The sequence below is a fragment of the Macrobrachium nipponense genome, chromosome 24 (genome assembly GCF_015104395.2).
Source record: "Macrobrachium nipponense isolate FS-2020 chromosome 24, ASM1510439v2, whole genome shotgun sequence".
NCBI lineage: Eukaryota > Metazoa > Arthropoda > Malacostraca > Decapoda > Palaemonidae > Macrobrachium > Macrobrachium nipponense.
The window spans coordinates 61021541-61149040 of record NC_061091.1 but is presented as its reverse complement, the minus strand read 5'-3'; the positions used below and the strand labels follow the sequence as shown (position 1 = coordinate 61149040).

General features: G+C 35.2%; 1 protein-coding gene across 1 annotated transcript; it reads left to right on the top strand.

Annotated features, from left to right (window-relative positions):
* Nucleotides 1–49672: 49672 nt before the first annotated feature.
* On the top strand, nucleotides 49673–110586 carry LOC135203199 (uncharacterized). Its single transcript, XM_064232945.1, has 3 exons — nucleotides 49673–49829; nucleotides 56615–56624; nucleotides 110325–110586. Exons 1-3 carry the CDS (start codon nucleotides 49673–49675, stop codon nucleotides 110584–110586), a joined length of 429 nt encoding a protein of 142 aa, XP_064089015.1.
* The last annotated feature ends 16914 nt before the right edge of the window (nucleotides 110587–127500 follow it).

Below are 127500 nucleotides of genomic sequence, written 5' to 3'. Positions count from 1 at the left end.
CTCCACTAATTATCAGATTGTTTTGAGAGACTTCCTGCGACTTAATGGCCGAATCCTTGATCAATGGAATGCCGTTAATGATGCAAATAAATTAAAGCTTTGGGGCCGTTTTCCCCCGCTTATTTATGTCTGAACATTAAAACCCTTCCAATGTTTATATTCTGGCCATTGGTACCAAAAATCCCATTGAGAAAAAAGCCTTCGCTTTACAAAACAACTCCGATATTTGAGATTACTATTTTTTAGTGTTCCAAAACACGCAGCTGTACATAGCAGATAAGAGGTATTTATGTTCGATTAAAAATACGCAATTGGAGAGAGAGAGAGAGAGAGAGAGAGAGAGAGAGAGAGAGAGAGAGTGTGTGTGTGTGTGTTAGTGTGTTTTGAGGATTGGAGGGTTAAGAGATCAAACAATGAGCATGATCAAACCTCATCCAAATCGATACCTCACCTGTTTTTAGCAGGAGAGAAAGTTCTTCCCAAACAATAAACAAGGTCCAACCTCTCTCCTGCATCTAAACCTCACCTCTTGTGCTCCAAGCGAGGGACCAATTAGCAGCTAACAGACCTCATAGAGATATTAATATGGTTGACAAAAACGGCTATAAAAATCCCGTGTGCGGTCATGCAAAACCGGTAGAAGACAGCCATTTAATCAGCAGGGGACCAACGATTCTCATTATATGAAAATATGTCTAATGGGAGCAAAGATAATAAGAGAAACGATTGGTGGTGCTGTTATGGTTGCAAATTTAAAAACCGACTGATCTCGGGTCCTTAAACAAGAAAGAATTCGAAAGCTAAATATCTTTGATAATTCAAAATATCTGATATAAAATGGAATACACGGACGAACGTTCAAGGATAGACGCAATTAAAGAATTTTACATTTTTATTGTTAGCGGCGCACAGTCATTAAAAAATAATGGAATACCAATAATATTCAATCATACTGCAATAGTAATAAAGATGCTACAGCGCTTCAGGAGACAGTGAGTGGTACTGAATGCATTAATTAAAAATTCTGGTATTGCCATCGATTGGATATATTAACTAGGCACGTTCCACTACTCAGGAATTAACGATAAGGAAAACACCGGTTGAAAAGATTAAATGAACTGGCGATATATGCATGAAGAAAAAACTTTAATTAAAGCTGTAGTATTCAACGAATCTATAAATTTTTTTTTAAATTTACCTCATGTCATAGCAAAAAGGTTTCGTACAAAAATTTACGTATGTATAAGAATTAAACTTCTGAACTCGCCGTTATTCTTAACGAAACACTGCACATTATATCTTACTGGCGTTGACAGATGACATGCCAGTATTGTATTGTAACATCCTGATCATTGTTCATTACTTTTTACTCTTACTTTGATCCTAAAACCCACTGACTCGATAGGTAAACTTCTAAAAAATGGAATTTTCATCATATATATATATAAATATATATATATATATATATATATATATATATATATATATATATATACACATATAAAGATAAATAAAGCATTAGAACATTTAAGTGCGATGCAGATGAAAATAAATATACACAAATAAACAACATCGCAAAATAAGAAAACCAAAATAATAATAAAAATAGTAATAATAATCATAATAGAAAATTAACCGTGGTGCTTCATTCCTTTCCTCACTGTTCTCACTGTCACATTTTCTTTTACTTGTGACTCATTCTTGCTGCCATTGTATTCGTCTCTACCTCGGGGTATACCACATATCGCCCCTTACAAAATTATCTTTCGCCTAGTCTCTTTTTCATGTACTACTTCATGGGAAATCCAGATATAACCCATATCCATCAAATGCGAGGACGTCGAGCGCTTAAGAAGTTAGTGTGGCTATCACAAATACCCCAAAAGCAGTGAACATGTAGACACTATGCTACAATGGTGAGAATGGGTTCTTTTGAGATCGAGCAAAATATAACATGTCCTTGTCTCTGGACTTTCTTCACCAAACTAGTCACTCCCTATTACAAAAGATGGCGCATCTTTTGCTTCCATGACAGAAACCTTTTATAACTCGCAGCAATGCATCCCCTATACATTACAAATAACCTCCTCATTTCTGTCATGGGCTTTCTCTAAAGAACGTGTCATAAACCGTCGAGAACTAATACGGGACAGAATACCATTAAGCGACAAAAGGGAAGCCTCCTAGATAACGGATGACAGCAGAGACCGAAGTCTTAAAAATCAAGGTAAAACGGGGTGAGGGTAGGGAAGGGCACGCTTGTAAGTGGCAATGCAACTCTATTTCTCTCTTCTGCTAAATAAAATCTGTTCCCCGAAAGAGGTTACCGTTTAATGTGCGTCTCACATGGCACATACTAACCCTGCATTGCAGCTTCCATTCTGTCCCAAGCTGCATCGCTTTCTGCGATCACCTTTTCGTGCGATCCCTCGACTGTTAGTCAAACTTCTTTAACTCTGATCCAGTTTTTATATTTCAATTAAGAACTAACCATCCCAGCGAACCCTATGAGAGCTCAGCCACAACGTGACTCAATGGTTTTGTTAAACTAACTAATAACAACAATCTAATGCTTCATCATCTTCAATATATTATTCAATTACCTGGGAAGTTCTGAAAGAGACGGAAATGATGATTAACCAAACCACTGATTCACATTCCTAGAATTGCCAGAAGTTATCCCAGAAGGATGAGTTCTCAAAAGCGAAAGGTACTAACTAGAGCAGGACAAGCTGAGCAAAGCCAGCTAGGTGAGAATAGGTCAAATGCAACGATTTTATGTAAATAAACAAAAGCTGTTCTATAGTGTAAGAGGTCGAAGGGGCTGTGAAAACAGACATTGCCAAAAAATCTACCAGAGGATTACATGTACACGAAAACTGACTGATGCTTACAATTATGTTCCAAGAAAATTCAGTGAAGCAGACTACTCTGTACATTTAGAATACTTAATAGCAAAATACTTGCAAATAGAGGCTTTTTCTAAGAGAGAAATGGCAAAGTCGAGAGCATACCGGTTTGTCCCGTCCTTCCTATCATTCATTTACAGAAAGTGTAAAGCTCCGTATTTCCAGCACAATTTAATCTGTCTGGTTATAAGAGTTCGGTTTGCCAAGATTTTTGAGAGGTCCTTTCACACTCCTCTGCTTTGTAGGTTCGAGTTTCTTAATCATAAAAATACGCGATAAACAGTCCTGAGAGAGAAAAAAAAAATGACATTATAGCAACATCGAAAACACAAACGGAACCAATACCAACAACAGATAAAGGCACATAACCAAAAAGACGGCAAGTAAGCAATCGAAGTCTATTTACAGCCACGACTAATTACTTGCAGTTGCACCGCACCTGACCAATCACAATCGGTGTCAACCGAACCAGTAAACACTATTAGCATTGTGATTGGTCAGGAAACAGACTAGATCTGCTACACCTGTGAAATGTTTCTTCTCCTTCTTAAGAAAATGCGACAGTGGGATTAATTTAGATTTATCTCCGTGTTTACCTGCGGGGCGATCAGCATAGGTGCTGGATTAAAAAGCTCCGAGCTATTTCTCATTGATAAAGATGGGATGGAACTCTCTTTTTTTTTCTCCTAACCCCTCATTCTCTTCCTCTTTCCTCTCCTCATCTACCTCTTCTACCTCTCACTCGACTTCTAAGCCGTTTTCTTGTGGTTCTAGGCAAGTTCAATTTTATTTATAAAGATGGGAAACATCTTATTCTCTCCTTTCTCGTACCCGTCGTCTCTCTCTCTCTCCTACTCCCTCTTCCTTCTTCTTGTGGTTTTGGGAAGGCGTTCAATTGGCAGGTCGATGCAAATGTAACAGCGGCAGCGGCAGCAGTAGCAGACTCCTCGATTCTGCTAAAATAGGGAGGGAAAGATCCTCCGATGAGAGAAAGTAACGATAAAAATAAATGAGTTGCAACAGGTTTTGTAACAGAGAGAGAGAGAGAGAGAGAGGAAGCAGTTAATGCAGACAATTCTGATCTGAAGCAGGCGTGTTCATGTAGGAATAATCCCATTACCTAATAGAAGAATTGCAGTAACGAATTAAAAATGGGTATAAATAATATTCAATAAAGTAGGCAGATATGTGCGATTATGAAGAAAACTAACGAATGTTATTTGTAAATACTGTCGCAAAATACAAGAACATATCACGTCGGTACAAATTATTATACTCTAGTATGGAGAAATTTTTTATACAACAAAAATAATTCTAAAAGTGAAACAGCGGATTGCAGACGACTTTACGGAAACACAGGTGTTACAAGTGAACTCTGTAGATTCAGAGGTAGACGAAAACAATGTTAATCATTTCATGTATTTGAACAGCAAGATAAGTGCGTAGCCAAAGCTAAAATATACCTTTTACCAAATATATGCTTGTGAAAGATGAAGAAGTACAATGAGAGTTTCCAATTCTTAGCTAAATTGAGAATTAAACATACAGCAGATTGCTTAAGACTGCATAATTAATGTGAAAATGGGAAAATGAGATAAGAATTAATTTTATTATAAACTGAAAAGGTTTGTTAAAACATTTTATCATAAATTAGTTCAAACATACCACCGGAAGCTCACTCGAAGATCTCAGCTAGATGGAAGAGGAGGAGGAGGAGGAGGAGAGGAGGAGGAGGAGGAGAGGAGGAGGAGGAGGAGGAGGAGGAGGAGGAGATTATAGCAAGATGATGTTAAACAAATTTCGGGGAAGATACGAGATAAAATGACCTCAAGTTACTTCGAAAAGAGGTAAAATAGAACATCTATCGTTTAGACTTCATAATGACGCATGTTTGAATGTTTGAGCTTTCACAGCACTGAGGTAAGAAGGTAAGCGAATTTTGGGTTCGTGCATTTCTCATAACCCTTTGCAAAAACCCCACCGACAATAAATTCAAAATATAAGCAGAACAGTTTAATGGTCTGTGAAAGGTGGGAGGAGGAGTTGGGGTTTGGAAGAAAAACTTGAGAAAGATCTTAAAATGGTTCTCCAAATCCCCAAAAAGAACAAACGTTATAATTTTATAGATATATTATATATATATATATATATATATATATATATATAGACAGAGAGAGAGAGAGAGAGAGAGAGAGAGAGAGAGGAAGAGAGAGAGAGAGAGGAGAGAGAGAGAGGAGAGAGATTTGGAGATGCAAGAAACAGATAGAAAAACTTGTAATATTTTTAATAAGATGAAATATGAAAGAGAAACAAGAACGCCAATAAAACAGAAAAACAAGTAATAAAGCAATGCAAACGTAATCTACTTAACACTGGCCACCCAACTATGAAAGGGCAACAAGAACACCAAACAACCAGCCACTTTATACAGCTGTAAAGAATGCAGTCCTGGGGACCACCTCCAACAGGACGAGGGGTTTATGGACGAACCAAAAATTGTAAACGCAAATCACTCGCTTGATGGAGAAGCCAATAACCAGATCTTAAGTTTTGTCAATATGGATGGACTAGTGGATCCATGCAGCAGTTGTAGATCTGTTGATCTATACACAATGGGTCACTGATTCCTCCGCATTATGGATCTCTGGAGCCATGCACTGTGAAACAGCAAAGAGTCAATCAATTACCAGGCAATTATTCCAAGCATCCATGCAAGCATGGGTATAAACAGGGGTTCTCGCACAAAAGAGAGAGAAAATTAATCAAGAGAATCGCTGCTGTCTTTATAAATGTTTGGCATACAACCAACCTCAATTTTTTAATGAGGAATGTGTCATTTATAAATACTGACTCATGTCTCAGGTTAGTTCCACTTACAACACAAAAGAAAACTAGTCAAAGATTCCATGACAGAAGTGATAATCTTATATAGAAACGAAATTAAAAGATGGATTTAAGAAATAGTAATTTGGTACCTTCAATATGTTACAGAGACACATTCTTACGATTTTCAAATTACAATTCATTTAAACATTCAACATTCCAGATCTCCACAGTCTAAGTGTTGTCTGAAACGGAAATATATAATAATAAAATATAAGATAACATTTCCTACTACTTTCCAGCCATGCTGTGCTTATCTACAGGGAGCCCACCTATTCAAGAACTGTAAGTAATCGGAGACTGGGCCTTGAGTAACCGTGGGCAAGAAAGTTACAGGTTAATGAACCACAAATAACTCAAAACTGAACGGTGATTAATGAAGTCACCGGTTAATTAGCGTGCATCGATTAATGCTAATGCTGACTGATTATCCAGCCAAAGACAAACGACTAATGCTCAAAGTACTCGTTGATCGATCGCTCACTAAATAAGCACTGATTAATTCTGGGTGCTTCACGGAAATGTCGGTCTAAGCACGCGTAAAAATTAACTTCTTAAGAATTGAGAGAGAGAGAGAACCAACTCTATGACTTTACAGTGAGAAAGATTCGTACTTGAGAGAGAGAGAGAGAGAGAGAGAGAGAGAGAGAGAGAGAGAGAGAGAGACAGAGAATCAAGATCATAAGCTAAGAAGAAGAGGGAATTAACTTTTTAATTACCGCGAGAAAAATTCTACTTCACAATCTAAGGAGAGAGAGAGAGAGAGAGAGAGAGAGAGAGAGAGAGAGGAGAGACCCACTTTCACCTCTCTCTCTCTCCTTTCCGTTACACTATTTGTCTTTGTAGCGGGCCGACCAATACGTCCATTTTTCCACGATCTCCGAAGCGCGACTGGCCCTTACAGCACCGGCGACTGAAGGATCAGATCGTTCGATTGCGTCACATATATCAAAGTTAAAGCCGGGGCCGAGGCTGTTTACCCAAGTACATCGGAGGCGAGGCGGAGCAACGACAAATAACAAATAAGAAACGAAAAATAATAGCAAGCAAAGGGAAAAGGTTTGAGAGAAATAATCTAAGTTCTATGAAAAAATAAAATAAAAACGGAATATATATATAAACTATGTATATCTACACACGCATGTCTTCATAATCTTTTTATGAGCTTATATATATACAATATACTTATATGGAAATATAGTTTATCAAACACACACACACACACACACACACACACCACACACACACACACACACACACACACATATATATATATATATATATATATATAATATATATATATATATATATATCACATACACGCGATACTTACAAAACATCATCTTCTCCCTGTGTGATTTAGAAGTAAGCAACATCAAAAAAGGAATGGTGAAAATTTGTTACCCCTCTGAAAGCAGCTTGTAATAAAAAGACACATTCTTTAATTCAATATATATGTATGTGTAATACATAAATAAATTACCTTAAAAAAAACGAAGCGCGCAAACACTCGTATAACCGCGCGAACCGACGCCGGATATTTGCTTATAACGACAGCGATTCTTGGCAGAGTAAGAAAAAGCGAATCGGGCTCAGCATCTTTAGGAAGCGAGATGTAATAAAAACGTCCCTGATAATACAAGAGTACCCCCTCAGATAGGAAGCTACGAGAGAGAGAGAGAGAGAGAGAGAGAGAGAGAGAGAGAGAGCCGCGGGTATATAGCACCTCCCTACTGCTAATGATACTCCTACTCCCATTCCTGCGATACGACTCCTGCCAATATCTGGGCGGTGTACTCACTTCTTTTATTACTCTATTATTGGCAAGGCAATCATAAGATTCTTAGGATTACTCCCGTTGATCATCATCGCTTTACTTTTTCTCACAAACGCTTTTGGGGAAGGGGGCTGGGAGTTTATCACAGGCCCCTCCCCCCCCTTCCCACCTCTCGCCCAAGCATGGGAAATGAAGAGATCTTCATCGCGGGAGTTAGACAATGTCTACACGCATACTGTCTGATGTTATTGTTATTCAGCCTGTAATTGTAGCTTTCATATGATTAGCTTTTGCTTTTTTCTGATTCTTTTTTGTGCCTATAATTCTTAAGGGAAAATGACTATACTCTGTTTTTTTTTTCATCTGTCCATCCGCCTGTGGTGTTTTTGTATGGTAACACTGCGTCCTGGGCTTTAGATAGTTACGCTTTGTGTAAGTTTTAGGTAAATAAAAGGATATTGGGTGTACATTTGCAACTGAAAAGTGTTTTAATAATTTACTGTATGCGAATTACACCGTTAATATTCGAAATAGGATATTATTATAATCGTTGAATGTAAGCTGAATGTAACTATCTAAAGCCCGGGACGCAGTGTTACCATACAAAAACACCACAGGCGGATGGACAGATGGAAAAAAACAGAGTATGGGGTTTGCATCTTATTTTTCTGAACTACATCACGGAAAGGCATTCATGAGCGCTACAAAAAATAAAGGTGCAAGCATCGCATTTACAGTCCATTCCTCCTCTCGTTTTTAAATTGTATCAGGACAATATCGGGTATGACCCAGTCTCAAGTAAAAACAAGTACTCTATTAATAGATTTTCTTTTCGTTCAGAGCATCTGCAGGTGAAATTTGCTGTACTACCACTTACAAAATAATAAAACTAACAGTTACTAAGAATATGTAAGTGCTAAGAAGTGAAAACGCATCTTCTTGGCACAACATAATACTGTATCGCTTATTCACAATGAAGCATACAATTATCAACTCTAGGTAACTTAATTTTACCAATACCTAACAATATACTGTGGTCAGAGTGTAAAAGAACAGTAAGTTTTATAGAGCCAATTAAAGGCACTTTAAAAATGCATACGAGTATTAATCAAACTATAATCTATTCATCACACCCATATAACGATGAATCATTACAGGGCACCATCGCCACGACGGCCACACCGCAAGAGGAACCCGATAAGGCATTTCCTTCCTTTGTATTCGAGAGGGAGGTTTATTCCCCGTTGCAGTGTAAACACGAAACCCTTCAAGAATTCTCAAACCTGGCATTCTCGTAGCCGGGACGCCCATCTACTAACTCACGACTAGCGCCGGGACTCAACAAAAAGCTAATTGCTCGTTAAAACAGTCAATTAGTTCTTCGTATTGACAGTTTCTCTCTTTGCTTCTTGATGTTTTGAGAAGGCATTAGAATGGGTTGGCTACAGACACCAATTTGGCCATTTGCTGTCGACTATGATGGGAAAGGTCAGCTGCTGCGGCTGATGCTGCTGGTAGCTCCTGCTGCCTCGACTTTGCCGCCGAGAGGGTACGAGAAGATGGGGGCAGAGATTTCTGAAAATTACTGGGCATTTACTCTTGATCTGAGGATCTGTCGCAGCTTGATCAATGCCAGAATTCAGCTCTGCAACAGAACCTGCTGTTGAGTATGGCCTTCACGCCACTTCTGACCAATACAAGAAAAAGGTATTCGCTGGTTTTTATGGTTTGAGTGATGCTACTTTCGATCAGTCATTCTTCTGGGATTATTGAACAAACAATAATCAAGATCAGGAAACGCGTCTCTCCATGCCGTAGAAACAGCTCGGTTAAAACATCTGAACTATCTCAGATGTAGGTGAAGAAGACGAAAATAAAAATGAGAGGTGAATATATTTATCTTGGAATATACTATCCATTCTCCTTGTCCTACGCACTTCACGTTCATCAAAAGAAGGCGTCGTTCTCCCTGAAATAAACACGTTCTCACTGAAATGAAGGTATTTCTCTCAAATAAATGTACATTTCTTCCTGGTTTTTCAAAATATGCTTTCTTTAATAAGTTCAAATTAAAAGACTGGATCTTTATAGGGAAAAGTCAAATTTAACTTATGTATTTTAAAATTTTCCAGAAAAAAACTTATTACAGATATTTGACAACAATCACAGCCATATTTCCATATGATTTATGACTTCGAGAAAAAACTTAAAATATGCGCTTGACAGCACACGTCAAATTATATGAAAAACGCAGAATAAATGTGACAATTAAATGAAATACGCAGAATAAAGGTGACTTTTAGCCAGATATAACGAAGCAGTAGAGATAAATTCAAATTTACGAAATTATGATAAAAATAGAGATATGACAATGAGCAAAGCTAATCTAGTTAGAATTTGTCGAAAAATTATAATGTGAATTGTACAAAAGAAAAGATAGAAATAAGGTTTCCTAGTCTTGAGCTATAGAGACAAAGATTTGATGCCTAGTTCCTATATATTCTATTATATATATATATAATCATATCATAGAGAGATATATAATATATATATATATATATTATAATCTCTTAATATAAATATTATATATATTTAGATATTGTATATATAATAAACACATATATTTATATAATTGCTGTAACAGCGGTACCAACAGAATAAAAGAATGCCGTTTTACAGTTGAGAAGTTCTCTCCACGGAAACAGATACAAACACAGGCAAACAGAAACTTCTATCCAAGCTGAGGAGGAGAAAGATGGCCACTGAAATAAGGCTGGGAATAGTCTGTCACATAAAAACCCCAGCTGATCCCTCCGTCGAACCTTCAGATGCCTGTTAGCCTCGGCATCGATGAAGGCCCACCTCTTTCCCAACAGCTAATGCCCCCGTTTTACTGCTGCTGTTGCCTGTGCCAAGAATCTTCATAAAATGAGAAGAATATCGTCCTTAACGAATACAAAAGCTGGTCGTGTCATATAAAACAAAGGGGGACGAAATGCAGGTTGTTGTAGACTGATAATGGGTCCCTCTGGTGGTTTAAGGAAGTTTTAATTAATTAACACATTGTAACGAAGGTTTTATAATAGTACCTTTTAATTAGCTACGCATAACCTAATGAAGAGAAATGCTAATAAATACATCAAAGCCAGGATGTAGCTTTCTGAAATGTGTGCTTATTCTCGAGTTATTGAGCAAGTTCATCATTTCATGAACAACTAAAAATGAAAGCAATGTGTTTAAGAGTGCCATTTCTTAGCTGTATCCTTGGTAGGGGGAAGGGGATGAAAGCCCGCGATGTGATAGAGTAGAAAAATAATATTTCAAGGAGTCAGGGTCAGGGGGCCTTTAAGCCTATGTATCACAGAAGTATACATACCTTTTAATGGGTTACAAAAATTTTTTTACTCAATTTTTTAGTAATGGAGGCAGGATCCTATGAACAATAAGAATATATATTTCGTGGAGGGTGGGTTAGAAAGGTTGAAGAAATAGATATTCTGTGGGTAATTTCAGTTTATTATAAAAAAGTTTAAGAAACAGTTATGCTCTAGGAAATCTTTCAATTTCCTACAGAATAACTATTTGTTAAAAAAAAAAGAGAATAGTTATAATCATCGTGAGCATTCTTGATGTTTACGTATACCCGAGGAATGATAAAATTAAAAGAATTTTGTCTTTCATAAAAAAAAAAGAAAAAAAAAAAATCTGAGGTCTGATCACAGGAAGAGTCAAAACTAACCCTCCGGAGAATTTGGGGAAGCTTGCCAATACAGTTTCAATACGGGTAACGTCTAGCAGATATGTTACCTTGACTTTAATGAACGAATAAATGAAAAAACATAAAAAGTATCAAATTAAAAGAAAACAGCAACAGCCACTGACATTCTCAATCCAACCAATGAAACATCAGGCGACGCGAATAACTCCAAACATTCTCTCACATCATTTGTGAGGCTTTACGTTAGGCATACGGCGATACACATACACAATACACAAACGAACGCAGACACACTCAACCGAAAAACAAATAAAAAGGGAACAGGAGAAAAAAAAAAAGATTGTGATGAATTATGCTCCTGTCGACGAGGGCTTTAGACTCTGTCGAACCTCATCTGTTCGTTTCTCGGTTATAAACAATGTTCTAAAATACCCAAGAAGCTCTGTTTTACTTGTGTTGCAGAAAAACATTTGAAAGGACGCTGTTAACGTAGTGGGATATCCTTTGTATAGGGACACGCTGAAGGTAATTAAAACACTTCTTTCCATTTATCTATCTCATTCTCTCCCTCTCTTTCTCTCTATGTATGTATGTACGTCAACTCAACTAGAGATAATAAAATTATACATCATACCATCATTACATCATTTTACTAACCATAAAATTATACATCATACAAACATTACATCATTTTTATTAACCATAAAATTATACATCATACCATCATTACATCATTTTATTAGCCATCAGTTCCTCACTAGACGAGTGGGTTCCGTACTCCACTATCAATCTGGTAGCCCGAGTTCGCTTCCGAATCAGAGGAATCTATTTCTGGTGATTACAAATTCATTTCTCGATATAATGTGGTTCGGATCCCACAGTAATTGGTTTCTAGCCACGTAAAAAAAAAAAAAAAATCTAATCGTTCGGGCCAGCCCTAGGAGAGCTGTTAATCAGCTCAGCGATCGGGTAAAATAAGATATACTTAACTTTTACTAGCCATGCAAAAAATAGAATAAAAATAATGCAATGCTCTAACTGCAACATGGCAATTCCCTTTCTCTCTCTCTTTTTCTTTCCCAAACTTTCAGGGCGAAATCTGGAATTTACCTCCCGGCTCTCTATACGAAAATTGGTCATTGGCAGTGAGTCAGTCTGGGTGCATATTTATCTTTTTTCAATGTGACTGTTTTCTCCGAGTGATTTATGCGCTATTAAAGGCCCCGGGACGACGTTCTTCATTAACTTAGCCATGTCAACAATTCTTGCGACAAGGTGACTCTCCGAGGAAGGCGTCACCGATCACATTCTTTGGTGCGAATGAGGGTGAAAGGAGAGAGAGAGAGAGAGAGAGAGAGAGAGAGAGAGAGAGAGAGGGGGAGGAGAGTAAGGCGCATTGTAGGGAAGAGTCAGCTAAGGAGAAGTGAGGGGGAGGGGAAAGGACTTCGAGGGAAAGGAGGAGGGAGTAGGTTGAAAATAGGTAGGAGAAGAAACAAGGGTAAAAGAGGAAGGGGGAAGGGGGGCGGGTGGCGGATACAAAGGAGTTTGTTAAAAAGGAATAAAGGGTCAGAAATTGAAAGAGGTAGAATGTTAAGAAGGGCAGAGGATAAGTACAGGAAGGAGTTTGTTAAAAAGGAGAAAGGGGAGATAAAAGAAAGGAGTAAATCAAGGAGAGAGAGAGAGAGAGAGAGAGAGAGTCATGAAGGATAAGTGAGCAAAGAAGGAAAGGGGTTTCTTGAGAATCATAGGGGAAGATTGTAAAGAAGTAAGGGGAAAGAAAGAGGCAGGAGTAAGAGGTAGTAAGAGGTAAGACATGAAGTTGTATGTTAAGAAAAGTTTGGGCTTAGGAGGAAGGAGGAAAGGCGAAGGGGAATAAGCAAAGAGGAGTAGTTGTTATGAAAGAATTACTTGGAGAGAGAGAGAGAGAGAGAGAGAGAGAGAGAGAGAGAGAGAGAGAGAGAGAGGAGAATCTGAGTCGGGAAGGCGAGGAAAAATATGACTAGTTTATATTCTATTGTGATTTTTTGGCAGCCTAAATACTGTCACATTGAATTTTTGTAACATTGAAAGCAATGTATTATAAATGAAAATATATGTAAATAATTTATTGAAATTATTTATGTATTGAATAAAAACATAAAAAAAACTTAAACGAATGTATATATATATATATATATATATATATATGCGTGTGTGTGTGTGTGTGTGTGTGTCCGTATTTACGTGTTCAAACCGACTGTATAACAAAACAGAGGGTATATCCAGCTTCGTTTTCAAATTGGGCAAAATTTGGGGCACTGTAGTTATCGGGACATCGTGGATTTCATATGGGTAATAATCCTTTTGAAACATATCCTTATTTTTCAAAAATATATCTAGAGATGTTCCGGAAGGAGATAAAACCTACAAGACTTTTTTCGGAAACTGAATCTGGGTAGAATAACTTTCAATATGAATTAACCATTCCGACGACTAGCTTTCTAAAGTAAAAAAAAAAAATGTTCTTCACCTTAAAAGACACAGAAACAAAACTTCTGTCAATATGACAAAAGGTTTTAAAACGTACTTTGATGGTTCAGAAAGACTGCAAGTCATTCCGGTCATAAGAAAATTCGCTTGGTCTGAGCTCAGCGAAATATAAAAAGAAAAAAAAAGAAAAAAAATAAGAAAAAGGCAAAGGAATTCCCGAGGAGGAAATGGAATTTATTATTTGGAATTACGAACAGGGAATAAGTCTATAAAAAAAATCTTTGAAATCAGTTATATGCTCTTCATATATTCTCTCTCCACTAAGCCTTTTTTCCTCAGAGAAGTGACTTAAAAAAGTGCTAATGTTTATGTTTTCAGCAGAACTTTTGGGGGTAAGGACAATAGACCCTATCACTTTACCACAATTGTGATTACCACAGTCAATTAACCACCAGGTACAAAAATCGCGGTTTAGTCACAGTGAGATGTAACATAGCGGGGATAAAACATTCCACATCCTCAAGCAATCTAATGTGGCCGCTCTACTTAACAAATTCCGAACATCTCTCTCTTTTTCTCTGTGCAAACACCAGGAAGTCACATATGGTGGCCCCGATTTCGAACGGGAGATAAAGTTTCCTCCGGTAATACTTTGTGCTTGGAACTCGGAAGAGAAGAGTTCAAACCCGTTCAAGAAATGAAGTTCGATACTCACATTCAATTGCCGAGTATAAGATTCATAAACATCACGCGGAAAGGTGATTTTATATATACATATATATATATACACACTTTAAATCTTCTGTTTCATATATATATATATATATATATATATATATATATATATATATATATATATAAATTGTAATCTAACAGTGTCTTATGAAATAAAAGGCAAAATATTAAAAATTTTAACAAAAAACATATTTCGAATGACATCATTCAGTTGAAATTTATGGGTTACCTGTTAATTTCGTATTTATAGACGCTTTAATTTATACAATATATATATATATATTATATATATATTATATATATATATATAATCTTCATATTTTATATATGTATAATCTTCAAAGTCATATGCAATGGCACTTTCTAAAGTAAATAGACATCCATGAAACAAAGTGTCAATTGCTTAATAGATCATTACCCGGCAAAAGTATCCACTCAACTTCCGTTAACAACGATACTTAAGTAAAAGTATCAAAAGCACGTTGGGCGAACTGAATTAGAGTCTTTTCTTCTTCTTCTTCTTAAGATTTTGGGAACAATTCCAGTTGGAAAAGAAAAAAAAAGGCCGTGCCAAGCGAATAATAAAAATACAGGATGACGGAGCAAACCGAGACACAAACCATTGACAGATAAAAAGAGACGTTAAATCTTGCGGAGGAGGCATTGGTGGTCTACGTGATAAAAGTTCGCAAAAAGCATAGAAAAATGTTCACGTTTTAAGAGTAATGTGCAAAGACATTCGAGTTGTCACCGGAGCGGAAACGACCCGGGCCGGCCAAAAGGGCCTATTCAAAAAGGTGGGTCTGCTGCTGGTGCTGCTGCAGCAGCAGCAGCAGCGTGTCGCCTTCGAACACGCCAATTCAATAAGAACATTCCATGGGGCCCCTCCTACCCCCCCCCCCTCTACCCCTTAAAAAAAAACCCGTGACCCTTCCCTCCCGTGCGAATTAGAACATTTTCCCGTTCCTTCTCGCTGCTGCAGCTTCTGTTGTTGGGCTGAACCGCCGATTGCAGCTGATTAATCAATACTTTCACGGTGATAAAAGACTCAAGGAAATTTCAATTTGCCCTCCATTGGAAGCGGTAAACACCCAAGGATCTCTTGAGCGCAAAAACACCGAAGTCTAGGAAGCGATTGGTTCCGTGCAAAATATGACATTCCGGTGAATTCATTCGAAACGAATTCTCGAGTTGTTCATCGCCTGAAGAGTGATTGGGATTGAAAGTATTGCATTTTTCATATGTACAGGATCGTGAAATCATTTCAAGTTTTTGACGATGTCAATAGAAACTGAGACGTATCTCAAAGACAGCAATGAGAGTTGAAAACCCGTCATAATGATGATCATTACTGTCACTCTGATAGCGCAAATGTTGTGACAAAAGTGCGGCAGTGATCCCACAAAAACATAATAGATTGATCATATTAAGTATACGAATGCTGCAATAATGATTAGAGAATATGCAATCTTCAAACAAATACTCACGTCTTCATGAACTTTCTCTGATATCTTTTAGTGAAAACTAATATCCATGCAATAATCTATTTAAGTTTACTGGAGTATTTTGCACACACACAAACATTATATATATATATATATATATATATATATATATATATATATGTGTGTGTGTGTGTGTGTGTGTGTGATATTTCACCTGTGCGTTTACAAACCTCATGTCTTCCAGACTAGCGTAGTTTAATTATCACATTCTCTCTGGGATGGTGTAGATGACATGCCCAAAGCATCTTCACCTTCGTCATCATGTTATCTATTGTATTTATGTATGTATGTATGTATTTACCTCAGGTATATGACTGCGCACCTTGTACAAGTACACATCACTAGTAACTTACGAGCGCAATAGGTTAAAGAACTTAGGAATACCAGAGAAAGCATTGCTATCATTAAGTGCTCTCTCTGTGTTGTTTTTTCTATCCCTTGCACGTGCACAGAAACATGTTGAGAAGATAATTCATTGGACAATACTTACGTGTCATGGAACGAGCGAAAAAAGATTCCGGGAGTTTTTTCGTGAATGTTTTCGATACAATTTCCATCCGCCCCCCCAACCCTTTTTTTTTTTTTTGTTAAGATTTCTTGATCCTAATTTACGTTCCTTATTCACCCTTGGTAATGACTCGCTTCTATGTATATACTTTTTCCATTTCCTTATTCGGTTATTATAAACTCAAACTTATTTAAGAAGTACCTGAAATGCAAGGCAATAATAATAATAATAATAATAATAATAATAATAATAATAATAATAATAATAATAATACTTCTATTATTTGTAAACTTGCATAGCATGGTCAACACATTAATTTTCAAAAGATCGAGTTATCCTTACGGTAGCAACTCTCTTGAGCTAAGAACCTGTGCATATCCAATTCACTTCCTTTGACTCCTGAATATATTATGCCCCCTTGTGGTTAACTATGCAAACTTATCAGGAAATGTCGGCATTAAGTTCACAAAGGAAGCGATAATAAACTGATGCCGAAAGGTGACTGAACCCTAAAGGTAAAAACCATCGTTTTTACGTATAAAATGAGTCTTTTTTTTTGTAACAACAACATCATCAATAATAATAATAATAATAATACTAATAATAATAATAATAAATCAATGGGACTAAAAAGTCTTTATAGAATCAATAATAATAATAATAATAATAATAATAATAATAATAATAATAATAATAATAATAAATAAACAACCGGACTAAAAAGTCTTTATATAATTAATAATAATAAAATAATAATAATAATAATAATAATAATAATAATAATAATAATAATTCAGTGGGACTAAAAAGTCTTTATATAATTAAAAATAATAATAATAATAATAAATCATGGGACTAAAAAGTCTTTATAGAATCAATAATAATAATAATAATAATAATAATAATAATAATAATAATAATAATAATAATAAATCAGGCGGAATAAAAAGTCTTTATATAAATAATATCGAACCGCTGTGAATCATCGTCTTTTAATTTTCCTTCCCAAAAACCCGCACCTAACAATACCAACCTCCTCCCCATCCCCTCCCCCACCATCGGAAAAAAAGCAATCTTTCGAAAAACAACACTAATGGAATTCAAATGGCATCTGTTGGGGAGATGTATCGCCCTCGCAGACATGCATTGGCTGCATCTAAGTGCAGTCAACAGCATTTAGAGATTAAAAGAAAAACCACGCTATTTCTTACTCACGTTTGGGAGTTGAATCTACCAAGGGTTTCTTTCCCTGTGACGCGTCCGAAATACTCGGACAATATCAATATTGTTCCTCGTTGTAAAACTGGCTATGACTCGTGTGTTTCAGAAGTACTTGCAGTATCTCCAAAAACGCAAGGAAAGAGAGCTAAAAATGTTTTGTATAAATTCTCATTTATATATGACGATTAGCTTAAAGCATTTGTCATAATTTTGCTAAATCTGAAGAATGCCGTAGTAAAATAATTCGTTTAAATGCTACGTATATTCAATTCATCTCAGGCCAAGAAAGTTTTAGTAACGTCAAACTTCTCTTACCTTGGAATACACTTCTGAAAAAATGTTTTAACTTTTTAAATAACAACCTAACTCGTCGTAATAAAAGATATAGAGGGCTAAACTTAATTAATGGAAATTCCCGTCTATATATATGTGTGTGTATGTGTGTATTCGTATGTGTAATTTATCACTGACCTAAAACTCAAAGTTACGATCAATTCGTCATGCCAAAGAACATGATTTTGAAAAATAAGAAGAAAAAAACAGAGAAATGATTACTGATTATTGATGAAACGACGAATAACTAAAAAAAATGATTAACGATTCGTATATGTAACTTATCACTGACCTAAAATTCAAAGTTACGATTAGTTCGTCATACCAAAGGACATGCTTTTAGAAGAAAAAAAACAGAAAATGATTATTGATCACTATTAATGAAACGATAAATAACTAAACGAAAATTATTAACGAGGCAAATCAAAGAAATCCATGACATTTACTGCTCTTTTAAAAGCTTCTTGCTTGTGCCAGTGGCAGAAGACTGACGCCCAGCAAAGCAAGGAGGGAAAACTCCTCGGCTGTTTATTTTTTGAATCGATAAGGCAAAGCAGAAAAACTGAGACAGTGCACAAAAGGTCAGCGTCTGCGCTCTCGAATACTTCCACTTCCTGTCGCTACACAGTGCAGCGGCAGTATAGTCGTCGTACAGGTGTGTGTATACATCGTCACGTGTTGTCCGTGCGATCACATTCGAACACGCAAGCCCTGACCCGTATCTTGGCAAGAACATCCAACCAGTCGAATAATTGGCTTTTTCTCCTTCCAATTTCTTTATAGCTTTCTTTACTCATTATGCCCTTGTTTAAGACTTTTTTTTTGTTTTTTTTTTTGTTTGTTTTCCTTTATTCCTGCCCTCAGTATTTAGATCTTTTTATTTGTATAACTGATTTATTTCTGGCTGATAATATATTTCCACCGTAGGCGACCCTAGTTATAACGGCGCTAGTGTCTACTGTCAAGTATATCAGCCAGCCATTTCAAAGATTGCAAAGAAATAATTCACACTAAATAGCATATTTCGTTTTTTCTATAATGCTTTATTTCCCTTTCATTCATTTTATTTTACTTTAATGTTAATCATTAAAAGCAATTAACGGAATCATACAGTTATTGATATTAATTCAATATTCTAGACCTTTCCGGAAGAGGTTGAGTCAATGGGAGATATAAAAAATTTCTCAAATTGGAAAGAATTTTCATAAAAATGACATTACCTCAAATTTATATATATATATTTTTTCAATTTTCAAAATTGTCGCAATAAGAGAGAAACAGTACAGTCTCTCAAATACAGTACTCATTTTCTATATTTTGGTCTTTTACGGACTCCTTTCATTTTATATATATATATATATATATATATATATATATATATATATTATATATATATATATATATATATATTCATATTTATATTATATATATAATATATATATGTATCTATATCTATATATATATATATATATATATATATATATCTATCTATATCTATCTATATATATATATATATATATATATATATATATATATATATATATATATATATATATATATATATATAAGCGAATTCCACAGGAAAATGATAGTCAGAAATCCAAGCGCTTTCGTCTTTACTCAGACATTAACTCCTTGACAATGTCTGAGTAAAGACAAAAGCGCTTGGATTTCGACTATCATTTTCCTGTGGAATTCGCTTATTTTTTATTGAAAGTCACGTGCATCTACTGTGGTTTTTTAAGCATATATAATTATATAAATTATATATAATTAATTATAATATATTATATAATGTATATATCTATATATATTATATTATATATTATATATATAGGATTAGAATAAAATAAAACGTAAATCTAATACTAAAAGTTCTTCAGCGTAACAACGATATTATAGCTATTCTGAGTACTACAGATTCTGGGTCAGATGCTTATAAAACCAGTAGCAGCCCTCAACTTCGAAACACGAATTAACGTTTTCCTTTTTATTCCGTCCGTTTTTCAAATCATCACTGATATTAAGGTCATTTGAAATTTAACCTTTCATCTAAATCCGTGGTCTTCGTATTATATTTCAAAATTTATTTCGAAGGCAGAAATCAAGATAATATACAACTAAATACAAAATCACATTTTTAAAACAGTAATTTCAAAATAATATTTTGTTATAAACTGAATATTTTAAAAAGTAATCAAAATCTATAATTGAAAAATTTGTTAAATTTGTAAACACGATCTTTCCATGCACAAAAAATTCAAGAAAAGCGAAAAACAGACCCTGAGAAAAATCTATTAAAATTGAAAACATCAATAACTAGAGGAGATAAGCTAGAATAAACTGGTAAATGGAAAATACACGAAAACGTAAAACAAACACAATGAAAATGCCAAAAAAAAAGAAAAAAAAAAATCTTGAACGCACAAAAAAGCTTGAAAACAACGTAGTTCGCTCTAATTTAAGGACCTGCGCTGTATTACATAAAGACAGCAATCAGACAGACCGGTGCCAGAGGTATTTACAAAATAACAAAGGCTGTTACTGGGATAGCCAGACTTGGTCAAAGCCGAAGAGAGAGAGAGAGAGAGAGAGAGAGAGAGAGAGAGAGAGAGAGAGAGAGAGAGGATTTCTTACGAAGCTTCCAACTATATCATTCTAGCTCGTTAAATATTGATTTTTTTTTCCCGAGATCATAACTTGCTTACCTAAATTTGGGAAACACAAAAATGATCATTTGAAATTTCGGAGGAGAACGAGTCGGGAAAAAGAAAAGTATATTTAACTTGCTGACGAAAATGAGCAAATTAACCCACTCGTTTGAAAATAATTCCCTTAAACGAAACCGTGGGTTTGTCTACGTGCGCTTAAATTTGCGTACACGGTTTTGAATAAAACGAAAGTGTTCGTTTTTATAATACATGAGAATTAGAAGTTCTGAAATGGGATGCGATCTTGGGAACATTCGAACAAACACAAGAAAATTCAACAAACAGGGAATATCAGTAAACTTAACATTCCCTACTGGTCAAAGAAAGGAATAAAGATTGTAAGAAATTAATACAAAAATCTCTGGAAAGCGACACTCTTAAACATAAATAGCTAATTAGGTAATACCATCATTGAGACGATCATAAATTGTATACATTTATAAATACGATAATAATAATAAGAGTGATAGTGACATCAGCCAGACTATCGATAACTGCCATCTTAAAATTGACAATACTTAATCCAAATGAAAAAAAGGGCATAAAAATCCTACTTCCTTACACTCCACTGACTCAACATGAAATTAACCTTGGGAGAGCCGACCTTGTTACCTGAACACGGCCCTGAAATCCAGGGATATCATCAACGACAGGAAGAAATAACGAGGAGAGGCGAGACCAAAAAGGTCACTCACGGAAAGGCACTTATATTTAACACCTAACACAGTCAGGTAGCTTTGGCAATTTCTCAAGGAGGGATATCTCAGCGAGTCATCAACTAAGGAGGCATTACTGATCGCACGCGCGCAGACAGAGAGACAGACAGACACACACTCTAAAACATGCTATTTTCCTTAGCAACAAGACATGCAAAGAAATCATGTTCATGCGTTTAAAATTTATAACATCTATTAATTGGAAATTACTGAGCAATGTATGGACGCACTGAGTTTCATATTTTCGTAAAAGGTGAAATAATTTACTCACTTCACTGATAACGAAATTGCATGAAGCACCCGGTTTAACTCGATAAGAATATTACATTTATTCCTCTAAAAAGCGGTAAATCTTAAGACTTAAAAAATACCTGGTTTCAAGACAAAAGCAAATGTTACGTTTTAAATGGTATAAGAGAGGTAACATAAAGCTGATTACGGGAAACAATTACTTTAACGTTCTTAATACAAAACTTCCACAGCTTCGTGTAAACTATTTATTGCATAAAGAAAGATATTGATACACTTTATAATTTCGTTATGAACGATGGATCAGCATACAAAGTAAAAAAAATATAATTGACAGATTAATAACCAGATTTATTATACTACTTGTTAACATATTAAACAAACTCTTCCTCATGAAAGCTGAAACATAAACATTTTTATCAGAAAAAATGTTAAATAAATTTACGTCATCTAAACCGTAGCTTACAGACGATTAGGAGAGGTTAATTGATTCGAAGCTTAAATATTAATAAAATCCTTTTGAAAGTAAAGTGAACGTTCACTCATGCATTGGTGTAAATCGTAGCAAATATTGCAGGTAAGTAGATCTGAACTATTAGAATGAATACAGGCAGATTTTGAAATGAATGTGACCTCATTTCTATTTTACAAAAAGCAAAAATTTGTGAAAACGATTTCGCGTTTTAAAAATCCTCTTCGGGACCATAGTAACATATAAAAAAAAAATTCGAGAAACAAACGGAAGAGTCTTAACTAACATAAACAATTCTACTGAAACAATAGGCGATTAGCTCTTTCGTTTTGCTCTTTTACACCAACCAACCAACCATATTCACATTGTCACAGAGTTTCCTCTGGGAAACTCCACAGAAATATTGGTCGAAAAACTAAAAAATCAAATAGTAATTTAAGAGCTGTAACACTGCTGGACCATTTCACTTACGATAAAAGAAGCTTAATATGGATCTGATCTTTGCCACATCTTTATGTGAGTAATAAACCTCACAGTGAGCGTATTTCCTTATCTCAAATATAATTAGTATGTGATGAACAACCAAAGTTGTCTCTGTCAATTACAATTAAATATATAGTATACTTCCTAGCGGAGTCTGTTCTTAATCCGTCAAGATATAAGAAATTAGTTGACCGAATAATGTAGATCCAACTGCTATTGAGTGAATGAGAAATTCTAAAGGTTAATTTATCAGTTCTATATATAAAAGGAAAAGAATGAACACACCAGATCACACTCTCAAGGTAGTTAGCAGGCTGTTGTAAGAGGCATCAAGCTGATCTGTAGCAGAAGCGGACGGGAATACACATACGTACAGTAAGTACGCCTGGCGGCCCAGAAAGTCATTTGAAACACGCGAGAAGAGGAAGAGGAGGAGGAGGAGGAGGATGAGGAGGAGGAGAGGATCCTCTCCGAAAGAAAATGAAAACATCTGATGAATATCCAGCTGCAACACGGCCTTCTTGCCAAATATTTAACACTATCGGATACTCTAATTTTTGGTTGTTTTATTTACTCTCGGGAAAAGAATATTTTGGCTGTCGAGGAGCTCAGCGGGTCAGATACTTGGCTCTTGTAACGGAGAGTAGGGGAGCGAGATTTGGCGGTGCCCACTCAAACATACATACTAAGTACATACACTACTCATGCGGCCCTCCGTAAATTCTCTTCTTTCCTTAGCTATAACAACCATTTTTTTTCTTGTCCCTCGAGAATCAAGGGAAAGAAAAAATCTAATGAATTTCTCTTGTTTGAAAGAGTTAAGAAGAGGAACACCTGGATTCCCCAGTTCTCTTATGCTACAACACTCATGTTTTCGTTTGTGTCTAAAGTATAAAGTGAGATAGGGTCTCATGCATTTATCTTCGGTGAAAAACTGGAAAATTACAATCAAACCCAAAGTCAAATTCAGCAGGGAGGCTAATGGGAAAAACTCCCATACGACAAAGTTTGATCTTATGAAACTGAAAACTACCGACATAAATACAAATATTATGACATTTATACTCACACGCACACACAAACACACACACATATATGTATATAATGGAAATATTGAACACATGACCACGTGTTTCACAAAAAAAGAATAATAATAATAATAATTTAAAAAAGCAACGAATCCCGGTCTCCTGAATGACAGGTCAAGGGTCAGTCGCTACCACCTTGGTCGGTCACCCGGGAGACTGAGGTCCGTTGCCGGTGTGACTCAGAAATTTATATATATATATATATATAATATATTATATATATATATATATACACACATATATATATATAGACTGTTATACAATGACATATTTTTACATTTACAAATTTTGTGCCACAAACATCGTTCAATATCGAAGCCACTATGCCTTGGGGATAAATACAAACATGAGAATTGATGATGATGATGATGATGATTATTATTATTATTATTATTATTATTATTATTATTATTATTATTATTATTATTAGATAAAACATGAACCCTATGCATATGGAACAAGGCCACAGGAGCCATTCACTTGAAATTCAAGCTTTCAAAGAAAAGGGTTTCCATTCAAAATAATTAAGGGAAGGAAATAGGAGACACAGAAAGATGAGATCACTTATTAAAAAAACTGGCAACTTAAGGAAAACATATAAAAGATAGAAATAAAATATTTACGTACAAGTTAAACTGGATTAGGCTGGAAATGCATTGCATCTTCGCTTGGACTTCTTTAGTTCCAGTTGGAAAGTGCTTCGTCACCAGTGGCATTCGATCCATTGCCTGGTTTAGAAACAACTTGCACAGTGACTATTGACCACTGAGCCATCAAGAGAGATATAAGTAGATATCGATCCTGATGCACTTTTATGCCTGTCGAATTCGCGGTTTGTTTGATAGCCGATTAGTAAGTGTGTTAAAAATAAAATATATATATAAATATAATATAAATAATCTAGAAAAGACATATATTATATATAGAATTATTAATAAATATATAGATATATATTATAAATAGAGCGATTAATATCTATAGATATAGTCGGAATATAATAATATAAGTATATTATATAATTATCTATAATATCTATAAATATATAATATATATTATATATATCCATAATATAATATATTATAATATATCTATATATATATATATATATATTATTATATAAAATATATATATATATATATATATATATATATATATATATATGTATATTATATATATATATAATATTTCCAGTAGGTATTATTTACGCATTTCTATACATACATATCTGTACTTAGTATGACTATGACATATTTGATGATTACGTTTCGTACAGCAATCAGTGTATTTTATGCAGCTATCTTTTGATATACTAAATTTGTTAGTTTTTACACACTTTTCGTGGTTGGATGTAAGACACCTTTAGGAAAATAGAAAAAAGCCGCTAGAATTTTCAGAAAGGTTAATAAATAAACTGAATTTATGTTTGTGTGTTTTTACATGATTTATCATGACGTAATTAATGGTAAACGAGCCGAGCTCAAACGAATTCCACACCGTTGCGAGTGTACTCTTGTTGACAAGCATTCCCCGTCGGGGAAGAGAGTATACCTAAATCTTGGAGGTTTTTAAAGGATTTAGATCTCCCTCAGCGATGCCCGATGTAACAGGGCGGTTCCAACGACCCCCGAATCTCTTTAGATTGACAGGATACTACGCCGATAAGAGCGAACATAAAACACTAATACCTTTGATACGGTAAGTTGCAATTTCTTATCGCCAAACAAGACACTTCGATACAGATCTAGTTTATAATTACGACTCTCTGGACGCTTTTGTCGCCACCCAAGGAATAGAGGGCTGAATGCCACGGAGCGCTCGAGAACAACACACATCGCGTTGGAAATAGCAGAGATACACACAGCGTCTGCACTGTAATACAATATAGTTGAAATACGCAACCAGTGAATAAAAATAATCGTTGTATACACTGAAAACAAATATATATATATATATTATTTATTTTTATATATATATAATATATATATATATATATACATATATACATATATATATATATATATATATATATATATATATATATATATATATATATCACACAGATACACGTAACTGGTACATTGCCTTAGGAATCGCTACATCCAAAGGTGATTATAATAAATTGCATCAAAACTGACCTAAGCTGTCTCAACCAGACTTATTATGGTAGGACCTATGAGACAAGGAGGAACAAGATCGGTGGAGATTTGTGGAGCTAAGAGCTCAGGCAAGAGGCAAGACATGAACTGGAGAATTTTACAATTGCCGATTACGCCGCATGGCATCGGAGGTAGTGCCCTTCATGATCATATGATATATAAATATATATATATCTTTCTATATATATCATTCTATATATATATAATATAATATAGATAGATTAGATAGATAGATAGATAGATAGAGCTATGATTTTGCGCTCAGCACATGCTTTCATTATGAAGCCTGAAGTGGAATCCTTAGTTATACAAATAAACAAAACTATTAATTTTATCCTATCTTGTTAGTTCTCCCTCTTTGTAACTATATATATATATATATATATATATATATATATATTTATATATATATATATATATATATATATATACATAATCATGAGGAATATTTCGTTCAATGGACTTTGCTTCATAAGTTATTAAGAGGTCTTAGCTGACCTCCAAAATCATAACCCGCGGATCGAGCTGCTTTTCCTGTCTGTTACAAGTTAGCTAATGGTTGAATTGCTGCAACATTTGCTTCTGTCAATTTTCTTGTTGGATAACGTTATTTTTCTCGTTTGACTTTTATTAATTCAATTTACCACTGTCCTGTTAAACTATCAAATTAAACATCGCCAATACAAAGTCCTCTGATTAAGAATTCATTAAAATACGAAACGTGCATCTAATAAATTTATGCAAACCTATATATCTTGAAATCGGTATCATAAAATAAAAGGACATGTTTCGGCCCTACTAAGTGTATCTCCATTTGTATTTATTTTCTATCCTTCACCATTTGCTAATATCTGGACTGGCAGTATTTGCTCTCAGTTGAGTTTCCAAAGGTGGGTTGATTGTACCAACCAAGATAGTTAGGTCCCATTCTGGTGGGTCTTACATACCACGAAGACCAAAGACCCTATTATACGTTTCATGTGAAAGGACTGAATGCAATTTTAGCAGGTTCCACGCACAAGGGCCCATGCCTTCTCTTGGTAAGTTCTACAAGAATGGGATTCAAAATTCTCTAGTAGTGGACCCTACAAATCAAGAAGACCAAGTCTAATTCCAGTGAGTCCTATAAGCTTATAAACCCGGGAAACCAATTTTACATCTGGAAGATCTTTAACACTCTGACCAGGTCCACTTTTGTGGGTCCTACAAACACGGAGTATTATAAGTACAACTTTGTTGTGCCCCACTCTTCGTGTGATCCACTGTTTATGGGTCTGACAACCCAAGCAGATGAAGTCTATCTTCAGCGAGTTTTAAAAACCGTAACACCAAATCAACATTTGATGGGAAAGACGAGTCAAAGAGCCAATCATTCTTTTAATTGGCCAGTAACCTATGATGATGTTAATTTTAATGGGTCTTTAAAACTCAGAGGACCCCGTCCACTCTGCAAAAGTATGGGATTCATCTGCGTCAGAAATATGACTTGGAAGCTGACCTAAGATATCCCACAGGCAGAAGTTGACTATCTATCTATCGAGTCGTCTGTGATCCATCACAACAGTGTCATGGAAAGGATGGGTAAAACACAATAAATTAAATTATATTAAATGTACAAATAAACAACTACATCTAGGCCATGAAAAGAGGACGCAAAGGAACGCTAATTTATTCTTCAAAACAAAAGTCCGGTTGGTATTTTGTATTTACCACAAGGAAATGTTCCACCCGTGTTTTTCAAGGGAAGAATTTCCCAAGTCAACGATTTCTGAAGAAAGTAACATTGACCCTTCACAAACGTATCGGCATCAGGTTCAATCGATGCACAAGTGTTCCCAGTTAGTCCGAGCTCTTAGTGAACATGCCGAGGCAGTAAATAACATCAAGCAGCTACCAACTAGTCAAATGCTCGGCATTAATTTGCGGGGCTCTGTTTACGTGCAACCTCCCGAAAACAACCATCTTGGTCAGTCCCAAATTCAGGCCGACATTCAACCCATTATTGACATTTTATCCAGACATGGCATCCGTTACTTTCTAAACGTTGTCCGCTGGCTATATTTACCAGACTTACTTCACTTTCAATTGACTCAAATTATTCTCGGTACGTTTCCTACACGGAACGGAAGGGGAAGGAAGGGAAGGCTGCGCTTAGCAGCGCCGCTCAAGCAACTTTCTTGGGAACTCTTGCCCCAGAAATTTGTACCTACCTCTGAATTCAGACGAGTAATTGGTACATATTGTATTTTAAGTGGGAGAGTAAACTTAAGACGGGAATTTCCAAATTATACATTCAATAGAAAGCAACCATTCAAAACTTGCTTCTTTGTAATGAGTCTTTTTTTTTTTTTATTTCGATATAAAGGCAAAAAATAACAAGCACACAAACAAATAGACTTCTAAAAATAGCATGATTGTTATAAGAAGGTCATCAAAACTCACCTCATTTCAAGAAAGAATTTTTCCAAACGCTTATGAGAGAAAAGCAAGATACTGACTTTAAAATAAAATAAATAAATAAATAGAAAAAAAACGATAAAAAGCCATAATCAGCCTTCAAGGATCATATAACTAATCTGAGAAAATTAGTCTCGATCCCCAATTACTTCAGATTCCAATGTTAGCAGCGAAACAATTGTAGTGGCTCTAAGCTCCTCGTACTGATTAAGCGAAGGACAAATAAATGCAATGGATATTAATTGGATCTAAATTTTACCCACAACTAATTAAGTGAGCAGCTATTAACACTAAAAAAACTAGAAAGGTTACAAAGTAAATGCTTCTATATATATATATATATATATATATATATATATATATATATATATATATATATATATATATATATATATATATATATATATATATATATACAGAGAGAGAGAGAGAGAGAGAGAGAGAGAGAGAGAGAGAGAGAGAGAGAGAGAGAGAGAGTTGGTGCCTGATAATTAAAGCAGCCATGCTCAACAAATTCGTTGTCCATAATGCATTTAAAAGAAGACATCAGAACTGACTATGTCATTATTTATCAAATGTCAACAACTTCTCAAACATTTTTCAAAAGAAAAATGTTACATCCTTGAAAATCGCGTTATTTGAAAATAACTATGCTTAAAAACTCTATTGCACAGACAATAAACATGCATTGAAAAAACTACAGCCAAAAGTTTAATAAACACCAAAAATAGCCAACTTACAATCTGATCAACAACCAATAGCATTTGACAGAGGTCGCTCTTCAGAACAAGCAATTATACGTATACGTTTCTAATTACGGTCGTTAAGACGTTTTTGCATGAGAAGACAGATACTGAACGTTGTTCTCTATTTAGTTTCCCGAGTACGAAACGCCTCTCCCTTAATGTGTTACTAGAAATAGTGAAAATGAGAGACAACGAGACGTCGCAGCACAGTGGCTGACTGACACGGGCGACGGAGGAGTCACATTGTCAACCGGCATCTTCAATTCAATCATAAACAAGGAGCGACCGAGGTATCAGCAGCAGAAAGAAAAAGGGAGACCATATAAAAATCAATAAAACAGGAAAAAGAAAGAGGAAACCAAACAGCATTAAAGAGAAAGGGGGAGGGGGTGTAGGAAGCCTCCCCCTCATCCCCCCCATTATTTTAGCCGAGATAGAGATCGCCTCTAATAAAATAAACGGAGGAATCCATAACTTAGAGACTAAATCGAGAGGAGACAGTTGGCAATGGAGGAGGAAAACACACGCTGCCCGTTTCAAGCTGTCTTAAGAGCATGGCGACGAGTGATAGCCATTTCTTAAACTTAAAAGAAAACAATACCTGGGGGTCCCTTAATCCCCCTTCCTTCCCCCATCCACTACCTTACACACACACACACACACACACACACATCCTCTCTCTCTTTCTACTACACGTTATGCCACAAAATTACTTTTTAAATATGTACACAATAGCATACGTTCTTTCTCTAAGTTTAAATATTATTTCACTTTCCCACTTCATCTTAAAACACATTATTCACACACAAATACATACGTCTCTCTCTCTCTCTCTCTCTCTCTCTCTCTCTCTCTCTCTCTCTCTCTCTCTCCTTCCCTTGTCGCATCCATTTCGACAAAGTCCAGCCCCCCCCTCCCTTGTCATCCAACTGTTTCTGAACTCCCTATACCGAAAACAAGGCGCCCGACGAATGAAGACTATTATAGGTATGTTTTGAAAGCATAAACTCTTTTTGTTTCTTCTGTTTTTCATACTCAGACATAAGTTTTTGGAAGAGCATTTAGGATGTCGAACTTATATGTTCTCATGTGATGTACTCGGTTACTATTCTACCATTAAGTAATCGTAATTCCATTTTCTATGCTCTATCTTAAAAAATACACATTTAATACTTGCAAGTAAAAACGAGAGAGAGAGAGAGAGAGAGAGAGAGAGAGAGATTCTTGGTGACTATTCTACCAATAAGTAATCGTAATTCCATTTTCTATGCTACATCTTACAATAAAACACATTAATACTTGCAAGTAAGAGAGAGAGAGAGAGAGAGAGAGAGAGAGAGAGAGAGAGAGAAGTATTTTCATTTTATGTCAGATTTTGAGAACGCGACCAAAATGTGAGTGAATAAAAAAAGTAGAAAAAAAACTGATCCACATCAACCATGGCAAAGTATCAGTTCTTTGTAAAGTCATAAAAAAAACATATCTTAAGAGATCAGAAAATCTCGCATCTCTGTTAAACAAATATCAATAAACAAAGAAACCAACAAACCGCGTCATTCTTCGCTCCCTCCCTTTTTTTATCCTCCTGAAGGAAAGGGGGAGGGGGAGGGGGTTTTGGGGGGAGGAAGGGGAAAGAGGAAATAGGAGGTGAAGGAGGACTGGGAGAATGGTTAGCAGGAGGAGGAGGAAGGCGTGTAGGGAGACAACAGTGGAAGAGAAGGAGATGGTTATCTCAGCATCTTTTAATAGTTGGCATCGTGTCTCTTCGTGCGATGGCACATTGATCTTAAAAATATATATATAAAAAATATATACAAGAAACAAAGTTATGGCTGACCGTAAGGAAGTGTTAAACAAAAATCCTTGTGTCAATAACGGGAGAGGGGAGAAGCCCCAGTCCTCTTCTTTTTTAAGAGAATAGAGACGGATAAAAAAAGAGAGAGGAGCCAAAGGAGGTGAGAGTAAATACTCGTGAAATGAACCAGTTTGGATTTATTGCCTGTAGGAAATTCCAACATAGCACACTTCGCTCCTCCTTACGTAGACATTGCATCCTTCAAGTGCGGATACCCTTTCCCTACATCTCCTGCCCCCCACCCCCCCCCAAAGGCCCTCTCCCATAGGTTCATATTCTTTTGCCTTCTTTGCACCCAGAGCCTCTCTTAACCCTAATTGCCTATGCACAGAAAAACACGTATATAATACATACGCATAATAAAACACAAATGAAGACTGCCGGTACACGTAAATGCACAACGTGTATATATATATACGTAAACATACGTTTCTGCAGATACAAATATGTGTGTATACAATATACACATTATATAGGTATTTACGTTGGTTATTCTAAGTAATGAAACACGTTCGTACGAAAATAGCCACCGCATGCTAACTGATATACATGACGTGGGGACACGCGAAATGATACAAATATCCGCAACATGGGTAAAAACACCTGCATGTGCGCATATACTACACACATGTACATGTTCGTTTACGACTGAATAGAGAGAGACAGACATACACACATATATATATTTATATATATATTATATATATATATATATATATATATATATATATTTATATATATATTTGCAAAGAGCAAGTGCAAAAACACACACGCACAGACAAGCCCTGCATGTTCATATACTCGTACACAGGCGCACAGTGACAAATGAAAGTTTGCCTAAGCGTTTATTAAAAATAAGAAAGGTACGAACTGCCGAATTCAACATCAAATAAATGCAACTCAGAACAGGTTCCCCAGAACGAGTGAGAATTATCTCTTTTACGAGGACCGGTGAGAGTTGACGATATATAAATTAAGTATTTCTTCCATTTGTTGCAAGTTACACTTCACTCCCAAACAGCTGCCTGACGATAACTGTAGCCCGTCCTATAGTTCACCTATCATGGTCATTGCTGGGAAAGGTGACCAACAAACGAAAGCAAGACATTGCTGACCAACTGTGGATACATGGGCAAAGGGTTAGCAGCTTCACCCCCCAAAAAAAGCAATAGCTAGGAGCTGGCAACAGACCTTACGAGTATGGAGTCAGCGGCAATCAGCCAGAGAAACAAACGAAGTGAGTTAGAGAGTAATAAACATCGAAATGGCCGTAAAAGCTCGAGCGAGATCAATCGTGGGCCAAATCTAGGAGAGCAAGTGTTACAAGTTTTTAAAAATTTCCCGGGGTATAAACTGAACTTTGTCAATCAACGCCCACCGAAGGAAAACCTGAAAGAGCGCTTTCCCTTCCAAAGAAACCAGCAATAACAAAAGGCTTTCAAAGTCTGCTCCGATTTGCCTCTGTATAAATATACGCGATCAAAAGTTCGGGAAATTTTGTAGGTTAAGGCGAGAAGGCGAGTGTGCAAAATGAGAAATTGGCTGAATGGACTAAACAAAACGGTGTCTACATGTTGATCGAGACCTCGCTTCCGATATTGACATACAAGATTCGACTGAATTTCCAAGATTATACACCACTGGACTATATAGGTACTTTTATTTTGTTAGATATTTGCATCTTAACATATTGTTTACTTGGAGGCGAATGACCAGTGTAGCCCGAGCCAAAATATAATTTCTTACGAAAATATTAACCTAGAAAATTAGGTAATGATAATATTACTAGATATTTTGAATGGTAAATAATTACGCCAAGTAAATAAGGCACTGTAAAGGCCACCACATGAGACAGCATTCATCAAATATTTCCCCTTTTGTTCTATCCAAATTGTGGCTCCTTTTGAAATTCTAATGCACAACCACACACCACAAGGTAAAATAAAATCTCCATTCTTAAAGGTAAAACAAGAGGTGACACAAGAGAAGTAAGGAGAGAAGGATATGGGATTAACAGGTCACCAACATAACACGATATCATAATCTTAATACATGCGGAAATATATATATAAAAAAATTTCTCCCAAGTTAAGCAGCAGGAATAAAATGTTTAAGGTTCCATATGTAAAGTCAACCGTAATTTACAGCCATTTTGAAAACAATCCTTCAAGAGAGAGAGAGAGAGAGAGAGAGAGAGAGAGAGAGAGAGAGAGAGAGAGAGAGAGAGAGTTAATGTTAAAAAAAATTTCAATGTGTAGCTATTACATAAACTTTCAGTCTGCAAATTGTCTTCATCCTCTTCAACGCGTCAATGAGAAAATTCTATATCATATTATGGATCATCATTTATATATATAGTTTCTCGGAATGAAGAGAACAGGTCTCGTTCCCAAGCTGACCTTCCCTAAAAACTGACTGAAAGATTCATCAGGTAATTTACAAGACATAGGACTTCACGATGTAGAACAGATATTGAACATAATTTTCTATCAGACAACACTCTTCTTAATTTGTCGTATATGGATCATTATGTAACTAATTTGGGTCATTATGACCATCCTGTACATTCCGATTTATCAGTGATCATTTATGAAAAGCCAATAAAAAAAAGGCCGTGTATATATCTAATTAAACGCACACATACGTATGTACATACTTTCTATATATAATATATATATATATATATATATATATATATATATATATTTATATATATATATATATATTTGTAATAGTAACAATGTCCTTAAATTCTCGAATTATTCGCATTTATTTGGATACGCTTGTCACTTCGAAGCCCTAATATCTAAGTGCAAGAAATATGAAGAAATTATGATGTCCGGTAGCGGGAAACGAACCAGCGATAGCACAATTACGACGAGGTCACGTTACCGACCTGACCGGCAACGTGACCTCGTCGTGATGTTTCCCGTTACCGGACATCATAATTTCTTCATATTTCTTGCACTTGGATCTTAGGCTTCGTAGTAACAAGAGTATCCAAAACAGGGCGAAGAATTCGAGAAGTTAAGAGGGCACTGTGGCTATTACAATTACATATGTACCGGGTAAAAATGATCAGTAGATTCTATATATATATATATATATATATATATATAATATATATATATATATATATATATATATATGTATATATATATATATATATATATATATATATATATATATACACTCGTATGTATATTTGTATATGTATATACCAATCATATGCAAACATATATATTTACATATTATATACATACATACATACATACATACATACACACACACACACGCACATATATATATATATATATATATATATATATCTATATATATATATATATATATATATATATATAATATACTATATATATATATATTATAAAAATTAGTATATGTAAAGTTAAAATATACAAATAAATAATTTTGTTGAAGTGACAAAAGCAAATTCAGCCAAACAAAGTAATCAGGAGAGAATTCTTGTGCAAAAAAAAAAAGAAAAAAAAAAGATCTTTCTCATTTGGTCGCCGTCATATGCTTTCCGTTTCCTCTGTTTTAAAACTAATAAAAGTACCGGGAGCATAAAAGTACAAAATGAATGGTTAACAGCCGCGATGAAATCAGTTCACATTCCACATCTTTCGCTTGTTATTACCCTAATACTTTTGGAGTGAAAATACTTACACTGAGTCATGGTCTCACTAAATTACATCTTTTACGATGTCCACTTGAACACGGCGAACTGTTTCCAACTTTTTTTCTTTTTTTCTTAAATGAGTAATTACTTGGAAAATACTTAACTTACATACCATGTTCATGGCATAATATAAATCTCGGGATATCAAGTGAAAAACAACTGCGTAAAATCGACAATTTAAATTATGCAAATAATTGCCTGCAATTTATGTTATCTATCTATCTATCTATCTATATTATATATATATGGGTGTGTGTGTGTTTTATATATATATACATATATATATATATATATATATATATATATACGTATTTTATTTATACATATACATATATTATTTTTACAGACTATTGGCTTGTCTCTCATCTAATGTATGATGAAGCTCTCTTCAACGTTCGAAAAATAAAGATTAAAGAAAACTAAATAAAAAAAAACTTATCTTCTTCGGTGCGAAAAAAACTAGGGTGATAAACCTTGTTGGCAAATCTTCTGCAATTGCAAAGCTTAAGAATCTAAATACTTAAGTAACGAAATTTAATCCTCAAATTCCATGACTTAATTTTTTCCAAATAATTAATATAAAAAAGAACCTTCGCTGCGTTTCCACACACGAACAAAAACCCGCCCCACATTACTAGGATTAATAATTGTCGATTTTATGGAACATTTAAATGTGCCTAAAACCTTTTAATAAAACGTAATCACCATACCCATCAGAATAACGCAAAAGCAAGGTAATATATACAAAGATTAAATACAGCCATAAAAATGGTATCATGCAAAAGCCCCCTCCCCCATCAAATGGCCCCCTCCCCTCAAATAATAAATCGTCAATAACAAACGTTTATTTCATGTACAAAATCCAATTCCCATTGAACCTGATCAGATTAAAAAATCTCTCTCTCTCTCGCTCTCTCTCATTCTCTCTCTCTCTCTCTCTCTCGCTCTCTCTCCCTCTCCCTCTCTCTCTCTCTCTCTCCATACGGACGACGACGGATGCCATAAGGCCCAGGACTCGCCCTGACATATTTCGACCGGGGCTGAAAAACATTCCGACTTGAAAAGTACTGATTTTAGGGGTCCTCGATCGCAGCAATAGTTGAGAGAATCCGGAAGGCGGACATACAATTGGGTGATCCTTGCCAAAGTCGAATTAATCCGTTGTCAGACCAGGGGCTAAAAGTGCGCAAAAATAGTCAAGTAGAAACCACTAGCAGGCAACTCGACAGAAGATCTATACATGATGCCATTTCGTCTTTTTGCTCGCGGCAATTTATACACAACGAGGTGCCGGCCAACCTGCGCCCCGACTTTAGATGTTATTATTAACGTTATAAAAGTTATGTAGGGCGTCATTTCGCTCACCATCTCTCAGACTAATTAACGCGCATAAATATAACGCGACATTTCTTCTTGCGAAGACAACTTTAATCATTATGTCTCGAGGGTTTTGTAGCTCCGCGTTTTTCATTGGCGCTTTGGAAAATGAACTTCAGTCGCTACGTAGATCTTGTCATTTTTAAAGCAAACACCAAGAAACGCAGCAACTACGAAAAGAATTTCTCAAGTGTTTACATTTTGATATACAGTGAATGATAATGATCAAATCTGGCGTTATAATGACAAAGGTCATTCACTTCACTTTCGACTCTTGCGTTTGATTTAATTCGAAAAAAGGACGAAAGATTCGTCAATGTGAAGTCATGATTTATTTAGTTATAAGGTACTGTCTGTATGGATGGCTACAACCTCATCTGGGATCCCAGAAATCAAAGATTGTCTGGGAGGGAATAAAGCTACCTTGAGATGTCATTCATATTTCGTAGACGAATCCTTAAGGATTATAACATTAATTCTTGTAGTAATCTGAGGAAGAGGAACTAGTTTAACTGCCATTTCAGAGGTGACACTTTCGTCCTTACTTGTAACATTACTTATGGCACATATACATACAATATATATATATATATATATATATATATATATATATATATATATATATACATACATGTGTGTGTGTGTATAAAATCATCTGTGGAAGAAAACATAATGAACAAAAGAAGAATGTGCGATGAAATGTAGAAATAAAAAAGGGACGCTCGGCTCCCGTCGCATCGAGGCATCTCTCTCTCTCTCTCTCTCTCTCTCTCTCTCTCTCTCTCTCTCTCTCTTTTTGCCGTGTCCTGCCAAATACAAAATATCAGCTGACAAATACCAGGCCAGCAGCCACTCTCCTATAATAAACAGCGTCAACATAAAAACCTGGGAGATAACATCGCCATTCTCTTGTCTATTATGCCTTTTTTTCCTCGGAGCTTATTCTTACACTATTACACACGAGGAGAAAATGTCGTCACCTAATCTAGCACAGGTAAATGCGCTACCTGTGGGAAGTGACGAGGCGACTGCTCGCTTCTTGGGCATCAAGAGAAACTGGGAAAAAATAGAAAATGACATCGGCAACTGTAGTACTTCTGGTCTGCAGGAAATAGAAAATAACATGGACGACACCAATGTAAAATATAATTCTCTGAATTAAAAAAGCCACATGCATAAAAAAAAATACAGCCACTGTATTATAAGGCTTCCTAAATTTCTGAATCACACACGCATACATACATACATACATGTACACATATATATGAATTTTCCTTTCATATACTATAATGGGACAGAAAACTTATTTATATACATACTACATATATATATATATAAATATCTATATATATATATATATATATATATATATATATATATATATAAAGACCATAATAGTATATACATAGAGGAAAAAGGCAAAGTAGTAGCCACATTAATCCATTGACTATCAAAGCGTCAAACCGACTAAATCGTCTGTGCAGTAAACTTCCACAACAGTCACGTAGGTAGACAAATCCAGAGGTCCACAACAGGCCTCTTATTTCCAGTGGCATTTTACGCCACTTATGGGACAGCTAAGGAGGTAAGGGCTTCGTCTTCAAACATTAGTTTCTTTTTCACATCCACAATTGTTGAATATTGTTATTGTGTTTCTTTGTTAGCTTTAATGCTTCTGAAGCTGAGGCCGTATATTTTCCTATATAAAGTTGACATGAAAATCTTATATCCAAAATAAAATGATAAATCATTGATGTTTGTAGGAATCTCATAAATCGTATCGATTGATTGATTTATGTCTTTAAACTGATGTCGTCACTACATCTAGGTTATTGATGCCAACACCTAAAGTAATGTCTAAACAGCTGTGTAGTTTCATCTGCTCTCCTGAATTTTATGACATTTCCTGTGGATTATCTCCAGGAGTAGAAAGATGATAAGAACATACGAAAAGAGAGGACAGCTAACGCAGAACAATTCACGCAAAGTCAACAGTAATATTCAACGACAAACTGAGTAATATACATGCATACACACACACACACACACACACACACACACATATATATATATATATATATATATATATATATATATATATATATATATATATATAATATACTGAAGTTGACTACACGCCAGCGACCCTGCTCAATATTGTGTAAGAAGTCCTCAACAGGCATCCTTAGACGATCCAGCTTTTGTCGAAATACTGAAAAATGAATGCATATATGTCCAACATTTAATGCCACCCTTCGTTTTTATAACACACTGCTGCTTTTAGTTGCCTGTTTATTGATATCATTATCTATCTATTTTCTTCCCACATTTCCCATATATTTCTTTTTATTCTCCAATATACAATTGCAAGTTAAACACTGGCTTACTATATACGAATGTGTATGCCATACGCATGCATAAGTATTTGATGAAAAGGGATCAGCGTTAGTAATAATTGACTTATACTGTGGTATATGACGTATATCAATGAATAAATGGTATTTATGCCTGGACTAATATCCAAATAAACTCGTTTAACCCAAAGTCTCTGGTTGACACTGATGTATATATATAAATTATATATATATATATATATATATATATCTATATATATATATATATATATAAATATATATGTGTGTGTGTGTGTGTGTGTGTGTGTGTGTTCGCGCGAGCGCGCATGCGCTTACTCCTGGGGATATTCTCCTAAATTTTGCAGTTAATTGATGAATCTGGCTGTAACCGTAGCTTTGTTTCCCTTTGGTCTCATTTTATATATATATATATATATATATATATATATATATATATATATATATATATATATATATATATATATAATGACTTGTTTACATACAAATAACTCGTGCATAAACCCTCCCCAGGACGGCTTCAAAAACACCCCTTCTTCGAAAAAAAAAGTCTCCCTAAATTCTCATAAAATTTCTCACGAGGAGCCAGTCAGTGGCACTTTATCCATACCATTAAAATTAACCCCAAATCCAATAATCCGATGAATCCCTTAATCCTCATTTCAATGTCCAACATTCATTTAAGACTTAAACGCTCAAGACATTAAGATAACAACGAGTATCTCAATGCGAACGGTGAACAACCAGCGGCGGCCGGGAAATTCCGAGTGCCACATGCTAAGGCACATTATTTGAAACGCCCATTATAATACCTCCATCCCCCTTCCCCCTCCCCCCCCCCCCCCCTCTCTCTCTCTCTCTCCCCGGCTCCTTCTCTCCCTTCAAAGACATTGAAGAGAATTGATTTGAGCAGGTGCTTCGACTCGGACAAGAGAACGAATATTTATTTTTTTCACTGAAATACATAACAAAAGGACGGTTCATTTCGCTCAAGATACGAGGTATAGCTTTAATTCACGGTTCAGTATTTTGTTTAATTTTTATGCATGAATAAAATATTTGACAAGTCTCTGAGCATAGAAATTTATAGGAAAACAATAACAGAACTTTGGCGAACGAAATAATCTCTAGCATATCCAAAAAAGTAATTCATTAGCATCACGCAAAAAAAAAAAACAAAAAAAAAAAAAGAAAAAAAATTACGATAAAATCGAGAAGATATTTTCTTGATACGCTCAACCTGAATCGCACACAGTCCGACCTTGGGGCAGACCAAAGTCTCTCAAGGTCACGAGAGCTACCTTGAGCACAGTCTTTTTAGAGCTGAAAATAATGCACCCGTGAAATGAAAATTCCTGTTGGAATATGACATTCCTATAATTACCTTTTACAGGTATGCTAAGAAGCAGATATTTCCTTGATACATAAGAAAACACAGCCAAAAGCAGCTTCATCCAATACATTAGTAGTGATAATAATAATAATAATAATAATAATAATAATAATAATAATAATAATAATAATAATAATAATAATAATAATAATAATGGGAAAGTAAATCCACAGTGATGTGTCTGGTTTTGTTATTTAAAATATATGAAGCTGTATATATTTTAAATAACAAAACCAAACAGACATATCACTGTGGCTTTACATTCCCATTTTATCAACTCGAGTGATTATGAGTTTTCTTTGAATAATAATCATAATAATAATAATAATAATAAGCATGTAATTGAAATTATATGAAATCAATCACCCACTGAAAATGTCTCATCAGCAACAAATACCAAAGTCCGTGAACGCAGATTGGCATAATTTCAGACTTTCGTCTCTCAGCCTCTGAAACGAGTCTGTCCGGAAATAGAGAACGCAAAGAAAACAAAGAAAACGCACTGAAACCCGGCAACAAAAGTAGTCGCCACCCCCACGTCACTTATACTTTCTTGCTTAAACAGGTGCAAGCTCTTGCAAGATTGGCCGAAGGTGCTTTCAGGGGGAAGGGGGCCGGGGGGTGATCAGGGGAGATGACGCTGGAGGAAAGGAAGCTAGCTTTGGGGGGGGGGGGGGGGGGGGGGGGGGGGGGCGAGCGGGTGAAGGGCGGAAGGGGAGACTCCTCCTACTGCTGGAGGAGATTGCAGGAGGCAGACACCGGGGAAGGTGACAGTGTTTTGGGGGGAAAGGGTGCCGGACGGAGGGCCATGGAGGACTATGATATTTTGGTGGAGGTAAAATGACCCAATACCCTCTAGGGAGGGGTTGACTATTGGGAAAGTGATCCGGGAAGCGACAGAGACACTAAACGAAAAAAAAAAAAAAAAAAAAAAAAAAAATTCTCTTGGAGGGAACTGGCAACACGTAGGAATGAAGAATTTCAAAATGCATTCAACATGTAGAGGGCGTGGGCCGAAGCGGATTGCAAAATATAAGGTGTTGATAACATAAAAGGCAAAAACGAATCTTCAGAAATAATTAATGCACTTTTTTATATTTAATTAACGGTAACTGTTCCCGTGTTCTCGTCTACTCAAAAAAAGAGAGAGAGAAAAAAAAAATATATATATATACATATATATATATATATATATATATATATATATATATATATATATATATATGTATGTATATGTATGTTGATGTATGTATGTGTGTGTGTGAAGACGAAAATATCAGCGCACACAAAATATAACGTTACTAATGCTAAAAGGTATTGAATAGTACCGAAACGCAGGCTTGTATACAAGAATGTACAAAAATATGACTTTTTTTTATACTGATTAGATTTAAGTGAACTTTCTTTTCTCTTCTATGAGCCTATACTTAGAAATATAGGAAAAACGTAATAGATAAGAGGTCCCTTATCGAAGAGACCACAAGCTTAATTTAATAACAATGAAATACTAATTCCTCGGATAATACCACTGTTACCATCATTCATGATGCAACTACTACTACTACTACTACTATTGCCACTGGAATCATCCGTTATACTGCCATCAATTTCAATAAACCATTATTTCTACAAATACTTCTACACTCATCAGTGTCAGCACCACCAGCTTCAAACGTAGCATACGTCAATTTATCGTTCCCGGTTTTAAATTTTCAGGCATATCAGCTGGGACAGCATTAGAGGGGCAAATTATTCATCCTTCGTAATTGACGTTTTGGCTTCGATAATTAATCTCGTTTCAACTCTAAAAATCTCCTGTTCTAATTTCTGTCTTACGGAGACGGGTCTTGTCAATCGCTCGCATTTATTGAATTATTGCCTTAAAAGATCCTTCTTTAGATAAATACTGTTCTTCGTCATTTTTCCCGTGCGTTTTTGTCTCTCTCTTCTCTCTCTTCGTCGCCGGTAACCTAGATGTTGTGACACCAGTTTTAATAGTCACAAATCAATCAATCAATCAATCTCTCTCTCTCTCTCTCTCTCTCTCTACTTAAATGTACACCAAACACCTTATTTTTAATTTTCATATATATTCTGAGAGCTACGAATTACTTTCTCTTACTATGAGTCCTTCACACTTTCAACAGCCATCGTCTGTTTCTCCTATAACTCTTTAAATTTCCTTCCTATCTTTCACACAAACGCATACACACATATATATACAAACACAAAATACACCTAGTCATTCAGATACTGTTATTTATTATTTTCCCTATCATTATTATCATTCAGAAGATGAAACCTATTCAAGAACTAGCCCACAGGAACCATTGATTTGGAATTCTAGCTTCCAAAGAATGTGGTGTTCGTTTAGGAAGGGAAAAAGCTACAAATTCTCTTTACTCTTATCATCCTCCTTCCATCACACTTTTCATCATTTCCTTCAATGACCTAATATCAACCACAACTCCCATCCCCCCAACCCGCAAAATAACAAACAAACATCGCCACCCCCATCCCGTCTACCTACCTACCTACCTACCTACCAACCTACCCCCTTCCCGATCAGAATATCAGTCCAATGACCCGACAAAAACAAAAGGAGGTTTTGAATTGTACCCAAAGAAAACAGCATCGGAGTCTGTAAGCGGGGAGACTATTGACACGCAAGAGCTATTCGAACCTTTTGATGTTATAGATGAAATGAGCTCCAACGAAGGACTTGTTGGGGATTACCGAGGCGCCTGCTTACCTGCAAAAGGAACGAGAGAGGAAGACATGTTAATGCATATTTCTAAGTCACAGAGAGAGAGAGAGAGAGAGAGAGAGAGAGAGAGAGCGGAGAGAAAGAGAGAGAGCTGAGTGTAGTTTTAAAGCTGACAGATATAATATATAATATATATATATACATTTATTTATTTATTTTTTATATTATAAATATAAATATTAATATATATCTAATATATAGTATATACTTTAATTTATTTATTTATTTGTAATATATATATATATATAGATATAATATATATTCATAATACAGCATACTAGGTTGGAAAAATTATTCAGAATAACGAACAAAGTAAATAAAAACAGAAAGAATGAAGTGAATTTAAACAAAAGACTTGCCACATACCATAAATGATAGATAAAGCGATGCGAGGGTTAAATGGCAATTGCCGAGAATGTGGGGTAAAAAGAATTTAGTAGATTAAAATAATAAAAGATAAAAAAAATACTGCACAACATGAAGTACTTGTGAAACTATAAGAGCTGCACAAGATTATGGTCACAATGATGAAACAATGATCTCTCTCTCTCTCTCTATCTTGAGAGAGAGAGAGAGAGAGAGAGAGAGAGAGAAAACGTGTTAATGCGACTCCGCCTCTTTATGGCATCTGAAAGCTTGTGATGACAGCAGTGATGAGGAGGAGCAGCAGCACCATTTTGGTGATGATGATGTCAACGGCCGGGGCAACGCCTTAAGAGATTACCCCAAACTATATTGATGTTTGGTTAATTGTCGCCACCCTTCGATAATTATGCGGCTTCTCGTTTCTCAGCGGAGATCCTACTGTAGATCAGAGGTTTTCCTTGACGCTGCCGTCACCAATGAAGGTCTATAAGAAAGGGACGAGGGTCTGGATGCTAGAGTTTATTTCATCTTGAGATGAGAACGGACGTTGAAGACTGACTAACTCTGTTTTTCATCTACGACTCGTCTTTTTCTCCTTCTGAGGTGGTTAGCTTCCATATCCTTTTCTTGAGCACAGCGTACTCTTGTGTTAGTTTGTTTGTTTGTATGGTGTTTTTACGATGCATGGAACCAGTGGTTATTTAGCAACATGACCAACGGCTTTACGTGACTTCCGAACCACGTCGAGAGTGAACTTCTATCACCAGAAATACATATCTCTTACTCCTCAATGGAATGGCCGAGAATCGAACTCGCGGCCACCGCGTACTCTTGAGCCCTTTCACAGTTGGATCACAACCTAAGACTGTAAACGGCAGCCCAGTATTCTACTTAATATTTTCAAATTTAGTCGTTCCTCTTTAGGGATGGTGACTCTAGAGGAAAAAGTACTTTAATAGTCACAACCACATACATATTTAATGGCTGAATTGTGGATGTACCAAGTGCTGAAAACATCCATAATATTAGCTACTACAAACGATTACATAGGTTCATCAGCAGCAGGTATAAGCCCTCGCTTATGTTCTGCAAGCACTCTTTTACTAACTGGATTTTAAGGCACTCCGCCCGCCATTTTTTAACTCCTCTTTGGCTCCCTCTTTTCAAAAATTGTCCTCTTTACCTTCCCTCTTAAAAGCCTAAAGTGTTTCTGAATTTCTCATCTTTTCAGTTTTTCCTTCGCTAAATATACAAATACACAAATTATGCAAGGATTCTATTTTAACAGTTTCCAACTTTCCATTTTTTCTATTTCAAGTACACATCCTCGCTTCGCTTGCATAAATGAGAATTTGTCTATCAGTCCCTTCAAATATTCCCACCTGACTTCCATGGACGATTCAAGTTGTTTCACAGTCTTTCCTGGGTCAGGACAAGACAATACTGGCACATTCTGTTAAAACCTGTGGTACAGATAGACAAATTCTCATTTATGCAAGCGAAGCGAGGATGTGTAGTTGAAATTAAAAAAAATGCAAAGTTGGAAACTGTTAAAATATATATATATATATATATATATATATATAATATATATATATATTTATATATATATATAGCATGCGTGGGTCTATGTAGATTTCACATAGTTTATATCAAAGGTCTAAATGTCTAAACAACAGAAAATACCAACGCCAAGTCAGGCAACGCCCCCTGCATAAAACAGGTAAACATTTGTTTTATTGAGGATTTTTTTCATTGTTTTCCTAATAATCAAATAACACATCATCACACCAACCATACCACATTCGCGTCGCATTAATTCCGAAATGTAAAAACTGGAATCCTCATCATCCCCAATCAATGTTTCATATGATATCCAAGACGACAAACCGTCAAATCTTGAATGGCATCCAGCCAAACTCAGTCACCAATAGCAGTCACACAACGAACGTAATCTGAAATTTTCATCAACCTTTCTTTCACTGTTCAGGAAATTATTTTTAACAGACATGTGGAAACAGCCTCATCTCAAGTTCGCCAGCGATGGAAGATACATATGTTATACAAAACGCAATTTTATCACCATATTTTTATTAACGGCAAGGTGAGCTGAACTCCTGCTGAACGAGCGTGTGCTTAGCGAGGTTTTTTCCTAGTATCATTTCAATTCAGGGATATTTATACAGTTTTCAATATGTTAAAGAAATAAAAATGAGATATGTATAAGATTCAAAGGTTAAGCCTAAGGTAACCAAAAACAATGCATATACTTTCTACAAAATAGTTTATTGCTAAATATGCCAGTCTATACTTTCCGTTGATAAATATAGGCACAGTGTTATGTAAAATAGTTTATTGCTATTTATGCCAGTTACTGCGCAGTAAGACTTAAATGAAAAAAAATGCAAAATGCTTACATCTCCTTACTAAGAATTCTAGTAATGTCATATTTCTTTGTTTGGTCCCTGGAAAAGTTAGTTTTCAAGCTCAAGTAGCAATCGTATCGTCATTTAGAGTAGCATGTAAAAAAGGGAGAAAAAAAACAACAATACGATTTACCCTAATATTAAAACATATCCATATCTTTATCTCAAAAGCGCTCTTGCCATAAATAGCCAACAGTTAATAGAGATGATTTTTCAAACAATGCAAAACTACCGATAAATGCCTTCCCAATGATGTACAGTTGATTGCTTACATATTTTAGCCACTGAACAGCAAAGCATATTGCCGTCACTTTTTACGGCACAGGTACACTACTACACTTATACAAATGTATGTGAATGATACTTAAATTTACATGTAATTGCGTAGTTACAGAACATCAATTAAATATCTTTACTATATTGCGCACTAATCGCTTTCCTATCACTGCAAAATTAAAACCAACAGATATCAACAGAAAATTGTCAAGCTTAAAATTCTTTCCTGTTCATCACAAAGAGCATTCAATAACCATGAATAATTCAGCATCACTGAATCTGAAGGAACATGGTTTGGTCACAACTTGAATGGGTGACCAGCAGTGGATGACAGAAGTATCACGTAAGCAAACAGCGAAGTTGGGCAACACTAGGACTGGTCAGCCCTTGATTGAAAAATCTCGATAAATATGAGCAAGATTCTTTGACCATTAGTGAGGGCACCGGCTTGGGGGCTAGCACCCTCATACCACAATTCAGAGCTTAGGCATTTGTAAGATATTTTAGAAAACTGCCAAGCAAGTGATGGGTCATCAAGAGACCCGAGAGAATGAAAGATTTAATGAGGAAAATTTTGATACTAATGATTCTCATATTAATTTCACTTGGCACAGAACCTTTTAAAAAAAAATAAGGCGCGTATTAACGGTGTTTATCCGGTATGTGGCTTAATGAAGAAATATTCAAAGAGCAAAAGTAACCTTGAATAAACCTGGCTAGCAGCTATCTACAGATAGCCATTTAAATCGCCATCAAAATAGCTTTTTATTGAAGTGGGCAGGAGAGGGGCATAACGATTTTAAGATTCTTTTTTTTTTTTTTACCGAAGCTACAGGCATACAAACAGGTAGCAGAGAGAGAGAGAGAGAGAGAGAGAGAGAGAGAGAGAGAGAGAGACCCCTCGACCACAATATCGTAGAGTTTATGGCATAATGGCCTAATAAGGCCTTAATAGACACATCAAAATTCTCCGAACGTGATTTGATCATTCAATTCAATAGTAAAAAGCCATTGTCTAAATCGCTGGCTGTAATATTACCGCAATCTATGTGTAATAAAAGTTTTCTTTTTCTTCCTTTTTTTCTTTCTTTCGGTCTGCCTATAATTCCGTTTGGAAGGGAATCCGCCCGTGCCCTGGATGACAGACGTTTATTCCGAGGTGGTGTCCGAGTTCCTGGGCGAGACAAAAGGGGCGTAAACAAAGACTAAGCAAAAGGTGAGACGGAATGCGCAGCTCGGGTTTCACGATGTTCCTCTTCTTCTTCATGCAAAACGGGGATGAGAAACGGCAGCTCGAAGGCCTCTGTGAAATGCATGTTAGGGAAACATTAGACTTTTCCACCATTTTATGAAGGCAATAAACTTTTCAACAACATTACATTTTTCCGCTCCCGTGGCCATAAAAAAAGGGAATGATATGATACACATAATGGGCAATAATAATAAAAACTGACAGGGAGGGAGAGGGGTATAGTAGACGACGATAAACTCCTGTCTCAGCTAAAAAAATAAAAAAATAAAAAATAAAAGAAAGTAACTGTGAATGGAGGAATTAACACATTTCCAGTAGTCCCGTTAAAAAAAAAAGAAACATAATATTGGATTCCCTATCAAACTGTAGAATACCTGGCTATTTTGAAGAAAAGGGCTAAAAAATCGTCCCATACAAAACCAAAGATCATATTTTCTTTCATATCGATATCAGCATTAATATTTTCATTTGTATTAATAACGGTTAATTTTGTCTTTATCAAAAAAATTACTGTAATTTAATGGCTATAAGCACTTGATAATAATCTGACTTAAATGGCATACGTACTAGTACAAAATTTTGTGCTTTAAAAATCATACACATGCACGCCTCTTGTTTAAATATCCATTAAACTCTCTCTCTCTCTCACATATATATAAAATATATATATATATAATATATATATATATATATATATATATAAATATATATATATAAAATATCTCAGAAGAATAAGTGCAAAATACCTTCAAAAGTCACCCTCATATATAAATATATATATATATATATATATATATATATATATATATAAATTATATATAATATATAATCAGAGAGATAGAGAGAGAGAGAGAGAGAGAGAGACCTACCATGAGAAAGCTTCAACATAACTGAACCTTAGCTAGCTAGAGGGGAGGGGAGGGGCTACAAGTGGGGCTACTTACGAATAGGCCCCCTTAAGGTTTTATGGTATAACATTATTATTAGATGATGTTCATAAATCAATAAAGCAATTATCCTTCTCCTGTGTGAGTGCATTAATGATTTTATGAGGGTCTATTACTTTCTTATTGTATTTCCAATATACAGAGGAGGCCATATTAATGGTTTTCTGTTCCGAGGCAGGAAAGAGGTTTTTATATGCAGAGGGAATGTATATGGAATATATATCCATGTGGGTTCGTATGTGCGCATATATATATATATATATATATATATATATATATATAGTATATCATATAGACATATATATATATATATATATATATATATATATATAAACTTATCACATACACAATTGTTCTGTGCATTAGTACAATTGCTAAAAGAACCTCATTCAAACTGGATAGTTTCTTGTGGAATTATTTGTTCAAAAAGTTTGTAACTTTTGAATAAATAACTACATGTTAGAATAAAGCCCTTTTAATAAATATATATATATATATATATATATATATATATAATATATATATATATAAAATTATATTTATAATATATATGTGGGTGTATATATATAAATATATATATTTATCTAGATATATATATATAATGTATATATATATACATATATATATCTATCTATATATATTATATATATATATATATATATATATATATATATATATATATATATGGACTGGAACTGGAATAAAAAATTTATACTAAAGACCAAGCGCTAGGACCTATGAGGTCATCCAGCGCTGGAAGGGAAATTGAGAGTAAAAACCTTTTAAAGTTGTAACAGGAGTTGCACTATGAAACAATTGTTAGGAGAGGGTGGAAAGTAAGAGGATAGAAAGAGCATATGAACGGATGTACAGTAAAACCAATGAAAGGGGTTACAGCTAGGGGTCGTAAGAATGCTGCAAAGAACCTTAAATAATGCCTACAGTGCACCTCATAAGGCGAATCAATGGGACTACTTCGTTATGTGAGATTTTGAATAAGGTAGTCCTGAGCTATTTTCCCTAAAATATATCCTTCAAGATACTCTTGCGGCAACGGACTCTGGCAGTTCCTGGTGTCACCCAAGTAAGTACTGACCAGGCTTGTAAATCAGTTATCTCGTTATGCAAATCTCTAACGCCATCAAATTTAAAACTATTACTGGAAGGAACAACATTAATAATAACGGTAGCTTTGGAATATTGCTCAATAATGTTATTCAGCTTCATTACCTTGACAATTCTCTCTTAAGCTCTTATACAAATCAGTGAATCATTTAGCAAATGTATGAGAACATTAGCAGTTGTCAAGATAATTTCCCAAATTAAACACAAAGAAAAAATACATATCACTTTCATTCCGTCTCGGTTTCATCATCAATTTCTTTATCAGGTTGAGGATTATAAGTAATGAAAAAAAATCAGTCCTTTTATCTTAACTCCTTTTCCATTATATAAAAAAGCTTAGACCACGCTCACATATGAACATTAATCAGCGATTACCAGAAAGAAGAAAAATAACGAAAAAACTTTTCCTCCTAAGACTCCACTCATACCCCTCCCCCTCCCCCCTCCCCCTCTCCCTCCCCCATTATCGAACCGTACCTCAGCCTTGTTTCATAAATTAGCAAGCGTTAACAAGCTCGTTAGGAGAAAAATAACTTCGGCCTGGCGCCCCCTCCCCAAAACTTAATGAATTTCCAAACGGGACTTTAAGGACAACTGAGAACAAACTTAGAGGTAACCGGGGTTTATACAAGTTCCCAAACTCCATTGGCATTCAAGAATTGGACGCGAAGTTGGTCGAAATGACTGCAGAAATGGTAAAGCGATTTGGCAGCCTCGCTAATAAACTTCTGCACGCGTGTTGCCGAGAGGAAGATGGTGGCGGTGGCGGCGGCGGCGGGGCAGAAGTAGAGGGAAAATCGGGGGGTGGGGTGGGGAGTGCAGGACTGCCGGATCCTTGTAGGTGGGGGCGGTGACAAGACAAAGTCCCATGAGGTGCTGGGGATGGGGGTTTCTGGGGAGGAGTCAATATGCTCTTCAAATATGGATGTGAGGGATCTATATGCATAAAAAAGCCGAATATCTGGAATAATAAATGTAATTCTGAGGGAGTTAAGAGGTTGGACCTATAAAACAAATAACCAATCTAAAATATAAAAATACAAACACCACCCTAATAAATTTCACCAAGATTTATCTAATTCCATAAGCAAATAAACATATGGTGTTTGCAGCCCATTTCCCGAATTTCAGATGAAAATAGTGAAAGCCATCAAACATGCGTTACAATCCATTAAAATCTATAAATGACTGAAGTCAAAATAATATTCACAGTGGATAACTTTACAACATATATATGTCATTTAAAAACCACACAGATTCCCTAACTTCTTGTGATTTCTCCAGTTTTTGTGTAAGTTTATCCCTATGAACCTACTTCACAAATTAAGATGTAACGTACAAGAAAAGACTTCCTGTGAGGATATTCGAATTCGCGCACATTGGTTTGGGATGAGGCTGAGCTCAAGAACTCGGACCTGAAGAGGGATAGTATGTCTAATCCAGTTTATATAGAGCATATCTGACCTATTTGGATACACCTTCCTGGAGATGGAGTCTATCCATTCCCTCCCCAGCACAGCATGATATAATATATATTAATAATAATTATTTAATAATATTATATATAATTATCTAGATATATATATATATATCTATATAATTGTATATTTTCTGTTATTATATATTATATATATATATCTATATATATATATATATATATATATATATCTATTATAATATAAGAATATATATATATATATATTTTTTTGCATATATATATATATATATATTTTTATATATATATATATATATATATATACATATTCATATATTTACTTTTACACGAATTTATGATAGGATCTACTGCTACTTTTCCCAGATATATATCAGTAATATTCACAACGACATCATTTAAGGATGTGGTTTTTTCATTTGGTCATCAACTCGAATTCAGGGATTTATAGTGATGAGTGTACCGAAAAACTTAAGAGATAGAGAAGTTAGGAGGTCACTGTGTTATGTTGTTGTATATAATGATATATACGTATTAAAATAATAAAATTATATATATAATATATATATATTATAATTATATAATCAAGTATATTGTAATTTAACAGTGAAAAAGCTTCCATAAACGGTGGGAAGTACTTTTGGAGATAATAATAAAATGGTAACTGCCTGACTATTTTTATACATAAACTAGATCCCACAAGCTAAAATCAACCCATTAATGTCTAAACAGCCCTCCAAAATACATTCTTCCAAAGAAATCAATGTCATCCGGTCTTCATTTCTCCCAATACTTCCAAAATATATACTTTAGATCTCCCTTGTGCCTCTCATTTTCTAAACATGAACCAAATCTCTTTACACGCAAATCTATCCACGGACCCAATTTTCTCACCAACCAACTCTGGCCTTACTTCCTTCCCTTTCTTAGTTTGAATCTTTCTACACCAATTCATTCAAAATAATGAAACATTGAAGGATACAAGAATACGGCCTTTAGTTGTAGACCCGTGGCCTTACCAAGAAATCAGCACTATATTTTCTATACGCATATTCTAATATACTTTGTTTAAGCACTCATCAAATTATATTTCACAGCAAAAATTCGTATTCACATTCTTCACTGCTTTATTTTGTCATTACGATCTTTCCAAGTCTAAGTTGTTATTATATATATATAATATATTATATATTATATTAAATATATATATATATATATAATATATTTTAATTCTTGACGTTTAGCTTTTTCATTTAGGTAGGTAGTTGCGTACTATATATAAATAATATATATTAAAGTGATTATATTATATATATTAATTATATTATATATATTATATTATATATATTATATATATATATCTCGCCACTACTTACAGATGCAAAACCCAAACGTCAGAAAATTAATTTCTTGAATTCCAGTGACCATGAAACTGATTATTACATTCACGTAAGGCTTAACAATGAGAAAAAAAAATGGAAGTTGCAATGGAACTCCAATTAAAAACGGTTTCCTCTGCCTCCGTACCTTCCCCCTCCACCCACGTCTCCTTAATACAATATATCACCAAACCGCACGATTTTATACGTGGGCGTCGAACTTCATAGATGAAGAGCTGGGCGTGGTTCAGGCGTTGAAAGGAATTATATAGAGAGCGTTGAGCGTAATTAAACTACACTCGCCACATATTATAAAACCGACAACCAAAAATCACAGACAAAACCCTGCAACCTGACCCCCAATGATTACGGAATAGAGGTGTGGGGGTGATGTATCTCTTCTATATATATATTATATTATATATAATATATAATATATATATTATTATATATTATATATACTATATTATATATATATATAAATAATATGTCGTACCTCTAAGGTAAATGGGGGTACAATCCACAATGATGTAAAAATCCTTTCTTGTAGTTTTTTAAAATATATAATTTTTCTTGTACAGGAACTTGTATAGCTTTCGACCATCAGCTGCCGGTCTTGTTCACTTAAAAAAAATACAAAGACCACACCTTGAATGGCGTCGAAATCGAAAGCTAATAAAGTTTCCAGTACAAAAAAATATATATTTTAAAACTTAACAGGACCGGATTTTACATCATTGTGGATTGTATCCCCACTATATTATAGTATATATATATATATATATTATATATATTTATTTACTATAATATATTATATATATATATTATATTTTGATTTCAATAAATGCATACACACATATATATTATACATACATACATAAACAGCAAAATAAACAAGCACACAGGAAAGTAGTAGCAGAATCAAAGGATTGTTGCCTTTGATGGATATTGGCGAGTTAAAAATAAAATTCAATGACTTTATATGGAAGATGCAAGGAAAAATTTAAAATGTAAAAACGTAGACTCAAAAAGCATTAAAAGACAAAAATTGGGATAGGCTATATCATGTAAAGTAGAGAGAAAATTATTAATTAATAAAACGATTACTCACATATAAGTCTTGGATTAATGTTTTATTTATGTAAGGACAAAAACAAGAGAAATTCTCATATTGTTGACAAATATGTTACCCATAATAAAAAAAAATATGTGCTCATAAGATCCCAAGAGGTAGCGAATTCCTATTGGGCCCTAAACTTCTTTGCTTGACCCTGAGACCCTGATCTGTAACTCAACTTCACTCTGCACGTCGGCCTCCAAACATAATATAAGGTCTACATCGTATAGTTAGTTCACAGGATATGGACTAGGTTGAATTCCTGATTGACCTCTGACCTTGAATTTGACCTTGATCAAGATCAAATTTCCACATGACCTTTCTACTATACAGCATAAAATACTAAATTCATTACCACCATGAGATGATATCCATGAAGTTTGAAGTCTTCATTTTTAAATATATCACAATTGTTGTGCTTAAAGAACGAACATTGAAGGATAGACGGACCATAAAGACGGGCAGTTATACAGACAGACGACAGGTCAAATAACAGAAGCCTTACGACGTAAACAGAGGTACACAAGCCTTTTCATAATCAAATCAATCATCATCATCCTCATCATCATCATCACCCTCCCTACACCAGCGGTGAATTATCTACAGCCAGAATTATAAGATGATGAAAAGAACAAATTGTATGACGACTTCAAGTGGTTTCAATTTGCAAGATTATCATCATACAAAATTTGACTTAATTTCTTACATTGACTGTAAATGTCCCGAAGTTATTTTTCGTCCTATTTACTGAGGTATTAACATATTAACGCTCACTGGGTTCTCATTACATTGCAAGTATTAATTTCCAACATATTCCGCCCAGGACACTTTTCCCCCATCAATCAAGAGCCAAACCAGCCATTTCAACACCGCCTTCAACTCGCATTCAACTATTCCATCACCACCACTAATGGCCTTCAACTTTCCTTGTCACTGCTTTACAAAAAAAAAGAAAAAGAAAGAAGGAAAGAAAAACTCTCCTTTACCCCCTACCCAAACCTGTTCCCCCCTTCTCCAGTCCAGAGTTTAGGTTACCCCTCCCTCTTACACCCTCCTCCTGATCCCCGCCCCCTTCTCTCTCCCTCTCTCTCTCTCTCTCTACCATCGCCTTCCTCCTCCCTCTACGGACCGTAATGAATGTTGGCACACAAATAACGTCCATTTGAAAATCCATTAAGAAGACCAATATTGACAAAGTTACGTGAAATATTTTTCATCCCCGCCAACCAAGTGATGAAAGCTGGACGCCGCCATCTTCGCCAGGTGACGCGACCGTCAGCACACAACCTCAGGGGATATTCCGTCTCTCTCTCTCTCTCTCTCTCTCTCTCTCTCTCTCTCTCTCTCTCTGATGAGCTGATGGACATTACCAATGTGTTTGCATGTCCGTACCAATCCGGCTTTTACGTGAGATGCTTATCTATCCAGCAAATGATCAACATTATTTAAAACGATACAAGAACTTTATCTCTCTCTAATGAGTTGATGAGCATAAGAAAGGTGTTTGGATATCTGTTTCCAGGAGGTTCCTTTCACGAGGAAGTAGTAAGTATCATTTGGGCAAAACAAGAAAACGAAAATTCAAAATTCCCTCTCATTTTCTCTCGTGAACCGATGGACATTTTGTACTGAGCGACTTTCTTTTCGGAATAGTATGAAATATCTCTCTCTCCTTCTCTCCTCTCTTCTCTCTCTCTCTCTCTCTCTCTCTCTCTCTCTCTCTCTCTCTCTCTCACCTGTCCATCGATCAATACAAAAGTTTTTCATATGGCTGTCCCTAGCCGGGCGCACGCCCCCCCCCCTTTTTTTCTTTTTTTTTTAAAAATTGGAAATGTATGTTTATGGCAAAATGCAAACACCGATATTGAAAAACTAGACACGCAACTGAGTACAGCCATGCATATTCACACCAGATATTTTTAAAAACTATAAACTGATTGGTTATAACTAGGTATACTTATGCATCTCCTAAAAACATAATATTTATGCAGTTATGACTAGCAACTCCAAAAATATTTTAAAAAACCTGTAAAACAGTAATCGCAAATGACAACACTTCAAATGAGTGTTATTAAAACTTATAATTTATCAACTGCCCACGCTTATATCTTAATGTAGGTCAGATTTATATCAAACAATGAGACACCGAAAATGATTTTGCTTCCAACATTTTGCCAGTTAACAAACAATATCTTGTCAACTGCAACCTGGGACATGACCAGCAAATACTCGATGCCCATGCAAGTGTATTGATGGAAAATCAGCACCATGAAATTTTATGTTTTTGGGAGTTGGAAATTACGGTCGAAAGCACACATCCTCAGGTTAAAGGTCACTTTCCATGTCAATGTTAGGACTATTTGTAAGTCTGTCTATTCTTGGGCATCAAATGACTTCACCAGAAAGAGTATAAATAACAGAGGACATGTTGTTTTTCGGGAAAATTTCCAGCACTTTATAGACACAATCGATCACCTAAATTTGGACACCTTGTACCAAGAAGTGCAAGTGTCCAGATTTAACTGCTTATAAAACGCTGAGGCTGAGTCAGTCTCTCCACAAAATTCAGTCATCAGTGTATGGATATTGCACGATTACGCAATACCATCTGTACATGAGACATAAACTGTCCAATAGGGCATCAACAGATCACACCCAACAAAATACATGAGAATAATCTCTCCAAGAACGGAGGGTTAAAGCGGAGAGAGAGAGAGAGAGAGAGAGAGAGAGAGAGAGAGAGAGAGAGAGAGAGAGAGAGACTTTCACAATGTTCCTTGATACGATGTGAATCCTTATTTGTAGGAATAATCGAAATCCTTTGAATTCGTTTCTGCTTATTTTCTGTAAAATCCTCTTGCCACATAAAGACGTGGAAATCAAAATTTCTGTAAGTAATTGAAACATAAATATTGCAAACTCAAGACTACATGATTTTTTACTAGAGGTAAATGCTTTTCCTTTGTGCATAATTCCCTCCTCTTACAAACGTCTGAATACTGGGATATTAGCCTCCTACAGACAGTATGGAAAACAGAAGTCGGTTTAAAAATTTCCGTTATAATACTCAAACAGACCACGAAAAACTACGTCTCCTGATCCTACCTTAGCTTAAAGCTCTATAATAACATTTAAAATTTAGACTGAACCGATAAATCAGGTAAAATTATATGACTATCGCTTCATGTATAATGTGAAGGTATATAATCTTCATAGATGGCATTGCATATTTTGTTGTCCTGGGAATGCTAACAATCTTTAACCACAAACAGAGCCAACTTTAGTTCATTTTCAATCACCTACTGGGTAATTGTAGCCCAAAGTTCGGAGTTATGTATATAATACCAATGAAAGACTACAGGTAGAATAAAATAATGATACTATAGCTTCTGCAAAATATCTAGAACGAAAGAAGCCTGCTATTTCTCATTTTATGAAAAAAGAAGTAGCAGATACGATTGCTTTATTGCTAGGGAATCAGAGATGAGGAAAATTGTTCTCCAGGAATTCCAGCTGTCGAAAGGGGAAATCCTACGAGCTGACCCGATTTACTGATTTTACTTCATCCATTTTATTACAGGTATTTTGAAATTAACAGAGCAAAGTGATTTATCGGCTTTTATATATACGCCAAATATGTCAATCTACCTTTACAACACATTATATTTTTCAGATTTCCAAAGGTGAGGAAATCGACCTGTGTAACTGAAGAATAATGTTTCTGCAAAAGATAAAAGGACGAGAAAAATATAATGGGTTGTAAAGATAGATAAACATATCTGGCGTATATATAGAAGGAACTTTTACCTTCAAATCCTATAAAACTGATATTTTTCTCGTCCTTTTATCTTTTACGGAAACATTATTCTTCAGTTACACAGGTCGATTTCCCCACCTTTGGAAAGCTGAAAAATCACAATGCCCTCTGTCGATTAACTTCTTTTCGCTCTAGACAATTGTAGAAGTTGTAGTATCATTATTTTATTCTACCTATAGTCATCCAGATCTGATAAGTCGTGCCACATAAAAGTCTCATTATACATATATGTGTGTGTGTGCACACATATCTACATATATATTTTGAACGAAGAACACATGGTTAACTGACAGATAAAGATGGCGTTAATTTCAAAATACCTGTAATAAAATCAATGAAGTAAAATCAGTAAATCGGGTCAGCTCGTACGATTTCCCTTTTCGAAAACTGGAATTCCTGGAGAGCAATTTTCCTCATCTCTGAATCCCTAGCAATAAAGCAATCGTATCTGCTATTTCTTCTATTTCATTTCCGCCATTGTTATCATCAGAGTAAAAAATACCCAGCTGTACCTACGAGTACGTGGTTAAAGTAATAAGAAACAAAATAATCTGGAAATTTCCTTTTCAAGAAATTTAGTGTCAGAAGGACTGCTAAGACAGGTCTGATAAGGATTTTGACTTTTTATGAGCACTATCACAAATGAAGTAGACAAGAAGAATAGCTACAGCACCTCTTTATTAGTGCCTAAGGTTAGCTACATATCATCACGATGAACTGTAGAAATACCGCTGGAAATATGAGAATAAAAGATGAAAATGAATAAGGAAAAATGCGATAAATATACAGCATTAGGAAAAAATAGTGAATATCCGCGATGGCTCCTACGAAGAAAAAATTAATTGAAAATAAGTGAAAATAAGTCATTTTCACAAAGATCGTAAATAAAAAATGTAATAAACCTTGCATATTACAATAACATACCTCGAGGCACGTTCACAGAGGGGAAGAAATTAACGTTATCAGATGTCCACGGACAGCAAGGGAGGTTTAAAATAAACCAGATTAAGCACACAATTAAAACACTCTATACAAATTATACACGGGAGATATCAAGACTTAGCACTGTACTGTCCAATTACTCAGCCGGCAATAAGCCTGAATGAACACTTTTGAAATACTCCTCCGATGTAAACAATGAGTTAAGCTGTTACGTACGAATAACCTTCGACGCTTTTTAAGAATATAAGAATCGAAGGACTAAAAGATGTTAGTATGGCGATAGAAGGAATGGGTATCCTTAAGTCTAATTTAATAAACTGTCAGGGTTATATAGCAATCAATGCGTGCTAAGGGAAAAATTGAAGCCTATGAAATTATGTATAGCTTATAAAAAGTATATAGAACACGCTAGGGGGTATACAACAGTTAATGAATACCTGTATAAAGACGTGGGCATGAATGAGAGACGGCATACAATCTGCGATAGCAGGGTTTATTCCCATACGGAATGAGATACGACGATACGAGAGTAAGAGATGAATACCAAGGATATACCGGGTAGATGGTTTGCAGCTAGTGCGAAACAGAAGTGTCCTCTATGATTCAAAAGAACAAGTGTGAGAGATGAAACGGTAGGTGTCGTGTCACTCCACGTTGGTATTTCTCCCTTAACTGTGCAGTTAGACGGCTGAGTACTTTGCGGTAATATCACTTTCCAACGTCGTTGCCCCGTAAAGGGGTAAAGCTTACAGTGCGCCTGGAGTGGAACACTTTAGGGAACTAAAGATTCTTAATAATATCCCTAAACCCTAGGGTACACGGCTTTCTGCCTGTTACTTTTCATACCTTGTTTATATCTCTTCCGACTTACCCGTCCGACTACGTAAACATATTTATTAAGGTAATTCAAAATTAATTCATAAGTTGAGCTCTATGGGAGTTTTCTTGACATAATAATAATAATAATAATAATAATAATAATAATAATAATAATAATAATAATAATAATAATAACATTCACGCTCAAAAATTTGATGAATAAAAAGACTCTTAAACAGTAGAATGGCGAAAATGTACTGATGAATATCAGAATAAAACTCATCTTTTCGTGCTTCGTTTTCCAGAGATAGAAAAAAAAATATTTCGGCTGCTATTGGTATGGTATGAGTACTCATATTTTGACGGAATTACTGCCCATTGAAGGACTTCCTTCGGCAACATGAGGCTACTTCTAACCTTTCGCAAAACGCAAGGCAGAAGAGATAGTTAGAGAAAACGCTTTTCTGTTGGCTTTCGCCACAAACTTCATTATTAGTTATATTCTCTAATGACATGCCCTATGCAAATTTGTTGTAGCTCAATGAACAGTTTGTTGCAGTGAGCATGAAGCATGGAGATAGTCTACATCCCTTTGATTATTCTGCCTTTTTTAAATATTTTTCTTTATATATTTACCTACGGTTGCTGAAGGACGTGTATAGTCATGCTAACCAACGATGTAGCGCAGTGGTAACGTACCGATTCTTTAATGAAAGTGAACTGTAGCCAATATGAGTTCTTAGATACTTTTATCTGAGGATTCACTGTCCGATTTTTGTTTTTGTACTGTTTACCAAGACAAATATATATTTCTACCTTACAGAAAATAGAACAAAGCGAATATCCTATAAAGTCATGAAAAATATCTGACAAATTAATTACTCTAAATCAACAATATATATGTGTATATATTATATATATATATAATATATATATATATATATATATATATATATATATATATATATATATATATATATATATATAGACCGTGTTCATTCCGAAAAAAAAATCACACTGAAGAAGCAAATACGAAAGACTTTACATGCTATTGTGAGCTACTTGGTATACCAAAAATATTTCAAACTTTTTCTCCCGTTGAAACATGAATTTGCGAATACTAAATATTACGGATATCAACAGAAGAATGCGGCTTTCGTTCACATTTCGCGAAATAAATTCAATGTTAAAATCGAATTGCTGGTAGAAGTAACACTAGTTTACTATTTTTTTTATTATTATTAGTAATTCAACAACACCAACATCACATTTCCAGATCCTCACAGAGCTCGCTTGAATGACTTGTCGTCAAATGGGAAGGGAATTTCTGGAGAGTGGAAAACTGAAGTAGGTGGACAGGTAAATGAAAAGAAACCAAGGGAATGGATGGAAAGTACAAGGCAATTGGGCAATGCGTCTGCGGCCTTACTGACAGTAATAAACCCCAAATACTGAGAGTAATAGCCTACCCAGCTTCGGATATCATCCTACAGTTAACGTTATTAATCTCACGCCCATATAACACAGACAGCCATTGCATTCATAATCTCCCAGTTGCATTTAAATGTGTTATTACTTTAACAAAAAATGCACGTACATTAAACGCTTCAGCAAGATTATACTGGAATATACACAATGCCACTTTTCAATTTGTATAAATCTCTTTGTATAAAACGTATATTAGAAGAATTACTGATTTAAATCATTGCATCAGTAGTTTCACTTAGCAACTTATTTTTCTCTAAGATAGCAGGTAAAATATTTAGGCCAAAGCACAAAGTCAACCTTCCAACAAAAAGTAACAAAGCAACAACGCAAACCCACACACATATACACACAACAAATCCAGCTGAATCTTTGCCAGACTAAGGCTGCAAGTTTTTTTTTTAAAGCAAATAAGATTAGCAGGAAATCATATGAGATCTCAGACCATAATTCCAATCGCATAAAATTTTTTGCAGCAACTAAAGTCGATGACTCGTTAAAATCTGAGGATGACTTTTTGTCGGACACGAACTCGTCTTGGCAGGATCACTAGAATCAATACCAGATCAAAAGTATCCGATGCGTCATTTAGATATGCGCTGACAAACACAAGTCTGGGTTGCTCTGTCGAAACTGTTCCAGGTATTTGGACATAATTTGCTTCTCGACGTGGATGGGAAAATGTGCGAGCGCGCGTGTGTAGTAAAGAGGCTCATGTTACAGAGGTTTTCTGCAGAGGGATTTCTAGCTGATTCATTAGTTAAAAGATGGATATAGTACAGATTATCATTTTGTTTTTCCCTCAAGAATTAACCCTACGAAGGAAAACTCCTAATTGTCGAAATGATGTACACAGCAACTCAAATTATCAGGTGTTTCGAACGTCTCGTGATATAAATGGCATGATTTCTCAAAAAACAACCACGCAATTATATAAGGAATCTACAATAATAAAATTTTAGTGGATCTTGTTTGTCCGCCCCAGGTGGGACTGGTTTAGGTAGGGGATGGGGAGAGTAAGGGAGATATGACGGACAGCGCCGGGTTCCAGTACAGAGTAGCGCACACCATCAAACTCGTACTTTAATATTGAAGACATACTTTCGCACAATCTGTAGCTTCAACTAAGCTGTAGTTTCCATTTATTCTTCAATTTGAGACATTTTCCTGCAAAATGCAACCCCTTTAAAACGGGAGCCTAGCCAAAGTAACGATAATGAATCGTAAGTTGAGGTGTCACTATGTATCGACTTATATTACTGTAAGTAAAGTCAAGCATCTTTTAAATTCAGTTTATTTTCTGTAAAGACCTTTCTCCTGTGAACAATGAAACCTCCAAGGGCCATATTAGGCGAATGTTTGCAATCCACGAGTAAGATTCAAAATTTAACTAAATGAGAGAGAGAGAGAGAGAGAGAGAGAGAGAGAGAGAGAGAGAGAGAGACTCATTATAATAGTAATATGAAAGACACTAACCAAAAGTAAATTATATCATAATAGAAGAATCTCATATAGGGGGTACGCATTGCATCATAACATTCAGCTTTACACAAAAAGAAAAAGAAAAAAAAAACAAGGAAAGACCTGGACGTCAACCCAACGAGCACACCACAAGGCCTCATCTTGGAATTAGCTTGGCGATATGTAAATCAATTTAAGTGCTGAGTCACACAAGTGACTTCAATGACGGAGAGGAAAAATAGTCACTAAGAGTGGTTTTATAGTGATTAATTACAGGCTCGTTATTGCCATTGGTATGTTGTTGTTGCTTTTGCTGTGACTTGCTTGAAACTTCGTTAAAATAATTCGAAAGCCAAAGTTTAGTAGTATTGTAATTTTTAATTACTCCCATATAATATATATAATATATATATATATATATATATATATACATAATAAAAATATTATTATATTATATATATAATACATACATATATATATATGTACATGTATATACATGTATGTATATTATATATATATACATTTATATATATACAATATATATGTATAATATATATAAATGATTATATATATGTATATATATAATATATATATATACATACATTTATATATATGTACATATATATATGTGTATATATATATGTATATATATACATACATATACTATATATATATATATATATATATATATATATATATATATATATATATATCATATATATATATTATATACACACCATTCTGCAAATACGACAGTTTGTCACTAATTTCTACAAAGGAATTTTTATTCACCCCATTTATACAAATGATGGTATAGTAGATATCAAATTCCTCCCGATGGTATTGCATATATTTTCTTAATGGATATTTTACAGTAACCATACCTTATGCATTTCAGTCATACAATAACCAAATCTATGTTTAGGATATTCCCCTTGCAGTCTACAAGGATTATCATTATCATTATAAAGTTCAGTCAGAATCCATTCATTAATTATTTTGAAATTCACATTTTTCTCATTAATCTTTACCAACATTATACATTATACATACAAATTCCACGTAGAGCGTCCTTTATTCATTTAATTGCAAAGGAAATACTGATATTATCAGGCACTCCCGTGGTTAAAATCAATGTGAATCTCAAATTCAAAAGTTCATATCTTAGCAATGTCTTGTGTAAATATATAAAGGTCATAAAGATGAATGGTTGGGTCATTTATTCATCTGGGGAACAGGTCTGAGCCAATAATCCATGAAGGAACTACCGAAGAGGCCACTAGGTATCAAAATAGAAATGCTTAAATTCATATTCATTCCCTTTTTTTTTCCCGCTGATCAAACGACAAACACTGCCCAGTTCCCCTTCATTTCTTTCCAGAGATTCCGCTGCGGGCCATAACACGAAGACGAAAAGGACCTTCCACTTCCAGAGGACTTTCCATTTCCACCCGGAGAGGCCTTACCACTCGCCGCGTGTTCTACCTGCGTCGGTCTGGGGGAGTGTAATATTCCAAGGCTAATAATGATCTAAGCACGTTTACTGCTATTTGTTCTGCATTATGGGGTGTTTGGTGTTCCAATATGACCTTGCGGCCCTGTGTACCTTTGCCGGGAAGTGTCTGTTTGCTCATGTCAAATTTCAAGCCCGGAGTGACCTCGTTAAAGCGGCCGGATTTGATCGACGCCTTCACTCTAATTCCACTGCTGCAGAGACAGTTGAGCAACGCTTAGACATCGGAGGCCCGAGCACAGAATTGAGTACCGGCTACTATTCTTAGGGCGCAGACCTCAAAAAAACTGGAACGTGCACCGAAATATATAAGGTTAATAAGATGGGGAGAGAAATGATCTCCGGTCTAAGCGTTTCCTTGTTCGGGCGGCCACCATCCTGCCTGTGAGCCTCGTTATAGTGGCCCTTTCGTAATGATCCTTCAAGCTCTCAAGCTCTGTTTTATATCCCTCTGAGTGAGTAATCTCGGGCTATTGGCTCGCTCCTTACGTCCCCGAGAGCTTTTCATATGACTTGTCATTTTTGCAACTCATACTGCGCTTTACTCTCCGGGAATTTCGGGTACTACTCAGTGACTCCTACTTATGCGAAACGGAATTTGTAAAACAATTTGTCGTAGCAGCTTTCGTAGAGAAATAACTAAGGCAATGAATATACTCTTCTGCTTGCTAAGTAAATGATGTAACCCATAAGCATGTACACAAACAAACACATACATATCTAACATTTACATAGACAATCGTATATACTATATGTGCGTGATTGTGCATGTACGAATGTATGTATATGCATAGACATAGGAAAGAGAGACATTGAATAGATATCGATTCTTAGTTATCCGTCTCGACGACAGCATCAATAATAATAATAATACCTACAGTAGTAGTTATTTATCAAGCTGCTGAATTATAAAGCTAGTTTTTTCATGTGCTCGTGAAAAGACCACCTGGATGTCAGGAGTACTTTCATTACACTGAAATAGTGTTGTACTGAATGATTGTCTCATTGAGAAAAATAGTATTATAAAAAACTAGTTACATATAAACAAATAAATCAGCATATTCATGCACAGTGTACACAAATATATATACAAATACACACACAAAAAATACATGTATGAGCGTGTGATTGTAACAGACAATGCCCTCAATTTCTCGAATTCTTCGCACTTTTTTGGATAAACCTTGTCGCTACAAAGCCTTAAGATCCAAGTGCAAGATATATAAAGAAATTATGATGTCCGGTAGCGGGAAAAGAACCCGGGTCCCAAAATGTTATCTTTCATTTTCTCTAAGTACTTGGGCCCTCAGACATGACCTAGCTCCTGTGTGACCAGGGATTCCCTGATGTTACCCTTAACTTTCCCTGTGCGCCATGGGGTCCCAGACTTAGCGTCCAATATGTGATCAGAGATTCCATAATGTTATTTCGCCTTCCTATATTTGATTAAGGCATATTTGACGCAATTAAGGCTACTTAACAATGCGACCAAGATTCCAATTTTCTCCTGGAGATTTTCGATATGTGGCTGGGGATTGTTACCTTCACCTTCCTTGTCTGACAAGGCTTCCTTTTATGGTCAAGACTTCCTTTAAGTACGTGAGAATTCCCATTCGTGTTGTGCTCGCATTGTGCGGTAGGGACTTATCTTAAGTGAACAAGACACAAATCTCTTGAGTGATTATGGCTCCTCATACACGATCATGGAGTTGCATACGTGTTTAGGAGGTCCCATAAACGATCTGGGTTTCCCCATACACAATTTAGGCTTCTTACATGACACAGGGGTTCTCTGTACCTGATCAAAAGCTCCATATGATGGAGATTCATCTTATGTGGTGGAAGTAATCAGGACATTCATAAGGAACTATGCGTCTTATGCACAGCTAAGTACACACCATGAGTACCTTCTCGAACCTAAAAGCATCAAATGATAGAAGGAAAACTCAATCATTCGCTCTCCTAACCCAGCAAAATATCTTAGTAAAGTATACACTAAAAAACAGATACTCAGTAGAATCCATTGGACTGAATGGTACGGTGACACTTCCTTTCCATCTGTTGCTAAGGTTTGGAATTTTCTTTTTGCCTCCGTTTTCTCTGAAATATAATTTTCCTCCCCTCAAAAGACAGGTGAACCAATGCCTCTAGAGTTCAATTTTCTGTTTTCCCTCCGGGCAAAGACAAGGTAAGGGAATCAGGTTGTTCCTTAAACGTTTTGACAAAAAAATATATATATATACATATACATACATAGATACACACACACACACACACATATATATATATATAGTTATATTATATAATAATTATATAATTAAATATATATATATATTAGTATACTATATATAGTCTATTATATTATATATACAGGTGCATACGCTCACTCTGCCATTACAAACTTCCAGTTAACGTTAGGTTTCTCATCCATATCACGAGGTCGAACCAGCTCTGCGTATCACTTCAATGTACAGACAATGGTAAATTCGTAATGGAAAATTTTACGGCAATGGCGATCATTCGAAGCAGAGTGAAAAATCGAATTCAGAAAATATCAACAGTGTGAACTTGGCATTGAGAGATAAAGTGAAGAACCAGCGGCTCGAATTCTATTTCCAAGCCAAAAAGCAAAATTAAATTTTGAATGTATTTGGCTGTAGGCGAACTTGTGAATATAACACCTATATATATATATATATATATATATATATATATATATATATATATATATATATATATATATATATCATATTCTTTAGGTGTTATATTCATATCTTCTTCAGCCTATTACATATGTAATTCAATTTAGCTTTTTGACTTCAGAATAAACTTTGGTCCAGTGGTTCTTCCCTTTATTCCTTAATGCCAAGTTCACTATTGATACATACATACATACATATATATTTATACTATATATATATATATATATATATATATATATATATATATATATATATATATATATATAGATTTTCAGAAACAGATGCAGATGGCGTGATTGCATTTTGAGTCAGCTTTAAAGATGCAACAGGAGGGGGCAAGCTAAGCACATGTATCAATAGATGATAAAAATTGCCGGAAAACGACCACCAAAACAAATCCAACGGCTTTGCAAATAACAGCTGGGCATGCACCAAATGCATCTCGTAAATTAAGAGAGTGCAATCTGCAAAGTACATTTACATCTATTCAATCGGTTTGGTAGAGTAATCTGTTCTTGAATATGCTTAATTATGTGCTATATTACTTTGTTTTTTTTTCGATAAGTGCTTCATAAATTCAAAGCACTTGTGAATTTTTCATGAGGCAGTCATCAGAATTTTTGGTGCTCCCTTCTCTGAATAGGTGTGCCTTTCAGGATATTGTGTGTGAATTTATATGCATTAAACACTTATTAGTTTGAAATAAAAAAAAAATTCAGAAGTTGACCGTGACAGTGTATGAAACGTAATACTGGTAACAAAGGCGGACTAAGACTCATACTTCATATGATTATACACACACACACAACACACACACACACACACACACACACACACACCACACACATATATATATATATATATATATATATATATATATATATATATATATATATATATATATATGATGATACACACACACAAACACATATTTCCTTGCGTACAATACACTTTTCAGTCATCTTTAGGGAATCATTTGATATTTCATTTATATTATACTAAAATAAACAATTATTATCGTTGAAAAGAAAACTTATGCATTGCGGTAACCTTTTAATAAATTGCCGAAACGGGGCTAAGCAAATAGCTTTCCAGCGACTAAGGCTAGGGACCTGAAGGACATCATTACCGGACAAGAATATATCAACAGAGAGAGAGAGAGAGAGAGAGAGAGAGAGAGAGAGAGATAGAGAGAGAGAGAGAGAGAGAGAGATGACTCAGCACAATGAGTTACACTGATTGATTCATGATCATACCATTACTCCTTTTTACCGAGCGGTAGGTAATGAAGGCTTGACGTATTTTGCTGAATAAGCATCTGCCTTTATCACAATAATATATATATATATATATATATATATATATATATATATATATATATATATACGAACTCACACACACACATATATAAATGTAAATATATATATATATATATATATATATATATATATATATATATAGAGAGAGAGAGAGAGAGAGAGAGAGAGAGAGAGAGAGAGAGAGAGAGAGAGAGAGAGAGAAGGGGGTAGCAGCTAGCAGCAGAGTAAAAACGACACATAAGGGACTGCCATACTTTAAAGGCTGAATCCTGGAAACGCCTTTCACAATACAAGCCCCCTTCGCATACTTTCATCGAATGCTCATCAGCAGTGCATTGAACCATCCAACAACACGCACACACCCAGCACCATTCATCTCTAATTTACGGGGTACTCTCTCGCTTCCTGAATATTAAGGCCATCTATCCAGACCTCTCTTAAATTATCTTCAGCTGCCTCCTGACACTTCCGCATCATTCATTCTCTTCACCAATTCATCGCCTCCCATCCTTCATCCTTTTCACTTGGCGATACAGTCTAAAAAGTTATTGTTTCATCCCTTTACCTGTTGTAACTTTAGAGGATTCCGTGCAACTGTACAATTCTTACACTTCCCAATTACTACGTCACAAATGCTATGCAGAGTATATCAACAGCTTCTACCTTTTTCGTTCATTGTTATTTAGCGGCCGCGCTTCATTTCCATAAATTAAAGATAGACCTGCAACATTCCGTTCGCTTGTTATTAAGGACACGTCCTCCGGAGGAGGAGAACCTTGAATCCGAAAAAAGAAACGGTGACGATTGAGTCGTGTACTCTGATGAGAATGAGAAGCTTATGTTTAGTAAAAAGAAACTCTCATCTGAATCTTTATTACTACACCATGAAGTTATTTATACATTAAACATTATTGACTGTTCTTCAATTACACTCAAGAATAATGGAATAACGAGGTTTTTTTACCTATAAATAAAAGCGAAGTTTACCAAAGAAACGACACGAAAGGCTGAAATGAAATACATAATCGCTTGGTCATCAATCTTTCCTCGGAACCTTTGACCTATGGGGGCTGTTAACCAACTGAAATGAATAGCCACCCAAAATCAACCAATCAAACACGGGGGGAAAAATAATCGCAAAGAAACAAAATGTACCATGTGTAAAAAGAGAGAGTGCACCTAATCGCTATTATGTGATAAATCTTTTTTTTTTTATTTCGCAGATAATCTCTTTTTTTTTATTTTTAAGAAGAATAGAACATCAACACAAATTATCCTTGCAATGAGAGAGAGAGAGAGAGAGAGAGAGAGAGAGAGAGAGAGAGAGAGAGAGAGAGCAACAAGTCAACAAAGATGGTACATCCCAATTTAGTTTTAGGGTTACAGATGTTGCAAAGACAGAAGCCATTTAAACCTCAGAGGCTTTAAACAAATTAAGGCCTAACAAGCTTTATCAAGAACTAACGAATGTAAATAATCCATCTGAAATGTCAGATGAGTTCCTCATTACCTCAAAATATTGTAGAAATTTAAAGTTCAAAATGCTTGGAATACTTAGAAGAAAAAAGAATCTGTTATTCATTATTCATTCAAGAGAACCCATGGTGATCCCATATCACCAATTAATCTTAATTCAACACGATTAAATAAGGGGACTCATGATAATATATTATTTTCAAAATCATGTTCTACTGGCGCTTGATGGTTATCAGGCAGGTTAAAAGCTCTGTTGCATTTTGTATTAAGAACCGACATCCCTTGGTAGAAAACTTCGCGTCGTGAGATGAAACCCAAACATATCTTCTCCCTCAAATGATGACTTGCTTAAAAAACTTGAGGCCTTCGGAGGTAGTTTATGTTATGGTTTCGTGTGAGAGACACCGCTGGCAGAGAGAGAGAGAGAGAGAGAGAGAGAGAGAGAGAGAGAGAGAGAGAGTTGAAGGAAGACTTCTCTAAACACCCATTGTGGACATAATCATATTGGCTTTGAAAACGCAAACACCATAAGGGTAAACACTGCTTTACCTTCCTGTTTGTTGACGTTAGCTGCCCCGTCTTTCACGAATATGTGGCAAAAGGAGGAAGACGGAGAAAAGGGAAGATACGGGAAGAATGGATAACGAGGAAAGTTACGCCAAGTTGTGGAGGAGAAAAAGGACAGAGAAAGAGGTAAGTCAGATCACTGAAAGTCATAGGCAGTAAACACAATGCCTTCTTGAAGCTCATTCGAACTCTAATATTTTCTAGTTACTCTACTTGGACCGGTTCTGACCTCTTTGCATATATTTACGTGGATAAGTTTATATACATACATACATGATATATGTATGTATGTATATATATATATATATATATATATATATATATATATATATATATATAATATATATATATATGTAGTGTGTATGTCTGTGTGTGTGTGTTTGGATACATGCACATTCACGCATGTGTGACCGTGTGACATACATAGGTGTGTTCATTTTCGAGTAATGAGGTTGTACAATAAAATTAAACCAGCAGTAAACAGCTCAAGCTTTTGGATGCTGATGTGAATTGTATATTTAACAGTCTCCTGAACAGCCTCTTCGGTAATTAGATAAAGAACACGAACATGGAGATCAACTCTTAATTGCCAAAGGGTTAAGTACTACCATTTGTGTTCAGCAATTAGGGCACTGACATTTAGTGGGGTACTGCGATTTCTTTTTTTCTCTCTTTCTTTGTAAAAATTATTTCAAAATTAACAGATTTCACTGTACAAAATATTGTGGACTATGCTATTGAAATGAGGTTCTTTATGGTTAATCTACTTTCAGTTATCTACGGAACTGGAGTTTATGCTCATAGAAATAACTTTGAAACTAATGAAGCTTTCATTTCGCACGAAAACTAGTGACTCTCTCTCTTATTTAAATAGAACTGACATCTCTGTCCTTGATAACTGCTTAGAATGTATTAAATACTCATCTTCGTAGGTTGTTATATAAACAAAAGACACCTTAAGAGTCATTTTTATTTTTTTAGTAATGTTATTTTCAATTTCTCACAGTACGGTAGCTAATTTTCATATATTTAATTTACAAATTATATATAGTACACACACACACACACACACACACACAGCATACACACACACACATATATATATATATATATATATATATATATATATATATATATATATATATATATATATATATATATATATATAGATAGATATATATATATATATATATATATATATATATATAATACACATGTGTGTGTATAAAGCTAATTGAAATAATCCATGAAGAGAGTAAATGGAAATTTAATGTTGATGGGGTCTTGCCAAGTGAATTAGCTGCAAATAGTGGGGTGCTGAAGGGAATATTACTTCACCCTTCCTGGTTGCCTTCTCATGGAAATTATAATGAATTTTAAGGAATTTCGTAGAGGCCCTTTGAGTCACGCATCGTTGGGGGTGATAATGTTGTCACTGGTTAAGCCCTTTTCCAATACAATTTCCACTATCTTCCTCAGCAGCGCACACAACCTTCCTACAATCACTGCAGTAGTTATACCCAGCCATGCATGCACTCTCGTGCTTCATGGAACAATCCTGCAGCTCTTTCACCGACCTAACATCACCCCCTTTTTTTTTATACATTACCGAACCATATGAAAATGACTTGATCCAGCCTGCCCCTTATTCTAACCTTTTTACCATATGTACGTATATCTATATTACTCGACCTACCGATTCTTACTACGCCCTGAATAACGTTACTGTGCAGACAATTCATCTCAGTAGTTTCGAACTTTATGTTTTCATTCACAGCCAACTTCATGACTTCTCATCTACAAAAGAGAATTGGCTCAATAATCTTTCCTAAGTATATCAATGTATATAAATAGGGACACATGTACTTTCATGTATGTGAGTTTACATTTAAAACCATTCCATCTAGGAGAGGGCAAATCAAAAAGGAAAATTTACACATGGGTCACCGTCACATCAATATTATATACGTATACCTGTTGAAAAGTTGATGAACCCTTGTGCATGACAACTTGCACAGCATTAACCAATGCTGACACCTGAGCTGGTTTTACGTATGTATATATAATATATATATATATATATATATATATATATATATTTATATATATATTATATATATATATATTCACTAAAGAATAAGTCACAATTATCGTTCAATAGAAAGTCCATTCTAATCCAGGAAACACAGTTCGAATCTTGTCGTTGACCAAACACTTATATACTATTATTCCCGTTGGGATTAAGTTATCCCCAATGTATAGTGAATAGGATATTAATGGATATTTTTGGTTTACTATTTGTGAAAGCAAAACATGTCACATATCTATAAGTGATAAAAATCCAAACACACACACGTATATATGGATCTTCGTGATCATTTGGTACCTGTCTTACTACAGGCGAAGTAGGATACGATTTAGAACCGTTTTCTGAAAAATCAACTGCAACCTCCTTGGATCTCTGCAATAAATAAAGCGCTTTGTAATTAGTCGATTATGACTGATGTAACCAGGATGGACACGGACATTAAGACAGCAACCTCATCCTAAAATACTAGCTAGGAGCCACTCTGCATAAGAGAAAAAAAGTGTGTAAGTGTAAGTATATATATATGCATGTATATATATATATATATATATATATATATATATATATATATATATATATATATATATATCTTATCCTATCTCACAAAAACTTGCTGAAACCGGATGGGCAAAATCTTCCGATCTCACTATGTTTAATTAAGAGGAAACAACGGTCTACGGTAACAGATTATATGTATGTATGTATGTGTGTGTGTATGTATGGTTGTATGTATGTATATATATATATATATATATATATATATATATACATATAAGATATACATATGAATGTATATACGAACTTGGTCTTATTGTTGAGCAACGTTTATGATAATCCACAGCGATACGTAATGAAAAGGGTCCTGGATGTGAATATCAATGAAAAAGATTTACAGTCAGCATTTAAATTACTCTTATCTATTGGTGAGATGTGAAAAATAAGCCATCTGTTTCGCTAGTTTAACTTTCCAAAGTGTTAAGATTTATCATTAATATTATTATTATTATTAATTTTTTTTTTTTCTATTACAGTTCTCCGATTCGACTGGGTGGTATTTATAGTGTGGGGTTCCGGGTTGCATCCTGCCTCCTTAGGAGTCCATCACTTTTCTTACTATGTGCGCCGTTTCTAGGATCACACTCTTCTGCATGAGTCCTGGAGCTACTTCAGCGTTCTAGTTTTTCTAGATTCCTTTTCAGGGATCTTGGGAGGGCGTCGTGCTCTAAGTGCTCCTATGATTATGGGTACGATTTCCACTGGCATATCCCATATCCTTCTTATTTCTATTTTCAGATCTTGATACTTATCCATTTTTTCCCTCTCTTTATTATTATTATCATTATTATTATTATTATTATTATTATTATTATTATTATTATTATTATTATTATTATTACCCGAATCTGTATGTTTAGAAGGAAACATCAATAACTTTGTGACATAATTTTCCAGGTGCGTATTGTTACAACTCTCCTATTAAGAAATAATTATGGGCGTGGGAGCAAAGGTGAGGGGCAGCGCATTCGAAAGGCTGCAAGAGTCCTAAATGCGAAATTTAAGTAATGAAAATCATTTTGTAAGACTCACATATATGAAGTTTAGCAACTCCTGGGGGAGTCTGTCTATATCCACCTTAGTGACCTTAGGTAGAATTAAAGGAACTGCATATAATCTGTGATGTCATGGGAGATCTAAAGAAGGTATTCGTTACAACATACCATATTTATATGTCAATAAGACCAAAATACTGAACGGTCATAGCAACATCAGTGAAAAGGCCATTTACAAGTGGAGATATAATAATAATAATAATAATAATAATAATAATAATAATAATAATAATAATAATAATAATAATAATAATAATAATAATAATAATAATAATATAATCAATTTATTAATAATCGCATCGCTCGGCATACATTGAATATACAATACAGACAGTAACATACACAATCTAGATACATGAGACATGATAAAATAGAAAAAGAAAATGAATAATCGGCACTTATCCACAAAATAGCTGAGGTAGCATAAAAGCTAGTAATCATAATACTGGTAATAACAGTAATAATATTGGTGAGAAAAAAAAATATGCATTGGGAGTAATAACAGTTAGTGCACATATTATATAACTTAAATTTCAACTAGAGACCTTAGGTGGTTACAGTAGTCAGGTCCAGAGGGCTAAATACATAAATTGAATGTAAAAAAAAAAACTTTAACTTGATAGTAATCACAGTAATAATGAAAAATTATATCAGCAACAAAGGTAATAATGACAAAAACTGCAGATGACATCTTGCCATCATCACTGGGATAACCACTAAATCTTAAGAGATCAGCTGATCTAACACTGTCAACAACCATGGCTAAATATTTGTAATGCAGTTTAAAAAAATGCTTTTTTCTCTCGAAAAAAAAAATACTGTTCATTTTACAGCTAAAGACATTGGCGTTAGGGAACTGCCGCCATCATGTCACATTCTATCTGAGAGAGAGAGAGAGAGAGAGAGAGAGAGAGAGAGAGAGAGAGAGAGAGAGAGAGACAACTGCCCAGAGACAAAGCACATTCAAGCCCTCAGCAATGGCAAACAGCCATGTCAAGGGAGAGTCATACAAATATAAATATTATGCATACACAAAAAGGACATACCTATAAACAATTCAACACACAAGGTGATAGGTTTTGGACGTGCCTTAGCCATCCTCTCCCTCGTCCAAACACCGGCAAGTCACGATCGCCTTGTGGGACTCCCAAACTGCGAGGGATGGGAGATTTGGGTACCGGGGATTGAGAGAGTGGAAGAGTCCTATGGACGTATACTTGGGGTCGAGGGAAGTGGTGTCCTCGGCATGGGAGTCGTGGTATTATTCCCCAGAGCTGTGGTTACGAAAGAAGTGCCACGCAGAAGGACGCAATGATGCTTGTAGTTACCAGAGAGCACGATGTCTGCAAACGCGATCATTATGAGGCTGCGCTGAGGAGCAAGAGCCTTGCTGGCATACAGCCATCTTAATCTATACCCAACAAATGTTTATAAGTGAATAGCGAAATGAGGCCAAGAATTACTTATCCTTTATACATTTTGGATACAGACTCTAATTTTAAAATATTCTCGTTTTATATTTACACTGCATAAAATACATTTATACGAATATAAAAGTAATTATCATTCATTAGATTAAGTAACAAAATTAAGTGCCATATAGAAATATACATGTGCTACAAGTAAAGAGAGAGAGAGAGAGAGAGAGAGAGAGATGTCCATGCAGTAAAATATAATTTTCCTTATCTAAATGAGGCATTATATATAACCATAAGATTCTACAGACCAGAATAAAAAAGTACCCAGTGTTTAGAGGACCATCTGCTATATAACAATATTCTTTAATAAAACATCCCCAGAGCCCTAAGAGTAGTGCATATATTCTCCCAAATATTTTCCTAAAAACACACTAAGGAACAAACGCATAAAAATGATCGAATCACCTGGAAGTCTTCAGTTCAGGTGTTCAAACAATAAGTGTATCATCAAACAGGTCCAAGATAAAAGTCCCGCTAAAAGTACCCATTTTAAAACCAACAAAACAATCACTTGAGTAACAACACACAACAGACTGCTGAGCCAGTACTGACTTTCGTACCACGAAAGTGTGTTTTTCGTCAATCAAGTTCTATAAACCTCAGGAGCCCGGCCATTAATCGTTTCATAATAGGTAAATAAATAGCCGTCCGTCGAAGCCACAAAATTCGGAAGAATTTTTATGATCGGTCTCGAAGCCTCAGCTGAGCAAGGAGCGATGAAGTGGCGGATTAAATAGAAGCATCTTTTATCCACGAGAAAACAACAGAAAGCACAGCAACCAGATGCTGGGACAGACGTGCCCTGGCTGAAGTTTAATATAATATATATATATATATATATATATATATATATATATATATATATATATATATATATATACTATATATATATATATATATATATATATATATATATATATATATATATATATTCTTATGTGACCATTACGAGCGAATGTGAAATAGCACTTACAGACAAAATACCAAATAGAATGAAGTACTGACCTTTCTTTTATTAAGATACAGTCTCTCTGAAGAAATAGAACCCTTCTTGCATTATATCACATCAAGCATAACGAATTTTATCAAATACTTCTTGTAAACAAATAAAACACTGTAACCACACAATCTTTCTGCATGATTATTAGAGCACACCAAAAAAGTAAAGGAAAACGAAGGGTGTTTGAAAATGTTATTGCATTGAGTATTTGCAACAAATAGGATTTAAAATTTATATATCTAGTTAATGCTATTTTATTTCAGGTTTTTCTTTGTTGAAAATAAGAGGGCTGTAGGATGTCATTTAATATGCCTGGAACACGAACACACGTCTTGGAGAGCAAAAAGAGAGATATATTATTAACCATGTTTTGAAAGAAACACAAAAGTCAGAGTAAACAACACAAGTTTGTATTTATATTGTTTTTTGTACTTTATTACACACATATATACTCGTGTGTGTACTATATATATATATATATATATAGTATATATATATATATATATATATATATATATATATATATATATATATATATATATATATATATATATATATATATATATATATATATATATATATATATATATATATATATATATATATATATATATCTATATATATCTATATATATATATATATATATATATATATATATATATATATATACTATATATATATATATATATATACACATTACAGTTTTGCGATGTTTTTTAATTTCTATAAAGTCCGTCTTAGTATTTCTTCCATCATAATTTCTAAAAGATATATATATATATATATATATATATATATATATATATATATATATATATATATATATATATATACACATACATATATATATATATATACTATATATATATATATATACATATATATATATATACATACATATATGTATGTATGTATATATATATTTGTATATATAGTCTTTTGGAAAATATGATGGAAGAAATACTAAGAGGGACTTTATACAAATTAAAAAAACATCGCAAAACTGTAATAAAATAAAGTTCACTAAACGTTAAGCAAAACGATCAACTGGGCAACTTACGCTTCCTGAGAACGACAAAAAAATCAACACTCTAACGAATGTTGTTCTAATTAGAGATTATTTTATGCACAGCAATCTGAAGAACCCGATTCGGGTCTTTGAATTTCATTACCTCGAGAATCTTTCTAAGTCTGTTTTGATCTTTCGAAACTTGAGACTGTTTTGACGTTACCTGGTGGATATACCTAAATTATAACTTCTCAATTGCGTCGGTGGAATCTCCGGATTACTCAAGTACCAATATAATGGAAAACAAGAATCTGAAAAGAGACTAAAGTGGGGAATCTCGAAGCTAATGAAAGGGTTTAATACCCAGAAGAATTCGACGTCCTTTGTTCCGACTGGATTTCTGTTTTCAAGCGATTTTCAGAATCGATATTTTCTATCAGCGAAAAGCGTTGCGTTGGTGTCCGCTTGCCTGCAAGCATATGGAGGAAATCAGACGGCACGTTTTACCCTGATCAAATGGTTGGACTGAAACCAACTGTTGTTAAGGAGCAATGAAGTAGCGACTGATGCAAAATCCCGGTGGCTTTGTTCTTTATATGAAGCTGTTACCGAAACGCAACGTATACAAAAACATACACGAAAAAGCATGAAACGATGGTTCATAGTAATTAATGACACTAGCCAGTAGCAAAAAATACGTCAAATAATGATTAGTCGTCATAACTAACACTATTTCGTAAATTTGAAGACCACTTAAAAGTTACAAAAGTAACGAAAGCAAATATAAAAACAAATGCAAAGTACTATTGATCGTCTAATGAATTGCGTTTACGACCCCCATGTAATAATATAATAATGATAATATGTCAAGAAATACGACTAGGTCACGCCATATCTCCCAGACTTCAAGTATTTTTAGAAAGGTATATTGGATTCTCAATATTCCCTAAGCACCAGACTTATTTATAGTTGAGGGGCAATGAATATGGGGAGGAACCTGTTTATGTGATACTACTTTTGGCAATGTCCAAGTCCTCTAAGGTAACGGCAGAAAAAAGCTCGCCTTCGTCATGGAATACTTATCAGCAATTAAATTTCCCCCCCCCCCCCCCCCCCCCCCCCCCCCACCATCCCCCCATATATATATATATATATATATATATATATATATATATATGATATATATATATATATGTATATATTATGAGAGAGAGAGAGAGAGATGAGAGAGAGAGAGAGAATGTAGTGAAACAAATAAACATTATTATACCCATGAATTTTCATCTTATGAGGCCTTGACAGCCTAACAGAAACAGCCGTTGTTGTCTAAGAGATTCCAGCAAACATCCAGGACACTGCGATGTGAAACGCATACGTAGGTGAAGACACTTTTGTTCAGTTATTAACGATACTTGAACTCGACAAGTCTTCGTGTTACCTGCGACAACAAAGATGACATTTGAAACCATAAAGACAATTATATGAGGAACGTCTAGAGACCAGCAAACACTCTCAAAGTGGGTAATCCAACCCACAAACAGGTCTATGGTCGTCATAGGTAATATCCCTGTCTTTCAAATTATATATTATTGCCATCACCGAGGCTCAAGTTTTATATAGTTTTCGTAAAATTCCGGACATTAATTACTTCGAAATTTTGTTAGGAAACAAGAAAGCAGATCCAACCAAGCACATACCGTCCTCGAACGAGATAATAATAATAATAATAATAATAATAATAATAATAATAATAATAATAATAATAATAACACAGGGAGAACAGTACACAAAGACAAGAACGATGGAAATATAGAAAGTTACTACAGGCCTATCACCTGCCTACCAGTAATGTGGAAATTTCCAACAGGTATCATCAGTCAAAGGCTATACAACTACGCAGAGGATACAAACACCATCTCCCACCAACAGAAAGGTTGCAGAAGGATGTGTAAGGGCACAAAAGACCACCACCTGATACACAAAATGGTATGGAAGAATAGTAAGAGAAGGAAAACGAACCTAAGCTTGGCATGGATTGACTACAAGAAAGCCTTCGACTTGATACCACACACGTGGCTATAGAATGCCTGAAAATATATGGGGCAGAGGAAAACCCCATCGGTTTCCTAAAAAATACAATGCCCAACTGGAATAGAGTACTCACAAGCTCTGGAATAAGACTAGCAGAGATTAACAGCAGGAGAAGGATCATTCAAGGCGACTCACTGTACCCATTACTCTTCATAGCAGCCATGATTCCCGGGACAAAAGTACTGCCGAGGATGGATGCTGGGTACCAACTCAAGAAGGGAGGTAACAAAATATTAACCATCTGCTGTTCATGGACGGCATCAAGCTGTCTGGTACGAGTATCAAGGAAATGAATACCCTAATCCAGACTGTGAGGATTGTATCTGGGGACACCAAGATGGAGTATGGAATAAAAATCAATGTGTCTTGCTCAACATACAAAAAGACAAAGTGGCAAGGACTGCAGGGATAAAGCTACCAGATACGAATAGCATAAAAAACATAGGTGAGACAGGATACAAATACCTGGGAACAATAGAAGGAGAGGATATAAAACACCAAGAGATGAATGACACGAAAGAATGTATGCAGAGATCTAAGGCGATACTCAAAACTCAACACCGGAAATATGATGAAAAACAATAACGCATGGGTAGTACCACTAATCTGACACAGCGCAGTTGTGGAGTGAACGAAAGCTGAACTTCGCAGCATAGACCAGCAAACTAGGAAACACATGGCAGTACACAAAGCACTACACCCAAGAGCAAATACAGAGACTATACATAACACGAAAGGAGGGAGGGAGAGAGTTACTAAGCACAGAGGACAGTGTCAACATCGATAGCAGAGCACTGGGGCAATATCTGAAAACCAGTAAAGACGAGTGGTTAAGGAGTACATGGAAAGAACGACTGATAAAAGTAGACGAAGACCCAGAAATATACAGAGACAGGAGAATAACAAACAGAACAGAAGAATGGCAGAACAAACCAATGCATAGATATACATGTGACAGACTAAAGAACTGGGCAGTGATGAAACATGGCAATGGCTACAGAGGGGAGAACTCAAGAAGGAAAACAGAAGGAATGCTAACAGCGGCACAAGATCATGTCCTAAGAACCAGATATGTCCGAAGAATGATAGACGGAAATAACATCTCACCCATATGCAGCAGGAGCAATATGAAAAACTAGACCATAAATCACATAGCAAGCGAATGTTCAGCACTCGCACAGAACCAATAAAAAAAGGAGACATGATTCAGTAGCAAAAGCCCTCCACTGGAGCCTGTGCAAGAAACACCAGACAAGGAACCTGGAAAACCTAGATGCTGTTCAGTAGCTCCAGGACTCATTCAGAAGAGTGTGCTATTAGAAACAGCGCACATACTGAGAAAAGTGATGGACTTCCTAAGGAGGCAGGATGCAACCCGGAACCCCACACTATAAAAATCACCCATTCAAATAGAATGACTGTGATAACCCAGTACGCCCGCCGCCCACAAAAAATAATAATAATATTAATTAAAATTAGAATAAGAGGAAGAAGAGGAATAACAACAATTATTATCCTTTTCTTCAAACTTACTCATTTTTTCCTACCATTTTAGAATAACAAAATAAACCACGAACGTCTTTCGAGCGCTACCGTGACTTTGAAGCAGACGTGTATTTACTTAGGTATCAGAATGGAATGCTTTTGGTCAGATTCTGAGAGATTTCAAAGTAAGCTATTGCGTGCACGCTCATCTGTCTTAAGGGAACCGCCAAGATAAGTGAACAAATCAAACATACCTTATGGGAAATATAAATATTATCAACTTAAGATGCAGATTCCAAGCTTCTCCATACTCCACATGTAAACAGATACGAGCTGAAATAAATTCGGCTATTATCATCATATGAACATTAGTGCGGCACACAGTTCATTAGAAACCAATAAGACATTTCAAAAGAATATAGATGATCTAAGTAAAATAAAAGGGGGAAAAAAAGGAAACAATATATAAAGAAACAAAAACAGTTGCGACAAGCAGCAGCAGAAGAGAAGGATGACGAGGTGGGGGAACGGAGATTGTTGGAGTATGATAGAGAGGGGAGCCGGACAGAAGACTGAGAAACAGACAGACTGATGATTGGGAGAAGAGGGGAGGAGGAGACTGTAAAGGGAAGAAGACGAAGGAGGGGGAGGAGGAGGAGGGAGGGAGGAGGATGGTTATGAAAAGCACGTCTCTAAGCCATCAGTATCTGGCTGTCACTAAATGTTGACCTACCACCACCCACAAGCGCTCTGGCCTCCTCCTCTTCCCCAACTCCCCCTTCCTCACTCCATTCCAATCATCTTCCCCATGGACGCTCCCCTCCACCCTCACCCACAATCAAAGCTCTCTCTCTCTCTCTCTCTCTTCACGGTCTGTGTCGACAGTTCTTCTCCGTTTGAGTCACCCAATCGCTTCAGGGTAATTAACAGGTTTTATGATTGTGAATGAATGCGTTCGTCTCATCTAGCATCTTCTTCCAAGATGCTACGAACTGCTCAGGTTTTTCAGGGCCTTCTTTATCGTCGTGTACGCATCGTATACTTAGGACCTACTCGTTTTTCCACCTTACTTTCCACCCTCTCCTAGCAATTGATTCTTAGTGCAACTGCTTTGAGGTTTTCCTTCTGTTACACCTTTCAAACCTTTTGCTGTTCATTTCCGTTTCAGCGCTGGATGACCTCATAGGTCCCAGTCTTTGGCCTATGGCCTAAATTCTATATTCAGTTCAGTTCCGTACACGGATAATGATAATAATAATTTTTTTACAATTTTGGATATGCTTACTTTTGTAAACACTGAACCCGAATTAGAAATATATGAAGAATCTCTGACCTTTCCAGGTGGCATTCGAACCCACGCATGTTGGGTTGAAGCAAGTCTACTTTAATACACAACAACAACAGTAACAACAGAAACAAAAGAACTGAAAAAATAAACATGATTGTCTATGAGAGTAGTTTCTCGTATGTTTCGCAATGTGCACCTTACTGTTGAGGACACCCGTTACTGGAAGCATAATTTCTTTTTTATTAATGAGCAGATTATTCCTGGAGATAAACAATAGTGTTACATTCATGCATACCTATGGAGCACTCGCCGTTTGTGTGTATGTGTAAGTTAACAAAGTATAAACACAAACGAAATCTCTTCATATTATGATACAACTGGTATTAACCAATGCCTGATTATCACTGTCGTTAAGTCGTGATCGTAATTGAAATCATGCCCATTCTTTTATAAACAAATATCAGTCTCGGCACCGACCAATAACAGGTACTTGAAATAATTTAACGACGCATAATAGTGAATTTGATCCAAAAAATAAATAGCACCAAAGTCTCTCTCTCTCTCTCTCTGTCTCTCTTGGTCAGAAGAGGGAGCACACTTAATCACTGCCATTATCATTGGTATCACAGCTAATATCTAATTAATATCATCCATTAAAACAAACCAACGTTCGTATCAGTAGCAGAGTCCATCAATCTCATTCAAACTTCTATCGTTAGTCCACCAGATGACCTTTTATCTATTTCACTTGTTAATGAGGACGAAGCTGCTCGAATATTATGAACGAAACCCCCTCCGACGGACCTGGTAGGGTGGAAGTGCCGAAAGTTATTCAGAGTGCGATACAAAGTACGGTGACCTGAGAACAGCTCCGTCTTCTTTGTTTATTCCCAAAGATGTCTGCTCATCTTGAATAATAATGATGATAATAATTCCATCTGGGACACTACATGGTAGAAAAATATAATACATGCTGATCTATGGATAATTCAGATTCTTATGATTTCGAAAACACTATAGAGGAGCTATGGTCCTCTGAAAAGTTATATTGTTCTGTGCGACGGCAAAACTTAAGGTCTTTTTAGGATGGTGAACTTAAACTTAAACACCTCCCCCGTCCCTCGCGGTTCAAAATGCAGCCAATACGCCTCATAAACGAGAGGTCCTAAGTATATATCCCTTGCAATATTAATAGAAAGTAAAAAAAAAAAATCAAGGTTTTATCAACATGCGTACATTAGCTTCGTAGTTCCAGGGGGAACTCTAACAGTTCCAGTTTCATCCATTATGCAACAAGCAAAAAAACGCGATATGGCAGCAATTATATTTACCAGAATTCGGTCTCGGAAAATTTACGTAGATTTTAACTGCCATGTGTGAGAGAGAGAGAGAGAGAGAGAGAGAGAGAGAGAGAGAGAGAGAGAGAGAGAGAGAGCATAATACTTATACTCTCCTGGAAATGCCGAGTTTACTTGTAGGAACCTTGCCGGAAATGCACTAAAATTATGCATACTTTTGAATAAAACTGAATTGCATATAACTATGCAGGAGAGAGAGAGAGAGAGAGAGAGAGAGAGCATTATTTTCTTGTCGGTGATGCTGAATTGGTACATAAGAGCTTATCCGCAATGTCAAGAAAAATAAGCATACATTTATGTAAAACCTGAGTATGACAAGATTATGGTTTTCGAGTGAATTATCTCTCTCTCTCTCTCTCTCTCTCTCTCTCTCTCTCTGTTCTTCTCGGGTCTATCACAATATCCTTAAAGCTTCGAGCTTCGATTGTCCCTTAGGGAGAAATGGTTGACCGAGTGTGTGGGTGTGTGCGTGTGCGTGTGTGTGTGTGTGTGTGTGTGTGTGTGTGTGTGTGTGAGAGAGAGAGAGAGAGAGAGAGAGAGAGAGAGAGAGAGAGGTGCATTAATCTTAGATTCCCATCATATCATTATCCATCCAAGTGATGGTGTCTGGTCGGATCCAGATATGCGTTAAGTCACGGGTTGACTTAGTGGGCCAATTACAATCTCCCATCACGTCCTGCTGACTCAGAATATCAAAATACTGCCGTTCCACCACTAGAGATCCCCCGTTCCACCTGCCCCCCACCCCCCCCCCCCCAACCTCCCCCTCCTTCTCTTCTACTCTTCTCCCGTCTCAATCCTCTTCCTATTCCTTCCTGGAAATTTATCCTCGTCTTTCCTTCTTTTTCTGGTTCGTTCCCTCTTCTTCCTTTCATCCCTTGAAAAATCCGACGCTTACTTCTCTCACTTCATTAGAAATCGGGTGTGTAGTATGCCAAATGGCTCCGTTTGTTTGACATCAGTTCCTTGTGGGTTCATGCCAATGAAGAGACGGACATTTTCAATATTAGGTGATATATTAATCTATGCACACTGGCCTCGTAACCACTGTACTATGTTCATCGTTGTTCTGTCATCATCTTTATTATCATTAGAACCAGTAGTGATATTTGTAGTATTAATGAGTTACATTTTCGTAGTATTTAAACAATTGAATGACCTTATTTACTTCATCTTGCGCTGCTTACAAAACTGTGTCCTTATGACAAATGACAAATTTAAACTTTGTTTTAATGTTTGAGTTCGGGTAGTAGCACGAGCCAATCGTCAGAAAGTGATTCATAATGAAATTGAAAACTTTCTCTCTCTAGACAGTAAGAAACTTCCTCTAAAATCAGTGAAAACAGGTCTATGTTACCCTGGAAATCATACGGAATTCAAGAAGACCGGTTGGGAATTTGCTTATTAATTCGACCCAACCACATGAAAAAAGTACTGTTAAATAAGGAGAGGTAAAAGTTTTATAACCTAATAAGTAATCGTTGTGAACATGCAAAGCTTATAAACAGGCAGTGAATAAAAAACTATAATATTGTGAAAGGATAATAAACAATAATGACAGTCATTATGACTGAATCGCACACACTATAAAAGAAAGAGAATAAAAAGAACAGTCCTTCTCAGGTGATAACAGGTCTGCCAAATAGGTAAGGAAACAGTGGAAAGACAATTAGTCGTCAAGTCATCCACGTTTGACCAAATCAGGACCCACTAAGGAAAAGTGAACATGAGCACGGGCAGGCGTATCATTACAAATTTTGTCAAAGGTTCTTCCTTAATGATTTGAAAACCATGATTAGAATATTATATATAAAAAAATCAGAAAGGGAACATCTCATGACCCTTTTCTATCGTTAGGTATTTCGTTACACAGTGATCATGAGAGAATGGATTCACTAACAAAACATACTAGTACAGCGCCAGGTATGAAAATTTATTTCCGGTATTTATATCTGTTAAATAAGCGCAAATGAACGCATCCCCGAGAGAGAGAGAGAGAGAGAGAGAGAGAGAGAGAGAGAGAGACTGATTCTGGAGCAGATGATCACGTTCCAGCGACCTGTTTCGGTGGTTAAATTTACAACTGTGACAAAAAATACAACTGTGACAAAAAATAAAGTTGTGGGTGAGGGTTTGAGATACGGAGATCATGACTCGTTATTACCTTTCGGCATTGATAAATGGTCAATCATGACCGCAATCAACTGCGATTTTAACAAGTGACTGACGACAAAAAAAAAAAAAAAAAAAAAAAAAGAAAGAAAGACATAGGCAATGTTACGTCAGCGAAATCTTGCACCACACTCACCCCTGAAAAATGTTAAGTTATTAAAAAATCAATCATTAAGAACGTGGTTTGTGTTTCGCTTCATAAATCATCAAAGCAATTCCATTAAAAACAGCAAAAGCAGAGTAATTAAAAGAAAGGTCATCCAGGATACAGGACGACGAAAATATTACTTGGGACGCCAAGTGTGTCCAATTATAAAGCAATTTAACATGAGCAACTTCCTGAACACGTTCTCTGCAAAGGCTCTGAGGTTGCAAGCACGTGCACGCTGGAGTGTTATATACGTGTGCATATATATATATATATATATATATATATATATATATATATATATATATAATATTTAATACATATATATATATATATATATATATGTGTGTGTGTGTGTGTGTGTGTGCGTCGTGTGTGTGTGTGTGTGTGTTAAACAGTAGTTATATATATATGTATATATATAATTTTATATTGTATATATATATATATGATGAGAGAGAGAGAGAGAGAGAGAGAGAAGAGGGTCTTATAATAAGTAATAATATTTTTTATCTTGGTGATGAGGCAGCTACTCATTCTGTAATAGTGTTTGTGATAATAATTAATATGTGTAAATGTACACACACACACACACATATATATATATATATATATATATATATATATATATATATATATATATATATATATATATATATATATATATACTTACATAAATATTAAATACAGATACCCAAAAGGTAACTCATTAGGTAGGGCGTTTGGATGATGTAATCACAACCCGCACCAGAAGTCGCAATGCTGCTACATCACCTGTTGCTATCACGATCTAAATTCTGTTTACATAGGTAATAGAAAACAGATACCTCGAAAAAATGAAATTTACTGATAAAACTATCGCTCTGTTAATGATTATTAAGGATGAAATACTGATAGACATATATTTATAAATTTGTGATTACTGACTGATAGCAAAATTGAATGGATTTGAGGGTGCCAACGTCACTGCTACTGCAAAAAATGCTCTCGTATTATGGGATATATATCATCGCACTGTACATCATTATAAGAACTATTACCGTTAATAATAATGTGCTGAAGTTAAACATGTTAACCGACCTACAATTCATACCAGTTGAAGACATCGTTTCCCTGCTAAGGATCTCGTTCATGAAATCAATTTGAAAATCTTGATGGTTTCAAGATGTAAACGACCTGTTCCCCCCGAAGGAAATCAGCTCAACTTGTGAGCAAAGAACTTAAAGTTTTCCTCTCTCTTTTTTTTTGGGGAGGGGGTTAGGAAGGGAGTGGGGTTGACTAAATTCCCAAAGCCACTATCATTGAATGTAATCAAGATTGGCGGAGGCTAATGAAGTTCACCATCCAAAAGACGTTACAGTTATAATCATCAGCCAATCAAGCTCAGGACAACTTTTAATAATATCGGGCGCAAACCCAATGATAATTAGAGATTCTATCAATTAATAATTTCTCGTATACTAAGAAACCATTTACGAACACTCAAGGCAGACAGACTGACTGCCACAAAAGACAAACAAAGACATTTCGAGACTTTAAAAGCTAAAGGGCGAATAATAAATGCCGAATCACCTGAAGAAAATCTAGTTGTCACGTTCTTGTCGTAGAATGATTATGGGAAATTAATGGTATAGCTCTCTAGGACTGGCAAGGACAGGTTATCAGAAAATAGTAATTCCAAAATAGTGACTATATTTAGAATATATAGCATACATGCTATGTAAAAATACCTAATACGTGAAACTTTTTTTTAATTATCCGGACACACGCCATATATATATATATATATATATATATACTATATATATATAATATATATATATCTCAAGGATGGTGATAAGTAGACAGTTATCAATTAAGACAACTGTCTACTTGTCATCTTCTTTGCCTACCTACTCCGTGTCTATGTCTATGTATGTATATATATATATATATATATATATATATATATTATCTATATATATATATATATATATATATATATATATATATATATATATATATATTCTATATTATATAATATACATATAATACATATATTATACATATATTGTATATGTAAATGGTGAGTGCCCGCGTAATTAGATTGGAAACCTGTAAAAAATGTTATCAGTGTATCTAGAATCATGCTACGATAAATAATGTAAGGCAAACGAAATGTGTGTTGTTTGTTTGTATGGTGTTTTTACGCTGCATGGAACCAGCGGTTATTCAGCAACGGGACCAACGGCTTTACGTGACTTCCGAACCACGTCGAGAGTGAACTTCTATCACCAGAAATACAGATCTCTCACAACTCGCGGACACCGAGGTGGTATGCCAACACCATACCGACCACGCCACTGCACTGAGGAGCTTGCAAACGAAATCTGCTGCCTGAACTATTGTAGCCTTCACTCAGTGGAACTCATGAGATAACACGGTTTCCATTTTCGAAGTATGCGAACATAATTGTTTCACAATTACAAACAAACAAATGAATATCGTCAAGCGCAAACACAGTTGTGATTCAACTTGTAGGGGATAAATGACATAAAGCTGTAGCTTAAATCTTTATATTTTTTTTTATTACTGATGTCTTTGAGGGAATTTTTTCTTCCTAAGAGTTGCCTTGAAACCTATTCATCAATGGGGTATACTGGCTGTAAGCGTGATTTGCAATTTTTATTTGAAATTGGCCTAATACACATTACTCTTGACTATAATACATCATCCTTAATCATAACAAGAAAATGAAAACATCCTGTCATCCGATTTTCCTAACTTTTCGTAATTAATAATATGACATTAAAACTCATAAATATCCTAATGGCAGTAACGACAACGTTGCAATGCTGTTGTTATCATCATTAGCACAAACATTGCCATTGATATGATCTGACCAATGCACCCGACACACAAACAACACACACACACAAATATATATATATATATATATATATATATATATCTATATATATATATATATATATATATATTCTGGTAGCATTCCTCGGCCCCGCCCCCACTAAAGAAATCCGGGCAGCAGGATCAGTGGCTTAGGCCAACATGGAAAGATTACTTATTAGAAAGTCATCTTGAGGAAGACGGGCGATGCCGAAGTTAAACTGGAGACTCGGAAAAAAAAAAAAAAAAAAAAAAAAAAAAAAAAAAAAAAAAAAAAAAACAGGTTTTGGGATGATTCCCCGTGACTGAACATTTCAGCCGCGGTTCGCTGGATGGAAAAATACTTTAGTGTGTGAAACTTAATTCGCCCACCGGAATGGACACCACAACAATCTCATAATAAACTGGCATCGGGATCAGAGTTTTATTTTATTCAGACGATTTTATTTCTGCTGATTTTATTTTCTAAGGTGTTATCGATTACACAAGTGAATTGTTTGTGCCCTATATGTACTATCTAATGTAGTACTACATTTAGCACGTTTTTAAAGGCAGCTGACATTTGCATTTTGTTAACTGTCAAATATTTTTTGCGAGGAATATTTCAGAATCTACGAACTTTGCTTATTAGGAACGGTTTCTGACAATGATGATAATTTTAATGTGTTATGAGTTTTTTTATCCGTAATAATGTATTCATCTGAAATCGTTTAAAAAGGCGAGCGCTGTTAGTATTCCATCAGCCATCAAATATTTTCGAGGATGAAGGGCTCAGAAACTATTCTATAAATTCCAAACCCCCAATTTTATTTCACTTTGCCACTTTTCTATCTATGGTTCTACTAACCTTTAAATATTCTCAACGTTAACTATTTCAGAGACCCTAAAAATATCAACTGAATTTATCTATCGAGTAATTGTCTTCTATTTCAGTTAAACGAACTAGTTACTCAGAGGCTGAAAATGTTATCGATTACACAATTTAATTTATAATGCCAATTAATTTCTCAGGTCGTGTAGACTCCACGTAAAATTCTCGTGTTGCCATTCATGGAATGTTAGGTTCATGAACAGGTCAAACAGTTGCTTTCACTACGTTGTGCTTGCATAATTTAGAAACATACTGGACAGACACACAAAAAATGCTTGAAAGCATCTGGACAACAGTCTCCTATGGGACCTTTGCATCGTTCACTTCCAGAATATGGAATTTTTCGTTTCCCTCTGTTTCCCAAAACAATCTAACCAGCCATTCTAAAGTATCTGACCTCAATTGGATAGGAAATTCTATTACCCAGCCGCTTTCATTCTGAGACATTTTTTTTTTCGGGGGGACCCCTCCTTGAACGATATCTTCATAATTCATAAAAAAAGTAATGATTACTACCCAATTTCGTAAGTTCGTAGCGAACTCATAATAGCTTCCAAAATACCTACTTTACTCTCCCTACATTACTGTAAAGTTAAATGAGTTAACTGAATATCACAAAAATACGGCACAGTCAAAATAAAGCTGACCCATACCAATCGAATTATTCCAATGGACAAACCTTCCTCACAATATTGCCATAAATAAGCTTGGCTTATAAACAACATTATTGGAGCCCCACCTAACTGGGAAAGCCCAGACACCAGCAAGCTGAAGTAAACAAGTTTAAAATCATAAAGAGAATGGGAACAGAAAAAAATCCGTTTCCATTTATAAAGAAAATAGCAGACCAGCAACGACAGCAAAGATCCGAGGCCCAGGAAGGGCAACTTGAGCATTTTAACAAACATCATATAGTCACGATCCTGGTTTGCTGTAATACCACTAGATGTCAGTCTTGCAGACCTCTCTTCCTTGTCTCCCATCAGTATGAAAAATGTTCGAGCGAATCACACATCTCGGGGCGTCTATTTGGGTTAACGTCCTTTTCCTGCAATATCTCCAACGAGGCTTAGTGAGGGATGGCCTTCACTCCTCGATGTCCTTCACTCGCTCATGTGTCTTTCTTCACAGGGCGAGTGATGTGTTTCTTCACTGAGTGATGATGCCACCCCCCCTTGCCCCCCCTTCCTTTCTTTTTTAGTCGTCACCGGTTCTTTTAGGTTACTGATGTGATTAACAGTAATTGGCGAACAACTGAAGAGCTATCTGCATGAAGTTACCACATACACACACATCTCTCTCTCTCTCTAAATATATTTATAAACTACGATAAAGCTAGCTGGAATAATAGTCAGACATAGCAGATATATATATATATATATATATATATATATATATATATATATATATATATATATATATATATCTGCTATGTCTGACTATTATTCCAGCTAGCTTTATCGTAGTTTATAAATATATTTAGAGAGAGAGAGAGATGTGTGTGTATGTGGTAACTTCATGCAGATATATGTTGAAAAAAAAAAAAAAAAAATATATATATATATATATATATATATATATATATATATATATATATATATATATATATATATATATCGCTTGTCAAATGCTAGAAGCAGATGTTTAATTTGTTAACCAACAACAAAGAAAATTATTGGAAGGAAGAAATATGCGTTTAGATCTCCAGTCACTTGCAATAACTTAATGATTAACAGTTTAAATTCAAGCAATATACACAAAATTCAACATCTTACTGAATGATAAAACTATATGAAAAAGTGCGTATATACAATATACACAATATACATACTGCTTATACTAGACAAAATGATATAAGAATGATAATAAGCTTTAATTAATTTTATCTAAAATAGATACAATTGTAAAAGTGAACTTATATCTTTGGTACAGTTAAAAAAAAGGACCATCTGCAATGAATATAACTATAACACAAGGATTGCCTTAAACCTAATCAGAAAAAATTTATTTTTTTCAACATATATAAAAACAAAACGTTTTATTCTTAATGGATGATACCTTTTACTGACAGACTTTTACGTCTATTTTGTGCGAAATATTAAATCATTTATTACCGGACTCGCCTTCGTGGGAATTTACTTATGCACAAAACATAGAGGGTATTGGATTTCGCCCCTTCCGTACTGAACAAATATTTGCCCTTGATAAACAATAAAGATTTGTCGAAACCATAACGAATGCAAGAAAAATACTAAAACGTTCAAGAAAAGACCAGATTTTTAAGCAGGACATTTTCAATGCAAAGTTTCAAGGTAATTTTTACATCTATTATAAAAACGTAAATTTCCAGCCGAATTCCTAAAATGACTCAGGACAGTAAAAGAGTAACTGCGGTTTATTTATAACAATAGAAAAGAAAAATAAAAGGACAGTAATAGCAGGAATTATATTCAAGTTACTTATCATTGCAATGTATAGGTATACACCGAAATGTGTATATGATGCTGCGCTAGTGTAAATATATATAGATATATATATCTATATATATATATATATATATATATATATATATATATATATATATAAATATATACATACACACACACACACACACATATATATATGTATATATATATATATATATTATATATATAGATATCTATATATATATATATATATATATATAAATCTATATATATATATATAATATATACTATCTATATATCTATATATATATATATATATATATATATATATTCTATATATATATAGCTATATATATATAAAAGATATATATATATATATGATCTATATATATATATATATATATATATATATATATATATTATATATATAGATAGATATAATATCTTTTCTATAATATAGATATATATATCTATATATATGAATATATATTATTATTATTATATTATTTATTATTATTATTATTATTATTATTGTGAAGTTTAAAACTTTATGAACAAGTTTAGCAATATTTCACAAAATGAGTGTCGATATGCGTAAAATGGTTGAATACTTTATCAAAGTTATTTATTGGTCCACAGTATTGTAGATAGATATTCCCCTTTATTATCTGTTTTATTCAGAGTTTTTTCAGTCTTATTTTATTCCATTCGTTAAGTAGACGTAGAACTTTGAACTCTTTTGCTAACTTAGTTGAAAATATTTTCATGCGTAATTTTATACCTCAGATAGTCCAATAAACATTTATTTGTTTTAGATATAAGTCTAACTGAGCCGTAACATTGAATATTTATGATATATATATATATATATATATATATTTATAATAATACTATATAGTTTATTTATAACAATAGAAAAGAAAAATAAAAGGACAGTAATAGCATGAATTATATTAAGTTACATATCATTGCAATGTAGTATACACCAAATGTGTATATGATGCTGCGCTAGTGCATATATATATATATATATATATATATATATATATATATATATATATATATATATATATATATATAGATATAAATATCTTTATATATATATAGATATATATATAGCTATATATATATATATATATATATATATATATATATATATATATATATATATATATATATAAAGACATATCTATATATATATATATATATATATATATATATATATATCTATATATATATATATATATATATATATATATATATATATACTAGCACAGCATCATATACACATTTTGGTGTATACCTACATTGCAATGATATGTAACTTTAATATAATTCATGCTATTACTGTCCTTTTATTTTTCTTTTCTATTGTTATAAATAAACTATATATATATATATATATATATATATATATATATATATTATATATATATATATATATATCTATCATAAATTCAATGTTACGGCCCAATTAGACTTATATCTAAAACAAATAAATGTTTATTGGACTATCTGAGGTATAAAATTACGCATGAAAATATTTTCAACTAAGTTAGCAAAAGAGTTCAAAAGTTCTACGTCTACTTAACGAATGGAATGAAATAAAGATTGAAAAAACTCTGAATAAAACAGATAATAAAGGGGAATATCTATCTTTAATACTGTGGACCAATAAATAACTTTGATAATGTATTCAACCATTTTACGCATATGGACACTCATTTTGTGAAATATTGCTAAACTTGTTCATAAAGTTTTGAACTTCACAATAAAATAATAATAATAATAATAATAATAATAATAATAATAATAATAATAATAATAATAATAATAATAATAATAATAATAATAATAATAAAAATTTCTGACAGTGGCTTTAATTTGTAAAGAGAATTTCGCTATCAACGAATCTCTCAATTCATTGGCTTGCAGACGCAACTGAACATACAAACTTAAAATAACATAAAACACTCATCTTCAGCAGACATTATACCCAACTAAAGCGAAATTTGTACATTAGATAAATCGGGCATCTCAAGTGTAATTTTTTTGTTTACGTCGTCTTCTCTAGGGTTTAAAATGGCTTATTAGGCAAAAAGCTGAGACCTCCCAAGAATGAAAAAGATATACAGTATATTCTTACGCAAAAAACAAGTCATGCCAATATCTGTGATAATATGGGTGACTCTCTCTCTCTTTTGCTTACAATATGTCTGCTTACAAGAATCGCAATGTTCCCACAAAAGCCTAATCGATATATTGTTTCTTTCGTGTTCACATTCAAACTACTTAGGTTCATTTATACAAGTGTCAAGTTAACTGTTAATCGACCATCTCAGCCCTTCGAGTAATATCTCTAACCTCATCTCAATCTTTCATACTTCATCTTCGATGCTTTATCGCCTATATCAATGCTACCTTTTCAATAAGATTTAAAATAGACGTCGGAGAGACTTTACTTTTTCACAGTTCTCATGTCTGTTACTGCACAATATGAACCATATCGTTCTAAAGTTGCCACGGACCGCTGCCTTTCATTTAAAAATTATTCCGGCCGAGGAAATGTCCCACGGTCACTGTTCCAGTGGACATAAAGTATCAAAATTCATCTGTTTTACTAAAGCATTTAACACCTTTACTGCTTGTGCTCTCCTGTCATGAACACCACCCTACATTGAGCATTAAGTGACATCGGGACATTTTCCATCACCGAGACTTTTATACCTAACTAATACCCCTATTGTTATCCTCATTATCATTATAGGCATACTAATGCATCTTCGTCTCCATTGTCTTTGCATTTCGTAATTTATGACACTGAAATGAAATAGTCTTAGTAATCAATACTACTGTAAACATTTTCATTCCCACCAGGAACTTTGGTAAAACGGTATCAAAAACCTTGGAATAACAGTAACTGGGCTATACGGTGAGTGTGGTGAAATTAAAGAAGGTTTCTTGGGACCCACAGAGAGGAGGTCCTCTCGAAATTAAGAGGCGGTTGTGGACCCCCTGAGGAGAGCGCAAGTGGGGACATTAGTCGGGCACACATGACTTGAGATGCCATATATCTCTGGTTCATTGCTTCTCAAAACTGTCAAGGAAACGGAAGATGGAGAAGAAGAAGAAGAAAACTGAGTGAGAAGCCAAGACCTTTTCCGAAAGAATAAGTAACAGATATATCAAAAGACTTTTCCAAAGAGAGAGAGAGAGAGAGAGAGAGAGAGAGAGAGAGAGAGAGAGAGAGAGAGAGAGCTGTCAACAAACTGAAGAAAATTGTACGAATACTAATCACAAAGTAGATACGACACATAAAATCCAAATACAATAAATAGCGGAACTACTTAATTATTTTTTCAGCCTTGCGTCTGCCCACCATAGAAAAGAGGAAATGGACAATTAACCTCCGACTTGGGTAACCCAATATGAAATGTAAGGAGCGTTTCCAATGACATGTGATAACTGCAGCGGCTATTCAAAGGTAATGACACCTTTTTTTTCGATCTGCTGTGATGTTTAGTAATGACAATTCGCCAGCTGGCAGAGGCAATGGTTGTGGAGGAAAAGGAGGAGGAGGAGGAGGTTGAGTAGGAGAGAGAGAGAAAAAAAAAAAAAGAAAAGAGAGAGAAGGCAAAGGATAAGTGAGAGGGAAATTAAAAAGAGGCGAGGAAAATGAAACGAAGGAGAAAGAAGAGGAATAGTGGGACTGAGAAAAATAAAGAGGAGGAGGAAGAGGATGAAGGAAAAGGAAAGAAAAATTAGGATATGGAAGAAAAAAAAGAGGAACAAAGGAGGAGTAACAAGAGGAACAAAGAGACGAAAATATGAAGAGGAGGAGGAGGAAGAGATCAAGACTAAAAAGAAGTAAAAAAAAGAGAAAAGGGGAAAAAGTTGAAAAGGAAAAATGGAAGGCAAAGAAAGGAGGTAAGAAATCAGAAAAGGAGAAAGACAGAAGAATAAAGAATTTGAGAAACAGGAGTAGAAGACGTGGAAAGAGAAAGAAGACGATAGAAGAATAGGAAGGTAAATTCGCCCTCTGCCCATCGTCGGCACATCTGAAACAACCGGCCGAGAGAGAGAGAGAGAGAGAGAGAGAGAGAGAGAGAGAGAGAGAGAACGGAAGCGGCGGACTTGTTCAACAAAGGAAACAAATCACCCACCGATCACCTGGGTCTTCCTAAGGCGCTTGTGTGGGTCATGCCATTCTCTCTCTCTCTCTCTCTCTCTCTCTCTCTCTCTCTCTCTCTCTCTCTCATGGGACGGTTATGTAAAAAGCTATGGATGGCTCATAATTTCCGTCAGGCTTTACAATCTCACGGATAGTTTATGAGCTTTACAAACACAAAAGTCAAATGATCCCTTCTGGGCCGTAGAATTTTCTGCCTTCCTCTGTGTTTTCTTGCTTGACCGGCCGTATCATACTGCTAACTAGCCTGATGTTAGCACGGGCTCTTGCTCCGGAAGTAACCCAGGCTTATTTGGAGAAAACTACCGTAAACTACAGTAAGATAAAATGATGACATTCTCATAATGTCAGAATTACAACTATGACATAATATATGAACAAGTACATTAACCCTTGTTTCGCATTGCTTGAACCTCGTCTATCCAGATATGAGACGATTACATTAGCTAAGTTTAATTTCTGTTTTCATCTCACCATTCCTAAACATGAAAGAAATAATTTATCATAGCTGTATAACCCTTATGCTATAACTATGCTACTTACCGCACTTGCACTTCATGTAATACTATATTAGCTTTCATGTGCACACTGCAAATTATATTTTCTTATTTCCTTGAATGTAAAAATCATAATTAGAAATAATAATGGATTACTTCGAATGAGTTCATTACCTATAAATCCACAATCCTGATGGCAGCTGTAACGCCACTTGATGTTTTTGTTAAAATCAATATAACATCGAAAAGTGAATTTCAAACAAGTGTTGTAAAGCTTCAAAATACTCTTTTTACAAAACCCCCCAAAAATGTAACAAACAACATATTAAAGTAATTAAGATCACGAATAAATTAATTTAATAAAACACATAGAGAAATGGGTAATTAAAAGGGCGTGAGAGAAATATTACTGTAATAACTTCGGGACAAACACAGGACCGTGATATTTCTCTTCATTTTATTAGCGTGGTCGAATCGCACTTTCAGAGGTGAATAAAATTTGTAGTTCGTAGTTTGTCGAAGCATAAAAACTGAAAATACGTATATTACTGGGTGCCCTAACAAGGTATGAGACGAGATATTGACATCATAATATTCTAGGTTATTTAGAAATTAGTACAAATTCGTTAGTATACAAATTCTGATGCATACTGATATGATAAGTGGGATGGTGGCTTTTATTTTTTTGCAGTTTTCATTCGGTAACCGATGAAATATATAATAAATGCCTCGCGTTAACTCTCGAGCATTTTCACCACTGAGACAAATGATAGAGCTTGGCTTCAGTTGAAGCAGTCTTTTAACATTATTATGAGGTAGTAGTATTATAAGTAATAGGGCAAATCCGTCCCCCGCCCCCATTTTTTTATTTTTTTTTAATATGCGTTAAAAGATTAACATAGAGGGCAAGAGAGCTGCCTTAACTATCATTTTCAATTGGGTAATTATTATTTTGTACCGACTTAATACTAGTCTCCCCGCATTTTAATACATTTTCACCTATTTATTGATCTGCTGTTTCTTTTTTTTTATTAAATGGAAGATCTTTCTGTATTTCCCCTCACTTCCTCTTACTTCTTCCTAATGAACACCCTATTCTTTGGAAACTTGAATTTCAAGTCAATGGCTTCTGTGGGTTTGACCCATATGAATAGGTTTCACCTACTGAATAATAATAACAATAATAATAATAATAATAATAATAATAATAATAATAATAGAATATCCAACAGTCCAGGGATCTCATTATTTATACATTGACTAATCGCTTCATGAGATTCTTGTCAACCTGGTATATAATGCCCCACCCTCCCCTCGCCAGATGAAGGCCCTCACCATCCAACAATGCACGTTGGGCACCTCTCGAAGAGTTCAGACGTTTTCCACGGAGTCAACAGATAGTGGAATTGACTCAGGCCTCCTCCGTTATCCTAAGTGGTGAGAAAGGCGGCGAGGGCGACATCACAGCTCGGGTGTTCACTGTCAATAAGCTGCGCGTTCGAAGTCAAACACGCCGTGACCATTTGGCCCCGAGGTCCTACTCCTCCTTCACAGTCTCCCCCCCTACCTCGGAATACTTTCGAGGGGCCTCTTTTGATGATAAGATGCGAAACAGTTAAGGAGGAGGCATTCAGGCCGCCGTTACACTCTTCACCTAAGCGAAAACTGTTCTGCCACTGTACCGTCTTGATTCGGCGGGTGGTTAGTGCTCCCTTGGAAAAGGTCATGCTCTGCATCCAGGCTAGCCTTATATTTCGGAGTTTAAACGATTCATGCTCTTATATATACATACATACTCACATACATACATATATATACTTATATATAAATTCTTTTTTCGTAGAGCTGGAGGAAGGAATGAAAGGAGTTGACCAAGCGATTTCGTATATTTTTTATGCCTCCTCAGGGCCAAGTGATACAAAAAAATCATTATTTGTTAGAATGGCACCTCTGTGTCAGCAATACATAAACATAAAAACTATCGTACTACTTTTTAAAAATCAATTGTCTAAAAATGTTGTTTTCAAGTAGTTCATCCAATACATGACTCAACAATGTTTCGTTTCGTGATATCTTTACAGAACACGATCTCTTTAGCTTCTTTCTATTTTCTGGTGTGGCTACACTCGTTCATAAATATAATGTCAGAACGGGGAATAATAGTACAAGCACTTTGTTTCAACATATGAACGAGTGCAACAACACCAAGAATTGCAAAGAAACGAAAGAGATCATCTTCAGTAAAGATCCCACGAAACGAAACATTGTTGAGTTATGTATAATGAATCAAAATCGTGTAGATTTGATCAACAGCAGCCCATGGATATACAAACTGGATGAACTACTTGAAAACAAAATTTTTAGACAATTAGTCTTTAGACAGCAGTACGATAGTTTTTATGTTTATGTATTGCTGCCACAGAGGTGTCCTTGTACCTTGATCAACTGCTTTCATTTATTCCTCCAGCTCTACGAGAACATAAACTATGGCGGTGTTGTCACATTCATTGTATAGCTTCCGGTGGGGCCGACTCCCACCGCCACCCCCCCACCCCCCCAAAAAAAAAAAAAATATATATATATACATCAGCCGCTTCATGTACCGTGATATCACTGACATAAACAACGACGCGACAATACGTCGTTTTTTTTAATACATAGATGTCATCATAATAATTAGATAGCGAATTGCAGTGCAGCCTTATAGAAATCATATCCTTACACAGTAAACTGATAAAAGTCTAACAATGATGCATAATAACATGACAGATACGGTTTTGAAGTCTGGAGCTCAAGGGTCAAGTCTTGGTGGGGAATTTTATGTCTTCCTCTACCACTCAGCCAGAGAGAGTCTTTTCGAGAGACGATTTTGTCTATACAAGAGGAACGAAGTCCATTCATAACCTATTACTGACGGGGCATTTTTGTTTTCTGCGGCTATGCCCATCTCGGGCATGAATACTAATGAGATACAATATTTTAACAATGATGAATTATGAATTTCATCATCTTTATACAAGATTCGATACACGAGGCGTAATGTTTAGTTTAGATAATCGTGATTTGAAGGTATTCGTATTCGCTGTTATGGAAAGCATAACATCAGTCATGACGCTTTGAAAATTATCATTTTCTACTACACAAAGAAACGCTACCAAAAGGAATAACTATTTCAGCCAATACTGGCCAAAAAATTGAACCAAAAATGAGGTTATTAGAGTATTTACAGTCTCCAAGCCAACACCGATAATGAAGTGAAATTACTGGAAAAACGTCAAAACCGAGTATGGGTTGCAGTATTGCACCTACCAGCAATAAGGGCTATGATCAATATTTGAACCACCTCTGATGACCACATGGGGACAAAAACTTGAACTATTACTGGGATTATGGAATAAAATAATCAGCCTACACAGATGGTTATGAACAAATTTAAGGGCAAGGCAAACGACTGCCAAAAACGATATTAATATTCAAACTTAAGGATTGTCGAGCCTAAAACAAAGTGGCAATTATGGAGTGCAAAACCTCTATACTAAGCCCTTTCTAGTCCAAATTTAAAACTGGGTCAAGGGTATGGTTAGCGCCTTTTACATGTAAAAGAGAAAGAGGAAAACAGTTCCAGAGCTACGGAAACTCCCAACAGAACTTTGTCGGTCTGGTACAAGCGGCAGGCAGGCAGTGGGTGTAATGAGCTACGAAAGCCAACTGGATAATATGACTAAAAGGTGAAATCAAATCGAAATTCTCTCCTAGGTGAAACACCTTAGAAACCCGACGAACTTGACAGATAGAAGAAGAGCAAGATAGAAAATAAAAGAGCAAAGCGTGTACCCAGGAGCCGAGGAGGCTTCCTCCTCACACAGCAGCCGCCGACAACTTCCCTCAAACTGGGCTGGTTCCTCCTCCTCCTCCTGCCGGGGCTGCGGGCAAATGAGAATCTCTCTCCCAAGGCATGTTGTTACTGTTTAACTAACTTTAAAGGATGCGGCAGCATTTGGAGGACCTGGTCGGTTCCACAACTCCATGTTACGTGTCTATCCCGGCAGAACAAACCAACTTCAAAACCAAACATCTCTAGCCAATTCACCTTTGGCTATTGGCCATACATGGATATGCATCAGCAATCAAACCAATTTCGAGGGCCTTTGAAATTCCGTTAGTTTCCTAGGCTCTCTCCTCTCTCTCTCTCTCTCTCTCTCTCTCTCTTCCAGGTTCTCCGTCTCTCTTACTTCTTCGCTTCCTATAACTCAAGCACCTTTCGTTTTTTGTTCTCTCTCTCTATTCAATTGCAAAGAACTATCTTTCCCACTAACTTCTCTCTCTCTCTCTGTCTCTCCTCGTACATCATGAAAAATTTCCTTTCTCTCGCTCTCTCTCCTCTCTCTCTCTCTTGTCAACGGCTGTCCCCTTTCTCCTTCAAACACACACGTCCTTCATTCGTTCCCAATTAATAAATTAAACTTGTTTCGCAACTTCTGAAGAGCCAATTCTTCGTTTTTATTTAGGATTAAAACTGAGGTAAGTCATTGATTAAAAACTTTTTGCCTTTCATTTTGAGGGTTCTCTCGTTACACTTACATTGATATTGAACTAAGTTATTTTCGCATTACAATAAGGACTGCGTTGATGGTTCCATCTGATTTAACTATTTAAACACATATATAGAGAGAGAGATTTTTGTCACTTTTACACGCGAGACTTTTTCATACTTACAAATAGCAAACAAGAGCATCACTGACCATCGAATTTACTATACCGTGGGAATAACTTACACTCAATAAGTGGATCTGCCTCGGCCAGTGATAGATGGTCAATTTGAACGTTTGCCGAATGGTCAAAGGTGCGGTCTACCTTGGTACGTAAACCAGCTGCCCATCGCGCAGGTTCGAAACCTGGCCGGGGGAGAATTCGATAACATATATATGTCCAATGCCATCTCTCTCTCTCTCTCTCTCTCTCTCTCTCTCGCTCTCTCTCTCTCTCTCTCGCTCTCTCTCTCTCCTCTCTCGAACTAATCATCGGCTTTGAATTCGCTCATCCATGAGTGATCCGCCTGCATCAAATGTACTACATGTAAATTGGAGTTGTCCCTTATGAACCTGCCCCATTATCTATTAAGCCTGATGGATGAAATAACTGTCTGTGACTTTCGGCTGACGGAAGCAGAAGAACAGAAGAATCCAAGAAAACCTCCGACTTCGACCAGGACCTGACTTCGGTGGCTAGTTCGACGGAGTCACGTCTCTACCGTAGTTACGGTAAAAGAACATTTTATAATAACGGAATGGAGAGAGAGGCAATACAATGATTATATAATTTTTATATATATCAAAACAGGCCCCTTCTTCTAAAATATCTGAAAATATCAGATCGACGAAGTCACATCTAACAGAAATCTTGTCAGACAAAAAGAAACTACAATAGTTAAAAGTAAGAGTTTATAACGCTCAAAACGTATAAAAATACCTAAAAGTTTAGGGACTTTCATTAACACCCAAAAACGTCTAAAATATCTAAAAGTTCACAGATTTTTTCATTAACGCTCAAAAACGTCTAAAATAGCTATCTAAAAGTTTAGAATTTTTTTTTAAAACCGCTCAAAAACGTATAAAATACCTAAAAGTTTAGAGACTTTTTTTATTAACGCTCAAAAACGTCTAAATATCTAAAAGTAGAGATTTTTTTCATTATCGCTCAAAAACGTCTAAAATATCTACAAGTTTAGAGATTTTCTTTCATTAACGCTCAAAAACGTCTAAAATATCTAAAAGTTTAGAGATTTTCTTTCATTAACGCTCAAAAACGTCTAAAATATCTAAAAGTTTAGAGATTTTTTTCATTAACGCTCAAAAACGTCTAAAATACGGAAGGCGAATGATAAATTAATGATATGTAAGCTTCATATTAATCAAATGAAGCATAGTATCTATAACGAAAGTCGTAAGTTATTTTTCCCCTTATAAACGGTGAAGAGAAAAATCCCGCAGAAGATCTACTACATTCCTTATACTGTTACGAGTGGCGGTGGCTGTACGTAGGTGACGGCTCCAGGGGCAGGCAGACTAGCGTAGATTGATGGAAGTAGGACCTGGCAGTGACGCAGACGAGTGACGACCTGGACACGAGACACTTACCATTCCGACTGTTACATTTCCATCTACTTTTACCCACAGACATTACCGGATCACTTATCCCGATTCATCGAAACAGGTATACGAAGAATGCGACATTCCACCAGAGAGGTAGATACAACTAATCTATAATAAATGTTTTTGTTTTAACGTTGGGCCATTAACACGTGCAGTAAGTAGATAACAATAAAAATACAATGAAAGCATGGGGTGTGGAGTGGAGGTACGGAAAGATCTATCAATGACATTTGTTTAAAACTATTTCTCGAATTCCGGTTTGCCTAATGAGCTTCACATGAAAAACGAAGTTCGCTAAAGTACCAGAAATATAGAAAATGCATTAAAATCTAAACCCTGAAGTTTGCCGAAGACTTTTATGACCCAATTCTCGTATCCGGTTGGTAATTAGATATAATTAAAACTTGTTTCCGAAAGGAATGTAAAAATAAAGTGATAGAAATCTGAATCATAAATAAAACGTATTGCATCTTGTGAGACACCGACAGATAAAACGTCGACAATTTTCTTTTGAATTTTGTTGAAAGAGTAAGGAAATAAAATTCAGTAGTTGTCCAGCATATAATTATCGCCTTTTTCAGATACAACCGCGAAAGAACTGATCAGTCTTACATACTGCATAAACCTTTCATACATACTACGGGAACTCAGGCACTAGAGTTTTTGTAAGTTATACGTATATAAATGATGAGAAAATTGCTGCACCTTCCTAAAGTGCGTCGTGAAGTTGACTGGAATTCAATTTCATTGCATCTTGCACCTTAATACCTCAAAAGAAGACATGTAAAAAAGAACAATAAAAATTCGGAACTATATCTTCAGAAGCTTCGAAAGTAGTAAATAGCCTTTACCATATGACACAGTATATATATATATATTATATATATATATATATATATATATATATATATATATATATATATGACTGGTAAAAATGTTCTGTAACAACAGAATTCCATCTAATAAAAGGAGCCCATAAAAACACCAAAATGTAGAGAGAAAAGTACTATATTTCAGAGACTGCTGTCTCTCTCTTCAGAGACAGCAGTCTCTGAAATATAGTACTTTTTCTCTCTACATTTTGGTGTTTTTATGGGCTCCTTTTATTAGATATATATATATATATATATATATATATATATATATATATATATATATAGTATATATATATGTATATATATGTATATAGATATGTATATATCTATATACATATAAATTATATATATATATATATATATATATATATATATATAATATTATACTGTGTCATATGGTAAAGGCTATTTACTACTTTCGAAGCTTCTGAAGATATATTTCCGAATTTTTATTGTTCTTTTTTACATGTCTTCTTTTGAGGTATATAATGCGTGTGTAGACATCTAGGGAAATAGATAGATAGACAGATAGATATATAGACGATTCCCGGGCGAAGACGAGCACTTAAAGCAATTTCCGCTTAATACCATTGGATCTGATGATGGAAAAGGGAATTTCATACTTGGCAGAGAGTCAACTGTAATGGGTCGCAGTCATGTTATAGATGAGCATGGGGCTAGCAACTTAACCCAAAGGCATCTGGGTGACTTTTGACATTTACAAAGCACACTATGATATCAAATGTAGAAAAACATATGTGAGGGGAAACAACGTATTTATTATAATAATCCTGGACAAGTGACATATTATAACTGCATGTCGCTTTAAAATAATAATAATACTAATAATTGCTTTTATTATTATAGTTCATATTCAATTATACCATGCCTTTATTCAGGAGACGGAAGCTGAAATGCAACAAGGCGTGATCCGACCTCCAGCTTATTTGGGACGAATGCAAGATTTTCTCCTCAAGCATAAGTTGTAAACATTATGTTCCTAACTTTTAACGTAAATTAAAACGTGTTAAAATTTACAGTCAAATAGAGGCTTGTTTCACCAACGAAAATGGAAATAAATTTGCAATATTTTATTAGAAATAATTTGTCTTTACTGTGTAACATGCACATTATTTATTTTTCATATTTTCAAGCTAATAAAGAAAATCATAAATATCCTATCCTGAAATTCCTGTATCTTTAATTCAACGGGAAACACCTTTTTCAGACCTTTCCTAACCCCCCAAACAAGAACAAAAACAACAACAACAACGTAGTTTGTAGGCTTACTCCCCGAGTAAGCAAAAATGATAATGCCGCGATCCAATAAATCAATCAACGCAGACTTGAACGAAAAAGAGGAAGCGTGAAACAGAGAAGAGGAGAAGAGAGGGAGGAGGAATCCCTTGGGGCCACGCCCCCCCCTCCCCCAAAAAGAGAGTAATTTCGATCTGACAAAACTTTTTCGTCAAATTATTCGATGAACGAGAGAGAGAGAGAGAGAGAGAGAGAGAGAGAGAGACAGAGGTGGTCTACTGGATGCCACTCACACCCGGTTGTCGATTACACGCGATAAAACAAACTATTTCACTCACTGCTCCCACGGGTCAAATGCCCTCAAAAGCCCACTCATTCCCCCCTTCCCCCCCTTTTAACTACCCCCACAAAAAAAAAGTGGCTGACCTCCTCCCCCCCAACATCCCTCCATCAACCCGTCTCCCACCCGGGCTCTTTCACCTACCTCAAAAAAAAAAAAAAAACAAAAAAAAAAAAAAAAAAAGCTAAAACAACCACCCTGGAAAACAAGTGGGAAAAAATTCCTGTCATCTTAAGAATGTTGACTTTTCTTTCGCTCATTTATCCGCATTTGTGTTCACGGGAGATAATTTGTTACCACTGCAGTGCTTACCAACAGTGTCAATAAAAATCTTAATTCCATAAGCATCGAGGTCTCATCTCTTGATTATTTCCTTAAAAAAAAAAAAGTTTAATTTACTCATCTCTGTAATCAGCATTAGAAAACGAAAGTGATTCTACGTCGTATTCACCGATTTCTTTTACGTCGTGTTTTAACTGTGGAGCTACTGAGTCTCTAAAAACTCGGTCAATCAGTAAACAACAAAGATGATGGTGACCAAATTAAAAACTCACCTCTTCCCACCACCACCCGCCAGAAAGGTTTTAGGTGACTTACCTAAGAAAGAGAAAATAAAAATGAATTGAGTATTTCGTAAATAAATAAATAGTAGGACTCAAATCTACACAAACAAACAAACAAACACACGACACAGATATATATATATATATATATATATATATATATATATATATATATATATATATATATATATGTGTGTGTGTGTGTGTGTGTGTGTGTATGTGTGTGCGTGTGTGCGTATGTGTGCGCGCGCGCATTTTAGTGAAGCACTACTTTCCAAACAGCAAAACAAGCAGATGAGTCCTTTTATATAATGATAATCGTCAAATTTACAAGGAGAGAGAGAGAGAGAGAGAGAGAGAGAAGAGATAGAGAGAGAGAGAGAGAGAGAGCGAGAGAGAGAGAGAGAGAGAGAGACTCATAGTAGCACGAGTCTTCAAATGGCGAAACAAATCCGCAGTTATGTAAATGTACATATATCTAAATTTAAAAACAGCAAGGATAGCTTTCGGGAATTTGTTCGGTTCCCCTTATCAATCAATTTAAATATATGTACATTTACATAGCTGTGGATTTGTTTCTCCAAATATAATAATAATAATAATAATATATAAATAATATAATAATAATAATAATAATAATAATAATAATAATAATAATAATAATAATAATAATAACAATAATAATAACAGAGAATGCTATGCATTGAAAAACTCACCATGAATAAAAAACTCTCTGTAGGTACATCAAATACATCACCGAATACAAGAAAATAAAAGAAATAATGGGGTGAATTCACACAACCCATAATAAAGGAATAAAGCAACAATAACACCGTCCTGTGAAATCCTGAAAAAGCAATGTGTTCACCGAACTGAATATTCTAAATGTAACTGAATTTTTCAGAGATGGCGAAAATATATGATCATCAGAAATAAAACGCTACAAAACATGCGCTCGCTGTAATAGCAAAACAATAAATTAAATTGGGATAAACTACAAAAGCATATCCTCAAAACAAATAGCCATAGTTACACTCAGGCTTCACATACAAATGTTTACTGATAAATTTCATTTAGGGAGGACTGTTTTAAGTTTAATTCCAAGTCCAACGTTGTTATTCCAGTATAACAATTTTCGTGTTTAACGCGAGCACAATTAGCTGGCTCTTCGAGGCATCAGTTCGCCAGATGTTATCATTGCGTTCGAAATTTCTTCGCTTTTTATTGCCTCGCGCGCCAAGTTTTCCTGAACTTCAACTACATTTTGCTTCAAATCTCGAATTTTCATGAGATACCGAGCTGAATTTGCTCTGTCTTTACACTGCGTTCAGCATTTCACTTTTCGTTACATCACATGTGAACTAAATTTCGTGCACTGTATTCATATAATCATGTACTTCTAATTCCATTTCGGCAATTTTTTTCCGGATTAAACAAAATACTTTTAAAAAATCTTTGATTTAAAATCGGACCTGGCATAATATGATTGGGGTTTTACATTTATATTACATCTAATGTCTTACTTATCACAAAATTTCATTTATATTTTGTGAGTCATTACAGAACTTTTAATATCTGTTGACTTTTCCCGAATTTTTCCTACTCTCAAGAAAGTGTTTTGCTTTTCCATAGCATAACATGTCTGAGTTATAGCTAATACATTACAACAAATAATGAAATCTCAGTATTTACATACTAAGCTTCCATGATGAACATAAAATGCACTTTTATTTTCTTTATTTTCTTACATTTCCCGCAAAAATTGTCTGAGATTTAACTACATACACATTACAACTATCATAATGTGATATCACTGCAAAATTTCGCAAGAATTTTTCTACTTCTCATTATACCATTTCACGAGTTTGAACAATGAACAAAACTTCTTTCTGATTCATTTTAATTTTCACATTATATTTGCAATTGATACGAAGCGTCAAAAGGTGTATGGGGAACACACATATCCATAATAAATCCATTTAATTAGCAAGGATCATATTTTGATACAATCAACTAAGGAAGAAACAAACAAACAAAAAGGAAATAGAAAAAATAAAAGCAATACTGTTGGAATTACAGAGATGGCACCAAATGACCGCACAAAAGGCAAATGCATTTGACTCTGTGCTTAAAAAAAATATCCCCACTTTTCCGCCCCAGTAAAGGATGACAGAACTCAACATATTCATAAATGCAAATGTAATATTCAAATCCTTGCCCGCACGACATGAATACCGAAGTCATTTTGTCACAAATGCTTAATTATGACTGATTAGCGCTTTCCATGCAAATTCGGGCCTGCTTTTTATGCGATCAGCGGAACATTAGTACCCGGCGAGAGGTTTGATTAAAAACAAATATTTAATATTTACCCAATACCACTCATAGCTCAGGCCAGCCAATCGTGAACGCGTTATTACTTTCTTTATGAACCCCAATATTTTCACTAATTAAACGGGCGTAATATTTCATTGTTATTCCAAATAAAACAATGACACGTTTATCTATAAAAAAAAAAAAAGCTAATGCCCTGTCGCCTGATATTTCCGAATTCGTTTTTCAAATGAGGGCGATAATGCAGAGATACAAACACTGAAATGGGACAAAAAGGCGTTCGGATTCTGCCAGAAATATTTCTGCACCGGAACAGACATTTCAAATACATTTCACAATGATTCTGCTGGTCGACCGCGCATGCCCGCGATTCTAGACGTATATATACAGGTAAAAAAAATCTATGTATTCATACTGTTATCTACGTACATATGCGATTAAGCTCGTACACACAAAATGCACACAAACACACACACATATGTATGTGTGCGTGCGAGTGTATGTGTGTATGCATGTATTCATGTATACACAAATTCTTAGTGCACGTTTTATACAAGAATTCCATTCTTGATTCAGCAGGCAGATGACGATTGCCACAGAGCTAAATTATGTACGTCGACATGGGTAAAATCAAACCAAAATAGCAAGGGGCAAAACTCTAGTCCGTTTTGAAAGAAAATAAAATTGTAAGTGCGGATAATGTACTAAAAGATGGTCGAATATTAATTTGCTGTGGTGCGTTGTATGAATCATAACACAGAATATGAAGGAAATGCTAAGATTATATGGAACTAAAATGCAGAGCTATGCGGGAATAGCAAAGGTATAGTGTAAAAACCAGACTGCAAATAAGTTTGTGCTTCAGGAAGGACGAAGAGTGAAAATAACTAGCACAGTGGAAAACATTATTTAGAAAATAAACGGGAAAATTCATCAATAAAGTGAGAGGGAATAACAGAGAGGGAGATCAAGATGAAAGACTAGAATAGTAGAAAAACCGAAAAATGTACAAAATAAACCAACACTGAGATGCTGAAGGTATACGTAGATCTACCTTTTGGCAAAATATAGAAACAAACTATTACTGCTGCTATTATTACCCCATATCTTTACTGGCCATCGACCTTTAGTTGTCATGATCCAAACGAAATCTTGTAACATGAGGCAAGGAGATGTAAGTTCAATTAAAACTTTATTTGAAAGTAACTGTTGAATTGAGTGGCGTGTAAAATTACGGGTTCTAAAGCTTAGAACTCAACCTCTCTCAAAAACTCAAAAAGCTTTTTTTTTTCTTTGTACGTTACTTATATATCTCTAGAAAAATCTAATCATTTGTTGCCAGACACCAGTTCCAGTTCTCAAAAAAACTTGCATAACTTGAGGCATGACTTTTTGTATAACCTTCTTGATAACCAGACAAAATGACAAGCAAACTGAAACTGAAACGTTGTGCCCTTTCCGGATGCACTGAGAATCTATCTCTCTGGATTCAGTATATATATATATATATATATATATATATATATATATATATATATATATATATATATATATATATATACATATTAAAAAAATAAGTGGCAACTGGCCTGGTATCAGTCTAATTAAAATGACAAATAATCTCACTGGTACGTTTTCTGACTCTTAACTATTTTCTATTACTGCATTCAAGAGAATCCTATTTGGTGTCAGATTGCGATATCATCACGAAGATTAACGACATATCATTCCTTAATAAATTTCCTTTGACTTCCTTCAATGCTACACGCTCGAAGGGTAAGCATAATGAATCTGGGGTCATTTGCATCTTCAAGATATAAATGTGTATGCCTCTTCCAAACACATTTATTTATGTTACTTTTGACTTCGTTTGTGCTTTTGCATGCAACTGCTTGTCATCCGGTGTAAAGGAAAAAGCTCGCTAGAACTCTTTGTCGGTAGGACGTCAAAGCAAGACTGAAACATAAGCTAAGCGAGTAAAGTGGCTTGTTCATTGGGTGATATGCAGGGAACGGGGTCTGATTTCACTCCTAAATCATCGACACGGTAACGTTCCACAACCGAGGTCACTCACCCACGTGGGCGTTATTCAAAATTCAGGGAACCTTTAAGATGCGTCTGTAAGTTTAATTCATATCACCATCTAAATTTCTTCTATCCTTTAATAAGTTAACTTGTTTAATAACACCTCATATTGACTACAATATAGTCAAGACTTCTAAACTCTTCCATGTGTTTCATAGCAATTCCTACCATTCAAGCTTCCGCTGAAGCAGCATAATTATATCTAAACTTTATATGAATGCTGTTTTCTGGTTTTATAGCGGAAACTTGACTGGTATTCACAGAACTTGTACTATAGCCTTTTGACAGGAAGCTTCCTTTAAACATTTTTATTCAAATTTAACTAGTCACCTATTAATTCAAACAATGACACTTGTAAAGACACAAGCGGAAAGAGAATTGTTCAGTAAAATGTTTATTATATTTCTAATGTTTGAGGCTAGATTTTTAACTTTTGTAAACAAACATTTGAGAGAGAGAGAGAGAGAGAGAGAGAGAGTTGCTTTTCTGGAAGACGGGGACTTTCGGCTGGCTCTCTCTCTCTCTCTCTCTCTCTCTCTCTCTCTCTCTCTCTCTCTCTCTCTCGAGCGCCCACTGATGATTGCAGTCCAGGTTAGAAATTACTTTTTTTTTTTCTTTTATACACGATACTTTTTTTTTTCGTCGTGTGTACGGATGACAGTAAATACGGGACAGTTTGTAGGACGTCTTAAGTTCCCAGACATTATGAAAATCACTGTCAAAGCAGCAGCTTCACACATTTGTCAAGTATACAACAGGGTTTTTACAACTGACTCTCTAGGAGCTTAAGTCATCAATCCCTTTATGTAGACGACGCTCTCAGATCAATTTTTTGACATGTTTAGTTCCAGTCAAAGCTATGACATAGATTTTAATTCCATTTCCTTTTTAATGGTTCCATTTTCTCATATTGCCATAAATGTTTGTGTTTACACATTCATGATTGCCAAAAATGTTTGTGTTTACACATTCATGAAATCGGCCAGTTTGTCCACGACGCTTTGCCGTTAAGATCTGACCGCCTCTATTTTTCCATGGAAACTAGAAAATTATAATAATGGTGTGAACTGTAAGTCTAGAGTGAATTCCAGTTTTTCGAGCAAAAGCAGAGGAGAAGAAGAAGAAGAAGAAGAAGAAGAAGAAGAAGAAGAAGAAGAAGACGAAGAAGAAGAAAGAAAAGAAAAGAAGGGGATCCAATTAGTAGGAGACTGGCTGGATCCGGAACAAAGAAGACAGAAGAAGAAGAAGAAGAAGAAGAAGAAGAAGAAGAAGAAAAAGAAGGGGATCCAATTAGTAAGCAGACTGCTGGATCCGGAACAAAAAGAGGAACCGCAGAAGTAACGAAGCAGGTGTTCAACCGAAACTTCGGAGTGAACGACTTTTATATACAACGGGTCAATGCAAACCGTTCGTTTTAGCGTAAAGAAATATGTTGTAAATACGGAACGTAACTACCGCTTATTTATAACTTCCGTAGCTGCTTATATCCGCTATGCTGGAAATCGGAAGAGCAAATACGCACAAATTCCAAAAACGCAATTCATAAAGTATATGGAAAACAAGTGGCATATCACATAATTTGCTGCACTGGAAATTAAGACATGCACTATACAAGGGAATGTACGGATATATTGATATTATATATCACAATTTCCTAATTTATAGATTGAAAATATAAAACTACATGTAAATATGAAACGTTTATCGACAGAGGCAAAACTGCATCTATAAAAGTAACGGCTTTAGACAAATCACATCCTTTACTTAACTGGAAGCTACAAGAATGCAAGGCAAAGTAATTGCCAATCCGCAGAACTTCTAATAAAAAGCCTTAATATGGAAATTCTACTGACACATGCATCACATCACGCGACCCACAACGACGCCTTGAAGAACGAGAGACAGGAACGACGAAATAAAAAAAAGAGAAGAAAAAGAAGAAGAAGCAGAAGAAGAGGGACGAAAATGCCAGCGATAACACCTGGTCCTAAAAGTACTAACAAAGGCGCGAAAAAGAAGGCAAATGGGGAGAATGATGGGTGGTGTTGATGAGGTGGATGATGGTAATGTAAGTGATGATGCTGTTGATGGTGATGGGCGCTCCGGAGTCGCCCTCGGAAGAAGGCCGAGTGAGGAGTCATTATTTAGAGAAGGCTTTTAGCCGTCCCTCGCTTTACGAAGGTCTCTTACTGATCCTCCGGAGAGAGAGAGAGAGAGAGAGAGAGAGGAGAGAGAGAGAGAGAGAGAGAGAGAGAGAGAGAGTACATTAGCAACTGCTATTTCATTTGCTAGTGACGGGGATTGTGCAACACAAAATCAACAAGATAAGCGAATAGGTCCAACCTACAAATAAAAAAAGAAAAAAAATACTGTCCTGATACTAATCAAAAGACGCAAAGATAATTGCAACGACAATTTAGTATACAAAGCCCTGGATGACTGCAGCGTAAGGAATGTAAAATTGATAAAAAATATATACGTCACTTATAGAATTAATATAAGTAGGAAATAATATGCTGCATGAATTGGCCGAATTTGACCCACAGTAGTTACGTTATCTTAAGAATACCCGAGTCCTCATAAGCTATGGTGTGTTTTATTCTTATTAGCTAAACAGAGTCCTCATAAGCTATGAGTGTTTTATTCTTATTATGCTCTCAAGTTTATAGGAAGTATATTTTCTTTTTGTAACATTGATTTTTCAGAGCCTTCAATCATTTTCTTGTAAACAATTCGGCTTGAATAACCATGAAAAATAGAGATTCGTATTTCTCATACTACCATTCAACAAAAACTGTAACTGTGGAAAAATCTGCACATCCTCTCAATAGACGAGCGAGAACATTTAAGAAAAACCCCTAGAGTCAAAACATAAACTATTTGTAAGCGGTATAAATCTGCTCTCAAATAATATATTTCAAGATTTTTATAAAGCCATTTCCTGTGGGAAAAATATAAACTCTTATAACGGGAGATAAAAAAATTGGAAGGTAATTTTTCATAATTTTTTATTTCCCAAAGCATCCGTCACCTTGATAATTAAGTGCAGTTGTTCAGCTCGGCGTCATCTAATTTCACGATTAATGTCGAGTTAGAGATCCCAGAATGCAGCGCAAATTATTCTTTCTAATTGTTGTAGTCTTAGGCCCTGTTGGTCTGTTTATGAGAGTTATCGAAATTTAAATTTTCCGTTTTGGATGAATTACAAAAACCTCTCTGTATTTTCGTCTACGAAAAGTGTATAAATCCACGTACACACAAAACAGTATATATATACACACATATATGTATATATATATATATATATATATATATATAATATAATATATAATATATATTCTATATATAATATATATGATATATATATAGATATATATATATATATATATATATAATATATATATATTATTATATATTATTTTGTTATATATATATATGTGTGTGTGTGTGCTTTTTAGAGCACAGTTGTTTTCTTACGAAAGATTTGTCAAGCGCTAGCGCATGCGCATTATACATCATTAAGGCAACATCTCCAGCTTCTTGTAATTGTAACCTCGGAGAGAGAGAGAGAGAGAGAGAGTTTATCAACATCTGATTAATCATATGTATAAATGATATAAACAAGAACATGTTACAAAAATAGACTGCAATCTAATTTATAATCCAAATCAACACACGTCTCCGAGATCGGCTTTATATCACAAACCAAATGAAAGTAACCATAGTCTCTCACATACCGTCTAATAAAATCTATTTTTGAAAGAGGCGGTACCATCAAATCATACTGGACACATCCACAGTCAATTAATTATTAAATATGAAACTCAAAACATATATCTGAACGACGTTTTAATCAAAGCCAGCTGAACGTAACCATGATCTGCACTACCACTTCAATTAAAATCACCGTTGAACAGGATGCTACCCCAGAAGGCAACTGAACGCGAACATAATTTACCTTGGTGGTAACGGGGCTCCAAACACCCACACCCCAAAGCAACCTAACCCTCGCAATGTTTCTCAGGCGACAAGAATAAAACACATCATGCCAAAGCAGAGGCGCCGAAAATAAATGGACGGATAAAGAGACAAAAACCCGGTCAGATAATATACAAATTTCAAGCGCCTCGCTTTGATGTTCAGACACATACATCAAACCGCGACATAAATATAAATATTCAAGCAGTAGAACATAAACAACACATCCATAACTTCGTCTCTATATCTCAACATCTAAATCTTTGCGCAGCAAAGAAATGTAAGAATATCTTTTAAAGAATATCACAGTGCGCGCGAATGCACATACTCATGTGCACGTGTACACATGAACGTCTACACGTACATACTTAACCTTATCTAGAAATCTACGAACTTAATATAAATCAGCATACGCATGTTAAAAACAAATCACTCGGTTCATAAATAAGCAAAACACGTACGCGCATACGCCCACAGACACGCATTACATATACATACATACATGCAGATACACACACACACATATATATATATATATATATATATATATATATATATATCTGTATGTATGTATGTATGTATATGAGGCAATCACACATTTCCTCACGAACACACACACACACACATATTAATACCACTAACTGGGCAGGGTAGGGTGTGTGCAACACTCGTCACCCACGAGACGCAGCGAAGCATGAGCAGCTTATTCACAGCAAGAATGAATTATGTATATAGGTGGCCACTGAGGGGGGGGGGGGTGAGGGAAGGTATAAAGCTAAAAGAAGGATCAGGGTTTTATATCACAGAATGGATGACGATGATGATGATGATGATGATGATGATGATGGGTCGTGATCTGTGATTAGTCTCCGGTACCTTGTCCTTCTCAGCAGAACAAGAAGGTGTGGATAGAAATGATAAATAAGAGATGCAAAAGTGGATGAAATGAATGGTATGCTAGATCAGAAATATCTGCATCAACGTAAAAATTACACTTTAGATGTGGCGTAGTAGGTAAAACAGTTTTCGAAAAGTCAATGATACGATAATTGACGAGTAACTAGAGAAAGGATACTAAATATTTGTAAGCCGTAAGTACAATTTAGAAAAAAGTTAATATGACAGATGAGGGTATAGTAAGACGAAAACATTACGCGTAGATGAAATAATAAACATAAGTAAGAAATAAAATGAGAGTTGAGAAAGACTTTTATAACCTATGGCTTGAGGAATTTAAAGTCATATGTCAATCAGTTAGGGAAATGAACATGCGAGTATCCCGAGGCCTCGCTCATATATGTTAAAAGAATGTTGAGATGGGATAGAGGGGAAAGTTCAGAACTGAACATAATAAACCATCGTAAAGTAGCTTCATTCACTTACTAGCTCATGTGGTAAAACTGATGGAAATGCTCCTAAATGATTCAGTTATGAAACAGACTATATGTAGCTGTCATATGGAGAGCACCGTAATATCATTCCAATGAAAACATTTATTTAACGAACAACTACATAAAATAACAAGAATCATATTTAAGAGTCATATTTCTTTATTTAAATAACTCTCAAGGAGCAAAATACATAACATCACGAATAACTTCGACGAGAAATATGGTTATTAAATGATTGCCGTAATGAAAAAATGTATAATATGGAGAACTGATGTGAACATAGTGTGGATTTGCGTCGATTCTCAAAAAAAAAAAAAAATGAATAAGATAAAAAAATAAGCCATGCAAATTACCATGAACTAGACCGCCTGTGATCTAAACCATTAATAACTTAGCACAAAAAGCGACGAATAACTAATATTCCAAAAATCGTTTGAAATCAATCCACACGAAGTCAAGTCAATTAACGAATAACTTATGCAAGAACATCATTTCATTTTCAGTTCATGAGTTCGAAGATAAACAGAATAAGAAACGGATATATAGGAAAAAGAAAAAAACTTTCCACACACACACACGCACACAGACGCAAAAGCCGCGAAGGGAGAGAAGGAAGGATGTCCGCACCACCAAATCTAACTGAAGAAGAATCATTTCAGAAATGGCCCGGGGGATTATACTTCGACCATTATGAGGTGCATTCATGATTCCCCCACCCCCATTACACCCCCCTGGCCCCCTGCCCCCAACTTCCCTTGTCCGTCATCTGTCTCTTAAAACCTGCCTGCCCTTGGACCCCCTCCCGCTAAGTTAAAACCCAGCCCCCTCCCGATCCTTCCTACCCGGGTCCCCCTTCCATTTACACAGGACCCCAACTGGGTCTTCAACATACCCATCCTCTCTCTCTCTCTCTCTCTCTCTCTCTCTCTCTCCGCCCCAATCCACAACCCCCGATTTTGTTTCTCATCGTTCCGCCATACAGATACACACACACACACACACAAATATATATATATATATATATATATATATATGTAATATATATATATATATATATATATATATATATATATCAATTCAAGCTACAAATGTCCTTTAATATCTAAATTCACTTTACCTCCCAAATGATATATTTCATACATATATGAAAATATATCATTTGTGAGGTAAAGTGAATTTAGATATTAAAGGACATTTGTAGCTTGAATTGATATATAAATGGATCACCGGTTCGATGTGATCAATTCATTCATTATCTTATAATATATATATATATATAATATATATATATATATTATGTATATTATAATATATATCTCTTATGATAAACTTAGATATTTGGTTCCAGAATAATTTTAAAAAATTTAAATACTTAATTAATATCAACAGGGAACTTCACACATATATACAAGGAACGGCATTAAAGTCCTTCTTCCATAATGAAATATCTATATTAGAACCTGGTATCCCATTTTCTAAAGCTGTTTTGCTCCATAATTTTTCATTATGTAAAAGGTGAACTTTTTGTTAACCATGGCATTACAACACTAAGAAAAATGTAACTTGTAACTTTATTAGTGTTTCTTTTCTTTCCTTATGACCAAAAATATCCATAAAGATACCTTCCCAAAAGTACTCATTCTCTCTCTCCCTGTCTCTCTCTCTCTTCATTTTACCTTTTCTGTCTATAAATTTTCCAGCCCCCGGCCATCACACAGGGCGCCCCCTAAGGAGTCGCTCTCCTTTGCCCTGGGATTAGACCATTGTCTCAGGATGTCCGACGGAAGCGTCCAACCACCGACTTCCATACTGCCACTCCATCACACCTGGCCTATTTGGGAAGGCCCCAGTGACTGCGGGGGAAAAATTACCAGACGCAGAGTCCAAAAATGCACGACGCCAGAATAGCAAAAGAGACGTGCAGAGAAAGCACGAGAGAAAAAATCTGAAGGGATAGAATCCAAAAATTCATGAATTCTAAATAACAAATAGAAGTGCAGAGAGCACGTGGCAGCCAAGGAGTCCTGGATGGAAGGAATTAAATTTGAAACAATTTTCAATTGACACTAAAACCAAAACAATATTATGTATCCGAGGTGAGTAGTTAGTAGTCATCTATGCATATTTTTCAACTTTAAGCCACTGCCCTACCAGAGGGTGGTTCCCGAGAATCTTGGATCGACCCGCCCTTGCCCAGAAAGCTCCCACATTACCAGCTGTTTCATACACCTACACAGAAGGCTCATCAGAAGCATGTCGAATTGCCTGACACACGGGGCAATTAACCTACCTTGTAGGCCCTTCCTTCCAAATACCTTTTTAACAACATCTACCTACCCAGCCATTCTTAGGTCTTCCACTCAGCCTGACTCCCAACGCTTCCAAAATGCGGTTGGCTCCAAAGGGCGTTAAACTTTCGGTTTCAAGCAATTCTTTGAGGGAGGCGACTGCAACCCAGTGCCCTTTTCCGGAATGCAAGTGCAATGTTAGAATGCAAGTGCAATGTTAGCACAGTAATATGAACAGTTTGCTTTAATTACATTTTCTTCCCTAACCACCAGGAAGCTGCTGTTTTCTTTCTTTGCACGTCGTCAGTACGAGTAATAACATATGAAGCGTTAAAAAAAATGCTGGACTTGTCCAAAGTTGTTCCAGAAACAGTGATCGTTTGAGTAAACTTAGTAAAAATCCGTTTTTAAGTTTCCCGATAATCCTGCCAACAGATAACCTGACAGACACCTTGTGTGCCAAGAACATAATAACCTTTGCAGAACAGTAAACAGAAGTGAATCTGATTATTAACAAATAAGAAGAGTATATAAACAGAACCTAAAATGAGTGTGCAGAGTATAATGCCTTTTACTGTACCGACAAGTTAGGCGAAATAAAAAAAAAACTCGTCCATAATTATGGAGCAAAAGCTATGCCATAGGTCATGGATTAAATACCACACTTCACAATAAAAACTAAGCGTAAGCGCAGCTTTATGGGTACAAATAGCCACGAAAAGAGATCCAGATTCTACGACCAATCAAGCAAAATATAATTCAGAGGGGATGCTGTGCGGCTCTATATATCCAACTACTTTCAAGTAGCCATATCTACCTTTTTAAATATTCATCGAAATATTTAAGGTAATTATTTCATGAATGATTCATTTGTTGCAGTAGAATTAGTATTAATGGTAAATACTAATGGATGCAACTCTGACAACCACTGCGTTGTTGAAACAACCTGGTTCCATATATTCCTTCCTCGGCCTCTCATTTGACAAACACACATATATAAGGAAAATTACACATAAAAGGACGTAATCATAACAATTAACACACAGTTGGTCGACACATAAACAAGTCATTACCTTGAAAAGTAGCCAATTAAAATTCTTCTATTTTTGTGGCGTCACGTAATTAAACTGCCCTGATTGGTCACTTGCGAAATGACCTTCGCCTTAATATGCCCCTGCGACAAGCACTTGAGCGATGGCTTCAGAAGGCAAACATTTGTAACTATAAATTAAAAGAGCACACAGGTAGAACCGGAGGCTGTGCGAAGGCTGATGCATAATCCGGAGGTGACAGTGGCTGCGCTACCTGTAATGGATATAGTACTCATTTCTTATGTGCAAACATACCTGCGGCAGGTAAGACACCGATTCCCTGATAAGAATGATGAAGCTGTTACCTTGTGTGTGTGTGCGTGTGTGTGTGTGTGTGAGAGAGAGAGAGAGAGAGAGAGAGAGTAATTTTCCAGGTTAACATCAATTCAGTCTCAGCAAACAAGAGAACTGGTGAGAATGAGCACGAAGAAGACACGACGAACCCAAAGTAGCAAAGGGCACATTTACCAATAATCATCACATTTCTATCACTTCTAATAAATGAATTTTGGCAGACCCGTAACTACGCAACTAAAATAAAATGCGCGCTGTCCCATCGTCCAAATAACAGCAAATGTCGAGTCGAGTCATCAAATGACATGCATTTGTTCATATTTCAGCTATTAGATTGTGCAAGGTTTAATTACCAACCCTGAGAGCAATCATGACTGCGGCACCAAGACTTCATTGTTCTTAGCAACTCGAGCAATCCCAACGCACAAGAGATGAAGGCATTTCAGAACGAATCTCTTGAGAGTCCCCAGACTGGGATCACGACCACCTTGATGATGAGTCTTAAACTATTATTAAAAGAGTTCCGGGCCTTGGCGTCACGGCATCCCAAAAGGGCAACAGAGACAACCTCGGACAGGTCGAGCGTAAGTTCAGACTGACGGCTCTCCTACGCAATTGGCTGCAGCGGGAGTGAACCTGCCAATTGACTCTCGACGCACTCGAGTTCGCCTTCTAGAACCCCCTGGGGACTGTTTGTCCATAATAAAGGAGATTCATTGCGACCTTCTGATTCCTTGTCTGGACAAACATCTCTCTCGAAAATTCTCTCACACACGCACGTACCTGAATTATATTATGCAATCGCTAATCGCTATATATACTATGTTTGCATTTCCGAGGCGTTCTGTGTAGGGCAACACGAAGATGTATTGACACAGACGCAGAAGGGATGACGACGGCAGCAGCAGGAGCGGGAGCCGTCGGGGGCCACCGGTATTGGGAGGAGGGGGCGGGGCGGGGGCGGGGGGAGACAGAACTTCAGATTAAGATGTTGAACCAAAGGACAAAAGAGACACCGTAATGCCGTCGATGAAATATCTTTTGGATGCACAAGGTTCCTGAGTACATTTTTTTTCTACTGCTTACTAATTTTATATTCAACTATTTGCTGATGTTTATCAGTAATGATTTGTTTCCTTAATCAATTACAGTATATAGCACGCCCACATACAACTAAAGTAAAGATAACTATGTCTACATAATTTTCATTACAATATTTAACATGATCACCTACATCCATTACAAATAATGTCCCATATTCATAACTATATATTCATAACAAATCCATCATGTCTTCATATACTTAATACAAAACCCAACACATTCACACACATCTATTACATAATTTAGCATGTTCACATATCTCCATTGGAAGAAATACTTATATTCACACACCCACCTTAAAAAATACATTCGACATTATATATCCAATAGGAAAATCAATGTAAATATATCTCTTGCAAAAAATTAGCATGTCCATATTTACCAAAAACAAAAATGATGTTCACATACATCTATAACAAAATTCAAAGTGCTCAAGTTTAGCGTTGCAAATAACATGTCCGCATACAGGAATAAAAACTAAACAAGGTCACTATATTCCTTACAGAAACTTAACATTTCCACATATATACACTACCAGCCGAGTAATAAACATCATACGTTTAATTTTGCTATTATTTGCTTAACATCATTTATGCAGTTTTCCATAGTTTGTAACTGTTGTTATCTTATCAAGATTACAATGGCGGAAATACAACAACGTTGCCCATTGTACCGTCTATTTTCTTAAGATTTTCAAGTATTTCCTGCTTTGTCCCGCTCCAAATTTTATCTTTCGCTGAAAACCTCTCCGGCCAACCTTATTGAAAATCAAGAAATTTTAATCAATAGTCTGATTCAATTACTTTGCAATAATATTGCTTACCTGGACCAACCCAGTTATAATACAGCTGGATCAGCGACCGCCCGATCAAGTTTACACTGACGTCTGCCTGGGAAGGCATATCTTACATCGTTTGATTCATAAAATTCTTTGATAGGTTTATCCGTCTATCATCCGACTCTTGTTAAATTCCTATTCAACTTTGGCTTCATCCCAAATTTAGTTTGATTATATTCAGGCTCTGAATGGCTTTGCCGAAACTCTACGCTGTTTGTGCTTAATCAAAGTTGATCAGAAACTTAAATAAATCAGGGAATTTCCAGAACACGCCGTATTCTTTTCCTAGGTTTTATTCTCTGAGTAGTGAAGCAGTCGGCGCTTACTGCAGAGACAGACAACTATTTCAGAAGGTGGGTCATTTATACGCAAACTGAGAATAACGATACATGAATGGATGTTAGATTGGTATTTTGAAACAGTGAATGAATGCAAATATTTACTCTACTATGTTAGACTAGAATAAGTTAATGCAGATTTATGTTTAAATGGTTAATTAATGCTTGCATATGCATATTGATAAGCAGGATTAATAATCTATAAGTAAATGGAGATGTATGCATGTATGCAAGAGTAATATATGCAAACTTCGAAATCGGAAGTATTTATAAATACATTTTGCAATGCAGTGCATGAGAAGGTTCTGGTAAAAGAAGTCCAATGTTCTGGGGAAAGACTAAGGAAGAATAAAAGCATATAGTGACGTTTCAAAAAGTTGGTAGATTCCTACAAACAGTAGAAAGAGGAAGAGTTAGGGGGAATAATGTCAAAGAAAATTACTGTGTAGCCTAAACAAGCCTAAAAGTTAGTCAATTTCGCAGATGAAAATATTACAAATAAAGAGGGGGAAACCAGTTAATCAGTATATATGAATCTAAATAATTTGCACATGAGAAATAATTAATCAAATCAAAGAAAAACAGCAGACATGTACAATGGGAATGACATTTTTAAGGCAAAGAACATTCATGATGTGAGTTATTGCAGTTTTTTTCCAATATGACAAACAAACAAACCGAACAGAGAGAGAGAGAGAGAGAGAGAGAGAGAGAGAGAGAGAGAGAGAAGATTTCTTATTCGCACCGACGTCATAGAAGGTGGACGTACTGACAGACGATTGAGCACACCTGTATGTAACCAAGAGCTGCTAAGCACGGCCACGGCACGAAAAGCTTAGGGCTGTGTCGTGTGAAATGTCAACATATGAAGTGTTCATAGGTTACTTGAATAGTGTGTGGTGATCAACACAAAGGTCACACACACACACAAACACATAAAAGACACTGGACAGAGACCTGCGGATCACGTAATTAATACATTCACATTATACGATACCGTTCGCAGTCCCACCCTCTTTTTTTTGTACAGCACAATCTCTCTCTCTCTCTCTCTCTCTCTCTCTCTCTCTCTCTCTCTCTCTCTCTCTGATTTTATCATCAGTCTGGCTATCTAGTCACGTAAACGACTAGAATTCGAAGAAATTATCTATTAACAGGACAGCGAAAAACTGTCACCAAATTTGCTCTAAATAAAAAAAAATATCCATTATGCAAATGTTTATAATTATGCATACACACACACACACAAACACACATTCTGACATGAACTTGACAGGATTGAATTACGACTGATGAAATATACGAACATTATCGTACTCTTGATAAAATGGCCAAGGAAAATGTAAAGGATTACTGCAATTTACCACGGTTCGGCAATCCAGTTTACTATTAGATGATTTTTTAAAAGGATAAAGACCAACTAGTTCATTCTACGAAAAATCGACTCTTGTTCGTCGTGTTGTTATATCAGATGACAGGTAACAAATAGAAATAACTGCGTAAATGAAGTCCTGGTTATACACACACGTGTATATATATATATATATATATATATATATATATATATATATATATATATATATATATATATATATATATATATATATATATATATATATAATAGATATATAATATATATATATATCATATATATAATATATATATATATATATATATATATATATATATATATATATATATATATATATATATATATATATATATATAAATATATATATATATATAATATATATATATATATATATATACATATATATATATATATTATATATATATATATATATATAAAATTCCTGAAGTGTATATTTACATACATATGTAGTTTATGCATACATGAAATGGGTTGCTAAGCCAATACTCCCTTATGGAAGTGAGGTCTGGTAGTGGAATGCTAATGAAAGAAAACTGCCAAAGCTGTTCAGAAAAAAATGTTTGCGTAGTAAGCGGAGCACAAGAATAAACGTAGATGTGTAGAAATGATAGCTGAATACAGGTTTGAGTGTTCTCATATCGCTGGTCATGTGGAAAGAATATTGGACGATTACTTGATGAAAGGAGTTTATTGATCGAAAGTGTCATTGGTAAGGAAGAGAGGAAGACCTGCATGCAAAGTACTGGATAGATGGCGTGAAAATGTAAGGGTCAGGAAGATCCTTCATATCCAAGAAGCACAAAAATGCAGGCAAGATAAAGGCGAATGGAACAATTTCTGTAGGACTGAGCAGAGTTGCTCAGTGAGCTACTTAGGAACCTTCTGAGTATGCTCATGAAACGACTGATTCTGAGGAATATATTTTCTCCAAGGACATATTCACGTATAAGTAAAAAAACATAACTTTTTCAGTGTCCATTGGCCTGTTTTGTAAATGGAGCCACCACTTGTCATGAGAAATCACACACACATATATACATATATATATATATATATATATCATATATATATATATATATATATATATATATATATATATTATGTGTGTGTGTACACTGAATTCATAAATGAATATATTCCTCGATCTTCATCTTTGTGTGAGAAAAAAAGGAAAGACGACATCATTTACACCATAAATACCCTGCAGTCTTCCCACAGGGGTTCCGGATATCGAACCTGCGGGTGGGAGAAAGAGAAAGAAAAAGAGGGAGAGACTTGACGAATTGCTGTAGAGAAACAAGCTAATCATGACGATCAACATTGTTTCATTAACTTTATTTAAGAGTTAAATAGCGCGTCAAATATACACCCTCATACTTAAGGAAGTGATAACGTGTTATTAATTAAATCGTCTTCCGAAAACTTCTATTAAGGCAAATATCATACCTGTATACTTATGATAAAAGCACAAAAGAAGAGGTAACCGAAATTCACTTACAATGAGATTTAATGTCTTCGTATCATGGTTTTCAAGGTAACAAACCAATAACTCACGACGTAAGAATACTTAGATTTCTCAAGATTATAAGTGTTACACTTTTGGGTATTTGTTCTCTAATCTAACATCTATCAATATTTCCAACTTACTACAGTCATTATTTTTAACACTAAACATATTAATTACTTTACGAAACCGTCGGAGAGACACCTTTGTAAAACTACCAGCTAATAATAAAAAAAATGCAAACCTATTTCACGAAACTTACAAAATACACAACACAAACGCAATCTCACACACATATCTTTGTGTGTATATATATACATATATATATATATATATATATATATATTATATATACACACATATATATAACATATATGTATATATTATATCTATCTATCTATCTATCTATCTATCTATCTATCTATCTATCTATATATATATATATATATATATATATATATATATATATATATATATAAATAATGCAAACAATAGAATAACAAAAACCTAAAATCCACATAGAATGCAAAGCAATGGAGTATGAACCAAGTACAGTTTGAAGAATTGCTGAAAAATCAAATGATGAGACTGACACGTTTATATTCAAATATAAGAATATAAAATGAATTTTTAGCAAGGGCAAAAACAAAATACTTTCCTTTGCCTTTATCTTATTTCTTCCAAATAATTGTCGCAAAAAAATAAAATAAAATGAAAAGCTTTACTACACCATCATCAGCGACGTTCAGATTCTTCTCTGGTAAAAAAAGGGGGAAATAAACGATGGATTTTATTTCCCCCTTAAACCTTATGGTTTGGAATAAGTCCAAAATGAACGAGAGGAGGGAGAGATGGAAAAGGGGGAAAGGGATGGGACTGGGTAATACTCCAATGGCGAGGGAATGGGAAGAGGATGGAGAGAAGTTTCGCTCGATATTCCTCCGATAGAAATATGACAGCATGAAGAGGGACTTTTCACTAATATTCTTCTAATGAATATATGGCAGGATTCAGAGACACTCCTCCGTTTAATACCTGACCGAATCAAGAGCAATTTCCCTTTGTTATACCCCTGATCTAGACATGACAGGAGGAACATACAATCTGTTTAAACATCCCCATGATGAGCAAGTCAGAATGGAAACACGTTCCACTTCATTAAGTGATAAATATCTGTCGGTTGAAGAGAGCTTTCTCTTCAATGTTCATGATAAATATCGGATGGCTTGAAGAGAAGTGTCATTTCAATTATTACTATGGAAAATATCTGAAGACGAATTTCATTTTGACATTCCTCTGATACACGTCTGACGTGTAGAAGAGAAAATATTCGATATTTCCTTGATAAATATTTGACGAGGGAAAGCAAAATTCATTTCGCTGTTCTTCTGAAAAGTATCTGATGTCGAAAAGAGAAACTTAACCTCATTGTTGCCCAGACAAATATCTGACTAGATTAAGACAGATTTCGGGTCAACATTCCACTGACAAATATCAGACTATACCAACAAAGATTTTGGTCCAACATTCCACAGACAAACATCTGACTAGATTAAGATAGATTTTAGTTCAGCATTCCACTGACAAATATCTGCCTAGATCAAGATAGATTTCGGTTCAACATTCCACTGACAAACATCTGACTGTATTAACAAAGATTTTAGTTCAACATTCCACTGACAAACATCTGCCTAGATCAAGATAGATTTTGGTTTAACATTCCACTGACAAACATCTGCCTAGATCAAGATAGATTTCGGTTCAACATTCCACTGACAAATATCTGACTATATTTACAAAGATTTTAGTTCAACATTCCACTGACAAACATCTGACTATATTAAGAAAGATTTTGGTTCAACATTCCACTGACGAACATCTGTCTAGATAAAGACAGATTTCGGTTCAACATTCCACTGACAAATATCTGACGTGAAGAAGATACATTTTAATTAAATAATTTACTGATTTAATATCTAATGAGACAGAGGCCTTCTTCACTCCATTATTCCTACGATAAAGATTTCAAAGGATAAATGACAACATTAATTTCAACGCAAGCATGACAAGTATCTGACAGGAAATGATAGATTTTTAAAAAATATTTAAGGGCAATGACTAATCCAGAGGATGGAGAGATATTTTGTTTCAATGTTCCCGAGAAAAATTAGATAGGATAAAAAGGATGCGAGTTTCATAAATCTAATATATTCCGAATAAATGTGAGGATTTATGAATTTTATGAATATCAATCATGAATTATATAGAAAGCTAAACTCTTTACTTTTAGCTGAGAAGGCCACTACTAAAGCGGATTTTGAGCCATGATACAGGATGTTATAAACAAATCTTGAAAGATCTTGCCATTGAGGGACCAGGCACTATGTTGTTAGATGAGGATATTGGATATTTTTGTAACATCTCTCACAAATTACAGTGACGATCACCCTGATATTTGCGACTCCAGCTTCTAATTTTAAATCAACAAAGTAATAGAGCGATGAGGTGAAACTGATCAAGATACGAGGACTATTAAAGCTCAAATTGAGCTGTAAGAACTCCTTAAAAGAAAAGTTGGAGTCAATGCTTTTGGTTATTTATGAATCATCGATACTCGACATATGAATTATGTCAGGATCTCAAATTTTTTTCATGCGCATGTGCAAAATTTCAGTTTTTTACAATAAATACGTTGCAATGCATAAATCGTAATGACGAGATACAAGAGATCTACTGATTACCGCTGTATATAAATTATACACTAACTGTCTAGATTACATCAGCGTTTGTAAGGTATATTATTGCTGTAGGGCTGAAAGCTTTCCTTCTTTGCAGATGATTATATTTTCATTAAGATTAAAGACAACTTACCATGGTCCTACCCAATTATAGATAAATAGTATATATATAAAATTATATATATATATATAATATATAGCTATATATATATATATATATATGCTTATACATAAGTAATACGTACACACACACACATACATACATACATACATACATACATACATACATAATACATTACTTATAATATATATATATATATATATATAATATTATATTTATTATTATATATATATAATATTATACTATATATAAAGAGAGGGAGAGAACAGTGCCCATGATACGAAGAAAAGCAACCCACCAGTGATTGCCTCATTCATAGTTTATAGCTGAATCGCGGATGAACCCCCGGTGCAGTAAAGCTCACATAATATTAGCGCCTTCATACACCTGCACAAAAGGTTCACCTCAGTCTTACATTTAATCTCGGACTTCCTAGTGGATACCTCTTTCACACGATCTGCCCTGCATTTTCAGGTCTTTCTCTTCTGTTCTCTGATTATAGCCACCCAAATCATAGTCTTCTCGCCAATTTATTGGCATCCATTCATTCCACGTTATCAAAACCCCCTTAAAACACTGTCCATCCGTCTTTACGTCTGTGCTAACATTGTACCGATTCTACTCATCTCCACATTTCTCACGATCTCGCATCTTCTAACACCAGCTTCAGCCCTTTTCTCTTTCAATAACATTCATCATCTACATATCAATTACATAAAAGCGATCGGGCAGTGGGCGCAAACATTCTTTCATACAAATTTACCTCGGCTTACAGAGTTCCTCATTGGACGAGTGGGTTGCGCACCCGCCTATCAATCAGGTAGCCCGAGTTCGCTCCCCGCTGCTGCCAATGCGGAACCAGAGGAATTTATTTCAGGTGATTAGAAATTCATTTCTCGATATAATGTGGTTCGGATCCCACAATAGGCTGTAGGTCCCGTTGCTAAGTAACAAATTAGTGACTGGCCACGTAAATAAAAATCTGATCCTTCAGGCCAGCCCTAGGAGAGCTGTTATTCAGCTCAGTATTCTGGTTAAACTAAGATATACTTCCACTATAGAATAAACCTCTATACAGTCGAATAATAATTATTCCTCTCACTTATTCCTTTACATCCTTTCTCTTATCCATTCATACTTACAAACCCTGATAGCCATTTAATGACTTGATCAACAG

Excerpts from the sequence above, each read along its gene's own strand:
- LOC135203199 (XM_064232945.1), top strand. The coding sequence starts at position 49,673 with ATGACTGCAGAAATGGTAAAGCGATTTGGCAGCCTCGCTAATAAACTT.